This window comes from Euleptes europaea, chromosome 14 (genome assembly GCF_029931775.1).
Source record: "Euleptes europaea isolate rEulEur1 chromosome 14, rEulEur1.hap1, whole genome shotgun sequence".
Taxonomy (NCBI): Eukaryota; Metazoa; Chordata; class Lepidosauria; order Squamata; family Sphaerodactylidae; genus Euleptes; species Euleptes europaea.
In genome coordinates, this window is record NC_079325.1 from 16,166,284 (window position 1) to 16,310,462 (window position 144,179).

Below are 144,179 nucleotides of genomic sequence, written 5' to 3' on the forward strand. Positions count from 1 at the left end.
CTGCAAAGCTGCTCATGTTTGGTCCTCAAACTCGTATAAAAATCAATGATAGTACACCAGGAATCATTATGGGTTAGTCTACAGCAGGGGTGGGGAACCTTTTTTCCGCCAAGGGCCATTTGGATATTTATAACATCATTCGCAGGCCATACAAAATTATCAACTTAAAAATTAGCCGACCAAGCCCCAAGCAGGCAGCTGCCCCAGATGACCGCCCCCCCAGCGCAGGCAAGCAGGCAGGCATCCAACCAGTGGTGCACTTGCCCACCTAGTGGCACAGGATGGTCTGTTGCACCAGCCGGGTGTAGCCATCCAGCCAGACGCCGGAGTTGCTCCTGCTTCACATGGTCGGGGCTGGATTCTACAGCCGTCTCCTGCTACCTCTGCCTGCAGGGATGAAAAGAGGTCACACCGGCTAAGAACTCCCCGCCCACACCTGCACATTCTGGCCCTGCCCCCTTTAATCCGTCCATTGTCTCCACTTCCGCCCCAAGCCCTCTTGTAGTACAGAGGGAATACGTTTCTCCGCGGCCCGGGTGGGAAAGGGTTAACACAGTTTCTTGGGCGGTCCTAGCAGCTCCATAGCTAATGACTCTTCTGCAAGGGGGAAAAAGGTTCCTTTTTCTCGGCAAAACAAACTCACATCTGCCTTGAATAGAGGCTATTCCTGTCCGCGGGAGGGGGCGGAACGTCAGTCTTAGATCCTTCTGAGCTAGAGATCTGCCAGGACCCACGAAGGGCCAGACCAAATGAATTTGTGGGCCTTAAACAGCCCCCGGGCCTGAAATCCCCCTCCCCTGGTCTAGAGACTTTAAAAAATCCGATATCTGTACTAGCTGGCCCTTCTCTTCTTCAACACCATTTAAAGATACTGATTTTAACACATAACTTAGCAATTTACCTTCTCCCTTGTGCACCCTTTGAGAAGCGTACCTTCTTATTATAATAATCACTGTCAGACAGAGACAATAAAGACTACAAGAATACTAGTCTTAGTGACGCCCCCTCCCTACCAATGGTGTGGTCAGGGCTGTTCTTTGGGGCAGAAACCCAGTAGCCCAGCTCCTGGGCTTAGCAGAGCCCTCCCCGCAAGCAGGCTGTAGCTTTGCATTTGAAGCATACCTTACTATCTAAAGATACCACCACCCCAATAAGAAGTCTAAAATTACCCAAATGCACCAATTCTCCTCCCCTAAATTATGAACCTTCCTTCCATTGGTGTCTCACCAAAGTCAAAACCAACCTGAACTCTTTTCAGAAAGGTTGTTAAGACCTGCTAGGGTATACAAAGAATGGGCGAGTAATCAGACAGACATGTATGTCGATGAGTTGGCGATAGCAAAATGCAAACCAAAAGCATGTATTATCTTTTATTAAAATCAAACAAGAATAGCACAGCCCATTGGGCAAGCTTAGTTATGGGAAACGTGAAAACCTGCAAACTGTGTTTTGTTATTTTGCTTGATCTTACTAAAAGGCACTACATGGCTTTTGTTTTTTGATCATGTATATATATTTCATATAAGCATTCTAGATTTTTCATGCGATTGGATTTTGTCCCATTTTGCTAGCATGCCGGCATTATCCACTCCAAGCTTTCTTGATGGGAATAGATATATGAACTGCAAATAAAGACATTGTTTTAAACAGATTTGTGTTTCGTTTCTTCTGAAGCACTAAAAAACTGAAATGGCCCTTTGTGTTTTAAGTGGTCAAACAATGGACTCTTAATATCATTTCCTTTTGCAATTAAGTCAGGGGCTGTCTGCTAGACACAGGGGAATATGGTAGCAGCCAGGAATGGAGCAAAGCCAACACAGCAGCCTATGGCGTTCTTCTCACAGACTCCTTGTGAGAAGCCAGCATGGTGTAGTGTTTAAGAGTGGTAGTTTGGACCAGTGGACTCTGATCTGGAGAACCGGGTTTGATTCCCCACTCTTCCACATGAGTGGTGGAGACTAATCTGGTGAACTGGATTTGTTTCCCCACTCCTATACACGAAGCCAGCTGGGTCACCTGGTGCTAGTCACAGCTCTCTCAGCCGCACCTACCTCACAGGGTGTCTGTTGTGGGGAGGGGAAAGTGACTAAGCCGGTTTGATTCTTCCTTAAGTGGTGGAGAAAGTCAGCATATAAAAACCAACTCCTTCTTCTTCTGAGTTTCAGTGCCCAGAGGTATACCCAACCTCCCAATTGCTTCCAGCAGTATCAGTACTAGGAAGCAACATCAGAGGAGACCTTGACCTCTATCCCATTTGTTGGCCCACCATATCAATTGGTTGGCCACTGTATGAAACAACATACTCAGCCAGATACTCAACTTGTTGGATCCAGCAGGAAACCTCTTAGGTTCTTACGGCTCCGAGTGCAGGGGATGGAAACACCTTGTTCAATTGTACTTTATCATATATCTCCTTGCATATACATATGCATTTACAGTGCATTCCTCAGCAGAGTTCCGTCCCTCTAAACCAGGGGTGGGGAACCTTTTTTCCGCCAAGGACCATTTGGATATTTATAACATCATTTGCAGGCCATACAAAATTATCAACTTAAAAATTAGCTGGCCAAGCCCCAAGCAGGCAGCTGCCCCAGATGACCCCCCCCCCAACTCAGGCAAGCAGGCAGGCATCCAACCAGCAGTGCACTCGCCCACCTGGTGACACAGGATGGTCTGTTGCACCAGCTGGGCATAGCCGTCCAGCTGCATGCCGGAGATGCTCCTGCTCTGCATGGTCGGGGCTGGATTCTACAGCCGGCTCCTGCTAACTCTGCCTGCAGGGATGAAATGAGGACACACTGGCTAAGAACTCCCCCCCCCCTGCCACACATTCTGGCCCTGCCCCCTTTAACCCCTCCATTGTTGCCACTTCCGCCCCAAGACCTCTTGTAGTACAGAGTTAATACTTTTCTCCACGGCCCAGGTGGAAAAGGGTTAACACAGTTTCTTGGGCGGTCCTAGCAGCTCCACAGTTAATTACTCTTCTGCAAGGGGAAAAAATGTTCCTTTTCTCTGCAAAACAAACTCACATCTGCCTCGAATAGAGGCTATTCCTGTGCGTGGGAAGGGGCAGATCACCAGTCTTAGATCCTTCTGTGCTAGAGATCTGCCAGGACCCACGAAGGGCCAGACCAAATGATTTCATGGGCCTTAAACGGCCCCTGGGCCTGAAGTTCCCCACCCCTCCTCTAAACCCGTTGATAGCAATGGCCTTGGAAAGGCATAACTCTTCTTAGAATTACACTACTACGGTCTGAACAAAACCTGGTGCTTAGCACATCGAGTGCATGATCTCTGTATTTTCTTATTTGTTAAATTCATGTACTCCTCAAAGTGGCTTACAGCATTTTCCTTTTGGCCATTTTATCTACACAACATTCCTGTTAAGTAGGGTTGATTACAAATGTGTGACTGGCCCAAGATCACCCAGTGAGGATTCACACCCGGGTCACCCAACATTCTCCCCCCCCCCAACATGGGGGGGGGAGGTAGCTGTGAATTTCTTGCATTGTGCAGGGGGTCGGACTAGATGACCCTGGTGGTCCCTTCCAACTCTATGATTCCAACCATTTGAATTTTAGATCACTGCATTTCATACGGGACTTCTTGCATTGCTAGGGTTGCCAACCTCCAGGTGGTGGATGGAGATCTCCTGCTATTACAACTGATCTCCAGCCGATAGAGATGAGTTCCCCTGGAGAAAATGGCCGCTTTGGCAATTGGACTCGATGGCATTCAAGCCCCTCCCCTCCCCAAACCCTACCATCCTCAGGCTCCACCCCCAAAATCCCCAGGTATTTCCCAACCAGGAGCTGGCAACCCCATGCATTGCATAGTTTATCAACCCTAATTTTTTACACCATGTTATAAAAATGCATGCATGTGAAGAAGTGGGCTCTAGGCCACAAGAGATTATGTAGGAATATATATTTGCATCAGTCTTTTAAGTGCCCAGAAAACTCCTATTTATGGTAATTGCATATTCTGTACCCTATGGGAAATATATGACACAACAGGTCTCTAGACCTCCTTGAGGAACCAACTCTCCTCTCTTCCTTCCCAGGATGGCCATGCCCACGTTCACCCTAGGGGGGGACTTTTCCCTTTTTTTCCCTGTCCGGAGGCTAACTTAACAGCACCTCCTCCCTCGGAAGCCAGGCATTCAAGAAAAAGTCGCGCCCGCCAACCGGCCCGGCTTCCAAGCAGGGCGGGAGAGCGACTCCGGATAGGAGCCCCTTTCTCTTCTCAGCCGCCCACCCCTCCCATCTCCGCGCCCTTGGTACATTCCCTCCCAAGTGGAAACCAAGGTGGGAGGGGAGGAATAACTGCCAATAACCGCCGTTCGGCCGAGCGAAGGCGGTGGGCGGGGCCGAGCCCAGGTTGGAGCGAGAGGCGGGCCGAAAGGGGGCGGGGAGCCCGGGGGAGCGCGCGCGAGCTCGTGCGGGCGAGCATGCGCGGGCGGCGGCGGCGGTTGGGGGGGAAAAGCGGGGCGTGTGGGCGGAGCTTACCCCCTCAGGAGCCTCTGGCAGAGCCCGGCGCGCGAGTTGGCTGGCTCGCGCGTCGCTCTGCCGTCTCCTCTCGCTCCCCGTCGGCCGCCTCAGTGCGCGAGTCGGAGCCTTCGGGACGGGCTCGCCGGTGTTGGATGGAGGCTCCCGTCCGCCTCGCCCGTTCTGTCTGGAATGTACCGGGGAGCGGCTGCCGAGCGGGAGTCGGGGCTCTATGGGCGCTGCTGAGAGGTGAGCGGCGCCGAGAAGGAGCCGGGGGGGGAGGGGAGCGGGAGACGCGCAGCCCCCCCCCCAAGGTCGCAGAGCCCGGACGGCCTGGGCTCGCCGGCCCCGACTCCGAGCAACGTCAGTGTGGGCGCACCGGGGTCTTGAGCCTTGGGGATGAGGCAGGACGGGGGAGGGGGGGGAGTTCAAAAGGTTGCATCGGTGCGGTGGGAAGAGAGGCGCGCGGGGCAGAGCGCCTTGTGGCCAGGGCCGGTGCCCGTCGTTCTTTGCGCCCTGGGCAAGGCTAACTACTGGTGACCCCCACCCCCATTGCTAACCCATTTTCAAAAACAGATCCCTTGCAGAAAAAAAATAAAAGCACAGAACTTTTTAAAATAAGACGTTGTAATTAATTATATTCCATAGCACTGTTGGGGTACTTATCTTAAAATAATAAAATATATGTATAAATTGTCAGCTGCATTTCCCCCCCCCCCCCAATAAACTAACCTGTTTAAAACGGTGCCCCTGGGGCCAGTTCTGCGCCCCTCTGAGCTCTGTGCCCTAGGCGACCGCCTAGTTTGCTTAATGGTGGCACCGGCCCTGCTTGTGGCACCTCCAAGGCTGGCACGTTTGCAGAGCCGCCCGAAGCCGCCAAAGCAGAGCAAGCATCCTCCAGCCTTCAGGGGGCTTGCAAGGCTCCTGTTTGGATGCGTCGTTGCTGCAAGCCCACACGGCTGCCCCTCAGCATCCCATGAAGTGGGCTCTAATCCACCCAGGCAGGCGCTACTCTGAGCCTGCCCTTTCAGGTGCTGCAAAGCTAGGGTGTTTGTAGCAAGACAAGCCTAGGTGGGGTTCCTTGCAGGATAAGGCCATTCTATTGCAAGGGGCTTAGGCTGGAGTAACTCTGTGTAGGACTGTGCTGTAGTAGGGTCACCACCCCTTTGGAATTGAAAGGGTGGTAAGGTTTGCTTAATCTGCAATAATTCACCTCCTGTTCTCAAGGCATCCGGGGACACATGCCGGAAGAGAGAATCAGTTGGTTCCTCTTTATCCTGGGACAGAGGAAGATAAAGTGTTGTGGTTTCGTGGCCACTGGGAAGTCTGTAAAATCCAGGCATCCATCCTTATCTAGGTTGGCCTTTAACGGGAAAGAAAGTGATCTGTTTGGGGAGAGCACCTCCTTACGCCCCCTTTCATCCATGCAACTGGACTTTGCAGGGCAGAATACTATCACCCTTGTGATCTTGATCAGTTTGTTTGGAATAGGTGCTGCTCCCTGGTTCAGTAACCACGTGCTCCGAGAGTAATTGAGGGTGGCAGATAGGGGGAAAAGAGTCCCTGATTTTACAAGGCATATGCTAGAATGTGTACTCTGTGTGTACTGTCTTGTTTCCTAAACAGGACTTGGTCCAATACAAAGCATCACTTGCATATTGTCTCTATGAATGGTTTGAATTCAAACAACTTTACTGTTAAAATGTGCACTGCCTGCTTGCACAGCAGTTCTAAAATCTTTCAGTGCCAACCGGGAAGTAGGCATTTAATTCAAGGATAACTGTGTCATTGGCCCTTCAGTAGATTGTGTTTCTCTTGCCTATGATGCAGCTTCAGAAGTTGTTATGTATCTAGCTGAATGGGACAATAGGAATGGCATACTGGTGACAGTACTTGGATGTTGATACTTCGTCTTCCAGAATGGAATTCTAGAGAACCAGGTAATTGGTTCCTAAGCAGTTGCCCTGTCTTGCTGTCTTTCTGATTAAACTTGCCCCGGATAGAACTGATCTGAACTGAGAATTGTGATGGAAAGACTCGCTTGACAACTTCAAAATATTTAACTTCTGGTACAGCTCTCTTTGAACATGAAATTGTAAGCTGCATCTTGTTTTTCTTAAGGAGTATTTTTAGCAGCAACATGTTGGGAAGTTCTTCTCATTTGGGCTAAGATGAAACATGACATTTTGTCTGGAAACTTTAAATTAACTGTTAACTGCTCCTCAACTAGAAAGCATTCTAACCAGGAATGGCCTGTACCCTTGCTATCTGTTATGCACATGTTAAAATTGCACAGTATCCAAATGAGTTGTGAGCAAGAGAAAATACTTTAAGATGAGAATCTCTATTGTTTCTCTGTGCTGAGTTCCAGAGGAATGGTTTGCCTAGTAAGTCAGTAGTATAATTCACTTTGATTTTTTTGGATTTGCATAAGAATTCCTGGCACCAAATGCAGAGATGGATATCTTAATCTGCTATACATCTAGTTGAAGAAGGGTTCACTGATATCACAGGAAGCTCAAATCAAAGTGTTTACTGTTGCATTCTTACTGCTCTTGACATTCTTGTGTTGACTTGCTTGTGCCACAAAGAGATCAGGTGTGACTCTTGTGTTTGTGTAACTGAGGCTTGGATGTTATTAAATTGGTATTCAGAGGTACAGCCAGAGATGCATAGAATCAGAAACTTCACCCCAAAAACACAGCTGGTTAACTGCATTTTCTGCTGTACTGTTCAGGTTTTAAGCAATATTGCAAGTGATCTGGTTTGGTGTGAACTAGATGGACTTTGTTTAGACAGACCTCTTTGTGCAGGTCAACAAGGCAGTGTATAATGAGTTTTATGTGTACCAGAACGAGTAGTATCACACTATTTTTGCTGTAAAACCATGAGATAACCCAGTCTAAAATTCCTGTTGGAAGGGTGTGTAATCTGGCATTCCTCAGTTGATAAAATGCATGTAGAGTAAATCTTGTATATATGATAAGCCGAGAGTTGTTACTCTTAGTGTGTACATGTTAGGGGTTTGATCATATTTTATTACAAAAAAATTTCTGACAACTGTACTTCAGGATTTGTACATGGTTATGCTTGGAATTCTATCAGCTAGTATTTGAAGCAGAATTTAAAACCATGTATCCTAGAGCAGGCCCATTATCTAATTGAAAAATACACCTTGCCTTGTCATCAAAGCAGTTGGCTCTACAGGCCACTTGGCATTTTTTATATTTATGGATTTAAAATTCCAGTCCATAAAAATGTATTTAATGATGGTGAGCTACAGAAGTGACACGTTTAAAGAGTTGCATTTTAAAGGAGTTAAAATCTGGAAAAAGAATCACTATCTTTAATACTTAGAGCTTTAGAGTGGTTTGTTTTGCTGTGAATATGAACTCATGCATACTGGAATAAAGCCTGTGCACCATGCGTAATAATCTGCATGAGTGCTTTTATTATTTCCTAATTTCAGTATGTTCTGTCTTGAAACATACAGGTTTTTCACAATTTGAGTAATAGTACTGAGGTGATATTAATGTGGCTGTTTAAAATCAAACTAATTATATTTGCCTGAAAGAGCCACATTAGTGTGATTCTAGCTCCCTGGTGCTTTTTTGGAGCCCTGGAGACAACCTAGTGAATAGGGCTGAAAATTCATTCTGTATTTGATTAAATGGAACAGACTCGTTGCTTCTTACCCCAGCAGGGGCTATGAGATCTCTTGATCCCCGAAGCGGCTCATGGACCCTGGGAATTCCATTAGCAAGCACCTGAGGAATTTCTGCCCTGCAGTGCCTTTTTTTAGTACTAAGGGGGATGGGGTGGGGGAAAATAGAACCAGAAGTATATCATTCCTGATGATAGGTGGGGGAGGCTGCACTAGAAGAATCCATATGTTGGCAGATCTAAAATCAAGGCATGACTTAATAGCTTATCTGGTAAGAGAAAAGCCCAGCCCCAAAGAATACTAATAGGCAGACACTAGTGTTTAGAGGAGGATTGTGCTGTACTTGCAGCACTAATATTAGCTCACTCACCTTTATTATTGAAACCATCTGATTCCCTGTCTTTTGACTTGAAGAGGTACACTGCTGGAAAAGCAATAATAATCATTTATACTTGGTGAGTGGTTGAGCTTTTTTAAAAAATGGATATAATAGGTGATGGTATGCTTTGTTTTTCTGTCAGTTAATACGTTTTTGTTTCTTTTCTGAAGTGTTAAATAACTTTTTGTTGTGTTACAGCTGGTATCCAAACACAAGGATGTGCTTTGAAGTTATAGATATATTTCTCCCACAGGGAAAAAACATCTGGTCGGTGACTTACAGAAATTTTAAATGATTACTCTTGGAAATGTTCATACTCAGAATTTTTGCAGCTTCATTACAATGGCCACATTAGTGTTTAAGAATTGGTTCAAAATGTGAGGTTATGAACAGCACTATGCATGTCAGAAATATTTGATTATTATCTTTTTGTGGTAAATGATTTTGAGTTTATTTCAGCAGTTTGCTGGTTTAGCATCAAGTACTTTGGATCTTGGTCTAGGTATTTGATAATGTTAATTATTCATTTGTTTTTTAAAATTAAACATTAGTTGCAAGAGGAGCAAGCAGCCTAGCCGTATATTTTGCCTGACCACAAGTGCTGAGATTTGCAGTTATTAGTCCTTGAGTCTTCTGTTCAGTGGATTATTTTTTAAGATGATACTCCATTTCCTTTCCATTCTCTCCCCTCCCCAATATTTTGACAATTCTTTTTGACTTGAAAAGATTTGGCAAGCTTATTCTATAGTAAACATGCAGACATTTATTTTCCACAACTTGAGATACCTTTCTTGAGTAAAAAGACATTTGCCGTAGACAAATCTAAGATAATGGAAAGTAGAAATGCTGTATTTGCATACACAGCTTTAGTTTCGTTGCAACATATTGGTATAAGATAGTTCCTGGCAAAACACTGTTTGGAATCCAGCTTTAACTGATTCATCTTCAGAGTTGCTACAAGTTTATCATTTGGAAATATTAACATGGGATATACTAATAAGAGACCCATAAAGTATTGTACTTCAAACTAATGGGTAGGAATTCTATAAGGCATTCTCCCTGACAGAGTTCACTATGTAAAAATACTTCTGAAGTAGAACTGGCAACTGTCATTGTTAAAGGCTGTTTTTTTAAAATCAAGATTGACATGAAACTAATAAAAATAACACAAATGGCTTAAATAGCAGAGTAACAACAAGGTGAAAATGTTACACAGCAGTTATATTAAACAAATGTTGTTTTTATGGTTACAGTAGTTTGACCTTTATCCCTAAAGTTGTGCAGGGGTTCTGATGTTGAAACTCGACACTAACATAGTAAGCAGGATGTAATTTCTTAGAGTAAACTTCTTTGGGAAAGTTTGCATAGGATATTCTACCAGTATTGATCTTTCTCTTGTATTTTTGTGTGGTCGTCGATGTTGGTTTAATTCATTTTCAGGTCTGGTTTGCAGTGTTACAGATGGTCTGTTAGCTTTGAAGAACATTATTTGCTGTGTACTCCCTCTGCTGGCCAGCTCCAATGGCAGAGCAGTGAATGAATACAGTACCTGTTGAGGAAATTAAAGCAGTAGCAGCCCCTATGTCAAGTTCCAGCATCTTGCTAATTTTAACAGCCACAGAAGCCCAGTGGTTGGGTATGGGAGACACTAATTGGGGAATCTAAACTGTTGTCTTCTGTTCGGACTTCTTCTTTTGAAGTAGAATTTAGCTGAACATGTTTTGCAATCACATTTTTTGTCATTTCAGAGTTAAAGTATTTGCTCCGAAATGTATCTGTCTAAAATATAACATTTGTATTGATGTAAAACAAATTGGAAATCAGTTCAGTTATCAGACATTTCTCCAGTTCGGACAGTATTTTAAATTAAGCAAAGGCTGAGGGGGGAAATAACAATGACTTGACCTTAATTCGTGAAGTGTATTTTTTAACTATGGGACAAAAACTGTCCAAAAGTTGCTTTGGGATATCTTAGGTGAGGATGCAGCTTGAATGCACATTCTTGTCTGTACAAAAGCCTCATGTGTGATGATTAGTTTTTGGTGAGTCAGTGCACTCAGCATTTCAACAGGCATATATCATAAGTGGCAGATGCTCTAAGCACTTATAGAATTATAGAATCAAAGAGTTGGAAGGGACCACAAGGGTAGTCCAACCCCCTGCACAATGCAGGAAATTCACAACTACCTCCCCACACACACCCAGTGCCCAAAAGATGGCCAAGATGCCATCATACTTTCATACTGAGAATCTTCTTTTTACTATCATCTGTAGATCTTTTAAGTTTCTCAAGTGTCTGGACATGCAGTTGTCAAAAAAAACTTCCTGTGTGTTTGGAGACGGTGACAGATCTCTTTTTGATATCTGTGGCTAGAATTTCTATATATTTTGGTCCCCTAATTAATCTATTAAAGTAACTTTAAAGTTAATCAGAGGCTTAGTAATTCAGGGGTATAAAAATACTGGTGATGGGTGCAAACATCAATGTTTTTTGTGAAAACCCATGGATTACTTCATACCTTCAGCAACCAAGGATTCACTTCTGTGATAAGGCTTTGTGGGATAAGAAGTGACCTGCTTGCTATAGCTGAGGGGATGCCAGAAAGTGGAACAGTGGAATTTGAAAATCAAGAGGAGTCAGGGAATAGGTGCAGCCTTAGAAGATGGTGCATATAAGGGTCAGATGTAAGGGTCAAAAGGCTGAGACGATATCCTGTGACTTTGCAGGATATGAGGAAATCCTGATTGTAAATCTGTGGCCTTTGACTTCCTGGGCAGGAACCACATCTTTTTTAGTTTGTATGTGGGGAGAAGAAATTTATGTCACCAGATGGAAAGGTGTGATATCCATCCAGCCTACATGCATGTTTGTATGTGTAAAGTGCTGCCATTTCGCAGCTAACTTATGATGACCCCAGCAAGGGGCTTTCAAGGCAAGTGAGAAGTAGCAGTGGTTTGCAATTGACTCTGCAGAATTTCCTTGGTGGTCTCCCTTACAAGTTCCAACCCTACCTAGCTTCTAAGATCTGATGAAGAAGCAGAGTTGGTTTTTAGATTCCAGCTTTCTCTACCACTTAAGGAAGAATCAAACTGGCTTACAATCACCTTCCCCTCCCCAGAACAAACACTCTGTGAGGTAGGTGGGGCTGAGAGAGCTCTAAGAGAGCTGTGACTAGCCCAAGGTCACCAGCTGGCTTCATGTGTAAGTGTGGGGAAACCAACCAGGTTCACCAGATAAGCGTCCGCCACTCATGTGAAAGAGTGGGAAATCAAACCCAGTTCTCCAGATCTGACTCCACTGCTCCAAACCACTTCTCATAACCACTACACCATGCTGGCTCGATGAGATCGGCTATACTATGCTACCTTTTCTCTTGCATGCATGTTAAATGTAGGGAAAGAGAATGATTGCAAGACAGTGGTAAACTAAAAGATGTGGGTGGGAAAATATAGGTAATAGAGGCCATGCATTATCATGACATGAGAGAGACTGTCTCCAAGACTGCTGACTAAGAACTGGATAGTTTGAGTTCAGTAGAATATTTCACCTGAAGCCCTGGACCAAGTTGTCTTGTGTTTTGAAAATGCACTACTTTAGAATCCAGTTTTGTATTCAACATTGGTCTCATTATTGTTCCCCCAGAGCCCCAGATTTGAATTGAAGATGTCTTCCATAAAATCTCAAGCCTAGATACTTCCTTATTTAGATGCTTATACCCTACATTTTCCCCCAGTGGAAAACCAAAGCAATTTACAACATTGTTCACCCCTCTTCCCTTGTACTCTAACAACAACTGTGCAGTGTAGATTAGGCTGAGAGTGACTGACCAGCCCCGGGTCACCCAGTGAGATGTCACTGCAATGTGGGAATTTGTACCTGGGTCTCCCAGATCCTTGTCTGGTGCTCTAACCATTACACCATACAGATCTTTTTAGTCAAACAGGAATTTTATTTACAGAGATGGAGGAGAGCAGCATGTGACCATTGAGGTGTTACATCTTTTAAATACATGTTGTGAGTATTAATGGTTTAAGAATGCAAGAATAGCATATTGAGTCAGATAATCTCCCTAAATGTTGGAAGCTTTAAAAAATCCATTTCGTAGATCACAAAAGCTGGTAAGCACTCAGTGGGTGACATAGGACATGGCTGTCTTCAGTGGCTTGGCACTACATCATCCACATATTGACATAATTTTTACCACAACTGTCAGTGTTATAAATGCAGGTCATGATACCTTAGTACTCAGTTATCGAAGGGATAATAATAAGCAATTAATTGTCATAAATGTGATGTTTGCGGTGCTATTCTGGGATGCAGTTTTTAGTAGCTTCCCTGTGAAATATTGCTGCTGCTGAGCTATTAGTTGGAGCTATTACCTGGAGGGCCATGTTGGTTTGGTTTGTCTTTTCTTGAACATGGATTTGTAACTAGAAAGAATGACAAAAGATAGTCCAAGAGTGCGCTTACATTTAATATATATGAATGCCTGTTTGAAAATGTGTGAGGTATAAAATCAAATGAAATGTTAAAACTTAACAGTTGATCCTTTCTTGCACTGTATTAAGTCAGTTTTGATGCAGATGAGTTATTATATGTGCATTGAGATTCTGTGCAGTTCATCTCACACAAGTTTGCTTTGTATTCTTGTTCATGAGGACTGCTTTTTCCCTGTGGCCATGAATTTAATGGCTTCTAATTACCTATGATGTAAGACAGTAGTAGATTGGGTTGCTATAAATTTTGACTGCAGGTGTAGGTTTAATAGTTATATGTTCCTCTAGGGATCATGAATTGCATAGATCCCTGCAAGTTACAACAAAATGTAAGGCTCGATAAGCTGGCTTAATACATCTGTGGCCTGTGTTTCTAGAGAATTGCCATAGTTGTTTGATAATGTCAGTAGAAGTATAGCTGCTAATTAAGTAACTAATGTCTAGTTCCTTTGGAGCAGAGTTCAGGGCCAAGCTGCAGTTTTGTAACAAATTGAGGCCGGGTTCTTTGGACCCAACTCACTTTCCCCACTACTATAGAGCAGCTGCAGGGAGAGGCATTTTAAAGGTGCATAGGGGCCTGGTTTGCCTTAGGACCACTGTGTGGGGTGGGGATCTGCCATCCTTTATCCCCATTTTCCTGAGCCAAAATGGCCTTGGAAGGGGAGTTATTGTAGCTGTTCTGGAGATGCAGATAACCCAGGCCTGACTCGTTACAAAACATAACATTACAAAACATAACACATACTTGTCATCTGACAAGTATTTAGTATAACTAGATCACTGGAATCTCAATTAATTGTAAAGTACTGTAGTTTCTTGGCTGGATAGGGATGGTTTTATCACTGCTCATGAGCTTATGGAATTGTCCAAACATCTTGAGCCTGTCCCCCAATTTTTGAGTTAGTGAGCATCTTTGGAATTCTAACACAAGGTGGTGGGCGTAACTATAATACAGGTGTCACAGGAAGTGAAGCCAGCCACAAAATGGCTGCCAGTAGGGGGGAGCCAGTCGCAAAATGTCAGGAAATGAGGTCATGCATAACTAATTGTATCTCTTCAAAATTTCAAGCACAAACTCTGTTTAACAGGATGTTGTTAGAAATGAACATAATGCTTTTTAAAGAAATGGTTGCATACACACAGTTTACAGTGAAGATCCTTGTGCTGTTGTAGCAGCTGCTGCCTAAGCAACGTTTTAAAAATCTTCAGTTGCCACTCAGAAGCCCAACCTGGGACCATCCACTGTCTAAACACTTGGTGAGTGTCAGTAAAGGTTGGCAGGCACCATGGTGTCCACAGATGCCATGTTGGCAGTCTGGCAGTGGTATTGCAGCAGAACATGCTGCCAAATTTTACATTTGTTTTCCAGATCTACCTTCACTGTGCCAGAATGTAGCATGGCTCATTGTTTTCATCATTTTATATTGTATCTTTTCAAACTGTGGTTTGGGTCCCACCTAGATTTCTGCAGGTGCCTTGGAAGTTGATTTTCACTGATTCTCTCCTGTGAGAGACCTCCAACCCCTCCCCTCGAGCTATTTCTGAGGGTCCCCCAGCCCCCAGGAGCGGCATTTCAGGAGGGTTTTTTGGCTGCCACAGGAGGGAGAATTGGTGTGTGTGTGGGGGGGGGGGATCTTGTACCTATGGAAAGCTAGGTGGGATCAAACTCTGTATTGGCAAGCCTCTTGACTTTGGGCCAGTCACACCCTCTCAGACTAACTTATGCATTTGCTCCTGTGCATTTATTTATTAATTTTGCTTGACTGCACTGTAAACAGTTAAGGCCAGGATCCTAAGCCTTCTGCTGTGCGTATTCCATGGCAGGGGTAGTGTTTTGCTGTGTTTCTCCAGCACTGGGTGCTTTTCAGCTCATTGAAAAACATTGGTGTGTGTGTTTGTGTGTATGAGAGAGAGAACATGTTCCACAGTGAAAGACCACTCACACAATGGAGGGTGCAGTATAAGCAGAAACAAGGCTTAGGATCCAGCCTAAAGTATAGTTCATAGTTTTAAGAGAAATTTGGGATTAATACCCCCATTCCTTTTGTGTGATATTAAAAAAAAAAGTGATGCTCGCTAAGCAGATAGTATTTATGGTCTTCATATTTTGTAAGTGTGGTATAGTGATTAGGGTGTCTTACTAGGATTTGGGAGACCTGGCTTTGAACCCCCACTGAGGGGATTGCTGGGTGACCTTGGGACGATCACTTGCTGTCTGCCTAAACTACCATAGAAGGCGATTGTGAGGATAAAATCGAGGAGGGGAGCATGATGTAAGCAGCTTTGGGCCCCATTGGGGAAGAAGGTGAAGTATGAATAAAGTAAATACATACATAGTTGGAGGCAAAGAGTTCTAGCTGTTAATTGCTCTGACTAGCACTGAAATGACTTGTCAAGATAAGTTATCCATTCAGCAAACTAATGAAATTCCCTGGATATCTCAGCCAGCTCTGAAACTTGTTTTTCTTAAATGTTCATAACTATGTTCTGTCAAAGCATAGCATAGATGCAGAGGTAATTGCTGTCAAATGGCATTGCTTCAGTTTGCTCAGATATACCTGCTTTGCTTTACAATTCAGCACAGTGCATAGCAATTTCAGTATCTTCCTACATCTATACTTTAGCTGACATCTTTACTAAGCTATGCATGAATGTTGGTTGCCATAGTTTCACTTCTATTCTCAGTTCTTCTAGATGTTTACTTTCTCCTTTTCCTTTGAAGAACCTGTAAGAACAATGTAATGAAGGAAGGGGCTTGTTTGGTTTGCAGTAGCATAACAGAATAGGGGTTCCTGCATTAACATAGGAGAAGAAATATATTTTATCCCTGCATGGGAGCCAGCATGGTGTAGTGGTTAAGAGCAGCAGACTCTAATCTGGAGAGCTAGGTTCGATTCCCCCCTCTTCTGCATGAAGGTTGCTGGGTGACCTTGGGCTAGTCACAGTTCTCTCTGAATTCGTTCAGCCCCACCTACCTCACAAGGTGCCTGTTGTGGGGAGAGGAAGGGAAGGCGATTGTAAGCTACTTTGAGGTCCCCTGTGCAAGCACCAGGTCATTCCTGACCCATAGGGTGACATCACATCCCAACGTTTACTAGGCAGACAGTGGCTGTTACCACACTAGGTATTCCCAGCAATGTATTGTTTGAAAATGTTATAAAAAACATCGCTTTAAAAGGGTTTTTGGATGCCACGGCTAAAAAATGGTTAGAAGACGTCTTCACAGCTAAAGGGGCCAAACAAAGTGCGAACCGTATTTTTTATAACAAACTCTTAATACATCGCTGGGAATACCTAGTGCGGTAACAGCCGTTTACAGGGTGGTTAGCCAGTGCCTTCCTCAGTCATCTTCCCTTTACCCCCAGCAAGCTGGGTACTTATTTTACTGACCTCGGAAGGATGGAAGGCTGAGTCAACCTTGAGCTGGCTACCTGAAACCAACTTCCGTTGGGATCGAACTCAGGTCATGAACAGAGCTTGGACTGCAGTACTGCAGCTTATCACTTTGCGCCACGGGGCTCCTTGAGACTCCTTATGGTAGAGAAAAGTGGGGTATAAAAACCAACTCTTTTTCTGTACCTGACAGTGCCTGGGGGCAAGCCTTGGTTTTGTACATTCTCCTCATACAGTTGGCATATGCATTATTAAATTGACCAATTAGTTTAGGTTAAGAATGAAAGATGTTCAAGCCTCAAGGCAAAGTAGAAAGTATAATTTTTTTTATCAAGTGTAAAAAAATAGCATAATTAAAGTATGATTTAAATAAATGGGTTGAGCTGCTATCTAGTCTTCCAAATATGCACAATTAACTGATAAAAATTCATAATCTCTAGACATCCCACTATTGGCATGTAGTTGTACAGTATGGGATTAGGTGACATATTGTTTCCCAAGTTCATACAACCCACAGATTCTTACAATCTAAAGCTTTCCAAAACTTTGTGGCTGTTCACATACTTCCAAAAAGTACCTCAGTATTGAACCAGGAATTTTTTTGCCGTCAAGTCACAGCTGACCTATGGCAACTCTGTAGTGTTTTCAAGGCAAGAGATGTTGGGAGGTGGTTTGCCATTGCCTGCATTTGCGTCATGACTCCGGTATTCCTTGGAGGTCTTCCATCCAAATACTAGACCCTGCTTAGCTTCTGAGATCTGACGAGACCAGGCTAGCCTGTGCTATCCAGGTCAGGGCCTTGAACCAAGATACAAAAGAAAATCAAGAAATCTTGGGATTGGTTATATATTTATGCTGCTAAGTGCTGCACTGTTATGGCTTATTTATGGAGAAACCAATCGAACCTGTGCATAGCCAGTCTCATATGTACAAGCAAAGTTTAAAACATCCTCACATATTCTTTTGTGCCCTCTTCTTGCCCACTGTTTGGTTTTGTTTTAGCAAGGGAGGAGAAAATGTGCAACAAGACAGGAGTGTTTGGCAATGGTATCACTGCATTTCTCTATGTTCTGCCCCATGGGATAGACAGTGCTCCAAAAGCGATGTTGCTTAAAGCCCTACTGACCCACCTTTTCCCCCAATGTGGAGAAATGGGTCCTTAAAGCAACATTTTAAATGTTTAGAAGGATGCCTTGGAAGTTTTCTACCAAGTTGTTCTATTCCCTGTGCATTGTTGTTCAGAATGGAAAAAGTTGGTGGGACATGATGACTACTTACAGCCCTCCCCAGTTAGATGTTAAGCTCCACTCATATTGCTAGCAGCACAATGTCACATGAGGTCAAGGGTCTTGTTTGCAAAAGTGGGTAAGTTTGCACATGTTACAGCATCGTCTATTTGCTCATGTGTTATGATACTATGCTGTTGCACATAACACCCTGGATGAAAGTCCCTGAGAAAGTTTTAGTGGTCCTAAGGATAAAAAAATTCAAGATGTCCTACTTAAACATTTCAGTTCCTGTAACTGGGAGAGCCCTTGCCATATCTCAAGATATAGTGCAGTTGGCTATCTGAAAAAACAAAGAACTGGAGGTTATTATAGTATTCTCTCTTTAAGAATCATTTTACCTGCGGATGCTGATCTATAACTGAAAGGGAGTCAGTGGACTTTCCCTTCTTAGGAAATGTTGAACAATGAGTGTTTACTGTTCAAAGGCCTAATAAATGTCAGGACAAAATCTTGTCCTCAAGCCTGGAAATCTAGTCAACAGAAAATGTCACCTGTTGCCTTGATTTATGTAACATGTTGCAGATTCTGAAAGCTTGCTACAACTGTCACTCTTTTGTAGATTTTCTTTATTGATTCAACATAGTTAAAAGCCAGGGTTGGGTACGGCCAGTCTTCATAGGTTAAATCTTTGACCAGTTTAAAGATCACAGTATGATGGTAAAGCGGGAGGTCTTATCCTAAACAGGGAACTATTAGCACAGATTCTTCTTTGATACAGTCTTGTACTCTTGTGGTGGACTAAACATTAATATTAGGGAAAAGATGTAGTAGCATGATTTCCAGATGATGGTGATGCGGGTAGTTTGTGCATAATATTCCACTGTAAATGAAGTTTGCCCATTCCATTATAGTTAGTGGCTTAATCCTTCCCACATTCAGGAAATAGACTTTGAAGCATACTTCTCTAGTTTGGTGTTGTGTCCAAACAAAGGGAAAACACCAGTGCTGGGTCATATAACCTCCCAGCATGGTGTAGTGGTTAAGAGCAGCGGACTCTCATCAGGTGAACAGGGTTTGTTTCTCCACTCCTCCACATGACGTCTGCTGAGTGACCTTGGGCCAGTCACCGTTCTTTCCCAGCCTCACCCAGCCCCTCTCTCAGCTCCACCTACTTCACAAGGTGTCTGTTGTGAGGAGGGGAAGGGAAGGCGATTGTAAGCCGCTTTGAGACTCCTGAAAGGTAAAGTGAAGTACAAAAACCAACTCTTCTTCTTATTTGTCAAATGAAAATAGGTGCACTTGTTTTTAACATTAAATAATTGTATCTTCTCACATTGGGGTAGCTGGTAAGCGATGTGAGGCTGTTACTTCAGTAGAATCCTGTGGCTTGGACAAAATACTGAAAGACTTTGGAAATCTTTGCAATGGGCTTTCCCCTTCACATGAACACATGAAGCTGCCTTATACTGAATCGGACCCTTGGTCCATCAAAGTCTGTATTGTCTACTCAGACTGGCAGCGACTCTCCATGGTCTCAGGCAGAGGTCTTTCACATCACCTACTTGCCTAGTCCCTTGAACTGGAGCTGCTGTGGATTGAACCAGGGACATTCTGCATCTACCACTGAGCCATGGCCCCTCCCCTCAAACAGGTTTATTTTTCCAGTATCCCACCTTATAGTGCAGATGAGAAATCGGGTAGTGTATCTATGTAATAGGTAAATATGGCAGATATGTGATGGCTTAAATAAAGTTTTCTATGATCACTCTGTGCACAAATGTATCCAATAAGCAAAAAGAAATCAACTTGTTGAGGAGATCTGTCACAATTTTTATTTTGGCATACTGTGGGTTCTAGGAGGAGTTGGACCGTTGGATCTGTAGAATACTAGTTTGTTCTCAGTCGTTTGCTGTTGAGCGTGATAAGAGGCCATGGTTCAAATCGATTCTTGGCTGAAGCTTGCTGAATGACTTTGCATTGGGTCCTTTAGACAAAGTATAAAATACAGATGTGGTTTTACTTTCCCCAGCAGTAGTTGTTGAAAAAAATGGGGAAAAAACCCTAATATCTGAATGAAGTCTTTAGGTTTGTATGTGATCTGGTGTACAGATCCAGAGAGTCTTTGACTTTTTCATGTTCTTTGGGGTCCAGGTTTGTTTTACTCTCTAAATAATTAGACCATCATAGCAATACATAATTTTTCTACTACTGCCACCACTACTCTATAGTTGTACTTAGATATTTTACATACATGAATGTATCTAATCTTTGTTTTGACCCCGTCCAGTCTTTTCAGGAGACTTTATGGAGTATTTGTTTAAAGAACTGTCAGTAAGGATTTAGATTGCACTTGTAAAATTTCTAGAGAACTGCATCACATTGGATTTTGATGAAGAAATGTTCTTGAATAAAGGTCATGTAACACATTCTTGTATACATTTTTGACAGAGTCATGGGCAGCCTTTTGGTGGTCTATGGAAGATTTTATTTGCTGTTTGGTATTTCTGTTGAAATTGTCCAACTATGAATGAAAAATGTTTTGTTTTTGTATCGGTCAGTCATCTTAAAGAACATTTGGCTAATCTGTGTTAAATTAAAACCCTTCACCTTGCACACTGTGATTAAAGTAGACTTTTTGATCAATCATTTTGTTAATAGTTACATAAATTAACTTTCTAATCTTCTCTACCATGTGTTTGATGTAGTATTAACTAGAGGGAATTTATCCTCTAAACCAGCCTGCCTACCTATCCAACTATAATTGACACTTAAACATTTCCCCAGAGACCTCAAGGTGTTCCCAGGTGTAAACCACGCTGCATCTATAGGATGTAAATGTAGGACTCTCTCACTAAATAATTAATACATCCTGTAAAATACATTACAGGTACTCTGATTTGAAGCAACTGGTTTTGTTCTACTTAGTGCAGATAGAGATCATGGACCGAGAAAACAGGTGACAGTCACGTGGACTGCTTATGTTCTGCCTAGCAGTTTTAGAGAAAAACTGTTTTTAAATTGCTTTAACAGCTTTTTCATTTGTATACTTCAGAAAGTTTGCAACAGATAAGTGTTTCAGGGTGAGGAAGTGTTTCAGGGTGAGGAATGTATGTGTTGCATTGCTTAAGTATGAATTGTTTAAAACAGTGTGATTTCAAAAGTGTTATCTAAAATGGCTTGCTATATGCTGTATAACTTGTTCCTAAATGTAAAGAGTGTAAACTCTAGTTGATCTTATGTGTACACATGGCTTTCATTCTTGTTTTGAAAGGGTACTGGGGAATTATTTCCCCCTTCCTCTCATTCAGACACAAAGGTCTACAGAAAGTCTTAGTACAGAATTGGGAGTGATCCTCTGAAACTGTCTTTCTGTCCTGTCTTTCATAAATAGTTCTGCTTCTCCCTTTTCAGATCACTTGTGCAAGGTCATCGTCCGCACAATTACAGCATATTGAACTCCTTTTAATCCAGTAAATGCAGAAATAGAAGTTGTGGTTGCTGCCTTGAATGGAACAGTTGGACTTTTTTTTTTCTTTTTGCATTATGTTGTGACTAAATCAAAACATTCTTTGAGGTCTGTCCCTTTTTCTCTGAGTGTAATTAGGAACACAGTGATTCTTATTGCAGCTGGCAGCCTCTCACTGTTGCCTCTTTCTGCATGTGACCCCCACGGTCCTGATGACCTTTCCTGGGGTTAGTCATGGGCCTTTTTCATTGTGATGGGCTAGAAGTGGTTCATGTGGAGTTGATTATTTCCTTGCTTGTCTGGCCTTTTTGGTGCCATAACTTCAAGTCATTTCCATTTTCTTCCTCTGTTTTTGCCTGACCACAGTGAAAGGAAATGCTTTTGCTGGCGACAGGATCAGTTTGCATGCTTGGCTGACTTGATTGAGTCTGTGAAGGAGGTGGGGGTGCAGAGTAGCAAACTCCATAGGTGCTACATTTCCCTGGTTATAGCCTGATAATGATTTGATTTTTAAATATCTAAACGTCTGCCTGCATTTGTTTCCTTCTCTTTCCACTGTCCCTTGGCGGTAGTGCTTAATTCACAGCAGCTTTGTTTTTGGGAAAGTAGGCTGAGTGTGAGAGAATGCATTGGTTGATTGTATATGACTGCTCTGAGAGATTTAACAATTCCCTAAAGAACCAAAAAAAAAAAAAACCGCCTTGGGTTAGCAGTTAAATCTGATGGGCAGCATGTTGGTTGCTACTAGCCTCTGTCTAACCACTTGCTGCAAACAAAAAACCCTAGACAATTGCATATGCCAGCTGTTAGACCCATTTTTTGAACTCCAGGAGTACAGCATGAAGACTGCATGCAGCAGGAAGGAGCCAACAGCTAAAAGAATGTCTTGCTGCTTTCTGTTAAAATAATGCAGGCTTCTGTACTTTTGCTTTAAAGACAATAATCCTAAACAGGCTTACTCACAAGTCCATTTTATTCAGTGAGGCTTACTCCAAGAAAAGTGTTCTTAGGATTGCAGCCTATCAGTCGATTCCTGAAGGGGGGAGTAGTTAGGCTTCCTGGCCAGAAAAAAAGAAATTAAAAGTGCTGTTTAAAAAAAAAAAACACACACGTGAAACTCACCCATAAGGTTTCACAAGGCTATGCCAGCTATTTTGCTGGTTTAGCGCCGCCACAGCATCACGGGGCATTCCCAGGCCAAACAGGGTTTGGAGGCTGACTAATGTCAGCTATGCCCCTTGGCATGCCCCCCTGGACACCGGCACGGCCTCTTACGGTAGGACAACACTGCTGGTAAGGCAGCTCTGGCGCCCAAGGCCCGCACCATTGCGCTGTTCCTGGAGGCTGGTGTAAGTTGCCCTGTGCTGGTATCCATGCCACTTTGCATGGCGCAAGTGGCACTGACACCGGCATATGGGTCATGCCGTCTCCTATGCGGCTCCAGCCCCCCTTCATGATTGCACAAGTCAGTCAGTGTGAAATTTAACAATCCATCTTGACTTGCCAAATTAATACTACAGTGTACTTGTTCTTGAATTGCTGAAGGATGTGATGGAGTCTCATTAAACGTTGCATTCATTGGTTCTTGTAGGTTATCCGGGCTGTGTGACATTGAAATTCATAAACATCAGCTCAACTTTAACAGAAAAGAAGAGTTTAAGAATGAATAAGGCTTGGCTTCCTGTTCTGAAAAACTCCAGACTAACAAAGACTACTGTCCACAGTAGCCATGCAGATTAGTTTTGGATTCCACATGTTAACAGATCACTTCAGGATACAATGGTTCCACATTAACATACCGCACCCTCATTAGCACATTATCTTGATACTTACAGGACAATGATTAGCACATTACCTTTGATACTTTAGCAGGACAATGACTCAGCTCAAACCCAACCCCCTTCTGACTATATATTACTCTTCCTACACGCTTGACACTGATAGACACTGTCCTTCAGTGTTACTCCTCTAAAGATGCCTGCCACAGCTGCTGGCAAAACGTCAGGAAAGAAAATACCAAGACCACAGTCACACAGCCCGGATAACCTACAAGAACCGATGAACTCTGACCGTGAACGCCTTCGACAATATGTTGTTTTCATTAATTTTCAAAGACATTGGCTTGCAGTGACAGTTATCTGTCACTTGCTGGCTTAATATAACCAAACAAAGTTGCCAAAGGGTAGACAAGCTCTGTCCGGCTCATATAAAGGAAGTGTCCTCTCTCCCAACCTTGTTTTAAAACTGGGTTAAGCAAAGGAATTTTGGCAACTAAGTGGAAGGATTTCTTAATTTTAAAAACACTTTTTGATACTCTAATTGAATTTTTGAATCTCCTTGGTAATAAAGTCTAAAGTATGTGTGAATGTATAAGTAGCTAGGTATATAGGTGGTACTTCACAGTATTGAGCTCATACTGTGACAGAGCATAAGAAGGACCACCTTGTTAACTAGAGTATTTCTGTGAGGTGGTCTGCCATTTAAGCATGAAATTCAACTTGGTTCACTTTGATCAGAACAGTGAATAAGCAATAAGTAAATAGTAATCAAAATAGTGTTGTATTGGAAATTATCCAGAAGCATATTATGTGAGCCCAGTCTTAATATAGGTGTCTGTCTTGAAGTTTCATCCCTGACCTAAAGGGCAGCCACCTGTAAGGATGAACAGCGAGTTAAGTTTACAGGCTTATTAAATCCTTGACCCAGCTGAGATGATCAACAAAGGTACCAGTGATTAATTTAAAAGGACACCTGCTATCTAGGAAGAGTTGGTGGTTTCTTATGGAAAGCGGTTATCAGGTGAAACTTAATATGCAGTCATAGAGATGAAGCATTACTGCAAAAGCATCAAGTTAAAGAAAACATTACCAATTTGGAGTCTGATTTTTATTCCTAGCACTCCAACTGTTGTAAGTTTAATCTTCTAGGCATGGACAATATTACAGAGGCATTTTTGCCCTACCTGAGTAACCTCTCCTATGTTAACTTTCTAATCATCTGTATAATCACACTGTTGTGTATTTTAAGTAAACAATAAGTAATCCGGTTACTGTATATTGCCTGTATGTATGTTGAGATAGTCTGTTGTGATTTTGTTTCTTAAAAGAAATGGGCAAGGCCCTTCACAATGTATCCCATATTTTCCAAATATTCCAGGTTGTCATCTTGCAAAACCACTTCACTATGTCTCTGGGTGAGAACATGTTCGTTATTTGATCTGCAGATAATAGTTAATGATGTGATGAAAACTATTCCAGATAATCCATTCATTTTGTTGCTGGGGCCAGACCGGAATTGTTACCAGGCTAGAAACTTTGAGTATGCTGTTTTGGGTTTTTCCCATAGACCACAAATAATTGTCACAGGTGTATGTGGGCAAGTGGGCTGCTAAGTGTTTGTGAGTTTGTAACTTTTGTGGACTTATTGACAAGACTACATAGTTCCAAGGTTTGCTGTTACTCTGGTTTATGTGCGAAGTTATGTGTAGCTCTACCTTCCTTTACCTAAGAAAAATCTTAATTTTGTAGAATTTTAATTTGGGGGTGGGGGTTCTTGATATAGTGTTACATCAGGAGTGAAAAGGTTTTTTTCCATTTGAAAGTAATTGTTCTCTGATGAGGACAAAATTAATATCACTTGACGCATCATATTTGGAAGCTAACTTGCAAATGATAAATCAAGTCTGGTTTGAAAGCCGCTTAAGTGATTCCAGGATGAAGAATGCGGAAGTATGCAAAAAATACAACCTAAACTAAGTAACATAAAGTAAACTCTAAAAAAAAATAGCAATATGAAATTGTTTAAGAGCAAATTGAGTTAAGCAAGGCATGTTCAGAATTTTATTACAGCAGTTGAATTTTCTGATATGTACAAATTATGCAAATCATGCATATTGCTTTTTCTGTTGTTCATAATTTGTTTCTTTTTAACAAGGCAAATTGTTCTGAAGTTCTACCTAGAAGCTTGTTCAGTAATTCCTGTGGCTTCTGAAATTTTACCAGGTATTGCCTGCTACATGCTCAAGCATATCTTCACAACCATGAGGGCAAGAAATTGGCTTTTTCAAAAACTGATACTACATTTTGTGCTCTGTATGCTCAGAGTTGTGTCACATGCAGACACTATTCATTTCTGGCTGTCCTTCTCACCATCTTATGTAAATGCGGGTGAATGCCTCCTTTTGGGTCATTCAGTGCAGATTTGTACATGTAGTTAAGTATCAGGTGTTAGTTATTCCATCTCAGATATGTTAGTTCCAAATGTGGGTCCGTTCACACTAAACTTTCCACTGTTGAGCAATTTCCATTTGAGCAGAGGTGAGAATAGAAAACCTGTCACCCTAAAAGTCATTATTAAGTATACACGGAGCCCTTCTGGGATCAGAATTAATGGTTTGGCCTGTTAATTTACTAATATTGATAGTCCTAATTCCAAAATTTAAATATGGAAGTCTTCATACAAGCTTTTTAGAAAGTGGGTTGATCTTGGCTGCAAGTATCAGAAAAGCAAAGAGAACTGAAGACTAGTGAAGGGAGGTAGCTTATAAAATGAAAATGCCTTGTCTTTAATTAAATATAATGAGCTTTGTGGAGGTAAAAAGTCAGTTGTGATGTGTAGTCTTGTTTTGAATGTTGATGTCAGACATTGGTAAAGACCCCTGGCACATGTCTTGACAACAGCTCATCAGACCATTTTGTGCGGACACAGGGCCAGATCTCTGCCCAAGCAACCGACATACTGGCACCGCTACTGGGGCCAGTGGGCTGAGAGAAGATTAACAAGTATGACTTTATGCCTGTCATTGCCTTTCAGACCTGCAGAGCCACCAGCTGAGTTCAGGGTTAGTCTCTGAGATGCTAGCAGTGCCAAGGGGCTTGGTTACTCCCAAGTATGTCTGATGAAGTACTGCCCTTGCTTCCCTACCCTTTGACAGCACACCAGCATAATCAGAGGCACACACTGCATTTTTTTCAGCACTTGGACCAAAAAAGGTTGCTTACCCTTGAAGCAGGAGATGTTCTTTTGGTCTCTGTAAATAGCTGGGAGAAACAGTCTGAGAGAAAAATTGCTCGATACGCTCTTTAAAAAGTTCTCCAAATGTTTATGTCTCACATATTAGTTGGCTTTTGACCATACTACCAAATGAAAAAAAAACATCAAGATCATTCCTCTATAATATGTTACTATTTGATCTCTGTAGGAACCAGCAAGCTGAAATCAAAAGCTTTGTGAATTCAGGTTAGCCAAATATCTTGAAAATCATTTTAATGTGTTCTTACTATCTGAAGTTGCTGCCAGCGAGTAATACAGAAAGTGCTATGTTCCTTGTGGTTTGACTTCGTGCACCCATACAGTGAACAGTTTAGTGCAATCATTATATCATATGTAGTATGCCAGAAACATTGTTCATAACAAGTATGGAGAACTGCTGACAAGATTGGTTGCTAGATATATTTGTTTAGTACATGCAGGTAGATTATGGAACCGCTGTACTGTTACAATAGATAACGATATTCATTCCAAAATTACCACATTCACAGAACTGTGTTGCAGTCAAAATTTAATAAAATAAAAATAAAAGCTAAGTACAAAAAAGACTATAATTTCATTTAGAACTGATTTGTGAGCCTCTTAAGGTTATCCGTATGGCAACAGTCAGGTCCTGGGGTTTCTCAGTAGAAGGTCCAATCCTCGGGATTGGTTTACCAGAGTGGGTGTGGAGAGAGTCTTCACTTTCTGTGTTTAGGGAGGTATTCAAGACAGTTTTAGTCCAGAGGGCATTTGGTAAAGTGTGAACCATGGCAGATTTGGCTATCTTTTTAATGTGTCTTGTTTTCACTTTCATGGGGTTATGATTATTTGTTTCCTTAACACAGAAGACTTTAGTATGTAGTTTGCATGTGTTAATTCTACAATATTATAATTCAGTCACGTTTCAAGATTAGCAAAGGGATCCTTATACTTTCCTTTATTTAGACATGACTAGCTGGTTAAAAATAAGCTAAGCGGTTGGGAAAGGTTGCTGATTAAAGGAACCGATGTTTCAAAAGAGGTCATTTGGAGATGATTGCTTCTGTGAAGCAGAAGCTATTTCACTTAGTAATCCTCCCCCCACCCCAGTAACTAAACCTTTGTCAAAGGCTCAGGGACAATGTAAGCAGTGTAAAATGCACATTCAGTGTCATACACTGTCTGTATTCAGATATCATGAACAAACCGTGTAAGTTCATGAATGGTTTGTTCTCATGCTCCCCCTAAAGTTGCCAACAGCATGGAGAAAATATGGCGTGCCCTTTTAATGTATGGGCTTAATGTGTGGAAATGAGCAGCTGAATCTTTTCATAGCATGCAGGTAACTAACATCACCTGGTAAATTACATACTATTAAGTTTCTGTTGAAGGGACAGGACAGTTTTTCTCTAGGCTGGTGGCAACCTTAGCTCTCACATCTCCACTTAGGTGCGAAGCCATGATCAAAGACTTCCTCACTGACAGAGTCTTCCACGTAACCTCAGTTTCTTGCAGTGCTGAAATCCAAGCAAATTGGAGCTGGTTTCTTGTCAGAGGTTTTGCATGCAAGAAACAAACTGATTTGTGGAAGCACCTGGATTGATTGATTTAATTCATTTGTACCACAACTGGCTCAAAGTCACCCATGGCACAAGTTTCCGTGGCACAAGTTTCCATGGCACAAGTGAGGATTGAACACATGAAGCTGCCTTACACTGAATCACATCCTTGGTCCATCAAAGTCTATATTGTCTACTCACACTGGCAGCGGCTCTCCAGGGTATCAGGTAGAGGTCTTTCACATCACCTACTTGCCTAGTCCCTTTAACTGGAGATGTCGGGTTTTGAACCTAGGGCCTTCTGCATGCCAAGCAGATGCTCTACCACTGAGCCACGGCCCCTCCCCAGGATTCAGGCTCTGGTCTCCCAGATACTAGTCTGACACTCGTAACCACTACACCACACTGGCTCTTTAGGCGTTGAAACAAACTGAGGTTACACTGAACACCTTCTCAACTAGGAAGTCTTTGATTTTGGTTCTGCACCAGGGGAGTGGGGAGGGAACACGCACCAGAACTTGTTTGTGTGATGTCTGAATCCTGCTATAACTTAGTGAGAGATGATATCTCCAACTCATCCAGAAGATGGTGGATTGGATTTTGTTTTTAATAATAATTTCATGCTGGTTTTATTGCTGTGCTATATTTGCTGTTGTTGCTGTTCTAATTATTGATGTTCTGGTTTTTCATTTTTCTGTATTTTGAATCCTAACTGTCTTGAGCAGTTTTCTGGAGGAGTGGCTAAAAATTGAAAGACACGTATTCTCTTAAAAGCTTACAATATAAAGAGCTCTGTGGGAAGAGGGGTGTTCACTGGTGCTTGAGCCAGTATTTGAAATGGGGGGGGGGGCACTGTAATAAAGTAATGGCTAACATTAGAACATAAGAAAGGCCATGCTGGATCAGACCAAGGTCCAGCAGTCTGTTCACACAGTGGCCAACCAGGTGCCTCTAGGAAGCCCGCAAACAAGATGACTGCAGCAGCAGCAGCATCCTGCCTGTGTTCCCAGGCACCTAATATAATAGGCATGCTCCTCTGATCCTGGAGAGAATGGATAACATTCATGCTTCTATAAACGGGGATTCACACTTTAGAACTTCTACTCCACTTATTCTTAGTCACCATACTTTATGGAATGTTTCCTGTCAAGGATTTGCCATAGCATCACACTATGAATTAAGCTACTCAAGGCATGAAAACAGAAGATATTTAGACTTGTCACCTTCATTTTTTTAAAGGCTCCTCAGTGACTCCTAGTAGACTGAAGCTCTTTGCCATCAACCTTTCTAACCTGGCACTATGCATCCTGACCCTGGACCACTACAAGAACTACTCTTACTTACTGTAACAGTTTTCTTCTCAACCACAGCTTCAGGTAAGCTTACCGGCTTGACCTGCTATATATTCCTACCTAATGATTTCTTCTATTGGTGTGGCAAGATCTTTAAAAGTGTATGTTTGCATACTATGTCGGGTGTGTTTAGCTTACTATTTAATAGTGTATTCGAAATAAAGTGCTGAAGGTAGACATCAGTCACCTGTGTGTGTGTTTTTCCCCTTTCCAGATCAGATTCCTCATATTGTTACTGAGCCCCTTTCTACCATCCAGAAACCTGGTGTGACTGTACAACTCCACTGCTCAGCTGAGCCCTCCACAGCTCATTTATCTTGGCTGTTCAATGGAGAAAAATTGCACAAGAAAGTGGACCAAGTAAATCTACAACCAGGATCCCTGACAATCTATTCTCTTAGCCCTTCAAATTCTGGTGTTTACCAATGCATTGCCAATAACAGCATCGGTGCAGTTATTAGCAGGCCTGCAAGAGTTTCGATTGCCTGTAAGTGATGTGCTGTATTGAACTTATTAACCTTTTATGAAATTCTGATTTCAGAGTTGACCTCTTTGTCTTTTGTTATATGTGTGCACTTTTAGAGTTCTTCTGTTCTTTGAAACAGGACTTATGGGATGGGGTGTGAGCACTTTCAGTAATATTTGGGAAAGATTGCAGAATAAAGCAATTTGTATTCTGGGCTTTTCCAATGAACATATCTGCATAATTTGTGGGGGTGGGAACTAGCAATAAAATGTTACTCTTTACAAAACAATCTGAATGGTAAAATCTGGAATTGTGCTAAGCCCTGTCTTTAACCCTGTCTGATACCTAAGCACATGTTATACTTTTCAACAGTGCATTCCTAAGGAGAGTTACTCCAGTCTAAGCCCATCATTTCAATGGGCTTAGACTGGAGTAACTCCTTAGGAATGCATTGTTATGCACCAAATCTGAATGGCTTTGGGTAGGGACAGCAAGCAGTTTGATTTCTCTTAATCCTGAAATTTCATTCATCCTAAAGGAGTTAAACTGTTCCTTGACTGGTCTGAACGCTATACATTGACATGCTACATATATAAATGGGATACAGTTTCATTGAGCCTACCAAAATTATTGTGCCTCAATACTTGTGTTTTGAAAACCTGGCCTCTTGTGCTGAAGACTATTTCTCAAGATCAGGACAATTTGTCTGTTCAGGATTAGAGAGGAAATGTCTGAATTGTGCCTTTTGTAAGCTGGTTTTGATTAATCACTTTTATAAAGATTCTGTGCTTTTGAAGCATATCCAGAATACCCATAAGAGAAATGTTTCTCATAATTGAGAAAGGTAAATGTTTTTGTAGAGTCTTGACCCATAACCAGATCCTCTTGAGACTTTGTAAAGGTCAGTCTGCACAAACACATTACGAGCTGCAAGAAGCTTTGTGTGTATGTCTTGTGTACTGTACTCCTTGTAGATGATTAAGTAGCTGTGGTGAGATTTCTGAGTTTAGACGAAGCTAGAATTTACAGTAATTCCAAATGGTGTAGTAGGAGATGTGGTAGATGCTTCATTTCAGACTGTCTGCTATCCTACTGTTGATTTCCATCTGTTAGCCTACTACTGATTTCCATCAACGTTTAATTTTGCGCTTGTATTTATTACTGTGCCTAACCAATTCCTTGAATCTCGCTCCTGTCTCACTGTGAAGGAGTTGGGAGCAAGAAGATATGTGTTTAATGTATCCTCTGCTGTAATGTGCTCTTCCACGTTGGATTGAGAGGAGCTTTCCCATCATGAATGTTCAGGAGGAAAAACAGCAGAGCATGTCTCAAGATTGTGCGCTTTCTCTTCCTGTGCCAGACCCCACCCCCACTGTTGCATGCACAAGGTGCCTTTGGAACTGAGCTGCATCATTTTAATTTGTACATGGGATCCCACGCCCCCCTTCCACTCCCTTGTCTATTTCAAAAGAGGATGGACCGTCGAGATCCTGCATACAAATGTAACAGCCCAACGATATCTTCAGCATATCCTAAGGGGGTGGGGCATTTATAAACCTAATGCTTGCCCACGCTATTATTTATACAGAGAAGTCACCTTCATGCTTTCTGCCTGGACCATGAGAAGGCCACAGAAAACATTTGGGGAGGAATGCATAAATTGTGATTTGTTTCCAAAACTTTTAACATTCTGAATTATCTTTTACCTTTTAAAATTATAAATTCTTTTACAGATATTGATGACTTTGAAGCTTCAGTGAAACATGTAACTACAGTGGAACAAGGGAATACTGCTTTCATTGCTTGCCAGTTACCAAAAAGTAATCCAAAAGCACAGGTTCGCTTCCGTGTGCGGGGAAAATTGCTAGAACAATCAACAGGTGAAATTCTACAATTCTAGTTTAGCATTAAAAACTGTTAAAAGAATTTACTCCTTCTTTTAAACTTCTGTTTTGATATGAATTACAAAAATCTTAATCTCTGTATTGGAATAGAAAGTCAACATCTTTATAGCCTTGTGTAATTGAATGAAAGGTAACTATCTCCTTTTTCTTTCTCTAACCTAGAAAACTACCTAATTCTCCCATCTGGAAATCTGCAAATTTTGAGTGCATCTTTAGATGACCGGGGACTTTATAAGTGTGCAGCATATAACCCAGTCACTGATGATCTCAAAGTTGAACCCATGGGACATAAACTAATAGTCAGCAGTGAGTATTAAATATGGTGGCAGTGAAACTATTGAGTAAAATCACAGGGCATAAGCTACCAACGACTGTCACTGCTAACCTTTGTTATAGGACTGTTTCTTGTGTGAAGATATTCATTTCATTGGGGCTTCTAAGAGCTTGATAAGGGTTGCACTTATTGATAGAGATTTTCTTCACTATTGGCTTCATTTACTTTGCTTTTTATTATTTTTATTCTTATTCAGCTTGTCATATCAAACTCTGAACAAACCTTAAGAACTGTAATTGATGGATTTCAGTCTTAAAGCTATGTATGTGTGTATCATTGGAAGGCAGTTAGTATTTTATACTCAAGTTGCTTCATTTTGTTATGCCAAGCTTTTCACTTGCAGACTTTTTTTTTACAAAAAGGTACTTGGGAATTTGCTTTTTCTTCCTCACAGTAATTTGTCAAAGTAAATAGATGTGTTCACTTTTTTGCAGAGAATAATTTTTTAAGATCTAAGTATATAGCGCAGGTGAAATTAGTTTAGCTTGTGCCCTCCCACTTAAAGAACAGCTGCTGGTCTCATGGCAACAAAGTTAAAATTAGATTTTTTAAAAAGAATTTCTGTTATAAATGAAAGCAAGAAGGTTTGAATATATAATGGGAGAAAAACTTTCAAACAGGTTGCTTGCTTTTGCTCTTGATTGTTGAATACCTGAGTTATACCTGGTTCTTGCCAGGTGAATCCATCTAATTTGATGGTTAGCATTCTACTAGAGAGTAGGGCCTTCATGTCTTAAGGATGATGCTTAATCATGGTTTCTTTTAGCTGTGGTATAGTTTGGGTTTGAATGCCTAAATCTGTGATTAAGCATTGGCTGCAAAAACAGTTTTAAAGTTGGTAAGCTCAAGTGAGGTTAAGGCAGTTTCTGGGCGCTTACACACATACCGAATAATGCACTTTCAATGCACTTTAAAAATTGTTTGCAAGTGGATTTTGCCATTTCACACAGTAAAATCCAGTTGCAAAGTTAATTGAAAGAGGTTTGAAAGTGCATTTTTTGGCATGTGTGAAAGCGCCCTCTGTGTCTCTCCATCCTATCTGCTTATAAAGCAACAAGCAGGTCTTGCTGGTTTCTCCCTCCATGGGAGGATTTAGCTCATCAGACTAAAACATGGTTTCACTATAGGCTTGGGATCTTAAGGCTTAAGGCAAGTGCGTTAAGCATTGTCTGTTTTGGGTTTTGCAGCAACAGGGAATAGTTTACAGTTAAGTGTGTGAAGCATGGCTGGGAATAGAATGCTTTGCGAAAGGTGTGGAAAGCCATTGACCCTTATCACTCATCAGATTCTCCCCTCCTTGATTTTCAGCCTCTTCCTCAGAAGATTTTCACATTGTTCACCCTACCAGTTCTCAGGCTTTGGAAGTACCTCAGCACAGTCCTCTAATGTTGGAATGCGTTGTTAGTGGACTGCCTTTACCCTACATCCGCTGGTATAAGGATGGCCAAGATGCACTAGCTGGAGGCAGGTGGAGAATGTTTCACTCACATCTTACAATGGATTCGCTTCAGGCATCGGATGCTGGAAATTATTCCTGTGTAGTGGATAACAATTCTGGAGTTGTGAAACATGTAAACTATAGTGTGAATATTCTTGGTAAGAAATGGCAATATACCTTCAATCGTTCAAATTCAGTAGCCTTAAAAATTAACTTTCAATAAAACTCACAATGAAACAGAGTTTAATTTAGCATAACATGTATGATTTGTTTGTTTCAGAATCTGCCTCTGTTTCGAAAGGATTGCATGATCAAACTGCATCTCTGGGGAAAACTGTGCATTTTTCATGTGAAGTACATGGGAATCCTACACCTAACATCACTTGGTTCCATAATGCAGCTTCTGTTCATCTCTCTCCACGACGCTTACCTTCAGGAAGCAAACTGAGGATTAGTGGTATCACCAGAGAAGATGCAGGATTGTACCAGTGTTTAGTCAACAATGGTGTTGGGTTTGCACAGTCTACTGGGAGACTTCATTTACAAGCAGGTAACTTTCTGTTTAAAGTTTTGCTTTTAGGGGGCAGGTTTGAAAATGGTCTGTTTCCTGGGATAAATTGTTACTTATTCATAGGTTATACTTCAGATCATATCTCACTGAGTTTGTCATTTGCTTATATTGTAAAGCAGTGATGGAGAAAAGGGTGGACTGTAGTATGCTGGCCAGTTTCTGGTCCACCTGCTTGTTGCTGGATCTCCTGTAGGGAATACCAGTCTCTGGAGAGTCAGCATATACATTCTCCAAATGAATAGTATTCAACAAGGTGGATCTTGGCTCTGTCCAGTAAATCGTTGTTATTAGGAGTGCACATTCATATTACTTGATACAGGTATTAGCTATGTCTAAACTGTAATAAAATTGAAACACACTGGTAGTATACAGTAATTCCAGTTAAAAAAATAAACTGAAGTTAATCTTCCCCTGCTGTGAAACACTGTCCGTCAAGAGCTCTTCATAAATAATACATGTTCAAACTTCTCATATGGCTGCATCCAGAAGCTAACTTGCTGTGCTTTAATTGTCATATGATCTTCACCGCCAGTTAAGAGCATGTCAGTTTTGAAATAGAGTCCAGTCTCTCTTTCTGTTGGGTTGAAGTATTTTAAATTGAGTGGTACATGTATAATATGGCTCTTCAAGAGGTCTGAATCTTACTAAAGCTTAAGGGCACATCTCTTCTCCCACTGCCCCATGATTGCTGAGCTATTGAGCTTGATGCAGATTCACAAGTCTCTTCCAGTTGCGTCACCTGAGTGGATGGGCTTTGGGGTATTTATGTGGCCCAAAGCAATGTCTTGTTTCTGCAGTCTCTATGCTTAAGGACTGGACCCTTATATAGATGATGTACAATTTAGCTGCTCATGCTTCAAGACAGAATTACAGAATTGTTGCTGTAATCACAGAATTGTTATTGTTGCTCTGTGTTTCCATTTTAAATAGAGAGAGGTTCCAAGCCAGTTATAACCTCGCCGCCAGCAAGCACCAAAGTTCCAGATGGTGACACGGTGACGTTGTCCTGCAATGCAACTGGATTGCCTGTTCCTGTAATCCGTTGGTACAACAGCCATGGGCTGATTACCAGCCATCCTTCACAGGTCCTTTATTCAAAACCACGGAAGTCATCCTCAACAGCAAGAACTGGCAACTCCGTTTCAGATAGAGTCTACTTCATCATGTCTCGGGCTGGATCAAGCTCCCTATATGTCCAGCCTGTTGCACCAGAGCATGCTGGGAAATATACCTGTGAAGCAACCAATGAACATGGCATGGCTTTTTCAGAGGCTTTCCTTACAGTTGGTAAGTGGTGTCCTAGTTGGCCTACTAAATACAGTGTAAATATTTTGAATAAAACATTGTCAGGGTCTTGGGCTGATACATGGCTGATCCTGTGGCTGCATCCATCTCAATCAGTTGCTGTATGACTTGCTTACGTGTGTTCCCAGAACTTATCAGGCACTCATCAATTTCCATTTGTCTTCATCTCTTGGGTAGGCAGTCTTTCCATATCAGGCCTTTACTTAAAAGCATCCCTCTAAAGCAATCAGTGTGCTTTAACCTGTCATTTCCCCCGCATCTTTCCCCACATCTTCCCCAATTGCATCTCATAATCTTGTTCCTAAGAAGTCCTTTCTGAGGACATAACTTGTGTGTGTGTGTATGTGTGTGGGGGTGTACTCTCCAGTTCAGGTTTCCATGAAGCAGCCAAAAATCTCCATACTTGCTGGTTTTTCAGTAGAGATTTGATGGAATGTGAGGAAGGCCAGATTAGACATTCACAGGCTGCGCTTTAAGAGTTGCTTGTTTTTGTAAACTGTTCCCTTAGACAATATATGTTAAGCAGGAATGCGACTGGTTTAAAAATCTGCAGTTGGGGAGGAGGGTCAGAGAAGCTCTTCCTTTGCATGCTATCATATTTTGAGTGTGGTAGTAAACCTCAGAATTTCAACTGCCTGGATAATTGGCAAACGTTGCAGACCTTAAATTTGTGTACTGCTTAATCCTGTTTAACCAGTCAGTTACTTGAGTAAAGGCTATTGTAATGTAGAAGCTGTGAAGCAGTATGACTACAGAAAGAATACGTAAAACTACTTAGAATTATTTTCAAACGAGTTGGCTGAAGTTGCTAGTAATTAGAAACTAGGTACAAAATTGGGAGTTGTCCTTTGTAGAATGAACAAGTAGTAAGCATAATTGTGCATCCTTTAAAAATTAATCACTGTTGCTTCAGATGTTAATCAACACTCCTTGAATCCACTGCATGATATCATTCCATGAGATGGTTTCCTTTTTACAATGAAGGTCTTAAAAGCAAAGTCTGCAGATTCCAGTTTGTTTAGAGTGCCTGCATTTGTGCTGTGTGATATACATGATTCTCAGGTCCCCATATAAGAATTGCTTAGCCTACTTCTACCTCTAACTTCCTTCCTTCTGCAGTTTCTTACGAAGCTAGTACGAAGCCAGAAGCAGTGGCTCCTGTGGAAGCTGCCCAGAGTGATGAAGGTGATGGAGATGATGATTCAGAAATGGGCCTCCAAAGTTCATCCCCAACTGAGATTATTGCTGAAGCTGCTTCGGAAAAAGCTTTGAATGGTGTTTCCCCGCCTGATGCTCCAATCATTCTCAGCCCTCCACAGACACTTAAACCAGACCAGTACAACCTTGTGTGGCGGCCTGGAAAGGACGGTGGCCTGCCAGTTAACTTCTACTTTGTGAAATATCGTAAGGTAATTTTTCGTTGAGTTGCCTCATATCAAACATGTTTTCCTCTTGCTGTTTTTGGCAGACTTGATGAGTAGTCAAGGGCCAAATTGACAATACTGCGCCCCCGAGTTAGTTGCACAGCCATTTTGGCTCTTGAAAAAGGGGGGGCTAATCTCCCGTGTCACAGTCCTCGGTAGGATCGGGTCTCTGCTGCGCTTTGAAAAGTGGGGGGCGGGGAAACAATTTTAAAGTGGCATCACATCTGCATGATAGATTAAAGGACATGGTATTGTCTGACCCTAAGACTTGCAACACTGTCTTACCAAACAGTACTTAATGTTTCAGTGGTTAAAAACCGTGAATCTTGGAAAGCTGCAAAACCCTGGTATTAACAGTAGTCATAAAACATGATGACACCATTAATCGATACTTTGTAGTGTTAGAGATTGCGGTGTGTGCACCCTCTGAATGTGCCTGAGTGTTCATCATAGTAAATGAAACCATAATGAGAATTAAGCAGTAAAATGAAATGAAGTATAATGAGAATTAAGCAGTAAATAAGAATTAAGCAGTAAATTGGGAAATACTCTTGCTAATATTTTGGTGGAAGATGTAAATGGCTTTGTTAGTGCTATTTTGCTTTCTGAGCAAATGTTCTGCAGCTTGTGTCTAGCTACATAAAAACTACTTTGACCCAAAATTAGAACCAGCAACATGTTTGCCTAAGTTGTAAGCCAAGCTTTCCCATAAATTGAAGCTGTTCATCTGTGTGTATCCTAGTTTCATTTTGACCTAAAACCAGAAATACCACAAAGTATTTTTTGATCTGGCAAAATCCTTGAAATCTATGACAGTCTGTTTATGTAATTTTGCATCCAGACATAGTTGGTTGAGTTAAATAAAGAGCTTTCACTGCATATTGGAAATCTGCTCCCTTCAGTTTTCTAGATGGATTTTACGTATTCATTTCTTAGCATTTACACTGCTAGGATTTTTATGGCTGTTACTGAGCTTGCTAAATTGCTACCTGCAGTTTTCTCTCAAGACATCTAAGAAGCATGGGACATCTTTTGCCATGTGAGAACCTCAGTATACGCTGTAATAATTCCATTACATCGATTCAACCTAAACGACAGATCTAGAACTCTTGCATTTAATTACCTGGGATAGAACTTCTGTTTTCCCCTTCAGGATTTAGGAAACAACCTTCCTTTGAGGGGAAAATCTGTCTCCTGTAGGCCAGTCACATTCTGAGCCTCACCTACCCCATAGGATTGTTGTGAGGATAAAACGGAGGTGAGGAGAATGATGTAAGCTGCTTTGGGGTCCCCATTGGGGAGGAAGACAGGGTATAAATGGATAAAGTAAATAAATGAAGTTATCAATTCACATGACTGGCTAAGCAGATCAAATCAAAACCAAAGGGATATTGTGATTACCAGTCTGATACAAAACCAACAAGTAATGCAAATGCTGAGGTGCCTCAAATGACATCCATGGTGATGAGTTAAATTCTGTTGAAATATGTTGGCCGCTGTGTGAACAGACTGCTGGACTTGATGGACCATGGTCTGATCCAGCATGGTTTTCCTTCCTTCCTTCCTTCCTTCCTTCCTTCCTTCCTTCCTTCCTTCCTTCCTTCCTTCCTTCCTTCCTTCCTTCCTTCCTTCCTTCCTTCCTTCCTTCCTTCCTTCCTTCCTTCCTTCCTTCCTTCCTTCCTTCCTTCCTTCCTTCCTTCCTTCCTTCCTTCCTTCCTTCCTTCCTTCCTTCCTTCCTTCCTTCCTTCTCTCTACATCAGAGGAGCATGCCTATTATATTAGGTGCTGTGGAACACGGGCAGGATAATGCTGCTGCAGTTGTCGTGTTTGTGGGCTTCCTAGAGGCACCTGGTTGGCCACTGTGTGAACAGACTGCTGGACTTGATGGACCTTGGTCTGATCCAGCATGGCTTTTCTTATGTTCTTATGTGTGAACAGTGTCCATAGCATATCATGCACTGTCCTCTGGGTGTATTTTATTAGTGTGCCTTTTTTTTTTTAAATAAAGCAATATAAAGGAAATACGTGCTATATTTTCCTCCATTTTTCATACATAACTTTGCCATAGTACACTTAAATGCCTGTTAACACCTTGCTATAGTGGAATAACTAGAATCAGATCAGATTAAGCCTTTGCCTCCTCTTAATTTAACCCCAGTAGATTTAGGTTGGATTTTTCTTGCTCTTAGCATCTTGTGCTTCCTGTTCTATACAGCTGGATGATAATGCCAATGTGTCCAGTTGGAGTACAATACGTGTTCCTGGAAGTGAAAATGAACTTCGTCTCTCAGAACTAGAACCCTCAAGTCTTTACGAAGTCTTGATGGTAGCCAGAAGTGCCGCTGGTGAAGGCCAGCCTTCTATGCTTACTTTTCGTACCAGCAAAGGTAAATGTGGTGTTTGCTATTCTGTACATCTGCCCTAGAATGCATCAATAGATGAGATTTCTCCCCCCCCCCCTTTAAATTCCTGTTGCTGGAAAGACCTTAACATAATACCCAGAAAAGCCAAAGATAGTGGGATGACTCCAACCATCCTCCAAGTAGCCTTTCTCCAGTATGAGGAGTCAATGACTCTTCATCCAGTGGAAGAGCCACTTTGTTTGGAAGAATGCTTCAAACTTCAGCCAAATGGAAAGGTGGGATATAAATATTTTAATAAATAATCTTTTCTCATTGGAGTGATAGGTTAGGGATGTGGTTCACCCCAGTGGATACAGACCCATTAAACCCATGTTCAGCCCTTGCTCTAAATTGGGCCCAGCTTCGATAGCGGTGGTTAAAACTCCAGAGCTTGATTGTGAAATGCCTAGAAACATTCATTAAAAGTATTTAACTGCTTCCATTCAAGTGTTTGAGGTGGCTCAAAACATCTTTAAAATGAGTACCAATAGGTGGTGGTGGAGGAGAAAATCTCAACCAAATGCTTGGATGAATCCGTTTAGTCCTGGTGCCTAAAACTAAGCTGGCACTAGACAAATTGCTGCAAGGAGGGCATTGTATAGTTGAGGCCCCTGCACAGAAGGAGCCCTGTATCAGTTGCTGCATACCTTACTTAAGAAGCTTGGTGGGCACACAGGGCAGAACCTCTGGTGTGGATTTTTTTTCCTAGTGGTCTGGCTGGTGTGAAAGTTGGTCTTTCAGTATCAACATCCCTATGCTGGCCTTTAGCTGTAATAAAGATGATGATGATACCAACATCCCAGACCACTGAGCAACTTGCATTTTGAATTGTGCCTAGAAACTAATTGGCAATAAATTATTTGGGGCCTCTTCCAAGTCTGATCTAAGTATGCTGCTGAAGCGAAAAAAGTTTTATGTTGGGTGGTATCCTTAGTAGCTAAGAGTAACCTGGTGCAGCTCACCTTTAGTCTATATAGAAATAACAGCACGAAGGCTCAATGTAAATGAAATGAGCTGTTATTAAATACAAACTAATAACCATGAAAAAATGACAAGACTAATATGTACACAAACCTCCTTAAACATACATTACAGACTACCATACTGACAAACACCGTCACGGTGTTTGTGACAGTGTATTTCAGTATGGTAGTCTGTAATGTATGTTTAAGTAGGTTCGTGTACATATTAGTCTTGTCATATTTTCATGGTTATTAGTTTGTATTTAATAACAGCTCATTTCATTTACATTGAGCCTTCGTGCTGTTACTTCTATTTAGAAATGCCTCACACAGCACAGGTTTTGTTTTTTTAGGTCACCACCTTTATAGCATATTTAAATAATAATAAAAATTTTACTATAAGTTTTGAATTAATAGCATTGCTGTTGATGCAAGCCTTGTACGGAGCAAGGCTTATTTGAAAGAAAAGCAGAAGTTGTACGGGGTGTCTGTTAATTTTCAAGCTTCTTTAACGGTGCAAAGTGTGCTGTAGTGGTACATTGACTAATAATCTTTCAGCAGTACCTCATCCACTCATGGAGTTTCTCCCCAACATTTGTTAGAAAGATCATCCTCCTCGAAAAACACACAAACCCCATCTCAACCAGTTGGCATTCCAAAGCACCCAGTCGTTCAAGAAGGGTCTACCAACAATTTTGGTGTGGTCCTTCCAGATTCGTCTCGACATAGTGGAGGTAAGTATAGCTCAGTGGCAGTGCATAACCTTTGTGTGTAGAACATCTGACATTCAGTCCCAGGTATCTCTAGTTAAGGAATCTTGGTTATTGGCAAAGATCAAGATCTTTGCGACTATAGAAAACTATTGCCACATATACGTTTTGATGCTGAGATTGAGTGAATTGGTAGACTGTTCTACTCTATGAAAAAATGGGCTTTGATGTAATGCATGTTCCATCAGCCCAGTCATATTACTAAATTTTACAAATCATGTTTAATTACTTAGTTTTATGCTATATTATATATGGATTTGAAACAGTTAATTCTTGAATGTGTAGTATCTTATATAAAAATGCAATATCACTATCAAGTTTATTCCATCAGATGATGACAAACTGGAAGCTAGTCATAATTTACAATCTCACTATACCTTTCTCTTCCATATTAAATCCTCCTTTCCCCTCTGTCACTATCTAATAAAGAACGTATGTAAAGCAGTCTAATAGAGACTGAAGGATATGTCGGAATGCTTGTAATCAGACTTACTAACCCCACCTCTCTCCATTCTTTCTGTTCCCACTGCTGTCTAACTTCAAGTGAGTTCAGTAAGTATTAATATGATCTGCTTGGCTTTGAATGCTAGCTAATTTTGTTTTTGTAATTAAAACTTCTTGGTACTTGACTGCCACAGAAACAAAGCTTTATTGGGCCTTGAATGTCCAGTTCAGGTTTTAGACCTTCCCCTTCTGTGTAACAGGATGAATTCAGTGCAGTACCAAGTAGGAGTGCCATAGTAGATTAGCCTGCCTGTTTCTGTGATCTTGAATAAGCAAGTCTCTTGGGTTTTTGATGTGCTAATACTGCAGAGCTGGCGTGTGCTGATGTAATTCAGTGGTCTTGCACAGCATAGTTGTTGTATATCGTCTGTCTTGGCAGCTGTAGTCTGTTTTTATAAGAAGTTTTAATTGTCTCCATGTTTGAGTTTTTCCTGGACTTAAAACTCTTTTGGATCACGTTTATTCTTTCTAACTTTATTGAAATATAATATGTAATTAAAGCGTAGGTGACCACTGCAAATGTAGGATGCTTGTAAGCTTTGTACAGGATTTAGGAGGGTTTCTCAATTCCCTGTTTCAGTTCCAGAGGCACCAGATCGACCTACTATCTCCACCGCATCGGAGACGTCTGTTTATGTCACTTGGATCCCACGTGCGAATGGTGGATCTCCTATTACTGCCTTTAAAGTAGAATATAGACGCACGACCAAGAATGGTGACTGGAGGGTTGCAGCTGATAACATCTCCCCTTCCAAACTTTCGGTTGAAGTTCGCTATTTGGAACCAGGTATTAATATGTACCAGTTACCCTAACGAACAGAGAATGTGATTAACATTAGCAGTGTCTTGGCATGCAGCCATGTTGACCCTATTAAAGGATGAGGCATTAATTTTGCTTGTGTTGCATTTATATCCCACCTTCCTTCCCTTATGGAACTTAGGCTGGTGTGCATTAGGAGGTCATCTATCTGGACACTGACCAGATCCAGACCTTCTTTGCAAGGTGGCTGTATCATATGCCCTCCAAGCATAGCCTGGGATTGCCACTGAAGCTGTATAAAAATTCAGAAAAACATTACCTAGTTCTGTGTTGTGACAAAATCATTTCTGCCCTAGTACCTGAAACAATATGCTACTGTGAAGCATGAAAGTAAGTGTCTTGTCAGATATGCTTGTATCCTAACCCAAAATACAGGGATTCAGTCTCTGGTCTGCATGTGCTACTCTGCCTCCCCGTATCCATTCTTCCCAGCCTGTCTTTTTCTGATTGAAAGTAAAAACTAATCTCCATTCAAATAACACTTCTGTGCTAGGGATCTCCCTAAACTGTGTATAAATGAATTCCATATTTGGCTAGGTCACCTTTTACTTTCTGCCCAGGGAGAAAGGGGCAGAGCTGTGTATGCAAACCCAAAACCTCACCTTTTCATCTTGCTGGATGTCCAGTATTTGCTAAATAGTTATCTGTAAAAGTCTCTTTCCTTGGTGTGCAAAAGGGGGAAAAATGGCCACCTGATGACTTCACAGACCGAATCCCTTAACACATTGATTTACAGTGGCTGGACTAGATGACCACATAAGTTCCTTCCCACTGGATTTTATCCTATCACTTAATGTTCTTTTCCCTCACCCCTTTTTTCTCCATCATTTGAAAGGAGCCACGTATAAATTCCGGGTGATTGCTATCAATAATTATGGGGAGAGCCCACGAAGTTCTGCATCTCGGCCTTATCAAGTAGCTGGCTTTACCAACCGATTTTCCAACCGTCCCATAACAGGCCCTCACATTGCTTATACTGAGGCAGTCAGCGATACTCAGATCATGTTAAAATGGACTGTAAGTATCTGTTTCTTTCCATTCTCTGGACTGACTGCTGTATGTTGTATAATGCATGTCTGTTTGACAGTCTCATCATTAAAGCATATGTCTGTATTTTCACTACAGCTTAGAGGTGGAAAAGATACTTATTGCAGTAAATTTGACCCTTTTGCAGTATGGAGCTGTGTATGAAAGTGTTCTGATCAACTGAAATGTACTTAATAAATGCTTAGTATTATTAGGCAGCTGTTTGCACGGTACCAGCTTTTTCCTTTTCCCTTCCCACTTCTTGTTTTGTTACTTACGTCTTACTAGCTAGCAAAACCAAGTTGTAGTCTAATTTAAATTAGTACCAAATAAGGCGCATTGTCTTAAGATTTACTGAAAAGTGGATATCTCTTCTAAATTTGGCTCCGGGGTATTATATAATTTTTCTAATCTTGTGACTGGTGCATCTGCAGACAAGTATATTACAGAATATTGGATGTGCAGCAAACACAAGAAAATGACAAAACTGTAAAACTCTTCTCTGGCCCCTGTGCTTAGTTTATATTGCTTTTTGTTAGCTTTCAGTAAAGCAAACCTCGTGTTTCAAAACTTCTTCCCAGATTGTTAAACATGTTCATTTAATAGCATGTCCATAAACCTTTTAGACTACAGTTTTGGAGAATAAAGATTATATGTTTATATTCCAGTACATCACTTCAAGTAACAACAATACACCTATTCAAGGTTTTTATATCTATTATCGGCCAACGGATAGCGACAATGATAGTGACTACAAACGAGATGTTGTGGAAGGTAAGATATGCTATAATGATATGCACAGCATGATGCCAGATACTTAGAGGGGAAAGCAAGAGGCACATCAGCTAAAAATACTGTGTTGCAGTGTAAACTGAAAGGTTTTAATTGAGTGGTCACAAGCAAATAGATGTCTACTGTATACCAAGGGAGTTTTGCTCCTATTGCTTTCTCAGATGAAGCCGTAGAAAAGAGCAAGAGTCCAGTAGCAACTTAAAGACTAACAAAATTTCTAGCAGGATATGAGCTTTTGTGAGTCACAGCTCACTGGTATCTGAAGAAGTGAGCTGTGACTCACAAAAACTCATACCCTGCCAGAAATTTTGTTAGTCCAAGGTGCTACTGGACTCTTGCCCTTTTCTACTGCTTCAGACAGACTGACATGGCTACCTATCGTGATCCATCTCAAATGAAGCAGTGACTAATGCTCAGGGGAGTGAGCCCTTCTGGACGCATCTGGAGTCTTGGAATGAGGCACTAGAATAAATTAGCATAAATCTGCCCAGTTCTGTCATAAAATCAATCAAGTCCTTCTGTGCTATTCCAGGAAAGGAAAGTTTCAGAACTTTAGCCTAGTAGTAATTTAAAACATTGACTTCGGTTTATGAATGCAAATTCATTGCCCACTTAGTTCCTGTAGTTCTGTTCCACCTAAGTAACTCTACTCACTACCTTATCCCTCTGAATAGTTTGTGGAATGAATACTTATGCACTCAGCCTCTTCTTCGCCCCCCTGGCAGCACTGGCAGGCAGGTTGGAACAACAGATGGTAGTGGAAGAACAGGCAGCTTGCTCCAACAGCGGTTGGGTTTGGCACAAGGACTGCTGTTTCATCATCCAAACATTAGCTAACTGCAGATTGTCAGGGGATAGCTGCAGGACTATAAAGCCTTTCAGTTGGAAGGGACCAATGTGAAAAGTGCTTTCTATGTCTGTGCCTTCTTCAGGACTCCTAAGTGCAGAGAGACATCAGTCACTGCCTTTGGTCTCATTAGTCACTGCCATTGCTCTCATTGCAGAACCATGACAATACCCACTGGGACAAAGTTGGCTCACTGCCCATAAAGGTAGTCCCCTGTGCAAACACTGGGTCATTCTTGACCCATGGGGTGACGTCACATCCCGACGTTTACTAGGCAGACTATGTTTACCGGGTGGTTTGCCATTGCCTTCCCCAGTCATCTGCACTTTTACCCCAGCTTGGAACCAGACTGTCTTGAGGGAATATGTTTCATTTTCATAGCCCATGCTGTTTTTTTAACAGGAACCAGTTTTATTCCGAATATTCAGAATGATAAAGTTCAGATTTGGAAATATTCCAAATAGGGCATTATTTAGTGAATTCTGAATGTTTAAATTGCACATCCCTAGTTTTTAGTAGTCTGTTATAGTATAGCCTCTCTTGTACTCCAAATCTGTGTTTGTAAATGTTGAAGTCAATTCTGCTGTGCTATAAAATTTGCTCATTCCTGATTGTCAAGTTTATGCATAATGAAATGTTGTGGAACCCAGAAATCACTAGCAGCTGCTGTGCTGCTCCAAAGCTTGAAACATAAAGTTGCATGGCTGTGGGAATGCACACATTTGTCTTTAGTCCATGTGGGAATGCATCACATTTGTCTTTAGTCCATAAAATAGCCTTAGCTGCTTTTTAATTAAACTATTACATTCAGCCTCAATTATGTAGAGAGAAAAAATGTATGAAAGGAATCTTTTCTGTCCTTTGTTCAGATGCTGTGTCACTACAGATGTCCACTTCATTCTGTTTACCCTTCAGTGTGTCAGATTTTAACAAAGGATTTTCTTTTCTAAATATTGAATTGATAAAAAACGCTTGAAATTGTTGCGGTTTAATTGATAGCCTGAGGTTTTATTATCATTTCCTGTTCAGACTTGTCTTTTGAGACTGAGTTATGTCTCTGATGCCTTCTCTGTATTTGTTGCCACAAGCAAGATTATTTTTTAAATTTCATTTTGCTGTTCATTAGATAGTTACTGTGTTTGCCGGTTCAGCAAAAACACAGCAATAAATGTGTTCATCTTACATGCTGAAACTGTGTGTTCCATGCTTGATTCCTTTGGAGAGAGAGCTTAAAAAATCCATTCTGTTGAAAGCTGCTGACATTTTTCCTTGCAAGAGTTTATGAAGATCAGAGTTGATATGCTTGTACTGATTCTAGTCCTAGTAATACTTGGAAAGAGAAACCTAAAACCTGATTTAATTACTGAAAAGAATGTTTGGGGTGGAATATGAGAGAAGATAGAACTGAAGCCTTGAAAAATGGCTGCCTTGGGGGAATTCAGACTGCCAGATCAACCTATATTTGCATTCATATTTGGGGGTGCACACTATACAAACATAAATGCACTAAAGCTTTTTAAAAAAATGTTCACCTTCTAGAGGTTCTGCAGCAACTTCACATGCTGTCTAAATAAGAGATTGGCTTTAAGCCCAACATAATTAATTGCTATCTATGAACTTGTTGGGATTGGAACCCCCAATTATCAGAAGTCAAATGAACACAATATCAAAGACTCTTTTTATAAGACAAGACAATTGTCTGAGATTCCTTCTAGCCTGGATAAGGAACTACTTAAGTTGTTTCCATTTGTGGATATTCTTGGACATCATTGTAGGAGTGCATGGTGTCAAGTCTTGTGACCCATGTAAAAAGCTGTGTACCTCATTTTGCAAAAGAAATAGCACCGTTGCAGTACACTGGTGAAAATCCAAAGCTTGAACAACTGCATTTTGCAAGATGTTCATGTTACAGTTTTATGTAGCTGGCTGATTTGGTCTTTGCCCTTAAGGTTCTGTGTTAAAACAGTAGCTACATTCCACCTGTGAAGCAAGCATGTTAATGAAAAATTGTAAACATAAGATTACTTGGGAAATTAATGCCAAAATCAGGAGGCTGCAAACATCTAAGTGTGTACTGTGTGTGTCCATGTACATGTGAAGTACTGTCAAGTCACTTCCGACTCATGGCGACCCTATGAATCAATGTCCTATCTTTAACAGCCTTGCTTGGGTCTTGTAAATTGAGGGCTATGGCTTCCTTTATAGGGTCAATCCATCTCTTGTTGGGTCTTCCTCTTTTCCCGCTGCCTTCAACTTTTCCTAGCATGATTGTCTTCTCCAGTGACTCTTGTCTTCTCATAATGTGACCAAAGTATGATAGCCTCAGTTTAGTCATTTTAGCTTCTAGGGTCAGTTCAGGCTTGATTTTATCTATAACCCACTGATTTGTTTTTTCGGCAGTCCACAGTATCTGTAAGTGTATACTACCGAGCCCAATTCAAACTGCAGCAAACTATCATTCATTTTTTGTTTCCAAGTGGTACACAGTTCATACTGAATAAAGACGCATCTGGCTATATTCTTTCTAGGTACAAAGCAATGGCACTTGATAAGCCACCTGCAACCTGAAACATCATATGATATTAAAATGCAGTGTTATAACGAAGGAGGGGAAAGTGATTACAGCAATGTGATGATCTGTGAGACTAAAGGTGAGAGAGGGGGAGGGGAATTGATTTGTCACTTTTAAATCTCCTTTGCTCCAAGGAGCTCAGGCCAATTTTACATAGTTCTGTCTTATTGGATCTTTACAACAATCCTGTAAGGTATGCTAGAGAGACTGCTTAAGGTCACCCAGTGTCTCATCGTAAGGAATTTGAAGCTGGGTCTCCCCAGTCCTAGATGGACAGTCTTTCCAATATGTTCAAATCATTGAATATGACTTTGTACTGTCTGACCATAATCGGTATATACAATAATTTGTTTTGACTTAAAAAAATCTTACTGTGTCCAGCTGGTCAACTTTTTGACTTTGTGTAGAGAGCACACCAATATCATCCTTCAGTACGCTATCCTAGATGCCCATGTGGTATCAAACCAAATATGACTGCTAAGAAAACTTCACATCCAGTCCATAAAGCTGCTGTTTCCCCAGATATTTCTCAGCACATATATCCTCTTTCATGTGATCCATGTGTGTTTAGTTCAAGGCATCAGCATGCAGCATTTGGCAAAAGAGTTGCTCAACAGCTCATTAACATTCATTCTGAATAGTTGGAAGTTGCAGAAGTATGGAGGAAATTTGTTTATAGCAAAGAGACATGAAAGAGGATCTATAGTCTAGTCCTATGTCTTGTTTTGCACAGTAGCCGCCAACCCTTTGCCCTGGAGTGCCAGTGATCAGGACACAGAGCCTAAGGCCTTTCTATGACGCTGCCTCTTAGCCCCCAAATATAAGTTGAAGGCCACTACAGGGCACTTTCAGTGCCTGCCATCTCTCTTTGTTTTATGTTAATTTGGGTTTTCAGTTCATGGCTGTTGGGTGACCCAAAGCAAATATATACATATTCCACTGGCTGATTAGCCATGCTAACCTGTGTTGTAGTTTGTAGTGGTTATGATATGAATACAATGGCTTGTTATTGTCAGAGTAATACTTCTGAAGACTCAAAATTTGTGCTTGTGGAACATTTTTCATCAGTGAAGCGCACACCTGGAGTATCGGAATACCCGGTGAAGGATCTGAGCACACCACCTAATTCCCTTGACCGTGGAGCTGGGAGTAATGCTGGTCACCCAAATGGCCCTGTCCGGAGTAGTGATATGCTGTACCTGATTGTGGGCTGTGTCCTTGGAGTAATGGTCCTTATTCTTATAGCTTTCATTGCCATGTGTCTGTGGAAGAACCGCCAGCAAAATGCTATGCAGAGTAAGTTTCTTCTGGTATTCTTAATGTTGGTATACTTAATGTCCTTTGCTGTAGAGCCCAATGAGAAAATTGACTAGTGTAAAGAAACCTTAAACTTCAGTACAAGAGTTGTTATGATTACCACTGAATAATGCGAAGAGGTTTTTTTTTGGGGGGGGGGTGAAGTTGCTTTGGTCCTCATATGAAATGTAGTGATTAGCGTTCAATCCCACAGCTCCTCCATCTGCAGCCTCTCCGATGTAGTGCAAATGTGTTCTGTTGAGATTTCAGTTGCGATTCGTTAAGGTGCTTCTCCTGCTTCTCGCTTTTGCAGAATATGACCCTCCTAGTTACCTCTACCAAGGTGCTGATATCAATGGGCAAATGGTTGAGTATACTACGTTACCAGGCACAAGTCGTATCAATGGCAGCATCCATGGAAACTTCATCAGTAATGGAAATGTTACTAATGGTTGCCTTCACCACCATCACAAGATTCCTAATGGAATTAATGGGATCAATGGAATCATGAATGGTGTTGTGAATGGAGGAACCGGTGTTTATCCAGGACACACTAACTCCCTATCCAGAGCTCATGTAGAATATGAACATACGCACCACCTAGGAAACGTAAGTGAATTTGTTAAGTTTCTCTTGAATATGTAAAGGTATAGAATGTTAGAAAATGAAGGTTGTACCTATTCTCAATTATGCTATTAGCTTCATAATGCGATTTGTATTGTCATCTTGGAAGCCCAGATTATTGGACTCCCCTGATACAAACACGCTATCAACTTATACCAAAATTGCTTCTACACGTAAGACTAAAACACCTGACCGAGCCGGGGGGTAGGAAATGGGAGAGAACAGTGTGTAGCAGTGAGCACAGACACGTAGGTTTTTGCTGTCAGCACCTCAAACTGCTAGTGGCAATGGGGAAGGGTTCAAAGAAGTTTGGGTGGTAGAAGAGGAGTTGGTTTTTATACCCTGCTTTTCTCTACCTTTAAGGAGTCTCAAAGCAGCTTGTAGTTACCTTCCCCACCCCCAAAACAGGCACCTTGTGAGGGTGAGAGAGTTCAGAGAGAACTGTAATGAGCCCAAGGTCACCCATCATGCTTCATGTGGAGGAGTAGGAACAAACCTGGTTCTCCAGATTGGAGTCCACCACTCGTAACCACTACACGACGCTGGCTTCTAAGGAGACGGCAGTCCTTAAACTCCTGTTCTCCCCAGCTGTTCTAGCCTTTCAGGGCCAGCACCTTGAATTGTGCCTGGGAAGATATTGGCAGCCAGTGCAGATCTTTTATCAGCTGCACTCGTTTGTACTCGGGGTGTAAAATGCTTGTGCCTGAAGGGCAAGTATATGTATAGCTTGGCATTCATTTCTTAAATCCTTTCCTGGTCATCAATTCTGAATATTTTGAAGAGTTGTATGCCAGATTTCTGAGACATACTTGTGCTCCTCAGACTTGATGAGAGACGTTTTTCTTCTTCGGGTATCCAACATACTAGATAAAGTAGGAATGGGCATAACTTTCTTACAGCCTTGTCCCCTGAACCTTAAAAACCCTTCAGTTACCACAATTCACTATGGCCTTCAGGGGAAGGACCGAAATGTCATCTGGCTTCTATAGAGTGCTACATAAAATAGAGTAGAACTGTTTTTTAAAGTCTTGGTCCAAGTACATAAAGTGCCACCTGTACAGCCTCATTTTCAAATAGTTTTCAAATCTGTATCCACCTACTATTCAGCAGTGAGGTATGTGTTAATCTAGGCATTTTTATTTGCAGAGGCTCCTGTGGCCAAAACCAACAACTCAGAATCCCCCTCACTCCCAAATAGCTCTTGGCTGATGAATTACTACATCTGTAAAAATACAGAAAATTTCAAAAACTAGTAAAGCAAGTTGATCTAACCAGAGTAATTGCAAGAAAATAGGACAGATTCTCACATCAGCCACATACAACACACTGTCCTCACAGATAATTCTGTAATGTCTGACAGTGTTGAAGCTTTTCCAGTTCTTCTGAATTTGGGTGTTTAGCTCTGAAAAGGGGACCAAGGGGCACGTCTAAACTACAGTTACCTACTTTGTTCTAGTACAAATGCTGAAATTTCTGCTTCACAAAAGAAATTTGGCAGTGCTCTCTCTGTGTCCTGCCTTTCAGCTAAGCGACAGCTGCCGTTGAGGCTGGAATTAAATCTGTTGCATTGACTGCTGTCCATTTGTCCCAGCATCCCTTAATGTCTTGCATTTTTTTCTGAGTTCAGTTTCTTTTTCTGTATTGTCCAGGGTGGTGGGCTGTACACAGCAGTGCCTCAGATGGACCCTTCTGAATGCGCTAACTGCCGGAACTGTCGGAACAATAACAGGTAATAGATTGGGGGGCGGGGACAAGCAGGGAGAGTCTGAGATTTCTCTCTTCAGGTTCTGTGGGCTCAGGATACTTGCTACATTTTAGTGACCACAAAGCTATGAAATAGCAAGCAGGATTTCTTATCCAGTTATTGAATGCCTGACAAGAATAGCTTCTGTACATTCATGGCCAAGCCACCCCTGGGGAGGGGGGGTTAATTAAGTTGGGGAGCTTAGCAGGAGTTAACAGAAGTCCATAGCATTGGATAATATCATAAGGTTTCCCAATGTTTGTATCTATGTTCATTGCTTCCTACAGAGTGGAGGAAATGAAACCAGCCTTTGTTGAGGCAAATCAAGTTTTAAATAGTAGTTTGAGTTGAATCCTGGTTGAACAAATTAACCTTAGTTAAAATAAAGCATGGTTTCACATTAGGGAAGACTTGGGTAGAATTAGTAAGAATATAGGTAACCCAAATACTGGGTGTAATATGCGTGTACCATCTTTCCCCTTTTGTAAAAGGTGCCAAACCCTCTCTCCCTCCATCACCAGTAAGATCCTAAAGAACAAACAAGTCTCAGATTCAAAGACTGTGCGTGCACCATGGTTTTTTGGATTTCCATTAACTACATACCTGGCACCTATCTGATGAAGGGAGTTTTCATTCTTGGATGCTTATACCCCAAAAATCTTGTTGGTCTCTAAGGTGCCGTTGTACTCAGACCAGCTCTTCTACTGCAGACCCTCCCAAAATTACCTTGGCACATTAGTCTTCCAGCTTTCTAGATTGGCTGTTTGGGGTGTATGATGAATATTTTTGAAAGGAGATGTCAAGAAAGTCCTAGTTTATGGGTCAAAGCTCCTGCAAGCAGGCAGAACTTCCATCTTACAGCCGTTTGGACACTGCACTGAATTTTTACAACTTGCAAGTGGTGGTAAACTTGAAATTTAGCTGGGGGTGGTGGTAGAAGAGAGTCATTGACTTACCAGAAAGAAGTACTAGCACTGACTTGGGTCTTATTTTGCACACTGTTGACTAGCCTGAGCCTTTAGATCAAACAAACTCAATGTTTGTAGATGGACATGATGAATATTTTAGTAGTTGGACTGTTATGAATAAATCTGAAGTAATTTTTCTACTTCAGAGATGATGAAATACCCTCCCTATGTTGACTGTATATTTTGAGCTTAGTGGCTTGAGCAGTAAGGGAACACCCTCTAGCAAACAGTTTAAGTTTGTTTGTGGCAGAATATAGCAAACGTCTTCCCTCTCAGTGTAAAACAAGCGGAAATTAAATGGCTTAGCTGTTGAGCCAGTCCTGATTCCTCTGCTTTCAGCTTAAGTAAGCATAGCTCCTAAAGCAGCTTTTTGTATTATAGAGCAACTGCTGTAGTATGTGTAGTAGTTCTTGGACTTGTCAATTGTGAAGCACATATATTTTGATATTCATGTGGTATAAACATCATAGCCTTTCTGGAAGACAGGTAACAGCAGTCCAGAGTTGCAAAACCTGGGCTTGTAGCTGCCTGTGTCTGGAGACATTCAAATATAGATGTTGATTACTGTAGATACACGACAACCCGCTAACTAGGACACATTTTATTTAATTTATAGCTCTATGTCATAACAGCTACTCAGTGTGAATTGGAAATAGGAAAATGTCATACCGCCTATTCAAACGAAATTGGACTAAAAATACCCAATATGCTATAATGTTGTAGCTTCCAAAAATCAGATCTTGCAGCATTTTGAAAAAAAGTGCTTAGAGGAAAAATGTTGTGTTTGTGTGAGGAAGTCACAGGTAACACCTCTTTGTATGCATTTTGTGGTGGATGAATGAGGGGGGTCTTGATATGAGGTTCTTGTAAAGGGATATAGGAGAGACGTGGAAATTCTTGTATGTAAGGCTCCAAGCTATAATAGTGTTGATGTGTTTAAGTATATATTCAGACCTTTGCCTTGACTAAATCACCCATGCGTGAAAGTAGAACAGCAAGATTGTTCTTGGTGGCTGTCTCATAGCTATGAAAAACTCCTCTTCTAGAGTTCCATCAAAGTACGAACCTGGATTCTCTCCAGAACCATTCTAAGCCGCCCTTGTTCAAACTGATGTTTACCAGAATTAAGCAGGCATGGAATTACTTTTTCTTTCTGCATTTTAAATGTTTAGTCTCAACATCAGTTTTGTAACTGTTGTGCAGCTGCCAGCTGAAAACATCAGCACCTAAGCAAGAGAGTTAGAGGGAATATCGAACACAGCAGAGTAAATAAGTCCTTCCTTGTAAACATAGTAGAATTATGTTGGACTTAGGTTCTCAAAGTGTGTGGGCTGGGACTTCTCTGGAGAATTAAGAGTTGACAGGGAGGAGCGCAAGCGCCTGCCCAGATACCACGAGCGATCCACCAGTGCTGGAGGACTAGAGGAGTGTGGGGGATAGTGTAAGTTTGAAGAGACAGTGCATTCCAAGCTTGAGGAAACACTGGCATACCCTGCAAAGAAGTCTCTTCCAGGTTATGGTGGTTTGGCCATAGAAGCATAAGATTTGTGTTAGTTGGATTTTATGTACACTTTCTCCCTCCCCCCCCCCTCTTAATTTCACCCCCAAGCCCTTAAATTTCTGTTACTCCTGTGGGGGGGGGGGTGTTAAGTGCTGTCAAGTTGCTTCCGACTCATGGCGACCCTATGAATCAGTGTCCTCCAAAATGTCCTATCTTTGTCAGCCTTGCTCCTGTGGGCCAGCCCCTTAATCTAGATCTCTAACCAAAACAGAGCCTGGGTATGTGCTCTGCTCACATTCATACCCTTCTCTCTTATTCCTCTCCTCAGTCAATGTGGGTTGTTGGTATGCTTTTTTGTGCTTCTGTAAAGTACTTTGTTCATTGTTAGTCCGAGTGAATGAGTAATAAAACATCTTTCACTATGATTGTGCTTCTAACTTACAATAAAGGTTCATCCTGTAATTATAAATATTATGTATTTTTTCAGGGACTAGCAGTAAATGGTAGTGTTGACAAAGAGCAATTAAGGCAAAGGTGCCTTATTAATAAACTCCATCCTATGGAATAATTATGGGTGGTAAGCAAGCCACAGATCCCATGAAAATTAATAAAATGTCAAATTTTACACCAGTAATTCCCCCTACGGGTGTGTGTGTGTGTGTCTCCTATAAGTCATTTCAGGTTGCTTTTACAACCCCGTCATTGTCTACCAAGAAGTCACCAAGTAGCCTCCCAACGAATCCTCCAGAAGTCAGGGCTTCCTGTGACCATCAGGATCTAAAACAGTAAAGGAAAGTTTGTCATTCAAACTAAATCTAGTGTTGCTTCTACCATCCACTTAGAATAGTTCTAGAACCATTCTTTATCATTATGTACTTTATATCATATGTCAGTACTAAATATAAGAGGTGGTTGTTTTTACTAGATTAAAAATTAATTACAAATGCATGTAGTCAGTCAGCACCAGTTAGCATTTAATCTTGAGTTGTTAAAAAAAAAAATTTTGATAACTGCCCCGGCGTCCTTGGGTCCCTGAGCTGCAAACGTTTACTGCGCTGGCAGTTTCCCAGTGCTTTGTGGATTAGTGCTGGGCATGTCTACAAAGGATTTTAGCTGTAAGCTGCCTTTTTTTGCTGTTCAAAGGCTAAGTAGCTTCGCCCAGAAGGAATTGACTTCCTTCACTGCTTGACTAGCCTTTCACAATTCAGAATTATCAAAGATTCTTTCTGGGAAGAGTCGGGAAGCATGTTCTCACTTAGGTTTACAGCGGTGAAGAATTTCAATATTGGACATAATTGCTCTATCAGCAGCTCTCTAGCAGGGGTTAAGTTACCATTTCAGAGAGCAAATTGGTTAAAGCTCTTGCCATTTCTAAGGGCAAAACTACATGTTTATATGTAATCTGTTTAATTTTTCCATATTTTTCTACATGGTGTGACTGGGAGGGCAGTGACTTAAAAGGGAAGACCGACATGTGTGTATGGGGGCAGGGGTGCTGTAGCTTTCTTTTCATGCCTTTTTCCCCACTGAAATTCCCCATCTCCAAGCTGCACTGGGAGAAAAATGGCTGGTATTTATATACTTTCCCTAGTAGGGGTAAAAGCAGCTTGCAGTTTTCATAGGCTTGCCAGGCCCTGCAGCTCCACCGGCGGGAGCTTCGTGGGGCTGTGGCGTTAGCACGCAAAGCTCTAGTGACTGGGGGAAATCATAATTTCACAATGTGTAGTTCCACCTTAAAATTACTCCAGTGAAATTGTGATGTTTCACTACAACACTTGAATGGAGCGTGGTGCAGTGGTTAAGAGCAGTGGTTTGGAGCAGTGGACTGTGATCTGGAGAACCAGGTTTGATTCCCCACTCCTCCACATGAGCAGTGGTGAACTAGATTTGTTTTCCCACTCCTCCACACGAAGCCAGCTGGGTGACCTTGGGCAAGTTACAGCTCTGTTAGAGCTCTCTCAGCCCCACCTGCCTCACAGAGTGTCTGTTGTGGGGAGGGGAAGGGAAGGTGATTGTAAGCTGGTTTGAGTCTCCCTTAAGTGGTAGAGAAAGTTGGCATATTAAAAATCAACTCTTCTTAAAAACACTGAATGTGATTACTCTGCATATTTTATGGGAGGACTAAACAGAAGCATTCATTCGTATGCTTGGATTTTTTACTGTTTCTTCTCCCCTCCCCTTTATAAAAAATTTAGGTGTTTCACGAAAACTAGCACTTTCGGCAGCAGCACTGTACCTGTGATGCCCCTCATAGCACCTTACCAGCAGGACAGTTTGGAAATGAAGCCGCTGAATCACGTGATGGTCGCTATGTGTTTGACGCCCCCAGCCCCCGGGTGCAATATTGAGACTGAAGATGATGGCAAGGAGAACGCAGAGTCCCTGTCTTCTCAGGATTCTTGCTGCCCAGAAAATGTGAATCCTCTCAGTATCGACTGTACAGAAGGTATGCCAGAGTTTGGAGAGGGTGGAAAAATATAGTTGGCTTCCAAGTGGTTGCTGTTTACTTCCAGCCACCCTAAAACATTGGCCCAGAACCAAGGTTAGACAGAGACCAATTGCTGAAATATTTTGTGGTTCCCAGTGTATGTCAGGAAAGCTGAGGTTCCAGTACCTTTCAGGGTGCTTCGCTTAAATTATGAACTCCTGTTGGTTTCTTAATGGATTTCATCCAGTACTCTCCCCAGATTATGTTGTGATGACTGATTTATTTTAATCGCAGCGCTAATTTATTCAAATCCCTGCCAGGACCACCTTCAGCTGTGATCTTATATTTCAACAGCTAAGATTAATCAGGCTGCATTCTTAAGGCAGAAGACCTGCAGGGAGGGAGGGGGTGGGTGCTGATGATTCAGCAGATTGACAGCCTTGCTTCTGAGCCAGATGGGGCTTGCACCGGGGCCTCTTGAATTCTTGATGGATGGGTAGGGGTTGCCAAACTGCTGGATGTAACGCTGGATGCTGATTATTGCTTTTGATTTGCAGAGAACGGTTCACATTTGGAAACATCCAGGCCTGTGCTGAGCTGGAGCCCGCTTATTCTTCAGCCTCTTTCCAAGGACTGTACTGAAAAAACAGAAGGGATTATGAATGGTGTTACGTTGGACAGTTTGGGGGGTCTTCGACAGCTCCACCTACAGGAGACTTGAGGAAGCGTTCGTTTGCCCCACTTAAAGCCAGTAGCTGCACAGTGGAGTCGCTGAAAGGGACTGACGACAGGATGTTAATTATAAGAGTCACTATTTATTATTGGGTGTAGTGTCCTATGAATGTAATTTTTAAAAAAATATTTTGCCTTTTCATACTATTTATGTCTTGAGAAATTCTTCCCCACCCCTTCCAGGATGAAACCTTTGTGATTATCTAACAAGTCTGTAATTATTGGGGTGCCTTCTGTGGATATATACCATTTAGAAAAACATGCTTGCAGAAGAGGGGGGTGATCCAGCCAACTTTTCTGCTGATAAAAAAGGGAGGAAGGGGCGCCCTTGGATTTCCAAAAAGGGTTATGCAGGCCTTGTGAGACCTGCATGAGCAAAAGCCAGTTGAGACAGGCTGTAGGAAGCCAGGGGAGTAGGACGAGATTGAGTGGGAGAAGCTGATTGGATCCACCCTGGTGGAAGCATTTGTCAGACCTGCTTGTTGGGAATGGTTTAGACTCTAGTTTGTCTGCAGTTTAAGCAGCTAAAGTTTGGGCTATAATCCGTCAGGAAGATTGTAGCGAATGGAAGCAGAACAAATTGAAGTATTGCTCCAAAAGATTCAGTTGTTATAACTGTTAACAGCACATTAGCGAAATAACTCTGAAAACCCTAAAGTGAAATGGTTTTCTTTGTACCAGAAACTATGGCCATTTATGCTTGGTAATTAGCAGCACGTTCCAGGCTGAATTGCCCCGCATATTTTTTTGAGTTTTTCACGCTGAATCGTCACTCAAGAAGTGACTGTGATGCTGGCGCATACCTGCTTCACACTTCTTAAGAGCCCATTTAACACGACCTTTTGTGTTTGCTCTGCTCTCACCGTGAAGAATCCCCTCAAGGAAGCAAGCAAAATCACTGCCGTGTATTAGCTATGTATACAGTGGTTTCTAATGGCTATGCAAACAGGAACGAAGGAGCAGGCGAGTGGGGGGGGAAGTAGAATTTCTCCTTTTGCGTAGGACTATGAATAGGCATTTTAAAGATCACATTTCAAAAAAAGAGCTTTGAGCGAGCATCAAAACTGACCCTGCTCAAATGGCCTACGTGAATCCTAACTCTGCATGCCAAACAGGTCAGTCAATACTGGTGAAAGCTGGCTGTCCAATGGCATGCTTGCAACGGAGCTCATCTGAGTGACTGTACTAGATAGGAGTGCTGAGTTCTTGTAGTACTAGTCCTAGGTAGGAAGACAACATATCTTGGAGAAACTCATGTCAGCAAAAGCACGCAAAGCCCTTCCTGCTGGGTGGAAGAGTTACACATGACTGGTGCTCCTTGTTGCACTTGTAAACATTTGAAGTGTCTCCTGGCATTCCCTTGCTGTCTCTTGTAGTACAGGTTGAGTATCCCTTATCCAAAACGCTTGGGACCAGAAGCGTTTCAGATTTCAGATCATTTCGGATTTTGGAATATTTGCATATACATAATGAGATATCTTGGGGATGGGACCCAACTCTAAACACAACATTCATTTTGTTTTTGTTTTATATATACCTCATACACATAGCCTACAGGTGATTTTATACAAAAATTTAAATAATTTTGTGCATGTGGGACATCGTGGGAAACCTGCTGTGGTCGCGACCGTCCTGCACACGCACCATTTTATTACCCTTTGTGGGCACTCAAAAAGTTTTGGATCATTTTGGATATTAGATTTTCAGATAAGGGATACTCAACCTCGTATATCCTTTTTCCCCCCTTCCGTTGGGTTGATTTTTTAAATGACACGGTAGCGGCTGTCCAAAAAAGAAAGGAGCAGCAAAAATCTTGATGTGTCTGTGGGATAGAAAAGCAAACAAAATGAATTAGAAACAGCTCCTCCTCCCGTTCTATTGCTTGAGGGTGCTGTTTAGTTAACTAAGTGGATGCACGCAAAATCAAGTTTGTACTGAAGAGAATACAGGGGAATGACCACAGTAGGGGAGATTCAGAATGTTTGTGTAGAATAATCTCAAGGAAATTAGTGCCTTTCAATTGATGCACTAATTTAATGCAAAAAAAGCAAGCATTAATGGGAATGAGATAGTGGTGTTACCGCACTAGGTATTCCCAGCAATGTATTAAGAGTTTGAAAATGTTATAAAAAACATTGCTTTAAAAGGGTTTTTGGATGCCACAGCTAAAAATGGTTGGAAGACGTCTTCACAGGTAAAGGGGCCAAACAAAGTGTGAACAGTATTCTTTATAACAGTTTCAAACTCTTAATACATCGCTGGGAATACCTAGTGCGGTAACAGCCTCAGACTGCACTAGCTGTTGGCAGTTGTGATGAGGAGCCATCTTGTAAAGCAGTTGGTGCAAATGTATCTTACGTGAGAAGCTAAAGCTTGTGTGCTCCTTGGTGAAAATTGGTCCAGAAAGAATTTCTGCCGTGCCTGTTTCGTAAATACACTGGAGCGGAGGGGTGGGGGGGAGGAATCAAGCATTTATTATAAGATTTCTGATCAATGTTTTTGCTATACTTGGTTTATGTACTGGCTTCAAAATTGAATCCTTTTGCCTTGGTCTTTCCAAAGATATCTGTGCTTATACTGTCTTTTAATACCTTTTAAAAATGTTGGGGAGTGGGGTGTGTATATGCAGAACTGGGCAGCTAGGAATCGTGCTTCACTACGTTGACTAAAAATGCATCAACTCCACTTCACCCTGTGCTGTTAAGATGCAGTGTCACACTTGCCACGAGTTGTGTAACAGCTGTGCATGCTGCTTTAAGAAATCTGCCTGTGTCTCAGAAATTGCCGAGGGTGTGTGATGTATGTCTCACAAGGCAAGCTGCACATTTTCCCGTCCCAGTTTTAACCAGCATAAATAAAACAAACTTGCACTTGTAAAACACCTTTTCCAAGAAATCAGAGGCACATAAATTTAAAATTATGGTTGCCCCAAGGCAATATGAATTCATTTTTTCTTAGTTGGAGCCAGGAACCAGAAACACCCCATTCAAGGGGGAGGCAGAAGAGGGCAAAGCTGCCCAAATAAAAATTGCAACACACCCACCCACCCCCTTATAGACGAGCGGAGGAGATGCCCGCAGGTGCAATGTACCACACTGAGCAAGGCTTGTGTGTGAGAGTGTGATAAAAACAAGCTTTGTATTTTTATAACTGCTGCAGCAAATGTCAAATGCTGTATGTGTGTATATAGTGTGTGATATATTTTATATAATATATGATATATATTATATAATTATATAAATAAGGCTCCCTAATGAGAATTTGCAATGTATTTTTCTGGGTTACTATGCAAGGATATTCTCCAGCAGGAAACTAATTGGTGCAAGACATGATTTGGTTAATAGACCTACAGAAAGTCTCTGCCATCTGTCTCCACACTGAACTGATAATGTATTGAGACTTCAAAAGGATTATGTTGTTGTAGCTGTAGAGGAAGAATCAGTCCTGAAAGGTAGTATGACCTGGGCACAACATCCTGGCTGGTTTGAACGTAAATAGATGCCTTTTCAGAGAACAAAAATGTCAAAATTCTTTTGATGTGGGAATTCAGGGAATTCTGGCATCATTTCAGTTGTGTGGAGCCAGTTTGGTTCAAGAGACCCCAGGCAGGTAACATGAGCCTTTAAATTCTGAACTAAGAGTGTCATATTTGGAGGCTGAGAGTCTAAACTGTTGTATTAGTAGAATCTCGTCAAGGAGTGCTTTATTTATATTGTGTGACACTGTTTTAAGTGTTTTCCCCTTTTATTATATTTTTATTTATAAAAATTATATATTTGCCTTCATATTTTAGGGGGATATGTGTGTTTTCCCAACTATAGGTGTGTAATTATGAATTTCACAAAACGTATGCACAAATCCAAGTGGCCATTCAGATTCCATTTTGACTAGCAAATTTTGCCCAGGAAGCTAGGGAAATCTTGTTTGCCTGACACTTGGCATTTTACAATCCTACTCCATATGGTTTTATTTTGCTGCCTTTTCAAATTCTTTAAACCCAGTAATTTTGTGGGCTGCCCTGGAGCCCCCAAAGCACTTTTATAAAATTTCTTTTGTGAGATGACGTGAGATTTTTCTCATTTAAAATCTTCAGGATGCCGGCTTCTTAATATATCTAGTCCTCGTATTTACAGAGAACTTTGAATGCATGTATTCAGAACTAGGTAAACAAGGAGAAGCCTAAACTCTTAATTCTCACGGTTTCTTAGTCTATAGGTCATCCTTAAACACATGAAGCTGCCTTATAATGAATCAGACCCTTGGTCCATCAAGTCAGTATTGTCTATTCTAACCGGCAGCAGCTCTCCAGGGTCTCAGGCAGAGGTCTTTCACATCACCTACCTGCCTAGTCCCTTTAACTGGAGATCCCGGGGATTGAGCCTGGGACCTTCTGCATGCCAAGCAGATGCTCCTTATATTTTATGGCTGTTTGGAGGTTTTAACCCACACACTTCTGAAATTCACTTTCAGAACAACTGCAACAGAGTAAGTGTTCCATGTCTTTCATTCAGGGCTTTTGTGTTCATGAAAAGGAGATACAGATTGTTATTCCCCCCCCCCCCCCGTCTTAGCTGCCTGGTCAAGAATGAGCTGATTATGCCACAGCTCTTCATGTTAGTTCATGGTTTGTTTCCGCCAGTTCTAAGTACAGGCTGCTCCCAGAGAGTATCCCAGATGGCTTTCAGTTTCCTTCCTGAATACCACACTGCAAGCATGTCCCACTGGGATTGGTGTGACCTGCTGCCAGGCTGGTATTCAGGAGCGGGAGGATCCATATCAGTAACTTCTTGAGCTTTAACAAGATTTTTTTAACAGCTTTCTTGATGGCGCTCATCTTTAGCTGTTGAATCTTCGAGCCTCTAAAAAGTCACTTGGCTAAAATAAATTGCTGTCTAAGCAATAGATGGTTTTTTATATTTTGTACTTTTGTCGTCTTGCAAATAAATGGTTTAAAGATGCATGTCTTTTGTATCATATAGAAAATATACTATATTTTCCCTTTTAAAAGTTGTAATCTTTTTTTGGAAATGTACATATGTTTAAATGATGTAGTTTGGGGCAGGATTTTTCTTATGTTTTAATATTAAAGAGAATGCTGCTGCTTTGTCTAATGACGAGCGTAATAATTACGACTGCTGTCTGTTGTTTGCAACTGTTTGTGTGTTAAGTGCCATCAAGTCTCTTCCGACTCATGCCGACCCTATGAATCAGTGTCCTCCAAAATGTCCTAAACAGGCTCAGGTCTTGCAAACCTCAGAGTCAATCCATCTCATCCAGCTGCTTAAGAATGGTTAAATCTCTGGAATTAGCATCTCTAGGCACAACAATTGGTGTGTTACTGTTTTAAAGCAGGCTAATGAATAAGCTAACAATTTACTGGTCCCCAAAAACTTTACTTTTGCTGTGGAGCATATTTGGTTGTGATAATGTTGCCCAATGGTGAGCAGAACAAAAGGTAAAGGTAGTCCCCTGGTCAAGCACCTGGTCATTCCTGACCCATGGGGCGACGTAACAAACCGACGTTTCCTAGGCAGACTTTGTTTACGGGGTGGTTTGCCAGTGCCTTCCCCAGTCATCTTCCCTTTACCCCCAGCAAGCTGGGTACTCATTTTACCGACCTCGGAAGGATGGAAGGCTGAGTCCACCTTGAGCCGGCTACCTGAAGCCAATTTCCGTTGGGATCAAACTCAGGTCGTGAGCAGAGCTTTTGACTGCAGTACTGCAGCCTTACCACTCTGCACCACGGGGCTCTTAGCAATTTACTGGTCCCCAAAAACTTTACTTTCACTGTAGAGCATATTTGATTGCCATAATGTTGCCCAATGGTGAGCAATTTTTTTTTTTTTTTTAACCAAGGACTGGATTTTTGCCTTAAGCAAACTGGTTCATGATTAACTTCAAGAGTGGTTTCATATGACTGTATGGCCATCAGCTGTTTGGCACAGAGTTTTTTATATGCCCTGCACTTCAATCTACTTACATCTGCCACTTCTCCCATGCATCTGTTTCAGTAGAGTGGGGCTGTGGCTCAGTGATAAATAATTGCTTTGCATGCAGAGGTCCTAGGTTCAGTCACTGGCATCCCCAGTTAAAAGGATCAGGCAGTATGTCCTTGGAGAGCTGCTGCCAGTCAGAGTAGACAATACTGACCTTGATAGACTAATGGTCTGATTCAGTAAAAGGCAGTGTTGTATGTTCAGAAGAGGATTCTCTCTCTCCCCCCCCCCCCATTCCACTTATGCTGGGGTTTGGAGGTTATGTCTTCAAAATGGTGCATGCAGGAGGAGAAATGGTGAAGTTTTCCCCCATGTTTAACATGATATGCAAGTTCCATATGGAAAAGCAGTCTAGCATGTTTCACTTTTCTTCTGGGAACATGTTTTGTTGCTAGGTGTAAACAGTTAAAAGCTGATAGTAGTGGTTTTTATCATATATTCATTGTTATATATAGGACTAAAGGGTGGCCAGCAAATCTGTGGATGTGACACAGAGACCTCACCCCACCATTTAACATCCAGTTGTGTTTACAGGGGCCTCTGTAGAACATTGTGCACAACACAGGTGTTAATGCAGTGTAACAGATGCCCTGCCTTAAGGGAAAGCGCAGTAGTATAGTTGCTCTGGAAAGGGCTCAAGAACTCAGTCACCTGATAACTTCTTCATGCAGTTGTACTTTGTGGGTTCCGTAGCCACTTAATCTGCTTCCTCCTACAGCCCCGAACTCTGTCTTCAAATCTATTTAGCGTTCTCTCTTGAACAAGTAGGTGGCATTAGATCAAGTACCACCTGTGTATCTGGGCCTGCATTCCAATCTCTGCAGTTCCCATATCCGTGTGCTGATCATTGTGTGTTCTGTCCTTCAATGTTTCTGATTGCCACCTCCACAGCTTCCTCTGTCTCCCTCTTCAGCTGGTGTTCTGCGTGCTTACAGAGGTTCTGCAAAAATCCTATGACTACCGTAAACAATAGGGGGAATTTTTTTAAAAAAAGCAAAGCAAACAGTAGGCTAATACCTCTCCTTAGGAATACTTGAAAAGAAATGTCAGCTCAGGTTTGGAGAGGATGTGCTCTCATGGTTGCTACTGTGCACATAAGGAGTTTCCATTCTGCCTAACAACCTCCTAACCCCCCCCTCCGCATTTTTGTATTTAACAACCAGCTTGAGACTTTTGCTGTTTGCAAAAGTTTGCTTGCTGCTTTGATTTTTGAGTGGAGCAAGTGGAATTCCTTTTTTCATCAAGGCTGAACTCAGTGGGTTTAAAGATTTGATCCTGCAGCCCCCAGATATACTAAAGCAAGCTCCATGGAGACTTCATCCTTCTCCATTTTCCTCATGTATGCATTCATCCAGTATTGTCCCCTCCCTAACCTTTTTTTTTGTGCCATATGAGAATTTCTTCCTGCAATTCTTAAGGTCCAGGAAACCTTGCATTTGGAGGCAGCAGCTCGCATACCTTGCATGAAGTTCTTTGCACCAACCACCAATGAACTGGTAATTGCATCTAGGGGAAAGGTGTTGCTAGAGACAAAATGCACTGAAAATGTCCAAGTAAGCAGCTGGCAATCTTCAAGCTGGGAGGTGTTCTATCCCCCACCCATTCCAGCAGCCCAGCTGGTGAACAAAACAGTCCTGCCTCTTGTTTGCTGAAGAGCCGCTTTGTTCCTGGGGCTTAGGACTGCTGTTTTATTGGCCTGGGCTCCGAGCTAACAAGAGATGGCACGATGAAGAGATTCCAGGGCAGATGAAGGGATGGGTGCTGACGGGGGCTGGCCATTCCCACAGTGCCGCCAACTGTCTTCTTGGGAGACAATGAAAGGAATGTGTCCTGCTGTAAAGTCGGTGTTGACATACCACGTTTGCTGGGCCCTGGATTAAAACCAGGAGGGATTAATGTGATGGAAGTCAGCACTCCTTGTAGATTGTGTGCCCCCGTCCCTCTTTCTCCTCTGGTATTCAGCTGCTGAATAACCAGTGCTGAATTTCTTTGTGGTCAGAGAAATAAGGCATGTGTTCTTTGTGAGTACGTAATACATTAATTCATGGTGTCGCCATAAGTCGGAAGCGACTTAATATACACACGGTACACCTACCTTGTTTTTAGAGAGGTAAACCTTATTTTTGGAGAGGTACTAATAGGCTAGCCTGATCTCGTCAGATCTCAGAAGCTAAGCAGAGTCAGCCCTGATTAGTATTTGGATGGGAGACCACCAAGGAATACCAGGGTTGCTGTGCAGAGGAAGGCACTGGCAAACCACCTCTGTTAGTCTCTTGCCATGAAAACTCCAAAAGGAGTCGCCATAAGTCGGCTGCGACTTGAAGGCACTTTACACACACACTAATAGGTTTATCTCTACCTACTGTTACTGGCTCTGTTTTAGGAGCCAAAATACAAAAAAGGAATAGGAGCTCAACACTCAGAGATTGCAAGCTGGCAGTGTTGCAGCTCAGTTCTCTTAACTAAGAGCCAAATGACTTGTTAAGCAAGTGGTGTTCCCAGAAGCAGGGAGGTTCTAGCATTATGGGACAGAGAGAAAAGCATATCTCTGTCCCCTGTCTCCATACCATGCATAATGTTATAGACCTCTATCATATCTCCCCTTGCCTTTTTTTCTAAGCTAAACAGCCCCGTGGCACAGAGTGGTAAGGCTGCAGTCCTGCAGTCAAAAGCTCTGCTCACCACCTGAGTTCGATCCTGACGCGAGTCAGTTTCAGGTAACCGGCTCAAGGTAGACTCAGCCTTCCATCCTTCCGAGGTTGGTAAAATGAGTACCCAGCTTGCTGGGGGTAAAGGGAAGATGACTGGGGAAGGTACTGGCAAACCACCCCATAAACATAGTCTGCCTAGTAAATGTCGGGATGTGACATCACCCTTTTAGCTGGGAATGACTCGGTGCTTACACAGGGGACTATCTTTACCTTTTAAACAGCCATAAGTGTTTTAACTGATCCTCAAAGGGCCATTGCTCTAGCTCCCTGATAATTTTGGTTGCTCTTTTCTGCACCTAGTCAAGCTCTACAATATCCTTTTCCAGGTGCAGTGACCAAAACTGTACAGTATTCCAAGTATGGTCTCACCATCGATTTGTATAAGGGCAGTATGATAGTGGCAGTTTTATTCTCTATTCCTGTACTAATTATGGCCAGCATGGAATTTGCCTTTTTCAAAGCAATCGAACACTGGGTTGACATTTTCATCGAACTAACCACTACCACTCCAGGGTCCCTTTCTTGGTCTTGCTGTCAGCTCAGATCCCACCAGTGTAAATGTGAAGTTGGGGTTTCTTGCCCCAATGGGCATCACTTTACACTTGTTCATTCTGAAACTCATTTGCCAATCAGTACTTTATATATTGGGTCCTTGGAGCTGATTTAAACCTAGTAGGAAAGCCGGAGTAACCAGACTTCCATTTAATCTACTTTACCAAGTACCTTCTAGAGGCCATGAGAAAGGTTAAAAAATTTCCAGTCCTTCTAAATACTTCAGGGGTGTCATCCATATTTATCTGGGCTGTGGCTCTGGGTTTCATACCAGCTAAATAAAAAAGACACGTTCCACACTCTCAGTGCATCAGACTGTTTAACAGCATTAGTGACACCAATCACTCTTCTGTATGCTTGCTAATAAACAAAGGTATTCAATAATGGTGCCATCTTGGGTGTCCCAGCTAAGTTCTATCCGGGTGTTCTGCAACTACTTACAAATCACATTTAAGACTCATAGGCCATGATTCCTGGACCAAAAGCCGCCCCACTAGGTTCTGCAAAGAGGAAGAAAGGTATCAAATCAGGCAGATTCCCTGAGTCCGTAGAAAGGCAGCCTCCGGATTTTCACAGGCCATTTGTTCTTCGCTCCAAGGGGCGCTGTGATTCTGCCGCTCACATTGCGGGCACGCTCGCTAAAGATGGCCTTTCTCCTTCGAAGGGGCAAAAAGGTCAGCATCTATGACGTGAAAGCCCTTGCTGTGTCACTTCGTGAATAAGGCCTGTTTCTCCCGTCTTCCCCAGCATCATATCTCCCTCCCTGCCCCAGAACAAGGAGCCAGAACTCATGGCAGTCATGGGGTTGCCGTCACTGTGATTGTAACATTAACTGGAGCATCCTCATCGGCGGGAGCTGGCGCAGGCTCTGGGTCAGAGGCATCTTCCTCGGCTGGTGCTGAACCCTCTGGGGCCACCGTAGCTTGCTCTGGGCTGTCCTCTGCAAAAAAAGAAGAGTTGGTTTTTATATGCCGACTTTCTCTACCACTTAAGGAAGAATCAAACCGGCTTACAATCACCTTCCCTTCCCCTCCCCACAGCAGACACCCTGTGAGGTAGGTGAGGCTGTGAGAGAGTGACTTGCCCAAGGTCACCCAGCTGGCTTCACGTGTAGGAGTGGGCAAACAAATCCAGTTCACCAGATTAGCCTCCGCCACTCATGTGCAGGAGTGGGGAATGAAACCCGGTTTTCCAGATCAGCACTGCTTCAAACCAGAGCAGCACTGGAGAAGACAATCATGCTAGGAAAAGTTGAAGGCAGCAGGAAAAGAGGAAGACCCTCAGTTTGCAAGACCTGAGCAAGGCTGTTAAGGAAAGGATATTTTGGATTCATAGGGTTGCCAAGAGTCGAAGCGACTTGACGGCACTTAACACAAACATTAATCAAGAGGTGATCAACTAGGTGTTTACCTGCAGAGGTTTCTTCAGCTGGAGCAGAAGTTTCTCCAGGCTGCTCACTGGCCCCAACATCCACTGCTGTCGTCGCCTCTGGCTCCACATCCTCTGGATTGCTAATGCGCTCTTGAGCTTCTGCGCCATCCCTAAAGGAAGGGGATGCAGCAGGGACATGAGAGTCAGAAAAGTTGGTTCTTCTCAATGCTTTCTCTCAACAAATGCCAAATGATTTTCGCATTTTTTAGGGGGCAACAGGGCTGGTTGCAACCCCTCCAAATCTGATGCCTAAGTCTGCCTAGTAGGTGGGCCGTCCCTGATACCACGCCTTTTGTCTGCAAGCTCTCTTTTGGGAAGCACATTAGTTTAACCTCTCACTCTTGTTTAGGATCCAGTGGGTGGACGGATAAAAGCAGACTGATTCGATGAACGAAACCACAAACTAGCCGAAGGAGGAGATGACAGAAATGAAAGAATTTGGAAGGACATCTTGGATGCCACTTACCTTCTGAAGAGCAGGTCGTGTAACCCTGTGGAGAAATAACAGAAGGGGATAACATTTAAAGAACGGTTTTGCATGAACAGCCAACCTAGAGGTGGCGTCCACCCTGAGCCACGTGCCTGTCCACGTGACCCTGCACTTCTCCTGTCGCTGCTGGAAAAAACATTCACTCTTTAGCGATAAGCCCGTTGCACCCCTCTCAGCTAAGGATTTATTGGGCTCCCTTGAGCCAGCTGAGGAGGAGGAGGAGGAGGAGGAGGAAGAGAAGGAGTAGTTGGTTTTTATATGCCGACTTTCTCTACCACTTAAGGCAGAATCAAACTGGCTTACAAACACCTTCCCTTCCCCTCCCCACAACAGACACCCGGTGAGGTAGGTGAGGCTGAGAGAGCTCTAAGAGAGCTGTGACTGGCCCAAGGTCACCCAGCTGACTTCGGGTGTAGGAGAGGGGAAACAAATCCAGTTCACCAGATTAGCCTCCACCGCTCATGTGGAGGAGTAGGGACTCCAACCCGATTCTCCAGATCAGAGTCCACCGCTCCAAACCACCCCTCTTAACCACTACACCACGCTGGCTCACCGTCTTGAGCTGACCACTCACTTGGATTGTTCTCCCGGTTCCGAATGATATACTGGAACCCCAGAAGAGATGCCACCGTCGCCACGATCATTCCGGTCACTGCTGCACCAATCACGGCTGGGTAGGCATTGAATGGAGGATCAGCTGCAAGAGAGGAAACCGCTGTTGGAGCAGAGGCTAAGGGCCTCTGGGCAGGACTAAAAGGGTTGCCAGCTCCAGATTGGGAAATACCTGGAGATTTTTGGGGTGGAGCCTGAGGAGGGCGGGGTTTGGAGAGGTGTGGGACTCCAGTGCCATAGAGTCCAATTGCCAAAGCAGCCATTTTCTCCAGGGGAACTAATTTCTATTACCTGGAGATCAGTTGTAATAGCGGGAAACCTCCAGCCACCACCTGGAGGCTGGCAACCCTACAAAACGAACCAGACGGATCCCAGTTGTATGTTTCTCTGTATCCATATGCAGAAACGGGGGTTTAGAAAGCCTGGAGTCTCTTCATTGTGCTTCCTTTATATAGCAACTGTCTAAAAACACAATATTTTCCCAACCACTGGATCAGCCTAACATCTTGACATCCCCATTTTTCCTTGGTAGTGGGGTGGGGCTCAGCACCCTTCACAGCAGGAAGCAAAAGCATCTTCCGTGACATAGATATGATGTCCTATATGTGTGACAAATCAATAAATTGTGGGAAAAATCAGCAATGTATTGATTTAGCTACTTGTATCCCGCTTTTCAGCTTACAACATTAAGTACCCAGCATCCTCTCCTTCACAGTATCCTCACAACAACCCTGTTAGGTAGGCTAGGCAAAGAGACTGGCAGGCCCAAGGTCACCCAGCAGCAAGTTTCCATGGCAGACTGGGAATCTGAACCCAGGTCTCCCAGATCCTAGTCTGACAATCTAGCCACTACACCAGACTGGGTGACTTGACCAAATTCTGTAAATGAATAAATAATGCAATATGTGGCAATATTTAAAGTCAGTATTTAATTAAGGCCCTGACCTGGAGAGCCCAGGCTAGCTCAATTTCATCAGATCTTGGAAGCTAAGCAGGTCTGCTCTGGTTAGTATTTGGATGAGAGACCCCCAAGGAAGTCCAGAGTTGGGTATTCAGGGGCAGGCAATGGCAAATCACCTCTGAACTTCTCTTGCCTTGAAAACCCCATGGTGACGCCATAAGTCAGCTGTGACTTGATGGCAGAACAACATTATTTAAGAGTCAGTGTGGCATAGTAGTCAGAGTGTTGGACTAGGTTCTGGGAGATCCAGGTTTGAATCCCCATTCTTCCAGGGTCACTCCCTCACTAGGTTGTTGTTGTGGGGATAAAATGGAGGGAAGAAAACAGTGTTGTAAGCAGTGTTGGTTCCCCATTGGGGAGAAAACTGGAGTTTTAAAAAAAAATTATGCTGGCTTGATAGCAAAGCCATGGTTGACCCCACCAGGCCTTTGTTATGATGAATCTGTATACTCAAAGCCTTTTTCATTCATTAGAATTGTATGTTCATGCTATGCATGATCTTCTCAATAAATGCGGTCACCATTTTGGGTTAGGGTTACCAGCTCTGGGTTGGGATATACCTAGGGTTGCCATCTTCCAGGTACTAGCTGGAGATCTCCTGCTATTACAACTGATCTCCAGCCAATAGAGATCAGTTCACCAGGAGATAATGGTTGCTTTGGCCATTGGACGCTATGGCATTGAAGCCCCTCCCCTCCCGAACCCCACCCTCCTCAGGCTCCGCCCCAAAAACCTCTTGCCGATGGCGAAGAGGGACCTGGCAACCCTAGATATACCAGGAGATTTTGGGGGTGGAGCCTGGGGAGGGCAGGTTTTGGGGTGGGAGGGACTTAAACAGGACATAACACTATAGAGTCCATGTTCCAAAGCGGCCATTTTCTTCACGGGAACTGATCTTGGTCGCCTGGAGATCAGTTGTAACAGCAGGAGATCTCTAGGTGCCACCTGGAGGTTGGTAACCCCACTTGGGGTGCATATACACAATTTGTGTATTTTTCCAGTTTGGGGACATGTGATCGAAAAGCAGGATTGTCTTTCAGGATTTCCAATCAAGTTTACTGAAGCTGAAAAAAATATGCTTGCTGCCCACACAAAATGATGACTGTGCATATTGAAAAGATTGCACACAGCGCCTTTGCCCAGTACATAAGATCTTTGAGCACATCTTCCTAAAAGAGTTGTCGTAAAAGAGCACATCTTCCTAAAAGAGGTGTCCAGCTGTTCTTGAAGCCCCGAGATCACAGGCCTCATTCTGGATAAGAGCCTGAGATAGGGTTGCCAGGTCTGGGTTGGGAAATACCTGGAGATATGGGGGTGGCGCCTGAGAAAGGCGGGGTTTGGAGAGGTGAGGGACTTCAATGCCATAGAGTCCAATTGCCAAAGCGGCCATTTTCTCCAGGGGAACTGATCACTGTTGCCTGGAGATCACTTGTAATAGTGGGAGATCGCCAGCCACCACCTGGATGATGGCAACCCTAACCTGAGACCAAAAACAAGGTGTAGATCGAGGGAGGCCACAGCAAGCAAAGCAGGCACAGTGATCTGTGCAAATTTCAGAAACAAGCCCTGAATGCATCTTTGTTCCTCTGGAAAGAAAATAGTATAATTCAGAGCTCCAAAATCTGGGGAGAATTCAGCTGAGGGTAGGGTTGCCAGGTCCTTCAATGCCATAGAGTCCAATTGCCAAGGCGGCCAATTTTCTCCAGGTGAACTGATCTCTATTGGATGGAGATCAGTTCTAATAGCAGGAGATCTCCAGCCACCACCTGGAGACTGGCAACCCTACTATCGGCTAGAGATCCGTTGTAGTAGCAGAAGAGCTCCACCTAGTACCTGGAGGTTGGCAACGCCAGCTGTGGCGAATTTCAGAAGCATCCCTTAAGAGTGTTTGTACACAGAGCGTTCCAGGTGCAGCCCACTCCTTTTGGCGTAGGAGTGTTACCAAGCGCTTACGTCTTCGGGGGAACTCTTTCTCTGCTTAAGGAAACCCTCAATGAGGCTTTACATAAACTCTGCTCTTGTTCCTGCCGGGGGATCCCGGGGATTCTGCTTTGCATCTGGTTCCAATCTCCTCCGTTTTTCCAAGAAAATAGTTTGCTTGTTTTTCTTGAGCGTTTCGTTTTGGTTTTGCACCTTACTAAAGCTGTCCCCGAGCTGCACCCAGGCCTTGTTGCCACAGCTGCGGGCCTTATGGGGAGATCAGGCAGCCCGTTTTTGCCCGGTCCCGCAGGGTCAAACGCCAGGCACGCACCGCAGACACACGGCAGAAGGCAGGATTATTAGATCCCAGAGTCAGTCCAGTTGCCCCTTGTTACTGGGTCAGCCAGCGGGTCTGAAAGGAACGACTGTTTCCACACCCAATGGGTATATTGTGAGCTAAAATATTTCTGCAGGGCTCTTTTGGCTTAGGGCAAACTAGGGTTGCCAACCTCCAGGTACTAGCTGGAGATCTCCCGCTATTACAACTGACCGCCAGCCAACGGAGATCAGTTCACCTGGAGAAAATGGCCGCTTTGGCAATTGGACTCTATGACACTAAAGTCCCTCCCCTCTCCAAACCCCGCCCTCTTCAGGCTCCGCCCCCAAAACCTCCAGGTATTTCCCAACCTGGAGCTGGCAACCCTATCTGATAAGGATCAGTTCACCTGGAGAAAATAGCCGCTTTGGTGAAGAGAGACTTGTCAATCCTACCACCCGTACCTGCACAACACTCCTAATTGTGGTACTGGATAGGAGACAAGAGCCAATCCCAAGCCAAACACTGGTCATTTGGCACTAACAAGGCCAGTGTTTATGAGAGATCTATTCTCTGATCCTCATCAGTATCCTATGATTAGTTGCAGATGAGTCCACCCAGCCTATATAGAGGAAATCACAGGGCTTGTTGGGACGAGGATAGGGGCGCCAGGTCCCTCTTTGCCACCGGTGGGAGGTTTTTAGGGCGGAGCCTGAGGAGGGTGGGGTTTGGGGAGGGGAGGGACTTCAATGCCATAGAGTCCAATGGCCAAAGTGGCCATTTTCTCCAGGTGAACGGATCTCTGTCGGCTGGAGATCAGTTGTAATTAGGCTTGCCAGGCCCCGCAGCTCCACCGGCGGGAGCTTCACGGGGCCAGGGCGTTAGGGGGCATCTCTCTGCTGCTTATGCGTCGCTTTGAATGCCATGGGCTTCCCAGCAGGGTTGCCAGGTCCCTTTTTGCCACCGGCAGGAGGTTTTTGGGGTGGAGCCTGAGGAGGGCAGGGTTTGGGGAAGGGGGAAACTTCAGTGCCATACAGTCCAATTGTCAAAGTGGCCATTTTCTCCAGGGGAACTGATCTCTGTTGGCTGGCGACCAGTTGTAATAGCAGGAGAGTTTAGTAGCTTCACATTTATACAGAACTTTTGGGGTCTGTTTCATAAAGTATTTACTGTATAAGTAATTAGTGGTCTGTGTGGCTGTTCTTGCATCCTGTTATTTTGCCAATTTCCTCCACTACCTGGAGGTTGGCCACCCTACTTCCCAGAATCCTGAGATTCTGATGGCTAGGTCTTCCTCTCCTGCTTAATCTTGTTGCTTTCGTGTTCTGACAGCCAGACCTCTCGAGCTTCGTCCCGCCCAGTCAAATAGCAGGCAACACTTCTCGAAGGCACCAAGCCCGCAAGGAAAGGAATGTCTTCGCAACGGGCCCAGTGGCAACTATTATATAGGAGGGCGGAGTACACTTCCCAGAAAAAAAAATAATCTGTGGCAGGAAGGATTAACCAAACCATGCAATTAAGCAGAGAAGACGGGGCAGAGAAATGACAATCCCCGTCAGAACCCGTCAGATATAATTTGCCCTTTGCAATCTAATCCCCGCCCCAAGAGTGGCATGCAGGGCCCCGTGGATTCACAAGTCTAAATCCAGCCTCATGCATTACAGCAATACAGGAAAAGGACAGCAAGTGAAGCCACAACACAAGCGCAGAACAGCAGCAGCAAAAGGGAACACAGACAGACCCAAAGCAGATGCTCTGGGAGAAGCAGTCGCCGACGCGGGTTCTTTCTGGTCATTCCAATCACGTTCCAATTTGGCCCTCTCTGTCTCTTTTCACCCAGCCTGGCTTCGCTCCATCCTATTGTGTTTAAACCACCACTGCAAGCCAGATGTGGGGAGCGGAATAGATAAACAGCCGCCGTGTAAAACTTCAGGGGGATCTGAAAAGCTCTGAAGCTTCCCTCCTTCCATGCGAGCCTCAGCCAATGAGGTACTGAAACACTAGCCTCGCATACGTAGTAAGTGGTAGAGGTTAGAGAAGGGAAATGGGACACCGTTTCGAACAAGTACTCCCGAAGCCTGCCATTTTGAAGTTACCTTTTCCTGGAAATTGCAACTGATCAACACAAAACAATCAGGCCATGAAATCTGCGGCAGTCAATCTCCAACAACAGCCATTCCTGTAGCGTGGTGTTTGTAAAAGCAGTTCCACGGAATGGAAGATTATGTCCTAGTTTGGCCAAATGCTCTTGCTTCTACCACCTCACCTGGATTTGTACCAAGAAAAATGGATGTGTCTATATACGATACCTCAGTGCCAAGGGGCTATGAATTAATTATAAGGATTCAGCCTTGGGTAATACTGGGTTCTCCAGTGGCTCACAAAACATAGTAGTATCTCCAGACAAGACCATTGGAATGAAACTGGATTTTTATCTCTGGCAATGGCCAAAACAGGATATGGTAGAAGATCTTTCAAAATTATATATATATATATATATATATATATATATATATATATATATATATATATATATATATATATATATATATATATCCATGCTGTTTGCTGCCAGCTTCCATCTGTCTAAAAGTTACTTCATATACACATGTACATTACTTGACTATTTCTCAAACAACTAAGGATTTGCCTACATGGAGCAGAATAAGGTGGCACGTGAACTGTCCCCCTTCAGGAGATGACGTGTCATTCTGGAATGGTTCCCCAAATGTCTGAATGTTCTTCCCCCATGGAAGTTGAGCCAACATACTCTTTCATCCTGTCCATTTTGGATCTCCTGTTGCCTCCAAGATGTAGGCAACTGTATTTCATGTCCTACCTTTTTTGTATATGAGGTTATTTGCGCACACAGATTTTATTCTGATGTATTTCAGGAAGAACTTAGATCTACCTATAGTAGGTCTACCTGTGGTAGTATATAGCCAATCTTTATTGCTTGCATATTGCCTTGAAATGACACGGAATGGAAATGAGTTTTACCGTAATCATGGATTGTTGGCCATCATCGTACACATATGATACTGCCTCGTATTGAGGCATGTGTAGTTGGACCACTGATTAAGCAATCATTCAATTAATCAAATCCTAGTTTGCCCCAACAAATGCTAGTTTCATCGTCTTCATTCTTGACTCCATGGAGACCCATGGGTATTCTAGCCTGCATACCAGTGAAGATGGCATTGGGGAACAAGCCAGGATTAAATCAGGATGCCCACATTCATATGTCATGCAAAACCATAGTCAAGACTAACTCTGACTAATAAACCAACTTCAAACCATCATTTCCAGTCCCGGTTTGATGTACCCTAGCCAACCACAGTCAGTGGTGTGACCGACACTGAGATGATCACACTAACTCATAGTTTAATTAAACTGCCACACTGAGTCATGGCCTGTTGGATCACTAATTAATCCAGGATGTCCATATTGGTACATCAAGCAAAACCGTAGGTAAGACAAACTGTGATCAACAAGTCAACAACAGCAGTTCTGCAACTGAGGCAGGGGTCCTCCCTAGCTCTGCTACTTGAGAACCTTCTAAATGGAGATGCCACGGATTGAACTTGGGACGTTCTATACAGAAAGCATGTTGCCACCACCCAGGCCATAGAAGGACCATAGCACCTCCCAAGCAGGTTTCCAGCATGAGCTTCGGGGACATTTCTACCACCCTAGCTAACTACTTCACCTGGTGTCTTTACTTCAGAGGGGTGGCCCCTGGTGCGGTGGTTGACAGCCAGGATCCGGAAAGCATACACCACTGAAGGATCAAGCCCGCTCAGTTTCTGGTCACGGACATCAGGGTCGATATCACTGGCTGCTGTTTCCCAGATGGTGATTGCCTGCCTGTTGGTGGTCTTCTTGGCTTCCGTCTGCTGGACTAGAAAGCCCGTCAGGTTACCAGGGCCCTGGGTCTGCCACTCCACCTCTACTTCCGTGTGGTGACGATTATACACCAGCTTACTGATTGTCACGTTAGGAGGGGTCGGGTATTCTGCGGGAGGCAAAGGGGTTGGCTTGTTATTGCTGCCCAGGGGTGGTCTTATGTCCCCACACCTCCCAACTGCCACTCACGCTTTGCATTTGCCTTTCTCACACAAACATGCCAACTCATGCATGAATATAACCTCAACAATACTCTTCATTTCAGTCTAAGTAAGGAGATTAGATGCAGAGGAGGACAAGCCTTCTATACCTTTAATAATCCCAGAGAAAAGGGGAATTTTGGCAGGTGCTGCTTCTCACAAAGGGTGGAGAAAAGATGCATCTCTTGCAATTATCTCTTTTATATGCATTTATTAAAGCTGGAGCAGGGCAGTTGCATTGTGCACTTGGGACTCCTTGTGAGCCGATGATGCAGATTAATTATGGCGATAAAGAGGGAATTTGGGCAGGGGTGTAAGGAAAGCTCTCCCCATTGAAATTCACTCTTCTACACAACTTCTTGTTTTTGTTGATAATACTGCTGATTGTTTTTGTTACTGTGCTCATTTTGGTTGTGTGCCATTTTGGCAATTGTATGTTTGAGAGTTTCATGAGTAGCTCTTTCCTCCACAGAGACCCGGGATATTCTGGTCTACATTGCACATGAACACACATGAAGCTGCCTTATACCGAATCAGAACCTTAGTCCATCAAAGTCAGTATTGTCTACTCAGACCGGCAGCGGCTCTCCAGGGTCTCAGGCAGAGGTCAGTGAAGATAGCACTGGAGGGCAAGCCAAGATGTCCATGCTAGTCATGCAAAACCATAATTAAGATTAACTGTGATTGATATACCAATTTCAAACCATGATCCTGGTGTGACGTACCCTAACCAACCAGAGTCCATGGAGTGTCCTGTGTTCAGATGATCACAGTAACCCATAGTTAGGTTAATAAAACCATGGTTTCATATGATGTCTGAGCTCAGCCTGACTCCACATATGGACCAGCCACAGGGTCCATACTTCCCCAGTATGCATCTACTTACTTTTCACCTGGAGGTTGATGGTGGCAGAGGCATTGCCCACAGCATTCAGGGCAGCACAGCGGTAGGTTCCACTGTCCCTCATCCATTCCGTATCCTGGAGGGTCAAGTTAAACCAAGCATTCCCTTGCTGCAGTTTGTATTTCTGAGCATCGGCTCTAATGACCTGGTTCTTGTTATTGTACCAGAAGACCTCCGAGCCCAGGTAAGCTCCTTGCAGGAGGCACGAAAGTTGGACCTCGTTGCCTTCAAAAAGCGACATTTTGGCTCTCTCTACCACAAGTTTGGGAGGTTCTGTGGGGGGAAAAAACACAAGAGGCTCTGTGTCTTTAACAGCTACACAACACACAAAATAGCAACAGATGCAGCTTCATCTGTCCATATTCTGTATGTCATACAGGAAATTAAGCTACAGAGAATCTGTCTGAAGTCCCATGTAGCATGTACACTCACACCAAGCAGTGTGCTCGAGGCAACTTCAAAACACCATGATCTACATTTGTTCACTATCACACTGCATCATGGTTCTTGTAGGCTTGAGGCTGTATAAATAGCAGCTCTTGCATAAGATAATATAAACATTCACAATATTCTTTACATGGTAAAGAAATGGATCCTGGTTGCATATAGCAAATTTGACAAAAAAATTGCAAACTTTGGTACATCGGCCCTCAATCTTAGAAGACAGTTCTACATTAACAGGGCTGCAATTTTCAATTTTTCCATTTCAAGGTGGAATTTGGCAGACTCCCTAGATGGCAAATATCATTCCAAGATCTATGTATCCTTGTGAAGTTGTGGTCTCCCACAGACACATTCCCAGATGTCTTTCAGGAGGAATCGAGGCAAACAGGCAAAGAACAAAACGTGCTACCATCATAAGAAGGAAAGAAACAGGCACATTTTTGGAAATGTCTTGAAAGTTTTTGCTGCTGCTGATCACCTGGCTGAACAAGCACACTGGATTTAAATTAAAAGCAGCTCGCCTGTTCCACAAGACAATGAGAAACACATACCTGTGCAGATGGCCATTAGGTTTATGGCCATGAGAATATCTTTACAGGGCTGGATTTATGGGCAGGCTACTCAGGCAGGCAACAGCCTGGTGCACAGGGCTTGGAGGGTGCTGCTTTCAATGAGCGTTTGTCCTGAACTATCTATTCCACTATCCATTCAAGAGCTTGAACACACAGTACATTCCAAAGGACTGGGGTTAGCTTTATAAGGCTACTGGTCCATCCAACGTTGGGTCACATGAACACATGAAGCTGCCTTAAGTTATACTGAATCAGACCCTTGGTCCATCAAAGTCAGTATTGTCTACTCAAACCGGCAGCGGCTCTCCAGGGTCTCAGGCAGAGATCTTTCACATCACTGTTTTTAAATGAGCTGATTTTAAATGGTTGATAGCTCTTACTGGTTTGATGGATTTCGTTGTAATTTTTAGCTAACATTATTTTGCATTTCACTAATTTAGCTAACATAGTTTTGCATTTTACTAATTTGGAATATTTCCCTTTTTATTATATATATTTATAACTGTTAGAGGTAATTGTTGCCATGTTTGTATTGGCCTATGGCTACATGCAAATAAAACTCACTCATTCAATTCAGTTGCTACTTGATGGCACAGCCTTACATATAAACCAGCTTAGACCTTTTAAAAACAAAATAAAGACTTTCACGCTTACCCAACCGGACGTGGCACTCGGCAGCTTTTGCCCGGAGTGGGTGGGCTGCGACGCAGGTGAATCTCTTGCCCCCAAGGGTGCGGTTGGATTTCAGGACCAGGATGTTGTGGGATTGCTTCAGCCCTCCGAACACATGTTCGCGCCAGTCTCGCCACCAGAGTGTCATCCGGGGAAGTCCTCCAGGCCAGTCACAGGTCATCATGAGGAACTCGTTTTGCTTTGTCGCCATTGCCGAACAGGTGGGGCTCCCACCTGGAACCCCTGAAACACAAAGAGAATGTTGGAGGAAGCTTCTAGATCAGGGGTGTCAAACTCATTTGCTACGAGGGCCGGACTTGACATAAATGTCACTTGGTCAGGCCGGACCATGTGTACCATAAAATTTAATGCCAAGTACCGGAGATACAAACTTTATAGAAGGCACAGGAAAAGCCAATTAATTATATTATGTTTTTATTTAAAGTACAAACATGCTTAAAACAATAACACTCTTAGGCCATTTATGCAGGGTCAATTCTGATGCTCGCTCAAAGCACTTTTTTTAAGTGCGACCTTTAAAATGCCTACTCACGATCCTGACACAAAAGGAGAAATTCCACCAACACCACCCACTTGCCTGCTCCTTTGTTCCTTCCATTAGCAACCACCATTTGCCTAGCTAACGAGCGGCTGTGATTTTGCATGCTTCCTTGAGGGGATTCTTCGAGGTGGGGCGGAGCAAACACAAAAGGTCACGCTAAAAGTATATGCCGGTTTCACAGTCACTTTCTGAATGCCGGTTCAGCATGAAAAACTAAAAAAAAAAAAAAATTCGGGGCACTTCAGCCTGAAACGCACTGCTAATTACCAAGCGTAAATGGCCTTACAGTATTTTCTTTTATTTAACAGTCTTTGATCGTTGACATCTCGGGAGCAGGGGGGATGGCGAGCCCGCAGCGGGTTCACCAGCCCAGATTGTGATGGGGGTGTGTGGCTGCCTTGGCTGGCTCATGGACCAGATAAGAGCTCTCAGGGGGCCAGATCCGGCCCCCGGCCTTATGTTTGACACCCCTGTTCTAGATAGAGATGTCACCGTTTGTGATGAAGAAATGCCCTATATTTTTTACAGTGGCTTAACATGGAGAAATCAACAGGGGAAGCTTTACCCAGAATGGAAATGCTGTGATAGGTAGGGTTGCCAGCTCCCCCAGGTACTAGCTGGAGATCTCCTGCAATTACAACTGACCTCCAGCTGATGGAGATCAGTTCACCTAGAGAAAATGGCCGCTTTGCCAATAGGACCCTATGGCATAGAAGTCCCTTCCCAAACCCGGCCCTCCTCAGGCTCCGCCCCCAAAATCTCCAGGTATTTCCCAACCAGGACCTGGCAACCCTAGTGATAGGGAAAGGTCATGATGTCCATCTGTTGTGCTGCTCTGAAAGGCATATAGTGGTAATGAAAGGGGTCACCATCTCTCCAGGGGAAGGGTACCAACCTTTGAACCAGACCTTGTAGCTGTACCTTGACCTTCAGGGTACCGTCTCCTCCCATACTATCCAGCCCAGCAGAGGTGAAACTGGTGATCACTAGATACAGGGCATTTTCTGAGGTGGCACCTTCAAGACACCCTTCACTTGAGGCTCGCCTGGTGGCTCCTTCCCTTTCTTCTAGGCGCCACGCTACAGCACATCTTTTTACCCAGTATTTTAATTAGGGGTTTATCTTGACAGCTTTTCAATGGTCTGCTCTGATTTGTGGGTACTTTTTATGCTGTTTATGTTTATTGGCTTCCGGTTTTTTTAATAGCTTGTGTTTTTATTGGCTTGTGTTTTATACTGCGGTTTTTAATTGCAAGCTGCCTTGAGCAGAACGCTGAAGAGGTGGCATAGAAATATTCTGAATAAATAAATTTTACAATGGTTTGATCTCTATGTATTCCCACGCTGGAAAAAGCAGATCACATCAACAGTAAAGCCACAAGAGCAGGCTGGGTTGTGATGTAGTTTGGGCTGATACCGTGTGGCTGGCTCAAGCATGGCTGAGTGGGGATTTGCGCCCAGATCTCCCAACTCCTCCACCCCAAGGCTATCCTTTACAAACCAGGAAAGGTGGAAAGGTTGAGAAGCCTTCGGCATGAATTTCTGGCCATCCCCAAACCTCTCTAGTTGAGCGCTCTGCCATGAATCTTGCTTCTGATGACTGGAAGCTCCCTTTGGCTCAGAAGGAAACACAATCAAGATGAGGACATCATGAAGGAGATGAGGTCTGAGTTTTCAGCTCACAGATTTCAGGAAACCTTTCTAGGAGACGGAGGAAGTCAGCACTTACACACAGTTGTCCGGCACATGGCGTCCTCTCTAAGGCCCGGGTGGGAGGCAAGGCACGTGTACGAGCTCCCATTCCGAACATCCACACCTCGAAAGATTTGGGTGGCGTTGGAGGCGGTGGCCGTGCTGTTTCCGTCCTCTCTGGACTTCACCCACCGCAGCTGCGCCAGGGGGAACCCGCCCTGCCACGAACAGCGCAGAACGAGGTCTCGGAAATTGGCGGCTGGCAGCGGCATACAGCTGAGCTTCCCTTGGGGCAGATCTGTGCGTGGGGGGCAAAGACTGTATCAAAAGCAACAAGGAAGTACCAACTCCAAGGACGTCATGGGGGGCCTCTTGCCTGGGGTAGGCTTGGCACCACAACGGCAAAGGCAAACTAGAGTCACTACCTGCCTTTCCTGTCTCATATCCCACACGTCTGTTCAATTTTCTGTGTGTGCGCTTCTTTGATACCAGTATGTTGGTCTTTCTTCAGCCTTTGTGTGGCACTCATAGAGTTGTGGGCAGGACAGCACGGGAGCATGTTCCTACCATCTTATGATGAGCTCTTTTACCCTGGTCAGCCATTCAAGCTAGCACAAACCTGCACTAGGTAGGCCCTGCTGGGTAAGAAGAAACAGTCCATCTAACCAGCATCCTTTCTCACAATGGCCTCCAACAAGCCAACAAGCAGACCATAAAGGTAACAGGCCTGCTCTGCTGTTGCCTTTCCCCCGCAACTGATGTTCTGAGGTACACTGCCCCTGGACATGGAGGTTTCATTTAGTCATTGATGGATCTGTCCTCCATGGATTTGTCCAGCCCCCTTTTAAAGCCCACCAAGCCCCTGGCTGTAGCAGTAGACCCCCAGGGCCATTTATGCATGGCTGTTTCCTCGCGGTCACCCCGCCATCTACTTCGGGGCTTTGCTTTGATTATGCTTGCATTTTCTCACTGTCAGAGGTCGCCTCGCTCTCGCCGTGCACTTCCATGCGTTTCCCCTGCATTTTCTGGATACTGGCTAAACCCGAATCCAAAAAATGCAGGCAAAATGCGTGGAAACGTGGGGAGAGAGCGAGGTAACCTCTGATTGTCAGAAAATGCAAGCGTAAGCAAAGCAAAGCCCCGTAGTAGTCGGTGGGGTGACCACGAAGAAACAGCTGTGCATAAATGGCCCATGTTAAGTCTATACTGTGGGGAAAAGTACTTCCTCAGTGTATTGCTCATCAAACTCATGGGGTAATCACAAATTCAACTATCACAGGAGAGGAAGACAAAGCTCTTTCTATTTAACATTCTTCATCAAGCATATATTTATAAACCTTTAACATAAATCACCCTAGTCATTTAATAACAACAAAACACACAATGAAAAAATGTTCCACTTTTTAGCCCTTTCCTCCTACAGAAAATGCTTTGAAGTCTTCATCGTTCTGGCAGACCTTTTCTGCCTCTTTCTTCCATCATAATCTTTCCCAAGCTGGAGGTATCCTCACAAGCAAGAGAAGCAGAGGGTTGCCTTTTGGGCCAGAGCAGCCAAATTAATGTATCTGTAGCTTAATTGAGGGAGGGGAGGCGGCATGGCATAGCCTGATCTCATCAGATCTCGGAAGCTAAGCAGGGTCAGTACTCGGAGGGGAGACCACCAAGGAAGACCTTGCCGAGGCAGACAGGGGCAAACCACCTCTGATTCCCACTCCGATTGAAAGCCCCTTGCTGGGGTCACCAGAAGTCTGTTGCAACTTAACACCAGTTACATACATGCATAGTTTAAGTGAGCAACCCACAAAGATCTTTTGAATCCCCTGCTATGTTAAATTTGGAGTTCCCAAAGTTCGCTAGATCACCCTAAGCAATTTCAAGGAGAATCATGACTGCTGCAGCCGGACATCCTGGAGAAAGTATCATCTGCAGAATGGCTGCTTGTCATGCAAACGCCAGAAGCACGTGGACTCCGCCAGGAAACAAAAAGTTGTCAACTTCCTGTCTGTATGGAGTTACTTGGCTGGGAAATGCAATGGAGGGGTGGCCCAGTGTGGTATCTGTCCCAACCCAGGCAATGCAAAGTCTTTCCGATTGTGTTCATGTCAATGGCTAGCTGGGAATTTCATTTTTGGGGTAGGCTGTTTACTTTCTTGGACTTCCACTGACATGAACATCACATACCATATTATGGCCTGACTTCTTTCTCTCTCCAGTGTCTTTGTTTGTGCCTGAACTCCAGACATAAGCTCAGGTTCCAAGATTCATGCCAAAATATTACCTAATATCCTAGCTACACATGCAGCAAGTGATGCACCTTTTATGGATCGTATCCTTTCAGACAGCATATGGTAGAATTTCTCATTTGAATTCTCCATCGTCAAAATAGCTCCCTGGTTATAGGTGGTATCTAGGATGTGCAAGTTTCCTATGTGCAGGGAAGATTTCTTTGCTGGAGAAGCATTACTAATGGGACGCCCTCCCACCTGCCATCTGAGTATGGTACAGTTCAGAAACACCTGTACCATGTGATTCTGCCACATATATAGACATGCTCTACATTACCTTAGTGAGGGCTGTTTGTTTCTTGATATTGAAAAACACTTGAGTGTTCCATAGACTGATCCAAACTAGCATCTATTCCGGGCACCAAACAAAGAAGCTGCTTCAGCTCACCTAAAAAAGTCTCCAGAGCTATGCACTGCTCTCAGATCTGCAGATATTATCTTCGTTGAAAATCCTTCTTTTTGAAAACCCCTAATAAACTGCAAACCCCGCTACCAATTACAGTGCCTCACAAATAGAGAAAAAAATTAAAAACCTTCTGTTCTCCCTCCTCCTCTTTTGCAAAAAGAGCCAAATTAGAAGAGTCTGACCAGAAAGAACAACAAAATTGCCACAGCCGGTACACAGAAAACCTCAGTAAGTATAGTAGCAAGACAGCAAGATATCCACCCTTCTGTTTTCAGCATAGTCCTGCATACTGCACAAACTTTGCTTTGGATGATTTGCTTTGACCATCACAGGACCATCAAAGGTGAAACCATCTCACGGAGATGCACCGATCACCCTCAATCCCCTCTGATGTTCTACATAATGTCTCTTGGACATTTTCCCAACTCCTCTTCAGCTGTTTCAGGATCATGATGCACGAGAAGGAGGAAGCAAATAAAATGCAGAAGACAGAGAGGAAAGAGGTGCGACAGCACATGCCAGAGCCTCATGCCCAACACATGGGGAGGAATTACTTACAGTAGACTGTCAAGGTGATCGTGGTCTGGGTACGTGTGTTCAAGTGGGTGTTCTGGGCCAGGCAAGTATAGGTGCCTGTCTGAGTCCGTAAGATCCTGGTGATCACATATTTTTGGCCAGAGTAGACTTGAGAGCTGTTGTAGAACCAAATGTAGTGGCTGGGTGGATTAGAAGGAGCCAAGCAGGTCATGATCACTTCTTCTTGCTCATTGGCTGAGAAGCCATGTTGGTTAATGGCAAATGGTTCCACACTGATCACCGGCTCATCAGGCCCATCTGTAGGACAGAGCATGTAGGAACAAATGAGAATACGGGCTCAATGCCTGAGGTGGCTCGTGACATTGTATGACATCACCTACGATGTCACGTATGACCTCAGAGTTCAAAATGAATCAAAACCTTTACTTCACACCAAAGGTTGCAAATATATTCCAGGGGCTATTCAGGTTTTTAATCTGAAAATTACTCCAATTATCCTCTGTGGTGTTGCCATCTGGATAACAGTCATCAATGAATCTATAGATCCTCCACTGCTTCAGTTCTTACGAAAACTCCTAAATGCCCCTCGATGTGTTGCTGGTGTTACTCTTCGTTCCGAGTTTGGCCAAATGTCACTTGAAGCTAGGGCGTGGTTGGCCGCCTTTAAACTACACCTTAAACTGTGCTTTAGCACTGAGGGGTTCCTAGCTTCTCTGAAGCATGACCCTTTTAAATCCTCATGGCAAAAAATCTTAGATGAGAAACTGTCGTTGTTGGGCTTCTCGCAGGATATGTTATTAGATCTTGGGAAAACTGAAGCTTTTACCAAAATTAAAAAGCGCATTAAAGAGCTCGATTATAACAGCACTACTTTTCGTGCTCGTCGCGTCTGTTCATCCCAGTTCTTCGGAATACCCCCTCCGCGTGGTCTGCCTGCCTATACATATTATCTGACAACTCCTCGTCTCTGTAGAGCTTTTTGCTTGGCTAGATTGAATGCTAACCCTTCTATGGTAATGCAGGGCAGAATTCTGAATATACCATACTCAGACATGATCTGCCCTTGCTCATCTGGCTGTATTGACTCATTAGCCCATGCCCTTTAGGAATGCAGCTTTTACGAGGAACTTCGATCGCACTATATTTCCCCCCTTTTAATATACAAATCCAATGCCTCTGTGACTGACATAATGCCTTTTTTACTAAGCGATAGGGACCCCAAGGCTACATTGTCAGTGGCAAGACTTGTTTCAGTCCTTATATCCCTCCAACACCAGACATATGCTGCTCAAGATCAATTGATCAAGGAGCTTCTAAGGGATAAAAGGCAAAACTTTTACACATCAGTAAAAACCAATTAGTGGAGCAGGCAACACTTTTGATTCAACGAGTAGCGAACAAGGCAAATCCGCCTTGAGTCTCCGTGAGAAAGGCAGACTAGAAATACTGTAAATAAATAAATGCATAAATACATCCTCCCCCCCTTTATTATTAAGCTCAGATGACCAAAGATCTTGAGCATACATAAATAAATAAATACAATTTCAAGAGAAAACTAAAGTGACAAGAGAAAGGAACTTTACTTCCATGAGGCATGGAGCAATTCTTATAATGATATTAACAGCGCATTCCTGAGATTCGGCGTGGGGGAAGGGCAAGGAGAAGGCGCCGCCGCGCCGCCTCCTAAAGCCGTTCCCCACATGCTGAAAAACAAAAAAAAAGCCTTTTAGTTTTTTTTGTTTTTTGGGGGGGGTAAAACGGGACCTTTTCACCCTATAGAGAAAAGTGAGGCTACACCTGCTAAAAAGCAGGCACAACTTCGTTCTTCTCCGCACCGGCGTTCCTGAGGCAAAAGGGCCCCAGCTCTCCCTGGGAACACCTTTCGGGACACCGGAACGCTGCCTCCCCCGGGATGCAAGCATGGGCTTTTACGCCAGTGGGACGCTGGTGGAAGGCCCCATAAAGTCCTGGGGTGGCGCTGCCACGGCAGCACCCAGCGCCCAGTGTCCGGGCCTTCACACCAGCATTCGGGCCACGAACACTGCCATAAGTAGCCCGGACGCCGGCGCGGGGGGCCCGAACTCTGGCGCAGCACCTTCCTGGCCTCCTAAGGGCTTTCGCCCTGGAGGCTCAGGAATGCACCGTTAGTGACTTCCACTCAGGATTTCTGTTCTCTGCTGTTATTTCCATGGAACTTCTAAATACAGCTACTCGGAATACTTGCATTCCTCACATTGTGGGAACGGCAGGTACAGTCTGAGACATCTCTAACAGTGAATTAATAAAAAAAAACTATACAGGAGATCAAGGGCAATTCTTTAGGACTGAGGACCAACTAAGGGAATAGGCTAGGCGAAGGGAATATGGCAGGCCCAAGATCACCTGGAGAGCTTCATCGCAGATTCCTGCTTGCCTCTTGGGCCTTGCTCCTCTTCTATCCTTTAGACGAAAGGTAGCCAGTGGCTATGCCTAAGAGTAGTATGTGTACCTTATTGCTGCAACTCTACTGCTGCAGGGGGCACTGCTGAAAAAGGCACTCCGACATTTTGTCATTACATTGGTCTTGTTCTCCTTTGCGTCTGATCACCCTGCTTTCAGCCCCAGTCCTACTGGAGCAATTTAAATCCTCCCACATGCTTCAAGAGGTGGCTAATACTTGTTTTCCTCTGGCACCTTGAGACACAGTTGAACTTCAAGCAACATACAACGAGAAGAGACCAAACATCTGGCAGGGCGGTTACTTACAGATGACATCAAGGTACATCCTGTCGCTGGTTTGGCTATTGACCTCGTTTTGGGCAGTGCAGGTGTACCACCCCATTTGAGTCCGGTTAGCTGACGTGATATTGACCAGACTACCCACAGCGTCTGTGACATTCACCAGGCCATCCCGGTGAGTGTGGCGCTGCCAGGAATATTCGACAGGCGGCGTCCCCTCTTTCACAGCGCACGTCATCAGTACAGGCATGCCTTCTACTGGCGTCGAATTGTTCATCTGGAGGAAGGGCTGGGGAACAGGAACTGGGAGAGACCAAACATAGCCCTGAGCTTGCCCTGTCCAGAACGCCAGAGAATCCAGGCTGCAGCAGGATTCCACCCTGAGGCTGAGGCTGTGTTCATGCAGGGAGGATTCTCTGTTTTGCATTCACTGCTGCTGGGAATGCAGAAGCATTTTGCATCGGCAGTGGAACACCCACCTGAGATTTTTCTGTGTGCTTTCCTCCATCAACTGCCTTTCCCCCTGCAATTCCCCCCACCCTCTCAACAGAAGGCTTAAAAAAAATCAGTAATTGCTGTAGAACTGCTAATGGGAGGGGATGTGGCTCAGTGGTAGAGCATTTGCTTGGCATGCAGAAGGTCCCAGGTTCAATCCCCGGAGTCTCCATTAAAGGGACCAGGCAAATAGGTGATGTGAAAGACCTCTGCCTGAGACCCTGGAGTGCTGCTGCCGGTCTGAGTAGACAATACTGACTTTGATGGACCAAGGGTCTGATTCAGTAGAAGGCAGCTTCATGAGTTCATGTATTCAATGTTAATCTCTGAATGAGGATTTGAGCCAAGATTTGTCCTGGTCTGACAAGTACATCACTCCGGCTCTCACTGCAAGAATGATCTCTCCACCGTTCAGATGCATGGACTTACCCAAGACAGTGAGTTCAACATAGAAATAAACCGCTTTGATCTCCTCGTCTTCCTCGTACAGCGCCTGGCACATGAACCGCCCTTCCGCTGCCATTTGCAGGTTCTCGATCTCCAGGGTGCTGTTCTTCAAGGTCACGTCCCCCAGCACTGCAGCCGCTTTCTCCACCTTGGATTCTAGGCCATTGCTGATGGCAACAGCCCTGGGAATGAGGGAGCCCAGCTTGGTGAAACTCCAGAAGACGACCATGGGCAGGACCACGTCGCCACACAAGAGCCGCACGGAGCGATCGCGCACTCCTTTGACCACCTGTTCCTCGTACTTGGCATCTTCCAAAGGGAGTAGCTGACCTATGGGGAGCAGAGAACTTGAGTTGCATGGGGTTCTCTGAGAGAGAGACACTGGTAGATTTTACAAAGGACAGAATTCAAACACTTGGCTCTTCATTCATTCATTTCCCTCGATTTAACAGCCACTGGCTATCCATCAACCACTTCATGCTTTTAAAAGGGGAAATTGAATTTAATTGTTCCTTGACACTATAAAGAGAAAAGTTGACACATCTTTCACACAATTGACCGATCTATTTGACAGCAGATAATGCAGTATCTGCTTCTCAGAAAGTGTCTTTAGCTGTTTTATCAGGGGAATGATATATTTATTTCATGCAATATTATTTTGTGGACATGCTAAAACAAGGTGGGCTAGGGAGTCCATTTGATCTGGACAAAATGTGCATTTTTGTTCTTCTGCAGTACTTTTATTGTATTGCCTTTGTGTCTCATCTGAGTCTAGGGCATTACGTCTCGCCAATAAGAAAGCTCATCTGAACTTATGAATTTCTAACCAGCGGAAATAGTCTGGCAAGGAGAAAGTTCTGTTGAAGAGTATCTGTAAGAAGCAAGGCGAACATTTACCATTTATGTCCTTAAACACAAAAGACCAATCCTCGTTTCAGATCTTATTTTGTAATTGTTTACAGCTTGCTTTCCAAGTACTCATTCATTCGTTATATTTCCAGCTTCATTCCAAAGGATCTGAACATTTCATATAAAGATATAAAGAAAACTGTGCCCCACAACCCAGCAGTGTTCTTGCTGGGGAGCAGGAGATAAATATATCATTGACTTATGTTGCTCTTGAAGAGACTCCCCACCCCACCCGTTAGCCTTCCTCTTATTTCTTCAGCCACAGGGCAACTTTTACTTCTGCCATTAACCTGTGTGGATCATGACTACCATTTGTTTTCTATGCCAGGGGCTCGGCCCTCAATGCCTGAAGAAATCGCAGATGCTACCTGTCAGGATAGCTCAGGCTAGAGGGAGGGTGGGCCCGACTCCTTATCATGTAGTCTGAATACTGCAAGATGGGCATCACTACAGTTTTGTCTAAAGTGACCTTACGGGAGTTGTCCTTTTCACAAATGTGTGTGAAAGTATTTGAAGGGCTGCCATATAGAGGATGGAGCGGCGTTGTTTTCTATTGCCCCAGAAGGGTGGACCAAAACCATCAGGTTGAAATTAAATCAAAAGAGTCTTTGACTAAACATTAGGAAATGTTGGGGAGAGGCCGTGGCTCAGTGGTAGAGTGTCTGCTTGGCATGCAGAAGGTCCCAGATCCAATCCCCGGCATCTCCAGTTAAAGGGACTGGGCAAGTAGGTGATGTGAAAGACCTCAGCCTGAGACCCTGGAGAGCTGCTGCTGGTCTGAGCAGACAATACTGACTTCGATGGACCCAAGGGTCTGATTCAGTATAAGGCAGCTTCCTGTGTTCATGTGTTCCTGACAGAGCGGTTCCTCAGTGGAACAAGTTTGCTCGGGAGATTGTGGGCTCTCCTTCTTTGGAGGTTTTTAAGCAGAGGCTAGATGGCCATCTGTCAGCAATGCTGATTTTGTGAACTAAGGCAGATCATATGAGGGAGGGCAGGAAGAGATGAGTCAGTGCTGGGCTCTGTAGCGCTTTCTTACATGCCCAGAGAAACCAAACCCAGGTAACTCTGCCCTTGGAACATCTTGACGCTTGGGGAAGTGTGGAACGTTCACATTATGGCTTGGCACAAAATGACTTCCAATCAAAATCATCATAAAGTAGGACTCTTGCCTCCAAAAGCTCATTCTACAGAAAGTATTTGCAGTGTTTTGCCTAGTAAAACTCAGCTGGTTCTTTAAAAAAAAAAAAAAGGATTAGACAAGTTCATAACTCATATCCACAATAGTTAAATGGAACCTCCATGTTCAGAGGCAATATACCTCATAGTACCAAATGCTGGGGACAACCAATGGGCACAGGGCTCTATTTGTAGAGTTTCCTAGAGCTACCAAAGTTTTGGGAAGCAGAAACCTTTGCTGCATCCCTACATCATTGGATACTATGCTCTGCTAGAGCTACAACAACCATTCGTAACGGGATTGTCTTGTCCACACAGGGAAATCCAGCAGCAAAAGAGGTGTGGATGCATCTCTTGACTGGACAGACCCATGGTCTGACCCAGAAGGGCTCCCAGCAAATCAATTCAACGTGAAGGGTCTAAAGGACACTTTGCTGTTTTCTCATCTCGGATATACACATTCTTTCTGCATTGCAGCTGTCCTGGCAAAAGCTCCAGCGGGTTACTCACCATAAGCCACCGTCGGGAGGAGGTAGAAGATTTTCAGCAGGCTCCTAAACTGTAGGCTCCTCGCCAATCCATAACCCATTGCTCCATGTCAGTGCATGAGAAAGGAGCCAGAAGCCAGAGATGCCTTCGGCTTTGTCCAGCCTGGCACCCCTCCCTCGCCTACACGCAAGTGCCTCCAGTTCTGATGCTACTTATTCCAATTCCTGCTTCTTCTTCAGACCTTGCTAACCTCCGCGACATGCAAGCAGGGCTCTCCTTCTCTCCTTTCAGCCTCCCGTGTGCCAAAATGCAGCCCTCATTAGTCTCCGATTACTCTGAATTGCCCCTGATTAATTTTCAATTATTCATTTCTTTTCTTCTCCTTAATCTCATTTCCTCGATCTATTATGCAGAAGCTTCTTTTTCGGAAACAGCAAAAAAACTAGCCAACTTTCCCATCTCCTTGGGTGCAACATCTTCAAGGGGAGGTCTCTGGAAAAAGAGGATGGGAAAATATTCAAGGTTGCTTCTACAACCAGCCATTTTTTGCAGATACCGTTTGAATAGTCAGGTTTTCCAGAGAATCCTGATGACATGTGAATACCATTGTTTATCCCACTGTCCTCCTGTCTTTTTCAAGACCTGGTTTCTGTCTATTTTACCTGCAATTACAGCACCAGCCTTTCGTGTCTAGAATGGCAAATTACTTTTGACTTAGCCAGGACAGAATGGTGGTCTGCAAGACAGTGCATGAGGTGGTTGCTGAAGCCACCTTCCTGCACTTGTTGGCCTGCATTTCCTGGTTGCGCTGCCACCTTGATTTGCCCAGCACCCAAAGATTGTTGAGGGTGAAAAAGAAAGTAAAAATATATTTTATTACTCAGTTAAAATCCCCAAAATTCCCTACATGTTTCACCAAGAGGCTTCTTCAGGGGAATTGGTTAGTCTTGCAGTGATTTTCCAGAAAGAGTACAAGATCAGTAGCCACTAGGGTTACCAACCTCCAGGTACTAGCTGGAGATCTCCTGCTATTACAAGTGATCTCCAGCCAATAGAGATCACTTCACCAGGAGAAAATGGCCGCTTTGGCAATTGGACTCTATGACACTGAAGTCCCTCCCCAAACCCCGCTCTCCTCAGGCTCCACCCCAAAAACCTCCCGCCGGTGGTGAAGAAGGATCCAGCAACCCTAGTGTCCACTATATTCAGAGCCCCAAGGAATTGTAGTGATAGACCTGCTTCCAGTTGATTGTAGATAAGCTTCACAGCCCTCTTTTGGAAGCGGTCCGAGCTCCCAAAGGAAAATCTGGGTCTTCCATTTCAAATCTAGAAACGTATCAGGGAGTAAGGTCTCTTAGAACAGAGTTACCCATATTTCTGATTGCTAAGACCCACCTTTTGTCTGAGATGAAATTGGATACATGGCAGTATCAAACAGTAAATGCAGGTGGCTCAGGCTAATCAGAAAAGCTGTTAAAGTGGACCATCCACAAACTAGGCAGGGGCATGCATGGTAACTCCACAGGTATGCAACAAAATCTGTAAATCAACCAAAGGAAAGGGGAGGGGGCCAGTGAAGGCTGAGTATGCTCCAAGAGGCACAGATTGTTGAAATCAGTTCAGAATCACTTAAAAGGGGGCAAAAAGAGGGAGACGGGGAAATGGGCTGGTTCAAGTCCATCAAAACTTACAGAATCCTAGAAGGCAAAGTTGGGTAGATAAAACTTCCCAACTGCTTTCTTCTCATCCCTACCCCACAATTCCTTGTGTCCTCCTGGTTCTTACTGTTATACCCCACCCCAAAAACCTTGCTGCTACAATGAACAAGAGTAAGAAGAATCATTTGCATGCTGCATGGAGTCACTGTTCTGTGCATCGTTTCAGAAGGTCGCTGTATTGGTCTGCAGTAGAACAGCTACATTCAAGTTCAGTAGCACCTTAGCCAGTGTGGTGTAGTGGTTAAGAGTCGTGGCTTGGAGCGGTGGTCCGTGGACTCTGATCTGGAGAACCAGGTTTGATTCCCCACTCCTCCACATGAGCGACGGAGGCTAATCTGGTGAACTGGGTTGGCTTCCCCACTCCTCCACACAAAGCCAGCTGGGTGATCTTGGGCTACTCACACTCTCTCAGCCCACCTACCTCACAGAGTGTCTGTTGTGGGGAGGGGAAGGGAAGGTGACTGTAAGCCGTTTCGAGTCTCCCTTAAGTGGTAGAGAAAGTCAGCATATAAAAAACAACTCTTCTTCTTCTTCGAGACCAACAAGATTTTGGGAGTATAAGCTTTTGAGAGTCAAAGCTCCCTTCATCTGATACGTTCTGTGTATGCCTCCTGGCTGAAAGACCAGAACAATGACTCATACAGGGATGCAGCATGCACCATTGATTGCAGTGAGATAATTTAGCTAGTGCTGAAATCTCTCTCAAGGTATTTATTGGTATTCTAAAGTGACTAACTCTGGCTGGATCACACTCCAAGTTTACAGTATAATGTGAGCTGGTTGGTTATTGGAGCTCTATCTGGATAGTCATATTCTAGCAACTCTCCATTGGCTAACAGTGCAGAAACGACACCTTAATTCAGAACAAAATCCTCAGGAGGCCCCATTTATCATAACACAGATCTAGTTAGACTCAACACCTTCCGTCAGAATGGAAGAAGGCCAGCTATTCGGCGGGAGAGTATAATAGCAATGATAAGAAGGGTTGTATCACTTGAAGTGCAACCCTAGGGACACTTACTCAGAAGCAAGACCCATTTTATTCAAGGGGACTTACTTCTAGGTAAATGGGCATAAGATTGGAGCCTTACAGCCCAGTCCTAAAACCCTCAAGGCTGGTATATCTCGGAGTTACACTGCTGCAGGACTTATATTCAAGTACTATAATCACTAGAGAGCCAGCGTGGTATAATGATTAAGAGTGGTGGGCTCTAATCTAGAGAACTGGGTTCAATTCCCCACTCCTCCACATGAAGCCTGCTGGGTGACGTGACCTTGGGCTAGTCACAGTTCTCTCCAAACTCTCTCAGCCCACGAAGAGGCAGGCAACAGCAAATCACCTCCAAATGTTTCTTGCCTTGAAAACCCTACGGGGTCGCCATGAGCCAGCAGTGACTTGATGGCTCTTTCCATCACCACCACTATACACACTGCATTTACCAGGAGTTTAGCGCTGCTTGAGGAAGAGGAACACCTGTTCCAAGATGCCCTCGGCTGCAACACGGCCACCTCTTACAATAAATCAAGCTTTTTTTCTTCCTGGTGATGGACTTCTTTCTCGAGCAATGTCAGGCAGATTTAATCAGTGAATTGACTAAAACTCCTCAGCTCAGACCTTTTCAATCAGGTGGCAGTCCTAACAACATTAATAGCAATCAATGCAAAGATCACCTTAATTTGGGGGTGTTGTATTGGAGACAAAAGTCTTTGCTGCTGGAGCTTCCATGGTGTTTGATGGCGCTTGTCTAAGAATGTTTAACTCCCTACTTTCTGGCTTTGTTGCTGTCACAAAGGCGATGACACAAATCATAAGACACCATTACAGGGAAGGAAGAAGGTTTTTTTCCCCTTTTATGAATGGCTGGGGTCCCTTTTGAAGGATTCATTACCATTCAGAGGCTGAAATAGGATTCCTAGCTCCCATTCTGCATTCAGACATCCTCCTCATCTGCCTCCGATCAGCATGAGGTTAGGTATCAGTGTGTTGGTTACTTATTCATTACTGGGATGGTCAATGGTTTTAATTTTCATTCAGGCTTTTACTGGAGGGGTCAATTCACCACTAAGCATCATTCGGGATCAAAGTGTATGTCAAAGTACAAACAATGAACAGAGCGGCCAAGGTTTTAGTTTTCAGAAGAACAGCCTTTGCTGTTGACTGATTATAGCAGGCAGCTGCCATGATAGATAGATATTGATATATATCTGATACATATCTGATGTGTGTGTGCGTGTTAAGGGCCGTCAAGTCGCTTCCGACTCATGACGACCCTATGAATCAAAGTGCTCCAAAATGTCCTATCTTTGACAGCCTTGCTCAGATCTTGCAAATTGAGGGCCGTGGCTTCCTTTATTGAGTCCATCCATCTCTTGTTGGGTCTTCCTCTTTTCCTGCTGCCCTCAACTTTTTCTAGCATGATGGTCTTTCCCAGTATCTGATACATACATACATACATACATACATACATATATATATATATATATACATACATACATACATACATATATATATACACACACACACACATACACACACACACACACACATATATATCTCATGAGAGTGGAAATGATTGGTCTACTGGCAGGTGATGTCACAATTGCCACTGCCACCATGTTATTTATTGGTGCTTGAGAGCTTGTTTCTCATTGGTGGGGGTGAGGCATTTGGTGGAGAAAATCCACTGATTCCACACAGTTATTACCTGCCTGTCTGTGCACAACTGAGGACGAGTATGGTGAACAGACAGTCCCATGCACCCACATCTGGAGCATGCTTATCTCTCAGCCTGGGGATGCCAGCTAAGGCCCAGGTTGTACCGTACCCCTCTGAGCTCCCTCCCAGCCAGGTATATGGGATAACATGTGCTGGTAATGCTGTGGAGATTGTGAGGCCTGGCCTGTTTAGAGCATTTAATTAGTGCAGGGTGCTGGCGACGCTAGACAGAGCTTTGAGTGTTGCAATGGAAATTTCCATAGAAACAGTTGCTTTTCTGAAGCAGGAGGGCAAGGACTGTTTATCTTGGAGAAGCCCTGAGAGTCACAGTCACTCAGAACTCATTTAAACGTGTCTGGCTGGAGTTTGGGGTGACTTAACCTATTTGGACGGACCTCTTATTCCATAGTGTGCCTGTCCTCCTACGTTTATCTGCCTCCAAAAGAGCTTTCAGACGCAGTCCTTTCCAACATATTTTCCATATGCTGCTTCCAGTGAGATGTAACTCGCCTCAGCCTTCTTCCTTCACACCAAAAGAAGAGTCCCAACAACAGTCGATTCAAGAGAGCTCAAACACACCACAAACTTTTAACTCCAATTGATAAACTATCTTTTTTAATGAATAATAATAATGATTTTATCCTATTCTTTTATGCCGGCTGTACGGCGTGTTTTACTATTTTAAGATGCCAATAAAGGTATTTTATTGTATTGTTGAGTCCCAACAGGGTTTTGTGTGTGCGTGTGCACACGTGCGTGTGTATGTTAAGGATTCAGAAGGAAGGCCTGATCTCTTTCCAGAAAAACCGACCATGGGAATTCAGCCCAGTTGTGGTGAAAGTGTGTATTTGGTATTCAGGAATATGAAGAATACTGATATTTTTCACGTCCAATATACTCACACCAGATGGCATCGTTCCGTTTTCCACCAAAGGAACCGGCAAGGATATGCTCAAGAATTCCCCGTTCCTATGTGCCTTGTGGGGCATTGATGCTGAATCAGTGCTGGTCACACCCAAGCCGCCCACCATCTGGAAGCATCCTCTTATTACACATCTGGATTTGGGCTTCTGAGAGTTTCAAGAATTTTCTACTGCCGTGTTGTTTGTGGGTCCCTGAGGATTCTGCTCCGCCCTCAAAGGGTTTGTTGCTTCATCAGTGCTGGGGATGCTTCTGAAGTTTGCTTCTTCTGGAGGACAAAAAATAGATTTGCTTGCAAAGTTGGGGTTTTTCCCCGCACCCCAAAACGGGATGCAAGGAACTTGGCAAAAAATAGAATCCCTCAAAAAAACAGTGTGTGTGTTTTTTTTAAGGGAAAGGGGGTGTGAATGAAGATAAAATAGAAAAGTAAAGCCTGCTCTGAGCAACGTGCCCATTACTGTTTACCGCGAGCAGCAAACATATTCGAGTGACTCTCCAAGGTCTCTCTTTCCAGCAAGGCTTCACGTCACTACCCAAGGGACAGATACTGTTACTACGCATGGTACAGACCACACACAGCGAGCGCACAAAAACCCATGCTGAATTATCAGCTTGACTCTAGTTACATGCTCAGCCTGGGCTGATGCTGGTCCTTTTTCTGAGTTTCCCACCCAGGGAAGAAAATCACAACTTCACCCCAAATGGGGTTTATAAGGGTGCTGGGGAAGGAGACCGTGTTAGCATTGCTTTTTGGTAAGACTTTGTTCTCTTTACCACAACCAAACTGTATGTCCTAATTTAAATGCTGGCCAAGCTTCCAGCTTCAGTTCTCCAGCCAAACCCAAGAATTTAATTCGATCTCCCCTCTGCTGAACACATGAAGCTGCCTTAGTCAGTATTGTCTACTTAGGCTGGCAGCAGCTCTCCTGTGGCAGGTGTTCTACGGTACCACTGAGCCACAGGAGAAAATGGAATGAATGGAGGAAATATCAGATCAGTGTTGAGCCATGGCCCCACTGTGCTATAGAGAGCCAGCATGGTTTAGTGGTTAAGAGCGGTGGTTTGGAGTGGTGGAGTCTGATCTGGAGAACCGGGTTTGATTCCCTACTCCTCCACATGAGCAACAGAGGCTAATCTGGTCAACTGGATTTGTTTCCCCACTCCGACACATGAAGCCAGCTGGGTAACCTTGGGCTAGTCACACTCTCTCAGTCCCACCTACCTCACAGGGTATCTGTTGTGGGGCGGGGAAGGGAAGATGATTGTAAGCCAGTTTGATTCTTCATTAAGTGGGAGAGAAAGTTGGCATATAAAAACCAATTCTTCTTCCTCCTCCTCCTCCTCCTCCTCCTCCTTCGGCCTGGAGGAAAGGAACAAGCTTCTGAAGCTCAGTCACCTACAGTTCAACCTCCACTGCTCAAACAGAATTGGGTTAGCTCCATTCATTAATTTAGTACATTTATATCCACCCTTCCTGCAAGGAAGGTGGCGAACATGGGACTTTGTAGAAGTCAGCTGATAAGGAATGTTTTGGAAGAAGTGGTTTGGTTGTGTAATGCCCAGATATAAGGGCTGGTATAAAATACTATGTACTCATATGCACACACATGGAAGCTTTGGGGAAGTTGGCATCTGGGAGCCATGAACCAACAAATCATGCTTTCTGTGCCTGGTACGGCCTCTCACCAGCAGAGAGCTCTGAATTTCGTTCATCTTCAGGAATGTGGTTTTTGGTTACAGAGGTCACAAGATCAGGCACTCACTAAGTGACGCCTTCGGGCAATATCTATAGGCTATGCTAATTAGAATGGAGTAGACACCTAATGTGCATTGGTGCTTTTGTGTATCAATCTGCTTGTCAGCAGCCATGGGCCGGCCCCATGCGAATGCATAAATGATACTGACTTTCCTTTGTTTCTCTGGTGAGTAACTCTGCATCTTATTTGTGGGTTAGTTCACCCCAGGTCTGTGTTTAGCTAAATAAAGAACTGTTTTGCTTTTAACCTCCTCCTAGTTGTCTTTATTGGACTCTATAAGGCAACCAGGCACTTCAGTTGAAGCAGGAAGGGTTCTTTATAGAAATAGCTGGTTGGGGGTGTTTGCTTTGTAGAAACAGCTCGCCTCAAGCACAAAACAACTGTTTGCTTTGCAATCATAGCTTGCCTCAAGCCAGGAATGACTGTATGCTTCGTAGTGGCACTGTATGTAAAGTATGCCTAGCTGAGAACGAGACACTTTGCCCTGTGATCCAGAAATACAGGAAATTGTTTCAACACATTGGGTAGGATGCAGGCTAAATTTTCCACTAATGGAAAAGAAGGTGTAATTTCCACCAGTTCTGTCTTCCTGCTCAAGACCCTCTCATTCTGTTCCTGGGGTGTCTCAAGAGCAGCATTTTGGGGAGATTAGTACATTTTAGCAGGAGCGAGGGAGGCAGGAAAGTTCTGTTCCACTGGTGGAAGTGCCTTCTGTTAGCAGAAAATATTGTCTGGAGTGGACCCGATCCATTAACTGCTATTATTTTATTTACTGGCTGCCTGTCCATTAAAAAAGCTCAAAGTGGCCCATAAAATAACTAGCCAGGCTCCGCTTTGTACCTATTTTGAAGCACTGGATTGCTCTAAACCCATTAGTCTGCCTTCTGGTGATGGTAGGGTTGGTCGGGCTAATTATCCATCAAAATAAATCCTGCAATTTGACTTGGTCGGCTGAACCAGTTTTGTACGCCTGATTCAACACGGGCCCTGGTTTGTACCAACACATCTGTGTTCACTCCACATTTGAAAGAGTTTGGCTTCAATCCTGTGAACACTTTCCTGGGTGCAAGCACCCTTAAATAAAATAGAGCCTCCCAGGGAACATTTAACCCAACTCTTTGTCAGTATTGCGTGTGTATGTAAAGTGCTGTCAAACTGCAGCTGACTTATAACAACCCAGTAGGGTTATCAAGGACTAACAGAGACTAACAGAGGTGGTTTGCCAGAGGTGGTTTGCCTTCCTCTGCATAGTGACCCTGGTATTTCTTGGTGGTCTCTCATCTAAGTACTAACCAGGCCAACCCTGCTTAGTTTATGAGATCTGACTAGATCAGGCTAGTCTGGGCCATCCAGGTCAGGGCTTTTCAGAGTTACTAAGAATGAAAGGACGGGATGGAAATCATGGATCTCTAGCTGCCTTTAAAAGGTAAATTTCAGGCACTGGCAGCCCCAACTTCGATGGGGTTGTGTGGGAAGGGGAGGTTTTAAACATTCAACCTCCACAGGGATTAATGTATTGTAACAGCTGCCTGCACCTTTTCATCAGCATTTGCAAGGGGAAAACACTGCTTTTAAAGCAGCCCAACTTTTTTTTCCCTTTAAAGTGTTAATACCCATGAGTGAGAGGGGAGGGAAAAGCTGGCTTTATGCTGGAGTAGTGGAAAGGTAGAAAGCAGACAAGCACACCTCCAGCTAGCCTGAATCCATGAAAAAGACATCTTTAAAAGTAGACCCCAACGTTTTGCTAGATTAAGGGTGCGTATCAACATTCATAAAAACAAGAGTGGGCATGGATTTTATGACCCTCCAGGGTGATTCTTGATTTCAGGTAGCCGGCTCAAGGTTGACTCAGCCTTCCATCCTTCCGAGGTCATTAAAATGAGTACCCAGCTTGCTGGGAGTAAAGGGAAGATGACTGGGCAAGGCACTGGCAAACCACCCCGTAAACAAAGTCTGCCTAGTAAACTTCGGGATGTGACGTCACCCCATGGGTCAGGAATGACCCGGTGCTTGCACAGGGGACCTTTACCTTTAGGGTGACTCTGGCTTCCCTCCACTTAATTCTTCAAATGACACATATCTGTCTCTGCATTAAGCCCAGATTTCCTTGCCGTTTGGCCCCTTTCTTGTACTCGAGGCTAACCACCCATCTTGTTTTTTGTTTCTTTAAAGTACTATTTTTATGGTCATACAAGAAATACACATATGGTTATACATTTCAGCACTTGGGTTTGCTTTTTTATTTAACGATGGTTTCTAAGCTGAAAACACTGCTCCGGGGATAGGGAGAGGGTACTTAGTGATGTAACAGGCATCCAACCAGTCAGCACTCTGCACAGCCAGTTCTGCTTCACTCCTGGAGAACTTGTTCTCCCACCACTGAGTCTTCAAGGGAAGATCGTACGTGTAACAGCAACACAGTGAATCCACTTTCCAAAGCAGAGTAGCTCCAGTTTTTATGTACCTCTAGACACCACATAAGATTAGGCATGGTTCGTCGAGGCATCTCACTTTAATTAACCTCTTTATGACTGATCAGCCTCTCTTCCTTTGGCAACTGCAAGTTGCAACCCAACACGGCTGATGTCTCATTCTAAGAAAGAGAGAGGGGCAGAGGTTGGCTGGCTACAGGCCCTGAGAGCTCATGTGTCCCCCACGTCCCTCCGCACCGCTTTGATGTGGTTCCTTCGGACAGCTGGGCGAAAGTGTGAATCTGAATCAAAATGCTGCCTTATGAAAACAACATGTGGATCTCGTTTTAGACTTGAATCTCTGACGTATAATGGGAATACCATCGCGTGGATCGTGCTGACATGGATTTAATGATACATAGCAGGGTCTCCTGGGTTTCGCTTCGTATTCCGAGGCAAATCCGTGCATCTCAGCGAATATCCAGAGATGAATGGGTGCGTGGGAAGCTCCAGGGCAGCAATCAGCTTATAAGGAAAGATATGTGTTTTTCCACAATAGACCTTTAAAAAAAAAAAAACAGCCGTCTTTTTGCTGTAAAATGAATGTTGCAATTGCAAACTGCTTTTGGTTAGAACACAGGGCCTGGCTTGTGAGGAAACAAAAGGACAGAAGAATGCTGACAAGTTGTGCCTCTAGTGTTCGCAGGCACCAAAGGATAATCTTGTTGTTTTATTTCTGGCCTGATAATCTACATTACTGCACATGGTCAGTCTGTCCACAAGAGCCGCCACATCTCTTCCCAGTATGGAACTGGTAGCTTTTTAACTTGGGATGGATAATGTCCGTCGAAAGCCAGCGTGGTGTAGTGGCTAAGAGCGGCGGATTCTAATCTGGAGAACCGGGTTTGATTCCTCGCTCCTCCACATGAGCAGTGGACTCTAATCTGGAGAACCAGGTTAGTTTCCCCACTCCTCGGCATGAAGCCTGCTGGGTGACCTTGGACTAGTCACAGTTCTCGCCAAACTCTCTCAGCCTCACCTACCTCACAAGGTGTCTGTTGTGGGGAGGGCAAGGGAAGGTGATTGTAAGCCGATTTGATTCACCTTAAAAGGTAGAGAAAGTTGGCATATAAAAACCAACTCTTCTTCTTCTACTCAAAGGTGTATCTGAGTATTTAAAAAATGGCCTCCAACATAGGCAGTATAAATGGAACTATTTTTGTTATTCCTCACAAAGGCTGCTAAGGCCCTTTCTGCTCATGCGCAGTTCTGTTTTCACCCAGCTTCTTGGGATGACACTAAACTTATACTTGTTTTGTACCAGCTAGACCAGGGGTGGGGAACGTCAGGCCCGGGGGCCGTATAAGGCCCGCGAAATCATTTGGTCTGGCCCTTCATGGGTCCTTTAGCTCAGATCTTTAGCTCAGAAGGATGCTGCCCTGCCTGAATCTCTTGGGCCCAGCTGGGGACAGCAGAGCTCAAAAGCGAGTCGCTCTATGTGGCAGACACTCAGAGCCGTCTCCGGTCGTGCCTCTTGGCTAAATGTTTGACCAAATATAGAAGGCTAATTTTTAAGTTGATAATTTTGTATGGCCCACGAATGATGTTATAAATATCCAAATGGCCCTTGGCAGAAAAAAGGTTCCCCACCCCTGAGCTAGACTGTCATCACTTCCCCTTACGAGCCCTTTGGGTTCGTGGCTTGGTGAGTGTACCATTAAGAAAACCTTCCCCTGACTCCATTCTTATCACAGTTCCCAGGATTCCCTGGGGAGAGAGAATTCTGTTAAACCACTTTAAATCCGTAGTGTACACACACACAATGGAAAGCTTAACTAAAATGACTGTCGGATTCTTCAGTTGGCCACGGCTTTCCAGGAGAGTACAAGAAGAGCTTTGTTAAGATGCCTGGATCGGGAAGCCCAGATCTGTTTGTGTAATCATAATTCTCTTTTTCTTCCTTAAATCAGACTCTAGTTTGACAACAGAGCTTGGTTTGCAACAAATTCCAGCTCCTTAGGCCTGCCGGCGTATGGCTGGGTTTGATATTTTATCCGCCCGTCTCCATTTAGCCGTGGGCCATTCAATATAGATGAGGATTTGTAATGTAACTACAGAGCCACTGTCCATGAGATGGGAAGGCTGTAAATTTAGAGGTGCTGTGTTGAGCTCATCCATTTGTTACTGCCTCTTGGTATCTGTGACCAGTGGGTTGGGCGGGGGGAGTATAGAGGGGAGAAGACAAATACCTGTCTTGATCATAATGCAGGCCAGTGAGGGAATCTCAAGTGCAAGTCCCATTAAGAATTATCTTCCGATTTCTGGAAAGAGGAAGGCCAGCCTGTCTCCCCTAGGAAGATCCCTGTATCTCAACAGTAGGGTGCGCTATATATGCCAGCGAGCTGCAACCCTATCCAGCGTGATCACTTTGCATTAAGCCTCGCATCTGAGATTACGTTCTAAGGCGCACCAAGTGCTTCCCCTGCTGCTCTTTAGGAGATTCAGGAGCAGGAAAAGATGCATGCAGAGCTGGGGACCATCCATGGCACCCTGATGGCTGTATTGAGTACCCTTTCACACATCTTCAGGGATAGATGGTGCTCTTCCAGAAGTGGTCGCAGTTAAAAGAGCCAGTATGGCGTCGTGGCTGAGAGTGGTGGGCTCTAATCTGGAGAACTGGGTTTGATTCCCCACTTTAAATCTGTACATGAGCGGCGGACTCTCATCTGGTGAACCAGGTGGGCTTCCCCAATCCTCCACATGAAGCCTTCTGGGTGACCTTGGGCTAGTCATAGTTCTCTCCAAACTCTCTCAGCCCCACCTACCCCACAAGCTGTCTGTTGTACGGAGAGGAAGGGAAGGTGATCGTAAGCTGCTTTGAGACTCCTTAAAGGTAGAGAAAAGGGGGTATGAAAACCAACTCTTCTCCTTCTCCTTCTAAAAGCCACCTGAGCTTCTCTTCCCCTCCAGAGCCAAGCCACCCAAGTGACTGCTTGAGGAAACACAAAGAGGAAGGTCCTGGAGCACCACACCACAGTGTTCAGCTTACTCCCAGTTAGGGTGGCCAACCTCCAGGTACTAGCTGGAGATCTCCTGTGATTACAACTGATCTCCAGCCAATAGAGATCAGTTCACCTGGAGAAAATGGCCACTTTAGCAATTGGACTCTATGGCATTGAAGTCACTCCCCTCCCCAAACCCCACCCTCCTCAGGCTCTGCCCCCAAAACCTCCTGCCTGTGGCGAAGAGGGACCTGGCAATCCTACCCCCGGTCATTGGCAGTGTTGGAGGTGATGGGCAGCTCTTCCTGGAAATTAACCAGTGTTTGTTGCACAAACCACAATTGAAACTAACCACAGTTTATCCTGATACCGTAATGCAGTGTTAACTTGTAGAGGCTGTGTGGAGAGAGGTGAGTCAATGACAACTTTTGCAACTCACAGTAAAAAAAAAAAAAGCTTCAGAAAACAGGGACAATCCCTGGTAAACAGGACTGAGGGAGGAGGGAACTGGCTGTACACAAGATAGTGGTGCTGGAGAGAAGAGTGAAAATTGATGTGTGTTGTTTTTAAATGGGAGGGGAAAGAGATATGTGCTTCAATTCAAGAAGGAAAACCTGTGCATCCTAGACATATCACTTTTTGAAAAGGAAGAACATGAAACACGATGAATCTGGGAATCACTCCCTGCTTAGAGTTATTTCTGGCTTATTGTTTGTCCCTACTTAGAAGATTATTTAAGAGTCCCTGGGTTTTTGTAACTCAGAGAGAAGTTCTCAAATTGCAGCAGGGGGTGGGGGGAACCTGACTTCTTAGTCTGAGGATGGACAGGCTTTTTTCCTCATTATACTCTCATTTGCTAGAGATGCTAAAAACAGTTGATTTCCAGCGAGAAGCTGACTTAGCCCATGCTGAGAGTTGGGAGTCCTGTTTTCTGCATTTGTTTCTAAGTGAATTTCATGCTGACAAAATGGGTCGGATTGACAAACCGGCTCCAGTCACAGGGGAGGGGCCGTGGCTCAGTGGTAGAGAACCTGCTTGATGTGCAGAAGGTCCCAGGTTCAATTCCTGGCATCCCCAGTTAGGGACAAGGTGAAAGACCTCTGCCCAAGACCCTGGAGAGCCACATAATTCAGTATAAGGCAGCTTCATATGTTCATGTGTTTATATGACAAGCAAGTTAGCATGATTACAGACTGGTTGCTCTGCCCATGGACACCACCACTTCTCAGTGGCTTAATTATATCTTCCCACATGGAATAAGAGGAAAATAGGAGTCTTTGTTTCGAGCCAAAAGCGCTTTCACCATCAAACCAGTTTCCCTCATGCAATCGGATGACAGTCAGGAATTGTTCCTACAGGCAGTGGTTGACATGTTGCCAACAGTGATGGGTTGGGAACTTTGCTAAAAGATGGTTCATGTTCTTTGAAGGCTGGGGAGGTCACCTCAGCGTGAGCTAGTGATTAGGAGATGGCCTTCTGGCAGCTTCTCTGTTCTCTTCTGACCCCTCTGAGCCTGGTGAAGGAGCCACCCAGCCACCTGAGTGGCCACCTGTGAAGTGGCTGGCCCCAGCCACCTGTCAAGTGGCTGGCCGGCGAGAGCCAAACTGACTGGGCTTGGATTCCAAACACGTAATCTCACACAGAAAGTGGCCTTTTTGGCGGGAGAGGCTGTGATAAGCAACCTGTTTGCAGAAGTTTCTTTTTTACTAGTCCTCCCCCCATAACATTTCCCCTATTGAAAATGCCACCTAGGTAACTTTCAGCCTCCCTAGAGCGGAAAAGGACAGGCATCTGCATTGGTCTGAATTCTTCCTTAAAGCTAAAATGACAAAGTTGAGGCTATTGTAAATTGGTCACATCATGAGAAGACAAGACACACTGGAAAAGACAATAACGCTAGGAAAAATTGAAGGCAGTAGGGAAAGAAATGGATCGACTCAATAAAAGAAGCCACGCCCTTCAGATAGCAACACCTGAGCAAGGCTGTCAAGACATGTTGGGGGTCATTCATTCATAGGGTTGCCATAAGTCGGAAACAACTTGACAGCACATAACACACACACATCTCTACCGGGGCCTGTCTTTTCCCCCTACTAGCACTGGAAGCAGGGCCAGCTCACTGCACAAATGAGTCAAGCGGTCCCTTGTTTAATCCAGGAGGTTGCTCTCATTGATGTGTATTGTATACTTTTGACTGGTAATGGAATAAATAATCTTCCTTGACTATACCACCAAGCTCTGATCTGGAGAACAGGGTTTGATTCCCCACTCCTCCACATGAGCGGCGGATGCTAATCTGGTGAACCGTGTTGGTTTCCCCACACATACACATGAAGCCAGCTGGGTGACCTGGGTGATCATGGGGTCATCTGGTAAAGCTGGAGGGCGAGAGATTCAAAACAGATAAAAGGAAGTATTTTTTCACACAACGCATAGTTAAATTGTGGAACTCCTTGCCCCAGGATGTGGTGATGGCTGCCAGCCTGGAGGGCTTTAAGAGGGGAGTGGACATATTCATGGAGGAGAGGGGTATTCATGGCTATTAGTTAGAATTAGTTAGAATTACTAGTCATGCTGCATACCTATTCTCTCTAGTATCAGAGGAGCATGCCTATTATTTTGGGTGCTGTGGAACACAGGCAGGATGGTGCTGCTGCAGTCGTCTTGTTTGTGGCTTCCTAGAGGTACCTGGTTGGCCACTGTGAGAACAGACTGCTGGACTTGATGGGCCTTGGTCTGATCCAGCAGGGCCTTTCTTATGTTCTTATGACCTTGGGCTAGTCACCCTCTCTCAGCCTCACCTACCTCACAGGGTGTCTGTTGTGGGGAGGGAAAGGGAAGGTAATTGTAAGCTGGTTAAAGTCTCCCTTAAGTGGTAGAGAAAGTCAGCATATAAAAACCAACTCCTCCTCCTCCTCTTCTCCTCCTCCTCCTGTGAAACCAACCCAATTTCTATACCAACCCCTAAAGTTGTCAGGGAAGCAGGTTGCACACAGGTGCACATTATTATGGTACAATTTCACAACTATTCAAATCACAAGATTTTGGATGAGCGGCAGTCCCAGGCTGAGAAACGTTACATTTGAATTGACCTTCTGATAGTTCACAGATACCCAAGCGAGTATGCAGAGACAGCTCTGTTACTAAAGGGAAAAGGGAATGGATGACATTCAGCCGCAAGCAAGGTCAGGGGAAGCAGGAGAATTATGAGAGAATGACTTTTGCACATGCTCCCCCTGACAAGGGACGGCAGCAATTTGTCCAAAATGGCGATCAGGTTTCTAGAGACAGCAGATGACGAATTAGGATTCGTGCAGATAACACAGGAAACATTGATTCTGAGGGGTCAAAGGCTCTTAAAACTGACAGGGTAACTAAGAAGGGGGACATGTATTTACATCCATGCAAGAAGACTGGGCTATAGAAGCCGCGGAGGCTTTCAGAGATGTTTCCAAGGCCTGGCTCCTTATGGAACGATCCCCGAGGACAGAAGAGTAGCTAACTCAATTCCATTACTCTATATAATGATGTCTGGGGACGCAAACGGAAATTACAAACCAGGCTGGTTTGACAGGAGGAGTGGAAATGCTGCAGGAGCTGTTTTTTAAGGCCCTGAGCTCAGCAACGTTGGGGAACACACTGTGGGATCTCAGGAAAGGGGAACCGAGTGGGGGCTGAGTGTAATATCTCCTGGTTATTGCTGCGCGGGAGCCAAGGATGGAGGTGGGTGTCTGAGAAAATAGGGAATCCAGCAAACAGAAGCTTATGAAAGTGATGCTTGGAGAAGAACAGGTATCTGCCAGTTGACAGAGCTAAAGCCCACACCAGGTCCCGAAACTGGGCGAGACCAGGCAGAGGTCTGTTTGGTTGTTTCCTGAGCCTTATCAATAGCGTTGCCAACCTCTAGGTACTGGCAGTAAAGAAACAGTGTAGGCTAATTATATCAAATACATATATTCATAGGACAGTGCAAACATCAACAAACAACAGTGCTGACCATAACAACTTATCTAAGAGTTACAAAATTACATACAAATTATATACAAAGGCTGTTCACAAAGTGACAGCAATGATAAACAAGGCACAGTGGCTGTCTCCAACGAGACTAAGAGAGTTCAATGTAAGGGAATCCAAAGCTCATAGCTTGATAAATCAACGTCTGCAGGAACCAAGGCTGCTCCACGATTTAAGCAAGTGAAAGATAACAAAGGAGGAAACGCTATCCCGGATATTTGTGGCGCTTTCACCATAAGCTTGGCTTCATCAGCCTCAGCGGCAGAGGACAAAGCGTATGTAAACGTTCAAGGAGGTTCTTTCGATGGAAACAAAGAATTTCAAATAGTATTTTGCTTTCAAACTTTTTGTTTTAGTCTTTTTAATTTTAAGTTTTTAGTGTTTTAATAGCTCCCAAAAAAGTGGGAATAGGGACTCATCTGTAGAACCCTCAGTCTCTAATAAATATGACAGGAAACACATATGGGGGTTCCTGGGCAGACAAATTGACATAGGGTTTCTTGAGGGCAGAATATTTTGAAACTACTCTCCTAGCTAATTCAGCCTTCTTGGAGATGTTCAGCAGTGACTACGGTCAGATGTAGGGTTGCCAGCTCCGGGATGGGAAATACCTGGAGGTTTTCGGGGTGGAGCTTGAGGAGGGCGGGGTTTTAAGAGGGGAGGGACTTCAGTGCCATAGAATCCAGTTGCCAAAGTGGCCATTTTCTCCAGGGGAACTGATCTCTGTTGCCTGAAGATCAGTTGTAATAGCAGGAGATCTCCAGCTTGTACCTGGAGGTTGGCAACCCTAGTCAGAGGACAGACCTTTTACCACTAGGCTAATAATATTACTCACATGAAGATGGCTTACACTGAGTCAGACCATTCATATACCGAGGCCAGTACCGTCTATTCGGACTGGCAGTGGCTCTCCAGGGTCTCAGGTGGGGACCTTTCACACCATCCGACTTCTTTAACTGGAAATGCTGGGATTGAATCAGGGACTTTCTCCATGCAAAGCTGCTTATCACTGATTACCCTTGTTGCCCTTAACCTTCCTTCTAGGCCAGAAGACAGGAGTTTTCTGTTTCCATTCTGTTCCTCTATTGACTGTAAGAGGAGATAAACGCTGGCAACTTCTTCCAAAGCTCTGATTTCAGGTTCATGTTGAAGGTGGCTGCCGTCACACAAAGCTCAGTTCCCCCCCCCCCTCCGCTAGGCCTGGCTCAGCGATCTATGTAAACCCAGAAGGCCACTCACTCCTCACTTGATTGAACTAAGTCAAGCCTGTTATTAATAGGGTTGCCAACCTCCAGGTACTACCTGGTGATCTCCTGCTGTTATAACTGATCTCCAGCCAATAGAGATCAGTTCACCTGGAGAAAATGGCAGCTTTGGCAATTGGACTCTATGGCACTGAAGTCCCACCCCTCCCCAAACCTCGCCCTCCTCAGGCTCCACCCCAAAAAGCTCCCACTGATGGCAAAGAGGACCTGACAACCCTATGTACAAGGCGAAGCCAGCCATAAAATGGCTGTCCCAGCTTCCCTTCAGTCACCCACTGAAGATCCTCATGATGTGGTTGCAGCTGCTGCCAAAGCAACTTATTTAAAAAAATCTGCACAGCCAAACAGATCTCTAATGGCCAATCAGAAGCCCTGCTGGCCAAAAGCCCCACCGAGCTCTGCCCATTTTATAAAAACACTTGGTGAATGCCAGGAAAGGTGTAGGAAGACCTCTTGTCTAGAACCTAGAAGCCACTAAAATTGAGGAAGGGAAATCTTTGGCTGCCTCAGAAATCTGCTTGCTGAATAGAAAGATTGACTCATGCCAAAAGGGGCAGATGGATTTCCATCCCATAGAAGAGGTAAACAGGAATTCACCCCGAGCTCCAAACACAGAGCAAACCATCTGAATGCTGACCAAGAGTTGCCTTTCATTCCAGCAGGCCTCTGGAGCTGGCAACCCTAGCCCAGGTAAGTCTCACCCATGAAGAAGTATGTATCAGATGGAGAAGTTCCAGCATGAAGTTCTGGCTCTACAGTATAGAGCCAGCTTTACCAGTTCAGTTGCCAGTACTTCATCCGTAACATCCCGTCACACTGCCGCTGCCTGATAGAGAAACAGGGAGGGGGTTTGCTTGGGCAGGGCAGGGCTCTTCCCTTCCTCAGAGCATTTATGGAAAATACGAAAATGTTTTCACAGGGCGGGAAAGAGCTGAGTTGCTGTCACCACGAGCTCAGGATTGATAATACCCTTGGATCTGTTTTACAGAAGTCTAGCATCATTGTACAGATGGACACTTGCTCAAATCACATCCTGTGCAGGCAGCGGGGTGGGGGGGGGGAGGAAGGGGGAGTGATCTGAAGAGGAGCAGTGGCTGTGGCTGGATTCCTTCCCTCTCGGCTGTAGATCTCCTAAAGAAACAGATACAATCTCCAGGTTGTAGCCCAGCAGTCCAACCGTAAACCTTCCCCCCACCCCCGCACAGGTTAACTGGCAATCTGGTAGCCAATTTTCCTCTTCTGAGGTACTGAACAGATTCCTGGACTGCTGAAAGTCCAGGATCCAGTTTACATCTTCCTAGGGATGCCAGCCTCTAGGTGGGACCTGGGGATCCCCTGAAATTACACCTCATCTCCAGGAATTTCCCAATCTGGAGCTGGCAACCCTAGCCCAGGTAAGTCTCACCCATGAAGAAACAGGAGAGGAGGAGAAGGAGGAGGAGAAGAAGAAGAATAAGAAGAAGAAGAAGAGGAGGAGGAGGAGGAGGAGGAGGAGGAGGAGACCAAGACCAAGACCAAGACCAAGACCAAGACCAAGACCAAGAGTTGGTTTTTATATGCCGACTTTCTCTTACCACTTAAGGAAGAATCAAACCGGTTTACAATCTCCTTCCCTTCCTCTCCCCACAACAGACAGATTTTACAGATAAGGAGTGCAGGGTCCCTCCACCCTACCAGTCCTAATGGAGCACTGGAAACCCGTTTTCTTACCATCATCAACCACGTCAAAAATCACAGCTGTCCATGGGGAGGGCGGATTAGCACTGTAGTCAGGCTTGGCCCAGTCCCCTGGGTCTGAATGGAGCTATCAAGATAATGCACAGGGTAGTAACTGGGTGTGGCACTCACAGGCGCTGGCAGCTAATGAGGAACTCAGTCAGTAAAAGTACCAGTACTAGGCTCTATGAAACAGATATATTGGAAAAGACAATCTTAATACAACTATATACTATGGCAACGCATGTGGGGTTAAGGTTTTTGTATAATGTCTTGGTATATTTGTTGTATGTAGTCATTGTGAATTTTGCGTTGCCATAGTATATAGTTGTATTAAGATTGTCTTTTCCAATATATCTGTTTCATAGAGCCTAGTACTGGTATTTCTGCTGACTTAGACTATACCATATTGGTGGTTTCTTTGATTGTACTAACGAGGAACTGGCAGAACACAATGGCCCCCTCTCCGTAGGCACCTGAGAGCTAGCCCTTGGAAGATGCTGGTAAAAAACTCCGCATGGTTATTCAGTATACCTGGGAAAATTAACATGTCAATAATGGCTTTTCCTGTCCCCATTAGTACTTAATCTGAAAACACCCTCCGGAGACAACAGTTACTTCTGACTCAACAGTTATTTGGAGATTTCATTTTCACATGTATCATCATGGTCATTATTCCAATTAAAGCACAGTTCTAACTTGCAAGAAGATTAATATATTTCCCCTCCAAAAAAATAGTCCTTCCTTTGGGCATTCTATACATTTCAAACCTGAAACAGTAAGTGGTTTATAATTTGCGATTTGTTCCTGTATGCTTTGGGCAACCAACACATTCCTCATGGCAATCTAGGTTGGCTTCTGTGTAAGAGGCAAGGCAGCCGTGACGATCCAGGAGGTTTGTCAGTCAACACAAAATGGAATCTTGCAGCACCTTGAAGACTGAACAGTTTTACAGTACAATCCTAAAGAAAGGTCCACCCTTCTAAATCTGTTGACGCTGTTTAGGATTGCACATTGTAATGCAAGAAGCACGCTGCTCCAGTGTATATCAAATAAGCACAGGGGCCATTCAGACTGCAATCATACCAGCTAATACTATCTTCCTAACTAATTTAATACCTGAAGTGGGTAAGCAAATCTTTCATCCCAGTTCAAATATGATAAAACTCCCTGAAAAATTCTCACTTGGCCCTGACAACAGCACTTTAGTTGCGCCTCTTAAAGAATGGTGTAAAGTTCAGAGATAAATAGTGATAGCATTATAATTCCATAGCAATCTAGCAGCACATGAGTTTTTTTTAAAGCCTCTGGTGTGAGTTGGGAATTGGGGGGAAACTAGGGTTCCCAACCTCCAAGTTGCAGCTGGAGATCTCCTGGGATTGCTACTGATCTCCAGGCGACAGAGATCACTTCCCCTGGAGAAAATGGCCACTTTGGAAGGTGGACTCTATGGCATTATACCCCACTGAAGCCCCTCCCCTCTCCAAACTCCACCCTCCTCAGGCTCCACCCCCAAAATCTCCAGTTATTTTCCAGCCCAGAGCTGGCAACCCTAGGAGAAACCCACCATGTGCAAGTCCCATTGCTCCTGTGCTGAATTGACAGCTGCAGTAACAATGAGAAAACCACAAGAAATCATCTCAGCGTGGAAAATCCCAGAATGTCAGGCATATCCTATAAAGCACTGTGCATGCAAAAGCAAACTAACACAAATTTTTCAGACTTTCTCACTGAAAGATCCAATGCCTGGTCCAGAGAAAAAGCACCAGAGTTTAGAAGGAGATACGCAGCCACCTTTACCTCAATGGCACTCTTAACATAGGAGCCTAACTATTTTCCTGTCCTGGGAAGCCAAAGTGATAGCAGTCAAGTTCATAAAAAATGTCTAAGGGTGAGTTTGCACATGGACATTCACCACTGCAAAATGCAAGGTCGAGCATTGATCTCAATGCACAAAAACAGTGACTGCACACAAAACACCACAGGTACTGTTTGTGTATTTTTTTCCCCCATTGCTCAATCGTGATATATTTCAATAAAGGCAGTTCTCACAGGCAGCCAGGAGTCTTATCAAGTGATCTACAGGTATGTGTGAATTAGTTCTACCATCAAGAATGGAGCTGATCCAAGTCACATTATGAGAAGACAAGAGTCACTGGAAAAGACAGTCATGCTAGGAGACATTGAGGGCAGCAGGAAAAGAGGAAGACCCAACAAGAGATGGACTGACTCAATGAAGGAAGCCACAGCCCTCAATTTGCAAGATCTGAGCAAGGCTGTCAAAGATAGGACATTCTGGAGGACTTCGATTCATAGGGTCGCCATGAGTCGGAAGTGACTTGACGGCACTTAACACACACACACAAAGCAAGGCTGGCGAGAGTCGCCTGCTCTATCCTAAAGGCATGTTAACGGGACGCCCAAAGGTGGGCGTACAGTCCCACTCTGAATCGCCTGTTTGTTCGAAGGGCCGTTTTATTAGGATGATGAGAATAACTGGCTTATTTATCTGGCTCTTCCTGCCGCCGGCCTCTCAGGGCACCTGTCCAATTTCCAGCCTTACATTTGCAACTTCAACAAAAATCCCTGCGTGTTAGAGGGTAACTTGGACCTTCCTTGCGTCAATCTTCCTTTGCCAGCGCCAGAGAGTAATGAGTATGTTAACTATTCTGCAGGGACAGATGTAGTTAAGTAATGGTTTTTTTTCAAGAGGCAGCCAGGACAAACTCCGGGCGATGGAAGAGAGGTCCCTGTGGATCTCAAGCATAGCCCATCCTTAAAGCAGAGGGACTCTCCAAACCTGGCAGGTAACTGGTATGGCTGACCCTCCTGAGCGCCTGTTGTGGCACCTGTTGCTACACACAGAGGAGGTCCAACAACGCTGGGCCTTCCAGGACATGAAGTCACTTGATGTGATGGGCCAGGATTGAAAGACAGTGAGAAAAGAAAATTGGGTTTAGTGAGTCAACAGGGGGAAATCCAAGAAACCAGGCAGAGGTGTGGGGACAGTGATGGCTGTGAGACCTCTAGGTGGTCAGGCCGGGAACTTTTAGCTCTCTCATTCGGTGGTAGGAAGTGCTGTCAAGTTGCAGCTGACTTATGGTGATCCTGTAGGGTTTTTAAGACAAAGAGACAAACAGAGAAGAGGAGGAGGAGTGGGTTTTTATATGCCAATTTTCTCAACCTTTTAAGGAGAATCAAACTGGCTTTCAATTGCCTTTCCTTCCTCTCCTCACAAGAGACACCTAGTGAGGTACATGGTGCTGAGTTCTGAGAGAACTGTGACTGGCCCAAGGTCACCCAGCTGGCTTCGTGTGCAGGAGTGGGGAAACCAACCCAGTTCGCCAGATTAGAGTCCACCACTCATGTGGAGGAGGGAGTGGACAGGGAGAGGTTTTTCTCCCTCTCCCATAATACTAGAACACGGGGTCATCTGCTAAAGCTGGAGGGTGAGAGATTCAAAACAGATAAAAGGAAGTATTTCTTCACACAATGCATAGTTATTGTGGAACTCCCTGCCCCAGGATGCGGTGATGGCTGCCAGCTTGGAGAGCTTTAAGAGGGGAGTGGACATATTCATGGAGGAGAGGGGTATTCATGGCTGTTAGAATGGATATTAGTCATGCTTCATACCTATTCTCTCTAGTATCAGAGGAGCATGCCTATTATTTTGGGTGCGGTGGAAAACAGGCAGGATGGTGCTGCTGCACTCGTCTTGTTAGTGGCTTCCTAGAGGCACCTGGTTGGCCACTGTGTGAACAGACTGCTGGACTTGATGGGCCTTGGTCTGATCCAGCAGGGTCTTTCTTATGTTCTTATGAGGGGGGAATCAACCCCGGTTCTCCAGATTAGAGTCTGCCGCTCTTGACCACTACAACACGCTGGCTATTGTCTGCCTGTTCATAGCATCCTTGGTGATCTCCCATCCAAGCATAAATCAGGGCTGACCCTGCTTAACTTCTGAGATATGATGAGATTGGGCTAGCCCGGGCCATCCAGGTCAGGGCAGCTCTCTCATTTAGACCATGACAAACGATGGCAAAGTACTCCGCAGTGCTGTTTTTACAATTAAGGGTATGTTCTTGCTTATTATTATTAGATAAGTTTATGCCAAGCCATTGGTCCAACAAGGTCGGTATTGCCAAGTCAGGCTGGCAGTGGCTCTCCAGGTCTCAGGTAGAGGTCTTTAACGTCACCTACTACCTGATCCTTTGGACACGCTGAGGATTGAATCTGGGACCTGGAGGAAACGTCAGATCAAAAAAGACACAGGGCTCATTTCTGCTGTTGTTCGCTGGGAGGAAGGATGCATCAGGAAGTTTGCTCAGGCACCACATTGGCCTCTAGTGATCAAGTGCAGCAACTGCAGACAACCATCAGCATGTCTGATAACCATACTAGGATGATCTTGGCAATTCTCTGTTACACTTTTATTCTTTCCCTTCATCTAATAAGCTTGGAGTGTTTTACCATAAGCTTGGGGTTAGTGTGTGTGTGTGTGTGTGTGTGTGTGTGTGTGTGTGTGTGAAGTGCTGTCAAGTTGCTTCCGATTTATAGCAATCCTATGAATTAATGACTTATAGTAATCCTATTAATTAATTGTTAACAGCCTTGCTCAGGTCTTGCAAACTGAGGGCCATGGCTTCCTTGATTGAGTCAGTCCATCTCTTGTTGTGTCTTCCTCTTTTCCTGCTGCCTTCAACTTTTCCTAGCATGACTGTCTTTTCCAGTGATTTTTGTCTTCTCATAATGTGATACAATAGCCTCAGTTTAGTCATTTTGGCTTCTAGGGAGAGTTCAGGATTGATTTGATCTTGAACCCACTTATTTGTCTTTTCGGCGGTCCACAGTACCTGTAGAACTCTCCTCCAACACCACATTTCAAATGGGGCTATTACCATAGAGTTTCAGGTGAATTCTAGAGAGCCCCACAATACCGTGACATCACTTCCCATTATGCAACTGGAAGAGACATTGTGGCATCACGGCACACTATGAGTGTAAGTCCCACCCGTGAGGGCGAGCCTAGTGGTGTATGTGGTTTCCCCCTCCTTTTGATCCTCATAACAACCCTGCAAGGCAGATTCATTGGACAGAGCCATGGAACAGCCATCAGGAAGTATTAGTGTTCCTGGTGCTTGGAAGGCATGGTGGGGACTGACTGGTCTTGGGATTTCATATGAAAAGCCTTGCAAGGAGATGAGATGAGGAGCATTTCTCACAACTGCTGCCACTATACACCATGTTGTTCAGCTCTTCCTTGCTTGAGGTCGAAAGATCCCCTTAATCCTGCCCTTAATCCAAAAGATCTGACAAGATCAGACTAGCCTCAGCTACCCAGGCAGGGTTGCCAGGTTCCACTTCGCAACCAGCAGGAGGTTTTTGGGGCGGAGCCTGAGGAGGGCGGGGTTTGAGGAGGGGAGGGACATCATTGCCATAGAGTCCTATTGCCAAAGCGGCCATTTTCTCCAGGGGGAACTGATCTCTATTGGCTGGAGATCAGTTGTAATAGCAGGAGATCTCCAGCTAGTACCTGGAGGTTGGCAACCCTGTACCCAGGTCAGGGTCTCTTTGGATTAAGGGCAGGATCTTTTGAGGAAGGTGTTGGTGGGGCAACCATGCACATCACACCACAGTCTCCCATGCAGCAGTAAATGAAATAAGTGTGTGGACTGGCCCGACACCTAAGTGTGAATGTATGCCATACATAGCTGAAGCATGTGCACCGAGTGAAAATGTTACTGCTGATCTTTATTCTCCCCTTCTAAGAATTAAAGGGAAAAAATCTGGCTTGACACAAAAATACTGGCAAGCAGTTCCAATATCTAGACTTCAAAGACAGACACGCACACAATTCTGGCAGCTGGCCTGGAGGTTAAAGAAACACAGCAGGCTGGACTGGCATTTTTCCTGGTTAGCTGGCAACCAAGTTGAGCTGTAGTATGTCAGCTCACAACCTATTCTTGCAATAAATGGCTCACAAAATGTGTTCAGTAAGAACTCATTTTCGATAGCAGATTGAAAACAGGCAATCTCCAAGGAAACTCACCGTAAAGAGAACGTTCATGTGAATTGGCTTTCTCTGCTCCGTGCATATGATGGTCAGTTGGGTGGACAGAGATGTTTGTAACAGTGTGGGACGTTCCATATGATTATTTGTAATAAAAAAAAATCTGCAATTTTGTAAATTTCCTATGAGGGACCCAAACATATTTTCTCAAAGAAGCAATCTGGTAGCAAAAATATGACACTTACCCATCACACAAGCAGCAGTATTTTGATGGTAAGAAAATGCAATCTTCTTTCTACCAAATAGCACCCAAATTCAGAATGTAAATGTAGTGTATAATGTGGTTGTATGAGAATCACAGGGTCCCACTGGCCAGTGCCTGTGACATTATGGACACAATATGTGGACACACCCTCATTCACACACACCCCATTCACCCTTTCCTCTACTATTTTAAAGTATCATTTCATTAAGTTTTTTGTTGAACATTCATCTACTGTAATTCACATGGTTTTAGGTCAGGGACAGCATTGTAGGGTCTGATTGGCACGGACGTGGGCAGTGGCAACAATGATAACATCTCTTTTGTTGCTAAAGCCCAAGTCAACTGGGTTCTATGGCACTACCAGCCTCCAGAGAGGCCGTTTGGCTCCGCTTGTTCTCCTGGGCTCTTTTCACTCTCCAGTCTTTTGCCATGCAAAACAGTTCGGCTTTCAGAAGATTCAGGCCCTCCAAAATAAGAGCAAGAGGGCAGATTTAGAGATAACTATCTAGCTGATATTTATTTTTAAAACACTCTACAATGCCAAACACAATGATGCGCTACATTTTTAGTATGTTACAAAAATAATCTTGTAAAGAATAAATATCTTTTATTTTAGGCAGATATTACATAAGGAGCCAGGGTGATGTAGTGGTTACGAGCTCTAATCTGGAGAACCGGGTTCGATTCCCTGCTCCTCCACATGAAGACTGCTGGGTGACCTTGGGCCAGTCACAGTTCTCTCCAAACTCTCTCAGCCCATGCAGAGGCAGGCAACGGCAAACCACCTCTGAACGTCTCTTGCCTTGAAAACCCTACGGGGTTGCCATAAGTCAGCTGTGATTTGATGGCATGTACACACACACACACACTACACACAAAAAGTATTTCATGCTCTACAGTTAAGGCCTTATTCCACTCAAGATGGAAGGCAGGGCTGCCGCTCTCCCTAGCAAAAACAGTATTTTGTTAAGTCACTGAAATCTGAACAACCAATAAAACTTCAGGCTCCTCCCACGACCCACCAGATTCTCATAGTCTCCACCCATGTCTGCCAGAATCTACTTTGGGCCCACCTCCAAACTGCCGATTTCTGCTCCGATCCACCCTTATTTTTGGATTAAACTGTCCGTTCAGTTGTACACTGAACAGGGAGTAAGCCCTCTTGAAATCAGTGGACCTTACTTCTGAGTAAACAGGTTTGCCAGCAGGCACTCCAACTGTCCTTATTACCAAGAGAGTCCCTATTTTGTGGTCCCAGATAAATCACTGTCCCTGTTTTTCCCTATTATTGGCTTTTGGGGATGCCTTTTAAAAATATTGTTAATACGAGCTACTAAAGTTGTGATCCTTCAGGATTCATCTGTCTCTGGAAGTAAATCTCAGAGTAGGGAAATGGATGCATCTTGTCTGTAGCGCATATACACATTTCAATGGTTACACATGAGCATGAAGGCGCTATGCAATATACATCTTGTCGTTGCATGCATAGCAAGTGCTGAAATACATTAGGAACAATGGTTGTTGGGGAGTGAGTGAACATAATATATAAAGGAGGTAGGCTTGCCAACCTCCAGGCACTAGCTGGAGAACTCCTGCTATTACAACTGATCTCCAGCCGATAGAGATCAGTTCACCTGGAGAAAATGGCCGCTTTGGCAATTGGACTCTATGGCATTGAAGTCCCTCCCCTCCCCAAACTCCGCCCTCCTCAGGCTCCACTCCAAAATCCTCCCGCCTGTGGTGAAGTGGCAACCCTACTGGTGGCCCATTTGGATTGCAGGAGGAAGGAGAAGTTGATCAGAATGGTCTTCTTTTGTGTGAGCAGAGCAAGCTCTGCCAGAGCGAGGGGAGAAATTGCTACCAATTCTCCTTCCTGCTGTAGCACCCCCACCACCCACCCCGTTACATGCCATATTGCTCTGGAGGGTTCCACTTGACCCTAAGCAATGACATTTCAGGGGATCTTCCAGGATAAGGGAAGCCAATGAAAATCACTTCCACAAATTCACTCCATCCTTAGAAACATCAGATCCAACACCAGGTATCCCCCCATAAGGGGGGCAACTCTCCCTCCTTATGGATCCCCCCATGGGGGGGGCAACTCTCAGAGTGCTGATTTCAGAGTAGGCCCAAACGAGACTCCAGGGGCTATTGAGGGGGGAGCTGCTTAAAAACTGCAGGGGAAAAACTGAAGCCGGTACTTTGGTGTTCCAGTGGTAAGAACGGCAGAGGCAACAACAGCAAATATCCACCGTTTTACAGCCCAGATGTCTTTTATATGCTAAATCTTAATTGGTACTAAAACAACCAGACTCTAATTGTAACTCTCTGGGGTTCTTTTCCATATAAAGTAGCACCTTGGTGAATGTTGTAATTTTTACTTTTTTTAAAAAAAGGCTACACTTTACAGAATGTCACAGTTTGCTCTTTGGGGGCTCACAGTACATATTGCTTTCTGCTGAGATATTTATTCCACACACATGCACATGAATGGAAGAAACCAGATCCACATCAATCCCAGCTGAATAATTATAGTGATATTAAGGTTACCAACCACCAGGTTGTGCCAGGAGATCTTCTAGGGTTACAATTGATCTCTAGGTGACAGAGATTAGTTCACCTGGAGAAAACGGCAGCTTTGGAAGGTAGACTCTATGGCATTAGACTCCATTGAAGTCCCTCCCTTCCCCAAATCCCGACCTCCTCATGCTCCACCCCAAAATCTCCAGGTATTTCCCAATCCAGAGCTGGCAACCCTGTGATACCGAACAAAGAGGAGTGCCGGTCTGGAACTAGTTTGGGTCCATTTAGAAATAAGCAACTGGTCAGAAGGCATTTTTGGAACCTAAGAGCTACCTGTGTGGACTTCGGCTGCAGTGAGGTTGCCGTTTTGAACTGGCCCCTGTAACTGCCCATTTAGCAGCACGTGATCTCTAGCCCCGGCCGAAGTTGATGGGCAATAGATTCAGGATGGACATAAGGAAGTACTTCTTCACTCAATGAGTAATTGAATTGTGGATTGTTTGTCAGTGGGTGCGGCGCTGGCCATAAGCACAAAAAGCTTTATAGGGGATTAAACACATTCATGGAGTGGCTACTAACCCTGGTGATTAAAGGGAACCCTCAAACCCAAAGGAAGTAAACTTCTGAATGGCTTCCTACTCATTATGAATATATGAATCTGCCTTACACTGAATCAGACCATTGGTCCATCAAGGTCAGTATTGTTTACTCAGACTAGTTCTCAAACTAGCCACTTTGGAAGGTGGACTCTATGGCATTATACTTCATTGAAGTCCCTCCCCTAACTAAACCCTGAACTCCTCAGGCTCCACCCCCCAAATTTCCAGCTATTTCCCATCCTGGAGTTGGCAACCCTGCCAGTGGCAACCCTAGTTGCCAACCTCTGGGAGGGTGTGGGGCTGGAGATCTCCCAGAATTACAGCTGATTTCCAGACAACATAAATTGATTATTTATTCTTCAGACATTGCCCATGTGAAATTGGAGAGATGGAAACAGTGGCTCATGTGCTATTAAGATGTCCTTGGTATGAAGAGGCGTGCACCAAGTACATTCTCCCTTCGCTGAAGGGCCCTAGAGAGCCCATAGAATCAGTAATACGCCAGACACTTCTGGAGGGGGAAAAAGAACAGGCTACCTTAGCCAAAGCTAGGTTCTGTGCAATAGCTTTTAAAGTTCACCTTTCAAAGGTTTCCTCAAGGATGGGTCTAATTTTAAATTAGAGGGATAAGTAAAATCTAACTTGATGGATTTGTATTTTTGTATTTTAAATTAATGCACAATTATGAACTGTGGACAATTTTACCAAGTATTCTTAGAATGGCAATGCCGTAATAAAAATCTGTTCTGTTCTGCTTATTTATTCTTTATTAATTTAAAATATTTATTCTGCTTCTCCTATAGACAATGGCTGCTTTGGAAGGTGGAATGTATTGCATTATATTCCACGAAGGTCCTTCCCATCCCTAAACCCAGCCCGCCCAAGGCTCCATCCTCAAATCTCCAGATACTTCCGAACCCAGAGTTGGTAACCCAAAAGGGGAATAGTTCACCTCTCCCTTTCCTAGGGCCCTATCTCCAGGCCTTATCCCTGTCACCTGTAGACGCTGTTCTGAGCTAAACAATACATAGGGTTGCCATCCTCTAGGTACTAGCTGGAGATCTCCTGCTATTACAACTGATCTCCAGCCAATAGAGATCAGTTCACCTGGAGAAAATGGCCATTTTGATAATTGGACTCTATGGCATTGAAGTCCCTCCCCACCCCAAACTCTGCCCTCCTCAGGCTCCGCCCCAAAATCCTCCTGCCGGTGGCAAAGGGGACCTTTCAACCCTAACAATACACCTGAGGATCCGATCATGTAACTCTGACATCACATGTGATTTGTCCCTGAGGAATTGACTTACAGCAAGGGTTCCACTGGTCATCTTTTGGGCATGTGCCTGTTTTGCACATGTAGTGGATAAAATGTGTTTTGCTAACCTCCCTGTGGGCCTGGAGGGGAAAGTCCCAGAAAGCAAAGAGCAGATGCACATGGAGGGAAATTTGATGAAGAAAATCTACCAGTGCTGCTCTAGCTTTGCGAGCCACCCAGCTCACAAAGGGCTTGATCTCAGCCTAGCCTGTATTTTGGGAAGAAGATGGGAAGGAAACCCCCGCTCCAGATGCAGACTGTGGGAACCACATACACGTGGAACATAACAGCTGGTGATTTTTAACACCACCATCAATATATACCCATAAAATTATTACAGCCCGTGCAAAAAGGATAGACCTTGGTCTCTCTACTGCCCCATATCCATTGGGACACTATTCTTGTTCTTGGTTCTGGAATTTGTAACTTTCCAGCTTCACCATCCCGCAGTTACAGAGTGCAAAATTCACAAGAAAAGGAGGTTGGATGATTTCCCAATACACTGAGCCTCAGGTTTCCTTGGCAAACTGGAAGGGAAAGAGAGAAATTTCCCCCCCTCTAAGTGCCTTGTCTGAGCTTGTACTCGGAGACTTGGCAACCCAAAATGATCCACTGTCGCCATAGTAACAAACGACTAAATAATGACAATTAGCCGAAATAGCGGAGGGAACGGGGCCAAGGCAAACACCATAAAATTACCTGCAGTTCCTCATCCCCGGCATTCACACATCAGGCCCTTCCAAACAGGCAATCTTTTAATTAAAATTAATTGCTTATTACTAAAAGAGCAAAAAAAAAAAAGTTTTTTTTAATGCGAGGAATACAGAGCATGAGACTACCTGTCAGGAATCCCAGATGAAGCCAGAGCCAAGCTAAACAACATTCCCTTGTGAGTCTTGTGACATGGCCCAATTTCCTTGTACCTTGTTGCATCCCTTAGGCGGAGAAGAATGCTACTGTCTCCTCCTCTGGAGGTGCCTTGATACAGATGGTGCATGATGGGGAACCAGGATTCCTGCTGAGTTTAGATGGCAAACCGGGATTCCTGCTAGGGTTTCCAGCTTCAGCTGGAGAAATATCTGGAGATTTTAGGTGTGGAGCCTAAGGAGAGTAGGGTTTGGGGGGGGGGATTTCAATGTGGCATAGTGCCATAGATTCCACCTACCAAAGCGGCCATTTTCTCCAGGTGAACTGAACTCTGTTGCCTGGAGATAGGGTTGCCAGGTTCCCCCCTCTTGATCAGCAGGAGGTTTTAGGGGGCGGGAGCGCGCGCGTGATGAAGTCACTTCTGGTTTTACTTCCGGAAGCGCCGCATCGCCGTGGCTGATTTAACACTCAAAACTGCTGACGCAGCCGTGGCGATGCCGCGCTTCTGGAAGTAAAACCAGAAGTGACATCATCACATGTGTGCGGCCGCACGTGCACACGATCGCCGCTCCAGAGCGGCTGGGTGGATTGGCGGGCAATTGCCTGCCAAAACTACCCACCTGGCAACCCTAGCTGGAGATCAGTTGAAAAGAGCAGGAGTCCAGTAGCACCTTAAAGACCAACAAAATCTCAGGCAGGGGATGAGCTTTCGTGATCCACAGCTCACTTCTTCAGAAAGCTCATACCCTGCCAGAAATTTTGTTGGTCTTTAAGGTGCTACTGGACTCTTGCTCTTTTCTACTGCTGTTGACAGACTAACATGGCTACCCATCGTGATCTATCTCCGTGGAGATCGGTTGTAATAGCGGGAGATCTCCAGCCACCACCTGGAGGTTATACAAAAAATTAGCACATATGACCAAATTACCAATGCAAGTGTATTATGTACAATTCCAATAACAATTCCAATAACATTCAAAATGCGTGAATTGCAAATTACAGTATACGCATAGTCACGTCACTTGTACTATGCCAGTTAATGTCAAGTTCCAAGGCTATCAAAACAGATAATGCAACACATTGCCAATCATGAAGACACTGGATTCCAACTGTTCAACAGAAGATGGGTTTCCGTTACAATCCCATTTTGCTTATAGCTTCATCAATTTTGGAAGTTCTGTTGGGCCAGTAAATTTGGTGCTTATTCGAGTTTCAGAGGAATGTGCCTCTCTGCACTTTGCGGATGGCTGATTGCGTTAATCAGCCATCCGCATAGAGAGGCACATTCCTCTGAAACTGGAATAAGCACCAAATTTTGACTTCCAAAATTGATGAAGCTATAAGTGAAATAAGATTGAACTGGAAGCCCATCTTCTGTTGAACAGTTGGAATCCAGTGTCTTCATGATTGACAACGTGGTGCATTATCTGTTTTGATAGCCTTGGAACTTGACATTAACTGGCATAGTACAAGTGACGTGACTATGCGTATACGGAACTGTAATTTGCAATTCATGCATTTTGAATGTTATTGGAATTGTACGTAATGCACTTGCATTAGTAATTTGGTCATACGTGCTGATTTTTTGTATAATCATCCAATCCAAGCACAAGCTTGTCAATTTGATTCCACCACCTGGAGGTTGGCAACCCTAATTCCTGCTGAGTTTAGCCCTTTTCACAGGCTAATTTGCTAGATACAAAGGCTAGGGTGATGACACACCTCTTGTCCAGACACAAGTGCAAAGACAGAAAGTCCCTCCCTGTCTAGTGCAGAGGATACCCTTCCAGGGCAGCTAGGGTTGCCCCTTCACCACTGGCGAGAGGTTTTTGGGGGAGGAGCCTGAGAAGGGCAGGGTTTGGGGAGAGACAGGACTTCAATGCCATAGAGTCCAATTGTCAAAGTGGCCATTTTATCCAGGCGAACTGATCTCTGTCAGCTGGAGATCAGTTGTAACAGCAGGAAATCTCCAGCTAGTACCTGGAGGTTGGCAGCCCTAAGGACAGCACTTGCTGCCCCTTCCTAAAAGGAAAAAAACTGTAAAAGACCATATCAGCCTTTGCCAAATCCAGCTTTTGTAGGGATATTTGAATCATGTTAGCAGCATGAGGTTTGAACACTTCCCTCCTTCAGCAACGGATCCCCAATCTTCAAAGCAGCAGGATGCTAATTAGCTTTCACAAAAACTGCAAGCGATCCTAATCTTGGGGCCTCGCCCCTCATGTAATCTGGCCCTGATCCGAGAACCTTAATTCAGCCCTGAACTTAATCATGCCCTGTGAGAGCTCAGCGTTATTAATCCTGTCCAGTAATCAGACTTAGCATCGTCTTCTGAGTCCCTGGACTACGGTAATACCAAACCCAGAGGAACCTTGCAGGAAAGGGGCCGATTTGCAAGAATTGGAAATGCAGTCAATCGATCAACGGCAAAGGATGCAATTTTATTTTATTTTCTTTGCAAGCAAAGCGTCTCATACCAATGCCGAAATCAGATCCAGGCAGATCGATAGCTGTGGAATTAATTAAGTCCAAAAAGGCAAGCCATCTGTTTGCCCCACTGAGGTGTGTCGATTCCCCTCGAGGCGCCTCTGTCAGTGCTTGGAGACTGCTCTTTATTTCGTCTGCAATCGGAATATGTGCGCGATTGCACAGATAGGAGGCAGACAGCCGCACGAAGACAGTGCCAAGATAGTTTTGTAATTATGTAAATTCCTTCTTTCCTCACTCTGCTAGTTTTAATAACACCTAGAAATTTGAAACTGAAGTCTCTTCGGCTGGCTTACCTTTCCAGTCACAAACGTGCGAAATAAACTTTAAAGATTCTTCCCCCCCCACACCCACTTCCATCAAGTCACAGCAGACTTATGGCAACCCTGTAAGGGTTTTCAAGGCAAGATATGATCAGAGGTAAAGGTTTGCCATTGCCTGCCTCTGCATAGCAACCCTGGATTTCCTTGCTGTTCTCCTATTCAAGTACTAACCGGGGCCAGCCCTGCTTAGCTTCTGAGATCTGACAAGATTGGGCCAGCTTGGCCTATCCAGGTCACTCTTTTCCAAAATTGCAGCTGTCAGTAGGGTTGCCAGGTCCCTTTTCGCCACCGGCGGGAGGTTTTTGGGGCGGAGCCTGAGGAGGGCAGGGTTTGGGGAGGGGAGGGACTTCAATGCCATAGAGTCCAATTGCCAAAGCGGCCATTTTCTCCAGGTGAACTGATCTCTACCAGCTGGAGATCAGTTGTAATAGCAGATCTCCAGCTAATACCTGGAGGTTTGTACACTTCTGTGTACAAACAAGTTCAACCCAAAGACACACAGAATATTGACTCATATAAACATAACCCACCATGTAATGGGAATCAAAATATAGAATACAAAGATATCATGGAATCAACAATGTACCGAAAACTGGTGTTCCATTATATGTTACAATTCAGATATGTTGACCAGGTAATACCTGGAGGTTGGCAACCCTAGGTGTCAGTATATTGTGTGTAAATAAGAAGCTACCTCTGGCTGTATCATTCCAGACCACATGGGAGGGATCAAATAAAATGTACCCATGTTTTCACACTTATCACATCACTATTGGCATGCAAGTGAGATGGTAGGTCAGTAGCTTATAGTAGAAAGGCCCAAATTACAGTGGGAACCTTTCATCCATGGATGTTGTACAATTTATGGGGAACATCTCTCTGCAGGACAGCCAGCCAATGCTTTTCAAAAGAGGTTAAACAACGTGAGAGTTTTGAGCTGTTGAGATCAGCAAAATGGGAGCGAGGGCCAGGAGAGGACAAGTTATTCAGCCTGAAAGCCTCATCTGGATCTCTGTCCCCTTTGGATGGCTCTGGGGTGCAGCAAACAGGAAAAGCCAGCCTCCATTTTGGAGCACTCAGAAGTGGGTAGAGACCCAGATGTTGTTCTCAGGCTGAAAAATGTGCCCACTCTGGAGTTTTATGGCTCAGTAGTGTCTAGGCTACATTACACCGATACGTTTAAATCAGTTGTCTGTAATTTCCCAAGCTGCTCAAGCATTAGGGTTGCCAACCTCCAGGTGGCAGCTGGAGATCTCCCGCTATTACAACTGATCTCCAGCCAATAGAGATCTGTTCACCTGGAGAAAATGGCTGCTTTGGCAACTGGACTCTATGGCATTGAAGCCCCTCCCTCTCCAAACCCCACCCTCCTCAGGCTCTGCCCCCAAAATCTCCAGGTATTTCCCAACCTGGAGCTGGCAACCCTATCAAGCATAAATGTCCTCCTGTCACAATCTCTCAATTAGGATTGCCAACCTCCAGGTACTAGCTGGAGATCTCCTGCTATTACAACTGATCTCCAGCTGATAGAGATCAGTTCACTTGGAGAAAATGGCCGCTTTGGCAACTGGACTCTATGGCATTGAAGTCCCTCCTCTCCCCAAACCCCATCCTCCTCAGGCTCCGCCCCAAAAACCTCCCACCGATGGCAAAGAGGGACCTGGTAACCCTACTCTCAAGGCTTTAGGCAGAGATTTGTCTTTCCCAGCACCGCTGCTACATGAGATCCTTGTAATTGGAGACTGAGCCTGGAACCTTCAACTCATAAAGTGTGTGCTGTGCCATCATGGCCTAAATGCCACCAAAGAAAATGGAGAGTAAATAGCTGGTTGGTCTTGTTAAAAGTGTTCAATTCATTCTTGCTCCTGTGTATGCTAACAGACCAACCCGGCTCGTTTTTGATTATCTGATGCTGTTATTGTAGCTCAACTGACATGCCCTCTTTGTACTAAGTGTTGTTTTCTATGTCAAAGCATTGAAAAGCTTGTTTTAAAAGAGATGGTTCTACAAAACATAAGCCATTGGTTTACCAAAAAAATGCGTTTGTCTATACAAAATCTATCCAAGAAGAATCTACCCAATCATCTCCTGTCATATTTCTCCAAAGGACTATAAAGACTGGGCTGGATCCTACCCTTATCCCAACTCTCCACTATTTATTAAAATATTTATACCCCACCTTTTCTTTTGGCTCAAGTTTGAAGCCTTCCTCCAATCTAAGGAACTTGTTGGCCACTGTGTGAACAGACTGCTGGACTTGATGGGCCTTGGTCTGATCCATCATGGCCTTCCTTATGTTCTTATGAGCCTTCTTCCAATTCTTCTGTTGGAGAAAGAACCACTTAAGTTGGAGGGAGGTTCCTTAGGCTAGAGGGAGGCTACTTAGAGGATGGATGGATCCCACTGGTTCTAAATTACATTTTTGTTATGTGGGTCAAAAAGGGGGTTTCTTCCATTACTCTCAAGAAGCCATGTGACAACTTTTGGGACTCCCTGATCAAGATCTAGAGAGATTAGCAACAGCTAAAGAGGGACCAGTGAAGTGCTAAGAAAGTGCTATCTTAGAGCAGAAGCAAAATGAACTTTCTTAATTGTGGACTAACTAGAGAGTCTGCAGCAAAGAACAGACCTTAATGTTGAAAGACATGCATTTTGAGCAGATTTAAATCCCTGCACTTTAAAGAAATTCACTGTACATTACTTATCTTTGGCTGACTTATGTTAACTTTGGCTCTCGTCAGATATGAGCAAAGTTGACGTAGATCCAAGCGACGCCGCACAAGCTCCAACAACGTGACTGTCGTTCAGAACTGTAGTGATGTATATACATATTCTCTGAGGATACCTCCCCACCACCAACACACACAGAGTCAACCCAAGTCAGTTCTGGCTCGGGTGCATCTCAACTGGCATAGGATCAATGGTGTTAGGTTGATGGCAATGATTCAATCTGTTCCTCATAAATGCATCAAGCAGAGTTCATTAAATGTAATGCATTAGTGGGGGGGGGAGGGAGAGGACATTAGCTGGGTTCAACAAGTTGAAGACAATGTGGGCGGCAAGCCACAGGTCCATTGGAAGACCCATGCCTCAGTGGTAAAGCACATGTGTTGCACATAGATGGCAGAAAGTACCAGATCTATGCTCCAGAGCCTCCAATGGAAGAATGTCAGCTCTCAAGAAGACAATGAACTAGCCAATCAGACTAGGCAGTACTTAGCTAGATGGATCGGTAGGTCAGTATAAGGCAACTTTTTATGTTCATTTGAACAATGGATACCAGGAAGCATTTATGTAGAGTTGTTATTGTCAGACGACCACATTCAGTGCCCTAACTGCTGGTTTTACAAGGCTTTAGTGGAGCTCCAAAATTGCCTTTGTTTTCATCCCGTCATTACCCAGTAATAACTAGAAGAAAAAGAAGAGTTGGTTTTTATACCCCGATTTTCTCTGCCTTTAAGGAGTCTCAAACCGGCTTACAATCACCTTCCCTTCCCCTCCCCACAACAGACACCTTGTGAGGTAGGTGGGGCTGAGAGAGCTCTAAGAGAACTGTGACTAGCCCAAGGTTATCCAGCTGGCTTCATGTGTAGGAGTGGTGAAACCAACCTGGTCCACCAGATTAGAGTCCGCCGCTCATATGGAGGAGTGGGGACTCAAACATGGTCCTCCAAATTTGAGTCCACCGCTCCTAACCACTATACCACATTAACTTGTCTTGCCTTATGACAACCATATCATAGAACTATGCCTCAAGCAAATCTGGCCATGTAAATGCCTTACAGAGCAAGGATGTAACCATTTAGTATGGCACTGTTAGTCCTTTAGAGAACATATGCTAACCACTTTAAGAGTGGGTGGTTAGAGATTGGCGATCCAAAGAGTGGATTTGTCCCCCATGGCACACAAGAGTACCACCGCTGTTTATCCTGAGCCCGGCTTCGGCCAGGATAGAGGGTGGGATACAAGTCCAAAAATAAAATAAATACTGTAGTTTCAGAAATTTCTTTATCCCTCACAACGCTGCTCTGACAGGAAAAGATACTCATGGTAGATTTTTTTCAGACTAAGCTGCTCCTAAATGTACAGGAGCTGTTTCAGGGTTGAGGAGGGGCACCCCTAAGCCTGAGCCACTGTCACCTTTAATTTTATTAATTTTCCCCCCATTTGAAATGCTGGGCCTGGAGGCATTTAGTGCTAGTTGGCAGCTAGATATGTTATAATTGCAGCGATTCCTGGACATTTCGACCAACAGAAGACTGTTCCGCCCTGTCGACCAGTGAAGAAGTGCAGGCCCTTTTCATTAGGCTGTCCAAAGTTGATGGTGGCATCAAAGCGAGCTTAGAGATGCCGTTGCTATCCTGTCCCCACTCAAAGAAAGCTCTTATGCTCCTGGGCTCTGCCCCACAGCTGGTTCCAATGTTCTGCAATAACTTTATTGAATTTTTTTAAGTTTATCATTCATGCCTTGCCACAGTACAGCTGATTAGCTACATATGATGCGGGCCAGCCGTGGAACAGGCAGAGACGGAGGCATAAAAAAGCAGGATTGTCCAAACCAGGTAAGGAAGATGCAAACTGTGGAGAGACGGGCAATGGGAAAGCAGAGGGAGGGGTGCAGGGATTATGGTTGCCAAGTTTTAAACTGATCCCTCCCTCTAACTGTCCTTTTCATATCCTTTTGATCTGCAGCACTATCGGGCGATGTTATGTAGCTCCAGGCCATGAAAAGCTTTGAGTGCAGATCTCTGCATATTTATTAAATGTTTATTTTTCCTGACCAGCCAGGGCTCAGAGCAGCGAAGCAGAGTATAGGCATCAAGTCCTAATGCACCGGCGATTGAATACGCCCCCCTAACAGATCCCAATCACTTTGTAAAGTGCTTTCTCCATCACTATGACTGGTTGCAAGGGATTCTTGAAATTGTAGTTTCCTGGGGGCAGAACTCCACATAGGGTTGCAAACATGGGATTCTCAACCTAATGTCCACTGCCACCATGAACATGGTGGGGGGAGGCTCTTACAGGGAAGAAATGTAGTTACCTAACACTTATTTTCCTCTGCAGCAGCACAGTGCAGAACAAAGAGGTCTCCTGCCCAGGAAGATCACAGACTCCTGTTGCCTGTACTATTCTGGCATATGAGCCACCAGTAGGGTTGCCAGCCTCCAGGTAGTGCAATACAATAACACAGAGACTGGCACAATGCAGCCGATCAAATAAATATGATAAACACAAATTCAAGTTAACAACCACTGGTCTGAGTGTGCAAAAATAAAGATGCAGTACATTCAATATCACACCTCTTGCCTTGTTCCACCGCGGGATACAAAATTGCAAAGGTGTTACTGTATTGCATTATCTATTTGTACACAGAGGTGTCAATTTTCATTACTAGCCTCCAGGTAGTAGCTGGAGATCTCCTGCTATTACAATTGATCTCCAGCCAATAGAGATCAGTTCATCTAGAAAAAATGGCCGCTTTGGCAATTGGGCTCTATGGCAGTCCCCCCTCCCCAAAAACCTCCTGCAGGTGGCAAAGAGGGACCTAGCAACCCTAGCCACCAGCTGTAATTCACAAATGGCCCACTGGCAGCCTCCAGCATGTATATGGACACCATGTTTATTGATTTTATGCGATTTTTATCCTGCCCGATTCCCTACTGAGGTAGGGCTCATGGCAGCTCAAACACGACACCACATCCACAATCCACTCTCTAGCCTTTGCTATGGTTATGGAACCTGTGTGGAGTCAAAGCTGCACAGGTCAGGATGAAATCACCCTCTTCCTGTAGCACAGGAAGTACAATTTCATTGCCTTTCCCTGCGACTGTAGAACCCCGTGTATGGTTATTAGTTCACATAGACCCTGGGAAGCAACTTCTCTGAGGTTGGTGCTATGGATGCAAGGGGAAAGCTGGGTAAAAGTCACAACTGTGGGTACCTTCCATTAATGGATCACTACATCCAACCCTCCCAATGATACGAGGGCAGAGTTGGCACCCGTTTGTTTCAAAGGCAAATCCCTGGATTTGACAAACTGTAGCAAGTCATATTCCACACTTCAGTGATGATCTTTATGGCTTTGTTCATAAAGTGTACAAAGTAGACAACGCTTGTGTGCAATGTTATGCCTGGGCAATCATGAGCCACAAACAGAAAACCCTTGCTGCTAGATGCTGTCAGCATTTTTATGATGTTTAATCCTCTGAGATGGTTAGTTAGAGCCATTAAAAAGACTCAGGGTTATTGCATGACTATGCGGAGCAGCCCTCAAGATAAAGGTTGGGCAGGCATGCCCTGAACTATGAAGACCTGAAAACTGGTAACAATCCCCTAGAAACAGGAGCCTCTAAGTTTGTTAGCAGAATTCTGATAGCAAAACAAGATCATGGGGGTTGGAAGCTAGCTTTGCTAAGATTTGCAGGAAATGGCAATTATTATTTTTTACAGATTCATGCTGGGTTGAGCTAGTGCCAGATACCTCCTTGTGTAGTTTTTGTCTACTGGGAAGTCACTGAGGGGTTAAAAAGGGAAGCAAATGGGGGGGGGGTAAACCCACCCAATGACAAAATCGCTAGCACTTTGACCTAACAAAATACCTCCACAGAAAAGAAAAATAATAAATTATAATTTTTTAAAGAAACAATTTGGCAGCTGAGAAGCAACGTGGCTCCTTGGTAATAATTTATAATTCCCTTTTATTACAGATTGTTTTGGCTAGAGAGGGCTGAGGGATATAATGTGTCAAATAGGCTAAAAACAAGGCGAGATCACACTTCCTGTGCTAGAAGTGCAGGGGATTTTTACACCAAGTCACAAAGCAAAGGTTTGCACTTTGCTTCAGCTAGCATATGCAATCATTAAACTTCCCTCCAGGACCAAATAATAATAATAATGCCATCAAGTCGCTTCCGATTCATGGTGACCCTATGAATCAATATCCTCCAAAACATCCTATCCTTAACAGCCTTGCTCAGGTCTTGCAAACTGAGGCCTGTGGCTTCCTTTAAAGTCAATCCACCTCTTGTTGGATCTTCCTCTTTTCCTGCTGCCTTCAACTTTTCCTAGCATGATTGTCTTTTCCAGTGAGTTTTGTCTTCTCATAATGTGTCCAAAGTACAACAGCCTCAGTTTAGTCATTTTAGCTTCTAGGGTCAGTTCAGGCTTGATTTGATCTATAACTCACTGATTATATAATAATATATATGGGGAGTATATATATGCAAGGAGCCCAGTGGCACAGAGTGTTAAGCTGCAGTACTGCAGTCAAAAGCTCTGCTCACGACCTGAATTCGATCTTGACGGAAGTCGGTTTCAGGTAGCCAGTTCAAGGTTGACTCAGCCTTCCATCCTTCCGAGGTCTGTAAAATGAGTACCCAGCTTGTGGGGTAAAGTGTAGACGACTGGGGAAGGCAATGGCAAACCACCCCGTAAACAAAGTCTGCCTAGTAAACATTGGGATGTGATGTCACCCCATGGGTCAGTAATGACATGGTGCTTTACCTTTTATATATATGTGGGGGGAGAGCTTTAACTACCAACAAATTGTAAACTGCAAAGACTACTAGTGTGACTTGAAAATGATGGGATTTGCATCTTTGTTATACTGAAGAAAGGAATGGCTTTGCCCAATTGAAGAAACAGAAGAAAGTGGAAGGACTCTAGCAGGACAGGTGCCGAGTCCCACTGCATGCATTCTGTCCTTTGTGCTTAGTTTCCCCCTCCCCAAATATCAAAAGGTCTTTTGGCAGTTTCATGTTTGTTACTTGGTAATGGCCCTTCTAGGTCACATGCGGTCTTCCTGTTTGTTTTCCTTGCCAAGTGGTAGAATTGCAAAGCCTTCACTTCCCCTACTGCTGTACCTTTAACAGCAGCTGTTAGCAGGTGATAATGTACACCACCATGCCTTGAAAAGCTCCTCTTGTTAATTTCTAATGGGACCAACACAACTACCTCCAACCAATTAATTTCTGCAGCTCAAGTGGGTATTAAAGATACAGAAAGAAGCCAACCTCAGCAAAAAGGAATGGAAAAATAATCAGTTCACAAACGATCAAGGATTATTTCAGAAAGCTCGTCTGGCTTGGAGTGAAATGTTTCAATAAGTACATGAAAAACACTTTTAAATATTACACGGCCTCCAATGAAATGCACATCAAATGCATATGCAATTCCTGTGAATTACCCCTGGGTCCAGTTATTGTATGGAGCGTAAAAATGCTAGCAACAACTCTGCAACCCTGCAGGCAGTACTGAACTAGCAAAAATGAGACCCTGATAGTAATTAATATGGGGAGGGGTTAGTGAATGACTGTGGATGCTTGTGTGGCTGCAGAGATGGTGCCTTGAAAACAGGCATCTGGAATAGCTCTTCTGCAAGGCTACTTGTCACCGCATACGTATAAGTATCACCGGCTGCTATACCTCAAGTTATAACTAAAGGCCCAGCTGTGGAGGGAAAACATTTTTCCCCAGTGTCATTTATACTCCTCTCATCTGTGTGACTAAGGACTAGGCACAGCCTATGCACGCTTACTCATAAGTAAGCCCTACCCAGTTCACTGTTTCAGTACAAGTTTAAATCCCATTAAAAATGACCCTGCCCTACTCAGGCTCTCATGATATGCAGGCAGCTTAGATTCAATAATGCTTTATCGTGACACTGCTATACCGCTAGACAGTTTCCACGGAAGATTTCCTTCTAACACAGTACTGTGGGTAGTGATTATTTATACTATGAATGGCTGGCTGGTCCTAGTGGTCAAATAACAGGATGACCTGTTAACCACTTTCCACGGCCCTGGAGATTGGAGTGGAAAACAGGGCAGGCAGTTTTTGACTGAAAGATCCTCTTTAATCTTTCTTGACTTTCAATAAAGTAGATGCTGCCATCTAGAGGCCAGCGATTTAATTACTAGCTACACTCTCACATTTTGTTCACTGTACCAAACAAAGCAAGACAATTTGCAATTTAGTCTATACGCTAAAGCTACTTCCTACTGCAGTCCTAAAACAGGATGTTGATACTCCAGAATGTTAAGTCATTAGGTACTCAGGTCTGAGGGATCTCCAACATCACAATTACTGGTGGAATAATACTAAGCCACACGATAGCATTAAAATCACGGATGCCAGAGTAAAGACTACAGCCAGATGTTTCAAGACACGTTAGTCAAAAAGATCCAAAAATCCACTGTGGTTCAAGTGTTTTTTTCCCATTTCTGGTAACCAGGAAAGCCATTAGATTTATTGTAACGGCACATCAAAGTAAGAGCAAAAAACACATTTTTCCCAATTCTGACAAACTTTTTTTTTTTGCACATTTAACATTTTAAAGAACTCAGTCTTCTATTTTTTCTAGCATTTCCATGTCTTCTGGGTCAAGGTACTTAATGGAGGTCTCTGAAAGAGAAACGGAAGTTACTGTCAAATTGACCTTTTTGGAAAGGGGATGCCACGAGGGGTGCTGTTAGTTATTTATTACATTTCGATCCTGCCACGCCTCCTGTCTTAAGGCAGCTATCAATGCAACACCAGATTCGGAGGACACAAAATGTAATAGCCCTCTAATTGGATTTTTAAAATGCAGATTTTAAAAAAAAGCACAGAATGATAAAGGATGCAGCCAAGGCTGCTGAAACAGCTCTGCTTCCTCCTCAAGAATTCCAAAGCTCGTCACCTGTTGAGCACCCAGCTAGAACGAGTTGGTTTTTATATGCTGACTTTCTCTACCACTTAGGGGAGACTCAAACCGGCTTACAATCACCTTCCCTTCCCCTCCCCACAACAGACATCCTTTGAGGTATGTGGGGCTGAGAGAGCTCTAACAGAGCTGTAACTTGCCCAAGGTCACCCAGCTGGCTTTGTGTGTAGGAGTGGGGAAACAAATCCAGTTCACCAGATTAGCCTCCGCCGCTCATGTGGAGGAGTGGGGAATCAAACCTGGTTCTCCAGATCAGAGTCCACCGCTCCAAACCACCGCTCTTAACCACTACACCACGCTGGTTTCTTGCACGTGCACAGAAAAGTATCCTCAGTTAGCTGAGGTTACTCAGTTTTTCCCCACTAGCTTTAACTTTCTTATAGTTTCCTCGGTCTCCCACTTAGCAGATTCATGGCTTAATTCTCCATCCCCAGTCAGCTAGAAACTACCTGCACATGATCGTCTGGGCATCAAGAATGAAAACTGGTATACTGGGCTTAGCATACAGAATGAAAATCTGCATACACACTGTGTGTGTATAAAGTGCCGTCAAGTCGCAGCCAACTTATGGCGACCCCTTTTGGGGTTTTCATGGCAAGAGACTAACAGAGGTGGTTTGCCAGTGCCTTCCTCTGCACAGCACCCCTGGTATTCCTTGGTGGTCTCCCATCCAAATACTAACCAGGGCTGACCCTGCTTAGCTTCTGAGATCTGACGAGATCAGGCTAGCCTGGGCCATCCAGGTCAGGGCCGCATAGACACTAGCATATTTAAATTCAAGCTACTTTTCACTGAGAAGTATAATCAATCTTTTTGACATCGTTTGTTGCCTACATCTTAGCCACCCACATCACCATCACTCTTAGGTTTCTTGGAGTTGTACAATCTGAGACAAAATAGATGCTGCAGTCTCATGTATGAATGACAAATATGCCCTACAGTCACCCCTATCCGATGAATGAAGAAAGGAACGTGTGGCTAGAGTAACTCTGGTGAAGCCCAGGGATCTTCTCACACACCAAGTAGGTTACTTTCTATGCACCCCTGAAGCGAAGTGAAAACAGATACAATTCATGTTTTGGGGTGCAGACAAGTCATAGCTGTAGGGCTTTCAAGGCAAGCAAGTTATGTTGGGAGGCAGTTTGCCATTGCCTGCTTCCACATCATGCCCCTGGTATTCATTGGAGGTTGCCCATCCAAATGCTAACCAGGAGAGGGGTCGTGGCTCAGTGGTAGAGCATCTGCTTGGCATGCAGAAGATCCCAGGTTCAATTCCCAGCACCTCCAGGTAAAGGGACTAGGCAAGTAGGTGATGGAAAAGACCTCTGCCTGAGACCCTGGAGAGCCGCTGCTGGTCTGAGTAGACAATACTGACTTTGATGGACCAGGGGTCTGATTCAGTAGAAGGCAGCTTCATGTGTGGAGAGAAAAAACGTGGAGTCCCTTCCAAGCAGGGATTCACATCCCGTTCAGGCAGGCCCCAAACCCGGTATTCCACCCTAAACGAGAGTGCCGGCGTACTCACTGAAGTGTTCTTCAATTGCAAAGATCAGCGGTAAATTCTGCTTTTCGACCATGTTGAAGGCCAGTCCCTTCTTCCCAAAGCGGCCCGCGCGACCTATGCGGTGAAGGTAGGTGTCAAAATCCGCAAAGTCTTCAAAGTCCATGGGCAGGCTGAAGTTGACCACTATCGTGACCTGCGTCACATCAATGCCTACGGGAAGTCATGAACGAGAAGGTTATCGAGTGCTCTCAGTGCACGAGCGCGCTGCAGACAATGGGGTTCTTCTAGCATTCAGTACCTCTGGCACAGACGTTGGTTGTGATAAGGACTTTATGCTTCCCCTCACGAAATCTCTGGATGACTTCGGCCCGCAGCTCGACGGTCAGCTCCCCGCTTAAGAGGGATACTTGGTGTCCGTCGTCCGACAGCTGCAGAGCTAGCCATTTAGCATTCTTGCGGGTCTGTTGGATGAAGGGAGGCAATGAAAGACAGGCGTGGGATTATAGACTTCGCTACACTGAGATAGCCTGGTTATCTCAGAGTTGCGGGTAGTCAGAGCTTTTAACATGTTGGTTCGGCACCACCAGTTCCTCCCACACTTACTGCATCCCCGTGTTTCTTAACAAGAGGGGAGTTTTTTTCTTATGCCACAGATTTAAGGCAGGACCCAGGCATAGCTGAGGTACTTAATGATTGGGGCATTAAGTGCCTAAGATTATGTTATCAACTGAGGACCGAAATATACCGGAATTAGTCAATTTCATTAATAGCACAGACTCCTATGCAACTGAAGAAAGTCTTTTTGAAAAGGGAAAGATACCAGATTCCCCTTTTTGCGACTTTAATGCGTGCTGGAATTGATCATCATTGACTTACTTTTGGTTTGGATGGATATCATTAGAATTTGTCATCCATTATGTGTTTATGGCATTTATTACAATATGCTGAAAATTTAATTCATGCCTTTGAGAACTGGTTATCCCTCACAAGTGTGGAGTCACTGTACATGTTCTTTGAGACTATTGGAATTTTTGTATATATGAGGGATTGTGTTTTTGTATATATGCGTATCTTGATTACATTTAACATCTGAGTTTATTTTTCATGAGTCCTTCTTAGTAGGTATTGCTTGTATTGTAACTGAATTGGCCACAGTGCTGTTTTTGCATAGATTTAAGGCAGACAGACACTTTACAAGACAACAACTCGTAGCAGGCCTTAGCCACACGGATGCCCAGCTGCCGCTCAGATTTGCAACTGCATTGATAGATGCTCATAATTACGTGCACCACGCTGGGCCAGCTGTCATGTCTTTATCTCCTCCAGAATTTCAAACCCACTATCTACTTTACTATTTTTAAGTATTCCACATGTACTATTTTTAAGTACATCCATTCATTCATGACCTTATTAAAATAAATTCAGGTATTTTAATGTTCTAATCTGCTCTGGGATGGCAGAGAGTGACATCAATGGCAATAGCCAATCAGCACTGAGACAACCAACTTTTACTACTTTTTTTCACAGATCTGCCCTGGAGAGAAAACAGGTGCTTTGGACTGAATTCTAAGATGGTCTCATATTCCGGCATGAACAAGGCTCAGCCCAGAGCTTGCTTTTGTCACATCACTACAAATAAGAAGTCGGCAGTGGCGCTCCTGCAACTAAATCCAGTCGAGCCTTTCACACAGCTACTGTGGACTGATGGTAAAAGTCAGCCAAGTCCAACTTTCTCCCCCTTCCTCAAGACAGCTGTGAGAATCATCCCTTAAAGGATATCTGCCAAATAAGAGACTGAACGGGAGAGACAATGCTGATCTGCCCCCCATTAACCTTATGGCTGCCCAAGTACTATGTAATAAATTACATCCCCGTTGCCAAGGCAGTAACCCTCCCCTGAATTTATGTTTTGGCCCTCCCGAGTTAGCTGAAGCAGCAGCAGACGTTTACCTGGCAGAAGATTATAGCCTGGCCAACAGTGATACTGCCGTAGATATTGCACAGAGCTCTGTATTTATCTTCCTTATTCTCACACACAAAGTAGTACTGCCTGATGTTGTCGAGCGTCAGCTCTTCTCGGCGGAGCTTAATAATGTTGGGGTCCGGTACGATGCGCTGTGCAAAAAGCAGCACGGGGTCTTCGAATGTAGCCGAGAACAGAAGCATCTGGCAATTGGGTGATAGTACCCTGAAAGAAAAATAACGGTCCTGTTGGAACGGGCTCGGAACAGACTACATTTATCCCCCAAGTTATGTTCCTGAATGTTTCACCAACACTTCTTATAATGGAGGAATTATCTTTTTCTCTCTCAGAGGCTGCCAGGCAAGTGAGGTTTCAAATACTCCTTCCCCTCACGTGGTCTGTTCAAATGAACCAGAGGGAGCAGCAGCACCCACAAAGCCCATAGCTGAAGATCAATATTTGAAACTAACTTTATACTAAATAACAGTATATTAAGTAATGATTTTAATAGATACTGCATTAACTGTAATATGTAATATATAGGTTTTTTGGAAAACTATATAAGAGACACAGTGAAGCAACTCATATCCTAATGAGAAACATAAATAGAATGGGTAATTAATTGACTGAGAAAATATGAAATAAGAAACAAGTAGGTGGTAGAGACATTTTGAAAATTGATATAGTCCAAAGTAAGGCACCATGTAATGTTTGATGTGTGATAAGTGTTTAGTAAAAAGTGTTTAGGTGTGTAGGTGTTACTATGCATGGGGTGTTATTTGTGTTTGTGCATTTGTAAGTTGTACACTGAAAATAAAAAGGTATATGTAAAAAAATATTGAAACTAACAATGCCAACACCTTAGGAAACTAACATTATAAAAGCTCTTGTACATACTTTCTTCCTACAAGGCAACAGTAGGTGTACAGGAAAAATGTTGTGCAAGGTTACCTTTAAAGTAACTTCCATATAGGTACACTTATAATACCCTGTGACATCTCCAAATAAGGAGTCAGTTGCACAGTGAATTCTACCATTTTAAGTTAAGCTTAAGCAAGGAGCCCATTTGGATGTAAGACCACCCCCGCTGGATCAGACCACCTCATCCAGCACGTTTTCCACAGTGGCCATTAAGAAGGTTCAGAAGGCTGACAACAGGCAAAGCCTCCCTCCTGTTACTGCCTCCAGCAAGTAGCATTCAGTGCACCTCTTCTGAATACAAGGGTTCCATTTGATCATTATGGCTAATGGCTACTGAAGGGAGGGGCTGTGGCTCACTGGTAGAGCATCTGCTTGGCATGCAGAGGGTCCCAGGTTCAATCCCCGGCACCTCCAGTTAAAGGGACTGGGCAGGTAGGTGATGTGAAAGACCCCTGCCTGAGACTCTGGAAAGCCGCTGCCGGTCAGAGTAGACAATACTGACTTTGATGGACCAGGGGTCTGATTCAGTAGAAGGCAGCTTCATGTTATTTTCGAAGGCTTTCACGGTCAGAGTTCATTGGTTCTTATAGGTTATCCGGGTTGTGTAACCGTGGTCTTGGTATTTTCTTTCCTGACGTTTCGCCAGCAGCTGTGGCAGGCATCTTCAGAGGAGTAACACTGAAGGAGTGTCTAGTGTGTAGGAAGAGTAATATATAGTCAGAAAGGGATTGGGTTTGAGCTGAATCATTGTCCTGCAAAAAGTAACAAAGGTAATGTGCTAACCATTGTCCTGTAAGTATCAAGATAATGTGCTGATGAGGGTGTGGTATGTTAATATGGAACCATTGTATCCTGAGGTGATCTGTTAATGTGTGAAATCCAAAGCTAATCTGCATGGCTATTGTTGACTGTAGTCTTTGTTAGTCTGGAGGTTTTCAAGACAGGAAGCCAAGCCTTATTCATTCTTAAACTCTCTTCTTTTCTGTTAAAGTTGTGCTGGTGTTTATGAATTTCAATGGCTTCTCTGTGCAAACTGACAAAATAGTTGGTAGAATTGTCCAGTCTTTCAGTGTCTTGGAATAAGACCCTGTGTCCTGTTTGTGTCAGTCCATGTTCAGCAACTGCTGATTTCTCAGGTTGGCCCAGTCTGCAGTATCTTTCATGTTCTTTTATCCTTGTTTGTATGCTGCGTTTTGTTGTCCCGATGTAAACTTGTCCACAGCTGCAAGGTATACGATATACTCCTGCAGAGGTGAGGGGGTCTCTTTTATATATTACTCTTCCTACACACTTGACACTGAGAGACACTGTCCTTCAGTGTTACTCCTCTGAAGATGCCTGCCACAGCTGCTGGCGAAACGTCAGGAAAGAAAATACCAAGACCACGGTTACACAACCCGGATAACCTACAAGAACCAAAGCAGCTTCATGTGTTCATGTGTTTACTGATAAACCCAACCTCCAGGAAGCTAATTCTTGTTAGAAGCCATCTAAACTCGTAGCTATCACCACAGACTGGGCAGCACGTTCTAAAAGTTAATTATGCATTAGTTATTTAGTTAAAATTATACCCTGCCTTTCAGTTATAGTCTCGGCAGCTTACAATAAGAAATACTAACAGAACAGTGAACAAGCAGGAGAATGTGCTTACCGGTGAATCCGGACGCTCTGGTCCAAGAAGTTCTGCTTATTGATCATGACGTCAGCTTCGTCCAGCACAAACACTGTGATTTTCTTCACATCCAGAAGTTTTAGCTTGAAACACCAATCCAGCAGGGTCCCCGGGGTGCCAATTACTATCTGTTGTTCAATTACAGTTCCTCTTGGAACTGAGAGAGAAGAACACTACTTTTCTATGTTGCCAAGAGCATATCCTGCTACGTTAAAAAGACTGAGGGAGCAAACAGCATTATTTTTCTAAAGCAATTAGTGCTGTTTTCCTCTTCTTGCGCTGACAGCTGGATAAGCATACAACGAGGAAGAGGCGGAGCATTCAGCATTCCCGACTGCAGGCACCTTCCTTAATCACATACAAATTGATCAAGTGGTGAAAAAAAATCATTAAGGCTGTTCAAAAAAAAAAAAAGCAAGAGAGATACTACCGCTTAAACATTATTATTATTATTTAAAACCTTATAATCACTAGGTATGGGAGTAGGTAGTATATGCAAAGTTGGAATAATACACTTTTGCATATTTGTGTATGTATGGTTTGTTATTACAGGCTGATGAAGTAATCAAAATGTGATTTGATCCGGATTTCACGTTTCTTCCCTTTTCTTCATCCAAACGTGGATTTTCATGAAGCTAGCATTCAAACATCATAGGACGATTGGACTTCATTTTCATGCCATTTGGCAGCGAGTAACCAACCTTCATTTACGAACTGCTTTCACTAAGTTGACTGGAACTGGCGCGGTTTTTGCTGTTTGTACTTTACCTTCTATGTATGGATTATTGTACTGGAATTTATTTGTGTATGTAATTAGTGGAGTATTATATAGATATATTTGTGTCATGTAGGTTTATGTAGTTGTAGACATAGTTTAGAAGAGTATTTAATACAGTGTTTCATCAAGCCATCGTGCTGTGTGTTTTGTTTAGTAATTACATAGTTGCAGCATAGGTTTTTGTTCTTTCAGAGGGAAAGACAGGCATACAGCCTCTGTTCTTAAGTTCATTTTAAAGGGCTACATGAACACAACAGTGTGCAGGAAGAATGTGCCACTCATCAGGAACTGTCCCATAGGTGGTGGCAACACTCATACCAAAAACAAATATGATTTCAGTAGCATTCATCACACTTCTGGGGTTAATTTTGATTTTTCCGCGGCATAGGCAGAAGTGCTATGAAAAAAGGAAACGTTGGTTTCACAACAGATAATGATAGAGTGCAAGTAAAATTACTAAGTACATGTTTTATGGCAACAACAATAAAAGCAGATTCGTGGGGGGGGGGTCTACAAATAAACATTTAAATGTTAACCAACAAAATGCATTCAAGAGATACTTACGTCTGTTTCCTCGGACAGCATACATAACACCAATATTGACACAAAACTTTCCCATCTTCTCAACTACCTGTCCAATTTGCACAGCCAGTTCAAAGGTGGGACTTAAGCAGAGGCACTTTAGGATGAGACAAAGATGGAATGAGCACGTTTGAGCAGCCACATGTTAGCGTAGCACAAGACAGCAACTACAGATACAATCCTTGAGTACTTTTTCTCTGAATTAGATTTTCCAGCCTCCCCAAGACACTAAATATACAGCCAAAAGTTAAGTACGACTGCTGGAAATTCACTCCCATGTTATTATCAAAATGGTGTCAGGTCCTCAAGCCAATCTAGGCCGTCTCAAAAAGTCACTCACTCAGACAGGCATGTCAGAAGCAGGTAAACGTTTATTGAGAGCATCTAGTAAGCATGGATACACTGCAGCTTCAAATCTGCCAATACAGGCCTGGGCTGCAAAGCCTAACTTAAAGCATGGTTACACGATTACATCACAGGTGCAAGATCAAACGGCCTTGGAAACAGCAAGATAGCAGAGCACAGGGGAAAGGAGGGAAGAAGGAGTGAAACAGGAATCTAAACACGGCCCAGCCGTTAGCTACTCAAGGTCGAGACTCGGGAGGGGTGAGGAACAGGGAGTGGGAATCACAGAGCAACTGAAAAGCAAACACAGGCCTAAAACATGTCAAGAGCCTGAACCAGGATCTGACCGCTTGTACGGGCCAGACCTGACAACAGAGCTGAAAGAAACAATTCAGCAGAACCAATTCAGCAGACGTCCTCACATTCTGCCCCCCTTAAGGCCCCCCCCCGAGTCCGCGAACGGTTGCGGCTTCTGGGGGTAGGCTGCATGGAAGTCACGGATCAGACGGGGGGCTGCTACATGTGGGGCCGCCACCCACTCGTCCTGGGTTGGACCCAGATGCTTCCACCGGACCAAATAGAACAACTTCCCCTTTCTCAGTTTAGAATCCAGAATTTTAGAGACTTCCAGGTGCACTTCCCCTCCCACCACGGTACCTCCGGTTTGGGCTCCGGGTGGAAGTGAGGGGCTGCAGTATATAGTTTGAGCAAGCTGATGTGGAACACGGGGTGAACTCCTTGAAGCGCCTTGGGCAGAGCTAGTTCCACAGTCACCTCATTGATCACCCTGATGATGGGGTAAGGACCCAAATACTTATCGCTGAGCTTTCTGCATGGACGCAAGGTCCGTAGATTCTTAGTGGACAGATACACCTGATCCCCCACCTTCAACTCCCACCCCAGGGAACGATGTTTATCTGCTTGCTCCTTATATTTGCGTTTGGCATGTTCCACGTTTTTCTGAAGCCAGGGCCATGTAGTCTGAACAACCTGAATCCTCTTATCAACATCAGCAGTACCTCCCACGTCCTGGGAAAGAGCAGCATTTCCAAAAGGACCAAAGTCCCTGCCATTAACCACCCGGAACGGACTGAAACCTGTGGAGGAATGGGGGTCATTATTGTAAGCGTACTCAGCAAAAGGCAAAAGATCTACCCAATTGTCCTGAGGGTAATTTACATAGCAACGCAAATAACATTCTAGTACAGCATTAACTTGTTCAGTTTGTCCATCCGTTTGGGGGTTTAAAAAGGCTTTCCAGAATTTAGCCACAAATTGGGAACCTCTGTCGGAAATTATCTTGCGTGGAAAGGAATTATATTTCATCACGTGTGTAACAAACATGCGTGCCAGCTTCTGGGCGGTAGGCAAACCAGCACGGGGAATAAAATGTACTTGCTTGGAAAATAAGTCTGTTACAACCCACAACACGGTTTTTCCCCGACTGGGAGGCAGATCAGTAATAAAGTCCATGGCAATAACCTCCCAGGGGACTGATGGGGTTTCTAAAGGCTTAAGAAATCCCAGAGCTTTCCCCATTTTTCGAAGTTGCGCATGTGGGACAACTGCGCACAAAGAGCTCCACATCCGCTCTCATTCCCGGCCACCAAAACTGACGCCGCAACAAGTGTAAAGACTTGACAAAACCAAAATGTCCTGCGGTTTTAGCACCATGCACCATAGCCAACACCTCCCTCCGAACACTTTCAGGTACATAGAGCTTCTTGCCATGAAACCACAAGTCCCCGCGGCAAGTGAGGGCTTGGGGAAAAGCTTACCCCCCCCCTCCTGCAGGGTGGCCTCGGCCAGCTTTACTCGGAAGGCTTCCGGCAGTCCGCTGGCCGAAGCGGGAACCTCCGCCCGGCTTTGAGCCCGAGTGATCACAGCCAGACCGGACACCTCCCCCCATTGCTCCGGGGTGAAGAGGGATTCGACAGGACGGTCAATAGGACCGCGGTATTGGGGGAGTCGGGACAATGCATCAGCTAGACAGTTGTCTTTCCCCGGGACGTGCTTCAAGACAAAACGAAACTTGGCAAACAATTGTGCCCAACAAACTTGTTTGGCCGACAGCTTCCTAGAACCTTTGAGCGCCTCAAGGTTCTTGTGATCAGTCCAGACCTCAAAGGGCTCCTCCACCCACTCCAGAAAATGCCTACAGATCCTGAGAGCATGTTTAACAGCCGCCGCCTCCTTTTCCCAGATAGCCCAGTTGAGTTCGGCCTGAGAGAACTTCTTGGAGAAGAAGGTGCATGGCTTTAATTGGCCGTTCTCATCCCTTTGCAAGAGGGCACCCCCCCATAGCAACATCGGAAGCGTCTACTTGTACAATGAAAGGTTGTTCACAATCGGGATGCTTAAGAACTGAGTCAGAAGTGAACAACTGTTTGAGGGAATCAAATGCTTGCTGGCACTCGGGAGTCTACGTAATCTTGGCAGATGGCAAAGCAGCAGCGGACCCCTTTCCTTTCGTTCGCAACAGCGAGGTGAGGGGCAAGGCTACTTGCGCAAAGTCACGGATGAAGTTTCTATAGAAATTAGCAAACCCGAGAAACTGTTGCAACTGCTTACGAGTGGTGGGTGCCTCCCACTCCACTACTGCCTGTATTTTCTCGGGGTCCATTTCAAGTCCCTGTTGTGACACAATATACCCAAGAAAGGTGATGGATGGCTGATGAAATCACATTTGGACACCTTAGCATACAGTTGGTGAGCCCGCAAACGCTTCAACCCCTCTGTGACTAAAGCCACATGTTCCTCCATGATTTTCATGTAAATTAAAATGTCATCCAGATAAACAATCACTCCACGGTATAACAAATCATGTAACACTTCAATTATCATTTGCATAAAGACACTAGGAGCCCCGTTAGTCCGAACGGCATCACTAAATACTCAAACATCCCAAAACAACTAGAGAAGGCTGTT

The 144,179-nt window shown here is 44.1% G+C and overlaps 3 protein-coding genes across 3 annotated transcripts in view; 1 reads left to right on the plus strand and 2 right to left on the minus strand.

The window, feature by feature from the left end:
• The first annotated feature begins 8,372 nt into the window (after nt 1–8,372).
• CDON (cell adhesion associated, oncogene regulated) lies at nt 8,373–56,650 on the plus strand. Its single transcript, XM_056860509.1, has 20 exons — nt 8,373–8,606; nt 28,924–29,060; nt 29,251–29,523; nt 31,236–31,382; nt 31,569–31,712; nt 33,049–33,336; nt 33,459–33,728; nt 34,680–35,036; nt 36,174–36,463; nt 38,694–38,865; nt 40,445–40,576; nt 41,697–41,903; nt 42,772–42,953; nt 43,631–43,736; nt 47,130–47,252; nt 48,242–48,469; nt 48,783–49,078; nt 50,743–50,822; nt 55,502–55,752; nt 56,292–56,650. The coding sequence occupies exons 2-20, from the start codon at nt 28,985–28,987 to the stop codon at nt 56,453–56,455; spliced, it is 3,786 nt and encodes a 1,261-aa protein (XP_056716487.1). The 5' UTR covers nt 8,373–8,606; nt 28,924–28,984; the 3' UTR covers nt 56,456–56,650.
• Nucleotides 56,651–66,522: 9,872 nt separating this feature from the next.
• VSIG10L2 (V-set and immunoglobulin domain containing 10 like 2) lies at nt 66,523–90,011 on the minus strand. The gene is made up of 12 exons (XM_056860812.1): nt 89,893–90,011; nt 87,277–87,624; nt 86,380–86,655; nt 83,656–83,931; nt 80,444–80,704; nt 78,136–78,396; nt 76,448–76,738; nt 75,165–75,470; nt 68,221–68,343; nt 67,623–67,647; nt 67,136–67,266; nt 66,523–66,665 (listed from the first exon to the last, which is right to left on the minus strand). The coding sequence occupies exons 1-12, from the start codon at nt 89,969–89,971 to the stop codon at nt 66,523–66,525; spliced, it is 2,520 nt and encodes an 839-aa protein (XP_056716790.1). The 5' UTR covers nt 89,972–90,011.
• Nucleotides 90,012–133,112: 43,101 nt separating this feature from the next.
• DDX25 (DEAD-box helicase 25) overlaps nt 133,113–144,179 on the minus strand; it is a 19,485-nt gene continuing 8,418 nt past the window's right edge. The window contains exons 4-9 of the mRNA XM_056860575.1: nt 140,889–141,003; nt 139,526–139,703; nt 136,941–137,178; nt 135,289–135,451; nt 135,012–135,200; nt 133,113–133,185 (exon numbers count right to left, since the gene is read on the minus strand). Of these exons, the coding sequence (XP_056716553.1) occupies nt 133,124–133,185; nt 135,012–135,200; nt 135,289–135,451; nt 136,941–137,178; nt 139,526–139,703; nt 140,889–141,003 (945 nt within the window). The 3' untranslated portion in view covers nt 133,113–133,123. The remainder of the gene's footprint in view (nt 133,186–135,011; nt 135,201–135,288; nt 135,452–136,940; nt 137,179–139,525; nt 139,704–140,888; nt 141,004–144,179) is intronic.

Coding starts and splice junctions, on each gene's coding strand:
- VSIG10L2 (XM_056860812.1), bottom strand. CDS start 89,971: ATGGGTTATGGATTGGCGAGGAGCCTACAGTTTAGGAGCCTGCTGAAA. Junction 80,705..83,655: donor GATCACCTTGACAGTCTACT/GTAAGTAATTCC, acceptor CCCCACGCACAG/ATCTGCCCCAAGGGAAGCTC. Junction 75,471..76,447: donor CATCAACCTCCAGGTGAAAA/GTAAGTAGATGC, acceptor TGCCTCCCGCAG/AATACCCGACCCCTCCTAAC.
- CDON (XM_056860509.1), top strand. CDS start 28,985: ATGCATCCTGACCCTGGACCACTACAAGAACTACTCTTACTTACTGTA. Junction 31,713..33,048: donor ACATAAACTAATAGTCAGCA/GTGAGTATTAAA, acceptor CTTGATTTTCAG/CCTCTTCCTCAGAAGATTTT. Junction 55,753..56,291: donor CAGTATCGACTGTACAGAAG/GTATGCCAGAGT, acceptor TTTGATTTGCAG/AGAACGGTTCACATTTGGAA.